Source organism: Budorcas taxicolor, chromosome 2 (genome assembly GCF_023091745.1).
Source record: "Budorcas taxicolor isolate Tak-1 chromosome 2, Takin1.1, whole genome shotgun sequence".
Lineage (NCBI taxonomy): Eukaryota > Metazoa > Chordata > Mammalia > Artiodactyla > Bovidae > Budorcas > Budorcas taxicolor.
Window position 1 is genome coordinate 64,861,697 of NC_068911.1, and position 144,179 is coordinate 65,005,875.

The following is a 144,179-nucleotide window of genomic DNA, read 5'->3' on the forward strand; positions in this document are numbered from 1 at the left end:
GTGAAAATAAAGCCAAGATCATTGCTTTAATTCCTAGATGTGTCCACTGGCCTAACACAGAGAAAGAGCAGGGCATGAAAATAAACCATAGCCTTCTTGAGTCACAGCTGATTAATGATGCCTTTATAAAAGACAAAAGAAAAGACTACTATACACCGAAGGTAAGCATTATATATTTTACAAGTGAAGAAATTGACTTCCCAAGGTTATAACTAGGAAGCAGAGATGCTAAGATTTGAACCCGGATCTGATTGATTCCAAAAGTAGTGCTTTTGCTGAAGCAACAGAATGCCCCCCATTACACCAAGGGCAGATGGCTTACAGTAGGCCATCTTTGCTAGTGGCTAGTTAATTCAGTATACACATCTGATTAAGACTAGATCAGTGGTGTCTTTTTCTATCTGGAAGGAATCTCTTCTATGGGGTGAGAAATGCCAAAGTTAGGACAAATCAGCTCTCACTAAAAACTTCAAAGGGACACATAAAATCAGATTAGTACAAAAAGAATAAGATACATCATTATCTCTTTCACTGTTATTTTTGGATTTGTGTTCTCTGTGTTTTTCATACTAACTTCCTGAAACATCAAGGTTAATGTCTCAGTCAGGTTCCAACTTCCCAAATGACCTTTATCCCAATTACCCTTTGATGGAACACCTGCTTCAAAAAAATTAACCTTCAAAATACTCTTGAAATGGAACTTTCTCTATAGATTTGTATCCCTTAAAAAATAAGCACCTCCCCCTCATCTTCCACTCACTTTTGGAGTTAAACAAGTTGCTTATAAAGTTCATTTGAGAGAACAAACAAATAATAGTCTGGAAAACAAAGAGCAATGGTGAGGAAGCTGGTCCTACTGAGTAGAATACATACTATAAAGGCTCAAATATTAAAACAGTGCACTGATAGGCAGAACAATGAAACAATGAAAATCCAGAAGTAGATCCAGCTGCACATGGAAATTCAGTATATGATAAAGGCAGTATCTCAAATTGGTGGCGAAAATGGACTTTTTAATAAGCAGCACTGGGTGAACTTGAGAGCTATATATAAATTTTCCAAACCTGAGAATGATATAAATCCAGATTCCAGAAGTTCAATAAACCCCAATAAAAATAAATGTATACACACACACACACACCCCACAAACCACACCAAGATATCAAAGTTCAGAAAACTAGGAAAAATTAGAAAATCTTAAATACAGACAGAGGAAAAGATATGGTACATACAGAGATGGGCTTCCCAAGTGGTTCAGTGGTAAAGAATCCTCCTGCTAGTGCGGGAGACATGGGTTTGATCCCTGTGTTGGGAATTTCCCCTAGAAAAGGGAACCGCAACCCACTCTAGCATTCTTGCCTGGAAAATCCCATGGACAGAGGAACCTCAGTTGGACATGACTGAGCAACTGAGAAAGCACATACACAAAGAGGAACAAAAAAAGAACGATCACAGATTTCACACCCAAAAGATTATAACAAGAAGACAGTATCTTTAAAATATTTAAAGAAATTATTGCCAACTTAAAATTCTATGCCTAAAAAATATCCTCCAAAATGAAGGCAAATAGACACTCTTAGAAACAAAAGCAGAATCTATCACCAGGAGACATGCACTGCAAGGAAGGTTCTCAGACTAAAAGCACAAAAGAGAATGGAAAACAACTGGCAGTGGCAAATATGAGGATTCACGTGAAAGACTCTTTCACTCATTCATTAATTTCATTAAGCGACAACTGACTAAGAGCAAAAAATGATGACAAGATATTGTGGAGTTTATAACATATGTATTGATAAAATAAATGACAATAATAATCACAGGATAAGAGGGGGAAATGGAGGTATATCAACTGTAAAATCCTTACATTATACAGGAAATGGTACCTTATTATTTGGATCTAGACTGTAACAAGTTACAGATGCTTATTCCAAAGCCTACAGCAACCTCTAAAAAAAAAATTAATGAGAAAGAGGGAGCAATAAAAAGCCAATAGTAAAATTCAAATGGAAGACAAAAAAATATTCAATCTCAAATAAGGAAGGAGAAGAGGAAAAAAGAAGGAATGAAAAACAGACAGCATAAATATAAAACAAAGAGGACTATCATAAACTTAAAGACAAATACATTGATGATTACATTAAATATTACTGAAATAAATACTCTAAAAGTCAGAGATTGTCACACTGGAGTTTTTTCAAAGTTATATCCAACTGTATGCTGTCTTAAAAAATGTGCTTTATAAGCTAAAAAGTAAAGTATGGGGAAAATACACCATGCAAACACTAATCATAAGAAAACAAAATAGCTACATTAACACCAGAGATAATAGATATCAAAACAAGGAACAAGAGGAATACTTTATAATGATAAGAGAGTAAATGCATCAAGAAGATGTAACAATATTGAATGTGAATTCACTTCATAAAAAAGCTTCAAAGTAGAGAAAAGCAAGAACTACAGATTTGAATGGAGAATATACAATCCACGAGCATAAGTTGAAGACTTCAATATTCGTCTTCCAGTAACTGATAGAACAAGTATACATAAATTCAGTAAGAACACAATGACAAACAACACTATAACCAGTTTGGTCAAATTGACGTTTATAGAACACTATAGGCAAAAACAACAAACAAAATTTTTTCAACTGCATATGGAACATTCACCAAGACAGACCTTACGCTGGACCATAAAACATGTCTCAGTAAATGTAAAAGGACTGAAATCACATGGAGCACATTTTCTGACCATAACAGAATTACGTTCAGTTCAGTTCTGTTCTGTTCAGTTCAGTCGCTCAGTTGTGTCCGACCCTTTGCGACCCCATGAACTGCAGCACACCAGGCCTCCCTGTCCATCACCAACTCCTGCAGTTCACTCAGACTCACATCCATCGAGTCAGTGATGCCATCCAGCCATCTCATCCTCGGTCGTCCCCTTCTCCTCCTGCCCCCAGTCCCTCCCAGCATCAGAGTCTTTTCCAATGAGTCAACTCTTCACATGAGGTGGCCAAAGTACTGGAGTTTCAGCTTTAGCATCATTCCCTCCAAAGAACTCCCAGGGCTGATCTCCTTTAGAATGGACTGGTTGGATCTCCTTGCAGTCCAAGGGACTCTCAAGAGTCTTCTCCAACACCACAGCTCAAAAGCATCAATTCTTTGGCGCTAATTTCTAATTACATTAGAAATCAATAATAAAAAGATAGTTGGAAAATTCTCATATATTTGTAAATAACATGTATATGAATTGAAGAAGAAATCTCATGAAAAATAATGTAGTATCTTGAACTGAAGGGTTAGGGTTATGGAATATGGTATATTCAGGACAGAGATAGAAATTCATATTCTCTGAATATGCCTTGGGTATTGTTTACATATATGAATATACTTATATTTATTTCCTAGTTCTGTTCACTGAAAATGCCTAAAATAATGATCAGCCCCAATAGCAACAAACATCTAATCTGTGTTGTCTAAATACCATTAACCACCAAAAAGAGCCAGAATTTTTGAGAGAGATAGTTGATCCCACGTCTGAGAAAGAAAATGTATAAATGGATCACAATAAAAATCAAAGGAAGCTACCGAATACTACCCCAGTCAAAAGGACTCAGATGTCAAATTGAAGAACCTACACTGGCCAAAGATGGGACCATTTGAGCATCAGTGAGATGCTAAGTGTGTGGATTGAACAAACAAACTTTTAAAGATAGATTTGTTCATAATGATTCTAAAACAACAACAACAAATCCACTCATTGGTCATTGAGGGATATTAGGGAACAAATTCATTTATTTGGAAACTGGTAAAAAAAAAAAAAAGTGGGGGTGGGGAGGAGATGCCATCTGCAAATCCAGACTGCAGGAAAATATAGACTAAACACCTACACTTAGTTTTTTCCACTACATGCCAAGAAAAAATACAGATGAAGGAGTTCTCTATAGCTTAATCAAGAGTAAGTGATGCATCAACCTGACAGCAATGTGTGGACTTTATTTAGATCTTTATTCAAAGAAACATAATTTTCAAAATACCTTTATGAGACAACCAAGGAATATGAACATTGACTGCATATTAGATGATAGTAAGAAGTCACTGTTCATTTTGCTGTGTTATAATGGTACTTATTAAGGTTTTAAGAGAGTCTTCATTATTTAGAAATATATACTATGTTTAAAGATGATATATATAATCTAGGATCTGATTCAGTAAAATGACACACAGAAACAATGGTCCATGAGTTCATTACTGTAGAAGCTGGGCAATGGGTACAGGGGTGTGATTACATTTAGTCTCTCTAGATTTTTGTAGGTTTAAAATTTTTTGTAAGTTTTTTAAGTACCATATGTTAACAGTTGAAAGCAAAAGGGAAACCAGGAAAAGGACTTGTGAGCTAAAAGTAGATGTCACATACAAGAGAGATCAGAGTTGGTGAAAGTTATAATAAAATGTAAAGAACTGATTCCCAATTCAATAAATGCAAAAAATTAACAATAAGATAATAGTTGATAAATAGCCTCTTGGAGTGAAAGAGGAGAGGGAAAAAGCTGGCTTGAAACTCAATATTCAAAAAACTAAGACCATGGCATGTGGTCCTATCACTTCACGGCAAATAGAAAGGGGAAAAGTGAAAACAGTGACAAATTTTATTTTCTTGGGCTCCAAAATCACTGCGGACAGTGACTACAGCCATGAAATTGCTTGTTCCTTGGAAGGAAAACTATGACAATCTGAGACAGAGTATTAAAAAGCTGAGACATCACTTTGCCAACAAAGGTCCGCACAGTCAAAGCTATGGTTTTTCCAGTAGTCATGCATGGATGTGAGAGGTGGACCGTAGAGATGGCTAAGCACTGAAGAATTGATGCTTATGAACTGTGGTGCTGCAGAACACTTGTGGTACTTGAGACACCACAACTGTGGTGCTTGAGAATCCCTTGGACTGTAAGAAGATCAAATCAGTTGATCCTAAAAGAAATCAACCCTGAATATTCATTGGAAGGACTGTTGCTGAAACTGAAATTCCAATACTTTGGCCACCTGATGTGAAGAGCTGACTCACTGGAAAAGACCCTGATTATGGCAAAGATTGAAGGCAAAAGGAGAAGAGGCAAAGGAGGAAGAGATGGTTAGACAGCATCACCAGTTCCATGGACATGAATTTGGGCAAACTCTGGGAGATAGTGGAAGACAGAGGAGCCTGGCATGTTGTAGTTCATGGGGTCGCAAAGACTTGGACACCACTTAGCAACTGAACAGCAGCAGCAAAAAAACTGATAAGTCGTATTTGATCAATTAATTACGGCCATGAGGTGCCTGGTACAGGAAGAGATAAGCAACACATGGAAGAGATAAGAGGACACATGTACCCAACTAGAGAAGAGGCAGAAAGGGAAGACCTCAGTCTGGAGGGAATAGTCAGCCAAAAGTAAGAACAGTCAGGATCTGAAACCAGCGACAAAACAGTGGGATGAAGATAATGGGATAAATTCTAGAGACTATTCACAAGAACAACTGACAGTACTTAATATTGAAACAAGGAAAAGAGGGGAGCCAAAGCTGATTCAATTTGACTCAACAAGTATTTACCAAGCATCGGTGTTGGTAAATACTTATTGAGACCTTTTGAGACCTTTCATGGTCTCAAAGACCTGATAGTTTTCTTGAAGAGTTAATAAACTATAACATACACAAATATTTTGTAACAGAAATTAGCGTGAAAGTAAAAGAACAGAGATGAAGGAGCAACTGAACAAATGGAGATACTAAGCAAAGTGGGGGAAATACTGACAGAACAGAGGTTTAGAAAGGACTTTATTTTGTGAGGTGCTTATGGAACATTCTGTTGAATAGGTTTGATGGGAGATTAGACCAGTTCATATATCAGCATATAGGTAACAAATTCCAAAATAAATAGATGAGTTAAGTTTGTTGGAAAACATTGTCATCTTTAACACTTTGGTCCTATGAGTACAGTATTTGCTATTATCAGAATCTTCATCAAGTTTATTTATTTATTTATTTATTTAAATCTTTTCTGAATGCTAAGTAAAGAATATTCTGATTTAATGTTACTATAAAAACTTCCTGAAATAATATAAATCTAATGTCAAATTCCCTGATGCACCATTTAAATGCATCATTTAAGATAGATTAAAATAATTTATTTACAAATACTTGCCTCACTACACTTATCAGTACAGATACAAAATAGCATAGTGATAACAGGTAACTTCCTAAAAAAAAATGTTATTTCAAAGATGGAAATGTAATAAATCTTTGTTTTAAAGATTATATAATGAAAAAAGGCAGATGCAGCTCTCCTAAGATAACTGAATGGAAGTAACTTTTCCAAATAAAATAGTCATATTTCTCTTTAGAAATTTTCATATTCAATTTCTGAGTGTCCTGTTTTAGACTTTATAGTTTTCTATAAATTTAGAATTTATAGTTTTCTATAAATTTAGAATTTATAGTTTTCTATAAATTTAGAATTTATAGTCTTTTGGAACCTGGGGGAAATTGAGGAACTGTCTCCAAAGTTCATTTATCAGTTAATTTATCCAAACATGTGCAATAGACCAATGACACAGGAGTATTTATAACATTTGCCGTGTATGTTTACGCCAAAAAACATCGTTTTCAACATCATTTGGCATCAGGAACTTAATAAGCAAAAAGCGCCATATGGCATTAAGTTTGCAGGGTAGAAACAGGGACAACACAATCTCATTTTAATGACCATTTACAGTCAATTTCATGGGTTGAGTAAGAAATCCAGTAATACTATACATAAAATTAAAGGTGGCTATGAGATAGCATTGACTATTTGCATATTAACTTTTAAATTTATTAGAAAGCATAAGAAAAATCCTTATCATGGGTCATTTTCATCTTATCCACATCCTATACATCCTTATAGTAAGAAACAAAGTCAATACTCTAAAAAATCGCCTCACCAACTTGAAAAATGAAGTAAAGTTGACTAATGGTGTGGATGGAAAGGTTTATTTAACTACCGCCTCACTGAGAGATGGAATGGAAGACTGCCTCAAGATCCCCATCCCATAGAAAGCACATTTTTATTTTTATCTAAGCAGTGTGCACGATACAGTCCATGACTAAACACAATCCAATTTGATTTGTGTTGCCGTGGTTCTCCAAAGAACAAATCTGTAAAATTACAACATGTGAAAGCTTAACACAGTGATATAAAATGGCAGTGGCACGGTTCATATCTTAAACTGACAGACTGATGGTGATTATTGCAAGGACAATGCCCTGCATATGTCAAACGATTTGCAAATAATTTATGTCACCTTCCCCTCCATTATTGTTTTTGCAGAGGACATAAACTGTGTCACCAATATTAAACTGTCTGCAAAAAGAGCCGAGCTCAGCTCTCTCCACTCTGAGAATGCAGAGCCATCTGCACCCAGACAAACATGCATATGGCCATCATTTGTCCAACATCTTACACAGTGTGAAGGTTTTTTACTTGAAATGCCAACCTGGGTGGCAGATGATGTATGTGTTTCCTCAGTCCTGTGATTAGCGGGCCCGCGCCTCTGTGCCGCGCTCTCACCTCATCAGTTCCACAAGCTGCGCTCCGAGGTGGGTGAGGCATTTGCCGCAATATGGCTTCTGACACGCGCGCGGCGGAGGCGCTCTGGTGTGAATATCCGACTCCGGGTTTTGTTCTAATCAGGGTCAAAGTCTGACCCGCAGAAATTAGTGTGGGTAGGGATTTAGGACTCAAAAACGGCAATTTGAAAACTGGAATGAATGTATTTTGATAAAGGGAAAAGTAAAGGGCACTTTGCCATCCTCTGGTTAACTGCTGTGCCAAATGCCTGGGAAACGGCCTGTGTTTTGTTCCTTTGGAGGAGAACGCGGTGTAAGGCATACTTGAAATCACTGGTGGTTCCGAACCAGCTCCACCTACAACCAGAAGGTGTTGTATTTGCCATTACTATAGACAGAAAGGAGAGGGAAGTATCATCCCTGCAAAATCACACACACACACATACACACACGCTCACGATAAGAATGAGATCATAAAACATAATTTCTGAACTATTAAGATATCTTTTCTTTTAAGAGCTCTCCAGAATCCAGACACTCGATTCAAGGTAGAATACAGCATTTTCCTCTGCTTTTATCAGGGAGGAAGAGGGAGCCATAGAGAACTGAGAAGTTTAAAGATTGTCCCAAAGGGATCTGTTTAGACATCAAATAGCTTTTACAAAACCACACGTTTTGATGAGTTAACTGTAAGTTCATCAGAAACACATGGGTTTATTTTCCTATAAAATTCACATGGACATGAAATATCTCCCCAACCTCCCTCTTTCAGTGAAGGGTGGGCAGCCGGGAGTGGGAGGGGCACTAAAAGAAGAGGGAACATTTAGTTCTCCTCCTTTACCATTTTTCAGGCTTGGACATAAACAAACAAAAAGTCTGTGAACATGGACTTTGAAAATTCAACCAAAATACCTTTTCATTTTAAAAAACAATCTCTCAAAATTAATTTATAAAACAAAAAAAAATCTATGTACTTGCCAAAATGAAACATCCCCCTTAAGACCAGCTATGCTTATGGGAGTTCATGAAAGCGAAGCCATCAAGGCCATCTTCATAGTGACACAAATGATATGATTTCCAGAGACTGAATACTGTCTATTGAAAATAACAGGCAGTTAACAGAATTTCCATCAATATTTGCCACTTCTGATTACCTATAATTCTTTCAATTAATGACAAAAGGGAAGAAAATGGGAACATACATATGTTAATAATAAACAAGCATGATGGAGTTTGTGAATTTACATTTGGGGAGTTTTTAAGATGTGGCCAGCAGCTCCTCAGGTTATTCTGACAAGTTTAATTTGCATGTTTTAAAATGAGCATTGTCAAGGTTGGCAGAGCTAAATTATACCCAATTTACCCCTTCCCCAGCCCCAGGCTGTTTGTTCTCCTATACCCTAAAAATACCAAGGAAATAGTTATTAAATTTTTTTCTACATACAGAAGACTCTTCGAGAGATTCATTAAATTTGAATTGTAAAAACTAATGTCTTTGTAAACTGCCAACTGGACACTTTCGTCTGGATGTTCAGAGTAGCAGACCTAAACTGACCTCCAAACTGTCAACAACTCGTGAGACTGCTCTTCTAGAAACTATAACTTTTCTGCTATTGCGATGAAAAACCTTTGATGCTTTTTTTTCTCCACATCTGATTAGCCATCAGCCCTGTTAGCTTTTCCTTCTACATTTTTCTCAGATCTGCCCTCTATTTCCTTTTACTTGGCGACCTTCCTAATCCAGGTCTCATTACCTCACTTTAAATTAATGAAACAACCTTTCATTTTTGTCTCCTAGCTGCAGGAAGCATCTGACACCTCACTTCCTGATCAAACTTGCTCAACAGCCAATTTAATCATATTTTATTCTTCTCTCCAATAAAAATAACACTTTAGATTTGTGGAGTGCTTCATAATCCACAAAGCATTTTCACATTAATTAATTCGTTTGATCTTCATACCAAGGCTGGAGGTTGGCAGAAAAGGTATTCACATTTCCATTTGGTAAACCAGGAAACTAAAACTTGAAGAGGGAGTGACTTGCCTGAAACCATGTGCATAGCTACTACCCAGGGCCAAAAATCTAAATCAAGTCTTTTGATTCAAAGCCTGGAGCAATTTCCATTACATTCTGTGTAGGATCAGTGCAAGTTGTCTCAATGTTGAAATTTCTGAAGTGTACTCAAGACCTTTTATAATCTAATCTAAATTTACATTTAGTACTTCATTTTTCCTGACTATCCTATAGAAATCTTCTGATCCAACCACGTTTATTTACCTATTGTCCAAGAACTTGCTGGGTACTTTTGACTAATACTGTGACCTTCTAATGAAAGTTTCCACTCATTCAAAGTTTAGCATAATTTAGTTGACTTTATCCATGAATATTTCTACAACCAATCCATTAAATGCCTATAACTTTTCATGTTTAAACTATGTCATTTTAAAAATACTTAACTATATATAACCATGTCCCTTCTTAAATTGCTGCTTTTTTGTACTTTTATTTAACTTTTCACACATCTTTGAGTGATCTACCCATATAGATTACAATCTTCTTGACAGCAGAAGCTATGTCTACATTTGCATCTCCTTAAGAACTTAATAAATGCAATATTAAAACATTCAACAAGTATGTCTAACTGAATTCATTTTGATTGAGTTTTGTTAGTAGATGGTTTTTAAAGTTGGAATTTCCATTCTGGCATTAAAATAGGTCTCCATATTCAGATATCCTAACAACCCTCTCTTAAATGCTTTCTATTTGACATATTCTTTTACATTTTATTTTAAATACTATATATATTATTAATCACCATTAAATGAGGAGTTTAAAATAAAGTAACTTGTTTCTTGGTCTCTTTTAGAAACCAAATTTTCTTGTGACATTATGTTCTAATTAGGTTTTACAGAGATGGTGTTCACTGACTCCTGTTAGAAAACCACTTGAAACAACTTCTATAGAGGAAATGTGTCACTAATCAATAGTAATTATTAAATATACTATAAAGTTTTGATGGTACACCAAATGAAGAGGACATAAGCCTACATTTTTATCTCTTTGTATATTTTTAATCATTTAACACTAACATAAAGTTCAGCATTTCAATTTACTATTCAGGATAATTTTCCTCTCCTATTGTTTAAAAATACAAATAACAAATTTTTCAAGGCTTTCTCTACTTATTAAAAAATGCGTCTTCTGAAGAGTTAATCATATTTATCCCGCTTATTTGCACCGATTCAGTCCTTAGCACCTTTTCAAAGCTCTGCTATCAATTGTCAACCTAAAATAACATTTATTTTACATAACATTCTCTCATCTACCTTCTTGTATATAGGGAGTATAGGGATTATGTTTATAATAACTATAACATCCTTGTGCACTAATACTGACATCTGTGTCATTTCTGGGTCTATTTCTACTAATATTTCTCACGTTTCTTTGCATGCCTGGTAATTTTTTTTTCTTGCATGCCAGACATTGTCAATTTTACATTATTGAGTGGTGGAGATATTTATGTTCCTTTAATATTTTAAGGTTTTGTTCTGGGATGCAGTTATTTGAAATTCAGTTCTTTTGAGGCTTGAAGTTATATTAGGCAGGTCCACATAGCTTGGTCTGACTTTTCCACCCTCATCTGGTGGGAACACAAACTCTTCCTAATCCTCCATGTGCTCCAAAGATTGCTCTGCTTGTTCTTTTCCATGTTTTTGTATTTTTTCCCCCCTGAGTCTTGGTAGTTTCTTCATATACATGTGGTGATCAACACTCAATTGAACACGAGAAGTGGAACCATCTACAGCTCTCTAGAGTTCTCTTTCTGTGTGCAGTTGGTTTATCTCCAGCACTCTACTTTTGAATTCTAGCCACCTTGGCCTTCCTGAACTCTCAGCTCTTATCTTCTCAGTTCTGCTTGGCTCTGTTTAGATTCCTCTTTCCTTCATTGCAGCATGGAGATGTTTTCTAGGCAGAAACTGAGGCAACTGAGGGTCTCACCTGTGTTTCCCTTCATTCAAGGATCACTGTCCTAAACTATTGTTTCATGTCTGAAAGCCATTGTTTCGTCTATTTTGTCTGCTTTCTTTAGTTATTTAAGGTGGGAGAATAAACCCAATCTCTCTTACTCCCATTATGACTAGAAGCAATAGCTCGTTGGTGGCATTAATGAAAGTTAAAGATTGCTCTAGAAGTCAGAGTCCAAGTGAGTTTTTCTTCTTTGGAATATTTATTTTTTAAAAGAAACCTAACCAATAGAGATGAAAATTTACTCTTTCTAAAATAAGCCCTTCAGAAATGGTATTTAGTTCAAAGTAGAAAAACTAAAATATGTCTCGTCTTCTACATATAAATTAAAAACCTTTAATTTATACATGTATGAGGAGATAATTCAACATTTAAAATGGAATTTACCTAACCTCTTTCAAAGTCACTTTAATTTCTTAAAGGTCACAAAAAATACTGCTGCAATAGCCAGAAATATTTTCTGATGTGCTATTCAAATATAAAGTATTTGTCCATTTGTGTTATTTGGTAGCAAAAATAAACAAAAGATAATGTGATTGGCTACACAAGTCTGTTCATAGAAAAAAAAAAAGAGAGAGAGAGAGAGAATGGGGAAAGAACAAGAAAGGAATGAAATAAACAGACAAACTGGCCTGAGCAAGCTGGTATATTTTTTTCTTACATGCCCCACTTTGTATTGGTAAGACCAGATAATGAGTAGTGCTTTTTCTTTGTAACAATTCATTAATCAGAGAAATGATCCTTGCTAGTGTTTAGATGTTTTACTTAATTTGGTACCTCTGGCCTGCTGCCCCACTAGTGCCAAAATTATTATTTCTCACCCAGCAGGTGATAAATAACAACTTCAGTCGTGATTAATACCATGAATCCTTCAACCTGACTAATGCAAAAAACTTGAGACCTACAGAACAAGTGGGTGATAATTGTTGTGAGAACTGTTGAAGCTCTGCTCAGCTTGTGAGGAAAGAAATCCGTAGGAAATGATGCGTTTGCTAGCAGTCCAGCTGATCCTAAGAGGCTTCATTAAACCCATCTCAGCAACATTCGCCATTTGAATACCAGTGCTAGATTTTCTCCCACCCGACACTAAGTTTTAAGTATCTTCAGAGAAAAGAAGCGACTAACTCATTTTTGCATACATTTAAATATTTATTGAATAAATGGATAAATGAATAATAAATGAGAAAATAGAATTCTTGCCCGAGTACTCAACATAGTAATACAAGTCATTTGAGAGCTGCATATGGTTATCTCTTGTCATTTCTCTAATAATGCAGTTGTGCCCAATGTAGTTTTGCTAAAACCCATAGCAAAATTAACATTCTCTGCTGGCAAAAGGAAAACAGTAATGGCCAGTAACTAAAGCCACATGGTGCCATCAACTTGATTATTATCATTTAGCACTGAATACCAAGGTAGTCTACTAGTCACCCTCAATTAAGCAGATAGTAAGGGGAATACGTATTGTTTGAAAAGCTTTCCAGGATATTCCTTGTCTCCAAATTGAGAAACTTCTTTAAATGAAACCATATATTTGGGCTTCCCTGGTGGCTCAGGTGGTAAAGTGTCTGCCTGCAATGCAGGAGACATGGGTTCGATCCCCAGGTCGGGAAGATCCCCTGGAGAAGGAAATGGCAACCCACTCCAGTACTTTTGCCTGGAAAACTCCATGGATGGAGGAGCCTGGTAGGCTACAGTCCATGGGATCGCAAAGAATCAGACACTACTGAGCAACTTCACTGGTTCACTGATATATCTTAAGTCACAAGTCAATGGATTCATAATGGTGTCGATCTGTTGAACGTGGTCTAAAAATATATTTGTTTGGTGGGCGTGTTGTTTTAATTTTTTATGTTATTTAAAGGCCTTGAGTAGAAGGATGCATTCTCCAGTTTGGCACAGCCCCCACCATTCCCTATTGTCTTAATATCCTGTCTCTCTTCATTCTAACTTCTGAATTGAGTTTGTGATCCCTAGCTAAATGGAGATATATAAATAATGACCAAGAAAAAAAAAACTAAGAAAATGACTTGGATGAAAATATGTGGCTAAATATATCCATAGAGTTTTCAAGAATCACAGATTATCTAAGCATCAATTTCTTCAGTTAAGAAATATTTTATCTCTGTCATATCTAAATAAGCAATGCCTGGCATGGTATCAAGACCTCTTGAAAACTGCACAGTATTACAAGTGATATGGAAACACAGAAGGGAATGTAACCCACCCTAGATCTCAGGATAACTCTTAAGAACAGTTTTAGCCAAGATTTCAAATAAATGGAGAAAAACAGAATGAAACAAGAACCCTCTTCACTCAGTAACCAAATATCTCACAATTTTTAATAAAAAGTGAAGAAAAGTACCTGAAATTGAAATTCTAGACTATTGATTTACCACTGATTTGCTCTTTGAGAGAAAAATCTAAATAAATTAATGACAAAAAATATAAATTGAATTGGTAGTCAAAAATCTACTCCACTCCCAAGTCTAATAAACTTTAAGAATAACAATCACTATATCATGTAAGTTTCAGAGAACAGAGTGTTATCTAATCCACCGTTGTTGTTTAGTCACTAAGTTGTGTCCAACTCTTGTGACCCCATGGACTGTAGCCCACCAGACTCTTCTGTCCATGGGACTTTCCCAGCAAGAATACTGGAGTAGGTTGTCAATTTCTTCTCCAGAGGATCCTCCTGACCCAGGGATCGAATCTGTGTCTCTTACATTGGCAGGCTGATTCTTTACCACTGAGCCACCAGGGAAGCCCCCATCTAATTCATTACTTTATATCAACTTCATCCAGGTATAATTTACATAGGAAAAAAATACAGTTTGGTGAGGTTTGACAAATGCATACAATTTGTAAACAACATCACAATAAAGAATTTTTTCATCCCTCCCAGAAGTTCCCTTGTGCCCCTCTGTATTCAATAAAAAAGAAAAACAAATACCCCTCAAAACCAAATTATTTCACCCCAGGTAACCATTGATCTGTTGTCACTATAGGTTAACTTTTCGTGTTCTAGAATTTCATACATCCATACATAGAGTATGTATTTTCACTTCTGGCCTCTTACCTTCAGCATAGGTAACGATACTGAGATTCATCAAGAGCGCTGCAAGTCACAGTAGTTTGTTTTATTCTGAGTTGTATTCCATTGTTTGAATAAACCATAATTTTTATCTATTCATCTGTAGATGGAATTTTGAGATTTTTTTTTCAAATTCCATGCTATTATGAATTAAACTGCTGTGAACATTCACATACAAATCTTCAAATGGACATGGTTTCATTCCTCTAGGGCATACACTTAGAAGTGGATTTGCTTAGTCATATAGTAAATGTATATTTAAGAAACTTAGTTTTCCAAAAGCTTGCACCGATTTATATTCCCAAGGCAACGCACTCCAGTATTCTTGCCTGGAGAATCCCCATGGATATAGGAGCCTGGAGGGCTACAGCCCACGGGTTGCAAAGAGTTGGACACGACTGAGCAACTGAGCACAGCACATCAGTGTATGAGAATTCCAATTGTTCCACATCTATTTATATCTTTATTTTTAGCCACACTGTGGAGCAAGTGGGACCCTAGTTCCTTGGCCAGGAATCAAACCCATGCCCTCCACACTGGGAGGGCAGAGTCCCAGCCACTGGACCACCAGCAAAGTGCCCTATTCCACATCTTTGTCAACACTTGATAATGTAAAACTTTCCAATTTTAGCCATTTTAATAGGTGTATAGTGGTATCTCATGGATTAATTTACTTTTACCTGATAACTAATGACATTAAGCTTGTTTTATGCATTTATTAGCCATTTATATCCTCTCTTTTGTATAATGTCTGTGTATGTATTTTGTTCACTTTAATCTGGGTTGTCTTTCTATTAAATTCTAAGAGTTCTTTATCTGTTTTGGATATAAAACTTTTAATAGACACATTATTACAAAAGGTTTTCTCCATCTGTTGCAAGCCTTTTCATTTTACAAAGTCTCTTTAGAAGAGCAGAATTTTAAATGAAGTTCAATTTTTCAATATTTTCTTTTTTCATAAGTGCTTTCTCTGTCTTATCTATAAAACTGTTGCCTACCCAAGGACACAAAGATCCCTTCCTTCTAGAAGTGTTTTCTTCCAGTTTTAAACTTTTACATTTAGATCTATAATACATTTTGGGTTAATTTTTATGAATGATCAAAGTAATACTGAGGTTTTTTTTTCCATATGATATTGAGTTATTCCAGAATCATCTGTCTAAAACGTTATCCATTCTCCCCTTTGGAAATGTCTAGGGTTTTACTGATTTTCTGCATTTCATCTGTTTTCTGACTGGTAGCTCAGCTGGTAAAGAATCCACCTGCAATACAGGAGATCCTGGTTTGATTCCTGGGTCAGAAAGATCCCCTGCAGAAGGCATAGGCTTAGATGGTAAAGAAACTGCCTTATATGTGGGAAAATTGGGTTTGACCCCTGTGTTGGGAAGATCTCCTGGAGGAGGACATGAAAACCCATTCCAGTATTCGAACTGTCTATAGAGTCTTATGATTGTCTCTATTTTGCCTCTGCTTTCTATGTCATTTTGGGTTTATTTTCTCTATTGTTTGCCCACTTCCTATTTTATTAATTTTCATTGTTATTTCCTTCATTGTATTTATTGGGTGGGGGTTAAATGTTCTTTTTTTCTGGATTCTAAAGGTGGAAGCTTAGATAACTGACTGAAAACTTTTTTCCTTTTCTAATATGAGAATGTAAAACTATAATTTTCCCTCTAGGCATTGCTTAAATTAAATGCCACAAGCTTGGGTATATTTGCATAATTCCTAAATTCAAAATATTTTCTAATATTCTTTGGATTTCTTCTTTGGCATGGATTATTTCTAAGTGCTCTGGTTAATTTCCAAGCATCAGGAGATTATCCATGACCTAAATTTACTCAGTTACCTATTTGCTGAGCACCTGCCATATATGCTCCACAAGTGAGTAAGTGTCTGGAGGCAACAGGACAGGAAAACAGCAGATCTCTATCCGGACTACTTAACCTTGCACAGTATCTGGCAAATTAAAGGTATTTACTGAATGAATGAATATAGCACTTTGGGGGATATGAAAATGAAATTTAATTAGACCTTAACTCTCAAGAGTTTTCAGTTCAGTTCAGCTCAGTTGCTCAGTCATGTCCAACTCTTTGCGGCCCCATGAATCACAGTACGTCAGGCCTCCCTGTCCATCGACAACTCCCGGAGTTCACCCAAACTCATGTCCATCAAGTCGGTGATGCCATCCAGCCATCTCATCCTCTGTCATCCCCTTTTCCTCCTGCCCCCAATCCCTCCCAGCATCAAGGTCTTTTCCAATGAGTCAGCTCTTCACATGAGGTGGCCAAAGTATTGGAGTTTCAGCTTCAACATCAGTCCTTCCAATGAACACCCAGGACTGGTCTCCTTTAGGATGGACTGGTTGGATCTCCTTGCAGTCCAAGGGACTCTCAAGAGTCTTCTCCAACACCACAGTTCAAAAGCTTCAATTCTTTGGCGCTCAGCTTTCTTCACAGTCCAACTCTCACATCCATACATGACCACTGGAAAAACCATAGCCTTGACTAGACGGACCTTTGTTGGCAAATTATTATCTCTGCTTTTGAATATGCTAACTAGGTTGGTCATAATTTTCCTTCCACGGAGTAAGCGTCTTTTAATTACATGGCTGCAATCACCATCTGCAGTGACTTTGGAGCCCAAAAAGATAAAGTCTGACACTGTTTCCATTGTTTCCCCATCTATTGGCCATGAAGTGATGGGACCAGATGCCATGATCTTCGTTTTCTGAATGTTGAGCTTTAAGCCAACTTTTTCACTCTCTTCTTTCACTTTCATCAAGAGGCTTTTTAGTTCCTCTTCACTTTCTGCCTTAAGAGTGGTGTCATCTGCATATCTGAGGTTACTGATATTTCTCCCAGCAATCTTGATTCCAGCTTGTGCTTCTTTCAGCCCAGCATTTCTCATGATGTATTCTGCATATATGTTAAATAAGCAGGGTGACAATATATAGCCTTGACGTACTCCTTTTCCTATTTGGAACCAGTCTGTTGTTCCATGTCCAGTTCTAACTGCTGCTTCCTGACCTGCATATAGGCTTCTCAAGAGGCAGGTCAGGTGGTCTGGTATTCCCATCTCTTGAAGAATTTTCCACAGTTTATTGTGATCCACACAGTCAAAGGCTTTGGCATAGTCAAAGCAGAAATAGATGTTTTTCTGGAACTCTCTTGCTTTTTTGATGATCCAGTGGATGTTGGCAATTTAATCTCTGGTTCCTCTGCCTTTTCTAAAACCAGCTTGAACATCTGGAAGTTCACGGTTCGCGTACTGCTGAAGCCTGGCTTGGAGAATTTTGAGCATTACTTTACTAGCATGTGAGATGAGTGCAATTGTGTGTTAGTTTGAGGATTCTTTAGTCTAGTGATAAACAACATGATTGATACCAAGGCATAAAGACTACTTGGGTATTTAAGAACTTGCCAAAATAATGCTTCCTGTGCTGAGAAATTCAGCACTTCTAAATTCTCCAAAAGAACAGATAAAAGACACCTAATCTGTTATTATCACCCTGCTTATTTAACTTATATGCAGAGTACGTCATGAGAAATGCTGGACTAGATGAAGCACAAGCTGGAATCAAGATTGCCAGGAGAAATATCAATAACCTCAGATATGCAGATGACACCACCCTTATGGCAGAAAGTGAAGAACTAAAGAGCCTCTTGATGAAAGTGAAAGCGGAGAGTGAAAAAGTTGGTTTAAAGCTCAACATTCAGGAAACTAAGATCATGGCATCCAGCCCCATCACTTCATGACAAATAGGTGAGGAAACAGGGGAAACAGTGGCTGACTTTATTTTGGGGGGCTCCAAAATCACTGCAGATGGTGACTGCAACCATGAAATTAAAAGATGCTTACTCCTTGGAAGGAAAGTTATGACTAACCTAGACAGCATATTAGAAAGAAGAGACATTACTTTGCCAACAAAGGTCCATCTAGTCAAGGCTATGGTTTTCCCAGTAGTCATGTATGGATGTAAGAGTTGGACTATGATGAAAGCTGAGCACAGGAGAATTGATGCTTCTGAACTGTGGTATTGGAGAAGACTCTTGAGAGTCCCTTGGACTGCAAGGAGATCCAACCAGTCCACCCTAAAGGAGACCAGTCCTGGGGGTTCATTGGAAGCACTGATGTTGAAGCTGAAACTCCAATACTTTGGCCACCTCATGTGAAGAGCTGACTCATTGGAAAAGACCCTGATGCTGGGAAAGATTGAGGGCAGGAGGAGAAGGGGATGACAGAGGATGAGATGGTTGGATGGTATCACCGACTCAATGGATACGAGTTTGGGTAAACTCCGGGAGTTGGTGATGGACAGGGAGGCCTGGCATGCTGTGGTTCATGGGGTTGCAAAGAGTTGGACACAACTAAGCAACTGAACTGAACTGAATCTGTCATTGTTTTTAGTTAGAAAAAGCTTGTAACATTACATAGTCAAATGACTGTCAATAAATAATACTGTGGATCTACCCAATATCGCTAGTGGGTTAAATTACTGTTTACATAATTTTAGGTTTATATGCAAGAACATATCATAGATTGTTAACTAATTTTCCAGTCTATTTAAAAAATCAACTATCATAATATACAACTAGCTAGAGAATTATCTTTCCTACTTTTTAAGCAGACCTTTTAAAAATTCATTAATTTACTTAATTTCATTCATTAGCTTTGTCTTTTCAAAAAGACAAAAGAGTGTCTTTTGAAACTCCATATATGGTCAGTAATGAGACTGTCATATGTTTTTCCTCATGGCACATTCTACTTCTCTTTCAGTTTCCCTGTTTGTGATAAAAATTCTCAATAATATCCTTAAGTATATATCTTATTTAGTCCAACAGAAAAAAGTAAATACAACTGGGAATTCAAACTAAATATGTACAACAAAAAGCTAAAAATAGCAATATCTTTATTGTTTTTTCATTTCTCTCTGATTTTATAGGAATGAAACATTACATTGATGAAGTATATTGTATTAAACTCAGTGACCCAATGTTTCTGATTTAAAGGGAAAAAAATCACCATAAAATTAATCGTTTTTCTGATCTAAGCTATACTATAGTCTTTCATATATTAGCTTTAAAATAACTTTAGTTTTAAAACCTAGGCAATGAAAAACAAGGAGCTAAACCTGAGAAACAACTTTGTACCTATGAATGGTATCTCTTTTAAATGTATGATTAAACCAAAATGAAATAATTACATGTTCAAAATGAACAAAATGCACATGTTATGTGAAGGCAGAGAGATTTAAGTATGCTCTTCCCTCCAGAGTACAATTTCAACCCAGTAGTTATTGAAAGTGCATACATTACATATTTGCATGTGAAACCCACATACTGAATAATATCTAACGCATCAAACTTAAGACATTGATCAGATAATCAGCATAGATCAACATCACCTAAGATATTAGGTAATATGTTAATTTGACATACTTCGTAAAAATTTTCAAAAAACCTAGTAAATAAAAGGGTTTGTTTTTTAACGTAAAGCCTTTTCTATCACTTATTAATGGGGGAAATTAGGAATCAGGAAGGAGAGACACTGTTTTTCAAATGAGAATCAATGTTTTATCCTCTTATATAATCTCATCAAGTAGGCAGGTGAGGATAAAATGAATACTATATACCTTTTGAGTTTAAATAGAATGTGAGCAAATCAAATAAGCTGTGTTTCAGAACTTCATAAAGATTAGTAATTATGATATAAACAAATATATCTATCATTCAAGCAATAAATGTATCAATTGGCACTAAAATTCTTCATCCTAACTAATCTTAACAAAAACCACCTGAAGCATTACAATACCCTAAAATACTTTCTAATTCATTCTGAGTAATTAAAGTTATGCCTGATGCTATTTCACTATTAATTACAATCTACTGCATTTTAATTATTTGAAAGCTGAAAACATATTAGAATAATTTTAACTTACTTCTGGAAAAAAATGAAAGTGAAAGTCGCTCAGCCATGTCCAACTCTTTGCGAACCCATGGACTGTAGCCTATCAGGCTCCTCTCTCCATGGGAGTTTCCAAGCAAGAATACTGGAGTGGGTAGCTTATCCCTCCTCCAGGGGGTCTTCCCAACTCAGGGATCGAAGCTAAGTCTCTCATATTGCAGGGAAAATGAAGCCAAAAGTGAATGGCAAGCTGAGGACAAAGATCCACAGTCCGTATGAACACAGTGGGTTAATTTATGCATGATACAAAGATCACATGTAAATCAATAAGGAAAAGAAACAATCCAATTGGCTACAAATAAAATCCAAGATTACAAATAACTAATAAAGATATGAAAATGTTTAATCTCACTTATATAAAGACACAAAGTCAAAAAGTAATGAAATGTTACTTTTCACTTAGATTGGCAAATATTTAAATGTTTCATGGTGAAACACAGTTTTGTGGGATATAAACCGACTTAATTTATCTATATAACCTTGAACAAATTTCTTAATTTCTCTGTGAGCCCTTAGTTTTCTCATCTCTAATATGGGGATAATATTACATCACAGAGTTATTGTGAAGAACATATTTTTAATATCTGTAAAGAGCTTAGAATAATGTCTCAAAACTGCAAGTACTGTAAGTCTTTACTCAATAAATACACTATTAAAAAATTAAAATAATTTTTTAGAGCAGTTTTAGGTTCACAGCAAAACTGAAGAGAAAGTACAAAGACTTCTCATATACTCCCTGCCCCCACATGTGCATAGCTTCTCCCCCATTATCAACATCTCTCAACACAGTGTGGTACAATTGTTACAACTAATGAACCCGCAGAGACACCTCATAGTCACTCAAAGTCCACTGTTTGCAGTTCATTCTTGGTATTACATATTCTATGGGTTTGGACAAGTATACATTTTTTTAGGGGGATAATTTGACAATGTAAACTCTTAAAAGTTACCAAAAGCAAGAACAACAAATTTCCACCATTAAAAATTAACACTTAAGAAATATTTGCATATTAAAAGATATATGTTCAAGAGTGTTTATTACACTATAACATATACACTGTAAACCATCTAAATCCCTTATTAATGAGGGTGATAAACATTTACTATACGCCTTGATATAATGAACATGTAACTAATAACCATATGTCCATAATATTCTACCCAAAAGACCATAAACTATCAGAATATATATGTATTTTAAAAGAATATATCTATAGCAACAGTGGAAAACACACACACACAAAAGGGCTACTAAGGGGCACAAATTCTGAAGAACTTCTGATTTAAAAAATGATACAGATGGCATAAAATTTATACAGAAATAAGTTTGGAGGAAACCAAAGCTCCAAGTAGAAGCAGAAAGTTATCTCAGAAAAATGGCAGGAGTCTAAGGAAACTCCACTGGTAGGTGGCACCTTATACAAAGTGTAGGGAGGATTTTAGGTATTCAAGTGGTTAATTAGGAAAATGAATTCAGAGCAGGTGGGCTAGTGGGGCTCTCCAACTCTGGCTAAGAAGCAAGTGCTCAACAGCAGTAGAGTATTTGCTCTCAGAATGATGTAGCGAGCACAGATCTGAGGTTAGACAGACAGTGAGGCACACAGACAGCTAATCCCAAGAAGGAGAAACAACACACTCACAAACTGCCACCACACTCTTTTTAGAAGCATATCGTGGAAATGAAAAGAACCAGATAAAGTAACGTAACGAGCATCCACAAAGAAATGTATAGCAATACTCAAAGGCAGATAAGCAGACGACCAAGAGCTGGCAAACACACAGAGAAAACCAATTCCATGGGAGAAAGACTCCAAGATTTCAACAGAAAACTGCATCCCAGAACACTGCTCACAACTATTCACAGAAATAAATAACCCAGACCCTCAAAAGACAAAATTAACATTATCCAACGTCAAAAAGTTACCAGATATGCAAAGAAGCAGGAAAATACAACCTGTAGTAAGGGGGGAAATCAGTTTATATGCAGCAAGATATAAAACTTTCAAGAAGTACTTAAAAAAAAATTATCAATGAATGGAGATATTTACCATGTTTTAAGAGCAGAAATAATATGTTTAAGCTTGTCAACTCCCATCTAATTAATTTACAAAAAAAGGATATTCCATTTTTATTTAACATTAATGTAAGGTGCAGGTTACCACAATCTGACAAGTAAAAAACAAAAGTTTGAAAGAAACACAACTCCCATTATCTAGGAATTATATTATCTACAGAAACCACAAAGGATCCTTAGAAAGACCATTAGAATAAAAACATTCAACAAGATGACTGGATAGATTACATACAAAAATCATGAAGATTTTTTTATATCAACAACTTGCATTTGTAATTATTTATAATGGCTAAAAATAGAAAGGAAGAACATAGAAACAAAATCAAGAAAAGATTTTCAAAACCTCTATGAAGAAAAACCTTATTGAAGGATATTAAAGAGATACATGGCAGCATGACACATTCATGAATATAAAAACTGAATTTCGTGATTCTTCCCAAAATAATTCAGAGATTCAATGTAAATGCAATCAAAATTCCACTTTTTGTTTTTTACGGAATTTTAAAAATTGATTCTAAAACTTACACTGAAGTGCAAAGCTCCAATTTCAATTTATGAAGGTGAAGAAGAAAATGGGGGATTTGCCATATCATATATCAAAATTTGACATAAAATATAGTAACTAAGAGAATTTGATTTTGTTGCCAAATAGGATAGCCATACTTGGACTAGACCAATGTAACAGAACAACCAAGAAACAATCCTATATACAAACTGATAATACAATTAGGATTATGGACCAGTAGGAAAAAGTAAAACCAGATAATAAAATCAGTAAGTGATGCTGGGAAAATTAGTTACCCATTTGAGACAAGAAAGAAATTAAACAGCCACCTCAAACAATTAAAAAAGAATATTCCAGATACAATAAGAAATTTAGTATGAGAGGCAAAACTTGTATAGGAATATGTTGGGGAGTAGTTTTATAAACTCAAGGGTGATGAATACAGTGTGGATTGGTGTTCAACATTCATGGTATCACCCTTTCTTACAGAAGCTAGAAAGTTAAAACCTACATCTTCCAGAAGCTTTACAAGTAGGGTTTTGGATATTATTTAGAGTAAGGCAATCAGATTGTGAAAGATTTGAAAAGCAAAAGTGAGGTGAGAGGTACAGTTCTACTCTTTCTCCGGTAGCATTATCATATAGGCTCTGTTTCTTTGGTAGTAGCATCAGCAGGGACTTCCCTTGTGGCTCAGCTGGGAAAGAATCCACCTGAAGTTCAGGAGGCCTGGGTTCGATCCCTGGGTTGGGAAGATCCCCTGGAGATGGGAATGGCTACCTACTCGAGGATTCCGGCCTGGAGAATTCCATGGACTGTATAGCCCATGGGGTCGCAAAGAGTCAGACACAACCGAGCCTCAGTAGAGGCCCTGGTATCTAGCCACTAGCTTTGTGAAGTTAAGAGGAAGCGTGTTAAGAGGCATCTGTTTTTGCTAACGCTTTCTACAGCAAGCATTATCTGATTCTTGCTCAGAATGCTGCAACAGTGACCAAAGCATTCCAATCATGGTAGCTTCTTGATCACAACAGTGAGAAATGGCTGTGGAGCCCGTGGCTTCCTGATCATAGAAGAGGCAAGAGCTTCACTGATGACCCAGTTCTGTGGAGTCATTACTGCAAGTACAGCCTAGTGTACAATACATGCTCTCCTGCTTGAACACTAAAGTGAATTCTGTTGGGATTTTTGTTTTTTAATGTTTTAGATTAATGGAGTCATCATAAATTATGCCAAAAAACTCTACAGAACACAGAAGCCAGGTAGGCAGAGTTTAGCTGGGCTTTTGTAGAACAGTTCTTCAAGCTAACCAATCCTTGAGGAACTTAACTTTTTTTTTTCAAGTTGTATATAGGAGTGCTATGCAGTTGAGATATACTTTTCTCAACATGTCTGCTGTCAGTTTCACATTGTCTTTCTCTACAAATTTTTACAAAAACTAAACTGAATGTGCTTAGTAATTTCACAAAGTGTTCTTTTGGTGTTACTTTGACATATTGTTTTCTAAGGTCTCTCCCTCTGTTGATAGAAGTAGGCAAGAACTTACAAGAGGAACACTAAAGTAAGTTCACAGAAATATTTTGCTTAACATCAGACAATGGGTGGGTATAGTTTTCAGTTACCTGCTCCGTGACACTGAGATATACCATAACCACACTGGTTCCCAAGACTGCGTCCACTGGATTGATTAAAATACAGAAAACAAACCCAGCACAGGGACTTAGGAGTCACTTCCCATGGAAAGGAAATAAGGCCGTATTCTGGAGTCCCATGAATGACAGGACTGTAACACTGAAGCCTGACTCATATATAATGATTGGGAAGGATGTTCTGCATAAACACAGGACAAAAAGCTCAAATCATGAAGGTAAAGATTGATCATCACTGACTATATAAAAATTAAGAACTTCTGTACATTAAAATACATCATAAAGGGAGTGAAAAGACAACAAACTAGGAGATATCTGTAACATTTATAATCAAGTAGACATTAATATCAATGATACAAATAGGATTCTGATAAGTCATAAGAGTAGCAAACAACCCAATAGAAAAAGTCTCCAAAACTTTGGCTCCCTGATGCAAAGAACCAACTCACTGGAAAAGACCCTGATGCTGGGAAGGATGGAGAGCAGAAGAAGGGGATGACAGAGGATGAGCTGGTTGCATGGCATCACCGACTTGATGGGCATGAATTTGAGCAACCCTCAGAGAGATGGTGAAGGACAGGGAAGCCTGGCATGCTGCAGTCCATGGGGTCACAAACAGTCAGACACGACTGGGTGACTGAACAGCAAGTAGTCACTTCAAAAAAAAAAAGAAGAAAATGGCCAATAAACATAAATGTAGGGGCTTCACTGCTGGCTCAGGGGCAAAGAATCCACCTGCCAATGCAGAAGACACAGGTTCGTTCCCTGATCCAGGAAGATTGCACATGCCTTGGAACAACTAAGCCTGTGCACAGCTACTGAGCCTGTGCTCTAAAGCCTGGGAGCAGCAACTACTGAGCCCATGTGCCAAAACAACCGCCGTCCATGAGCCCTAGAGCCTGTGCTCCACGGAAGAGAAGCCACAGCAACAAGAAGCCCACACGCTGCAACTAGAGAGGAGCCCTCACAGCCAGGAAGACCCAGAACAGCTAAGAACAGATCAACAAACATAAACGTTTCAACTCATTGACGTCACCTGGAAAATACTAAAAACCAATTAGCGAGAAAAACTAATCATTCCAAATGTTTGCAAAGTAGCTAAGTGTAAGAGTGTAAACTGGCACAAATATTTAGGAAGACCATCTGGAATTACCTAGAGAAGTTAAACAGACACATACCTGACAACCCAGTGATTATACGCCGAAGTATATACCCTGGAAAACTTCATACATATTTATATCAGGACATATGTACAGAATTGTTTATAAGCAGTATTTTTTATATCAGCAAATTTCTGTAACAACCAAAATGTCTGACAAGAGTACAGAGAAAAGTGCTACGTTTGCATATAAAAGAATACTATGTAAAAAAGTTGGCTTAAAGCTCAACATTCAGAAAACTAGGATCATGGCATCCAGCCCCATCACTTCACGGCAAATAGGTGGGGAAACAGTGGAAACAGTGGCTGACTTTATTTTTGGAGGCTCCAAAATCACTGCAGATCATGATTGCAGCCATGAAATTAAAAGACGCTTACTCCTTGGAAGGAAAGTTACGACTAACCTAGAAAGCATATTAGAAAGCAGAGACATTACTTTGCCAACAAAGGTTCGTCTAGTCAAGGCTATGGTTTTTCCAGTGGTCATGTATGGATGTGAGAGTAGGACTATAAAGAAAGCTGAGCGCAGAACTGATGCTTTTGAACTGTGGTGTTGGAGAAGACTCTTGAGAGTCCCTTGGACAGCAAGGAGATCCAACCAGTCCACCCTAAAGGAGATCAGCCCCGGGTGTTCTTTGGAAGGACTGATGCTAAAGCTGAAACTCCAGTACTTTGGCCACCTCATGAGAAGAGCTGACTCATCTGAAAAGACCCTGATGCTGGGAAAGATTGAGGGCAGTAGGAGAAGGGGACAACAGAGGTTGAGATGGTTGGATGGCATCATCAACTCAATGGACACGGGTCTGGGTAGACTCCAGCAGTTGGTGATGGACAGGGAGGCCTGGCATGCTGTGCTTCATGGGGTCGCAGAGTCGGACACGACTGAGCAACTGAACTGAACTGAACTGAACTGAACCATTGCTAGGTACAACAAAATGAATGAAATTTTTAAATGTAATATTGTGTGAAAGAAACAAAACAGAAGATGCATAGATTGTGATTCCATTTATATAAACATCAAAAGCAAAAAGGTAAATCATGGGAATGGTTAACACAAAATTCACTCTAATGGCAACTTCCAGTGGTAGAAAGGGACTGGGATTAGATGAAAATAGTGTGAAATAACAAGAAAATATTTTTTAGAATGTTTCTATATTACATCTTCAAAAGCAGACTTATATGAACTTTTATGCAACATATATTATGAAGCAAATTAAAAAAAAGGGGGGGAGGGACAGACCTCCCTGAGTTGCTAACTGTTGAAATGAGGTAGGTTCATAGGTACATGGGAATTCTTTTTCTCTTCTTGTTTGAAATTTTTCATAAAGCCACTTTAAAAATTCAGCACTTTTAATTCTTAGTGAGCATTTCTTTACCTCAAGAATAAAAAGCAACCCAGATTCCCCATTTCAGAATGTAAAGAAAAGCATTGCTCCCTATCTTGTAATAATGATAAACACCATACAAAATTCATTCTGGTTCTTGAACCCAGCTGAAAGCTGAGGTTGCAGGCCAAATCTAAGGAGAGAAGGGACACGAGCACCAGTTTACCTGAAAAAGATACTACTGGACAATAGTAAGAATTTAGCTAATACTTTAATGACTAAAGGTGGAGTGTGAGCTAACAAAAGACCATCAAAACCTTGGAGGCCACAAACCAAGAGGAATTCACATTTACTCACAGGATTTTCTCGAAGGACCTCACAGGAAGTTCACCAAAAAAAAGGAAAAAGAAAACAAAAAACAGGGGACATGGGAGGAAACTTAGAAACTGTCCCTTATGGTTCCTTGAAGAGAACAGCAGAATTTACAAGAATGTATTAATTTCCTTTAATAATGGTATTATTAAAAGAAAAGAATCTTATCCAGTATAAAAAAAATACAAAAATACAGAGCCAAAAAAACCTGTCATAAAAATTATACAAAAGCATACGTAAATTGGAATTTTTAAAAATAATACAAATTACAAAATTAGTTCAGGAAAGCTATAATAAATAGTACTACAGTCAAAAGGAAGAACCCAATACTTATGTGGGACTTGGGTTAAGGAGAACCTAATACATTCCTTAAAAGGTGTAAATCTATCATCTTAAAAAAAATTATAGTGTTCTTTAAAAAAGCCAAACAGATGCCAAGACCGCCTGGGTTTGAATTCCAATTCTACCACTTACTAACTCCATGACTTTATTATTCTTTTTGTGTCTCTATTTCCTCTTGTGTGAACTGGGAATAATAACCTTCATGGTTTTTGTAAGGATTAAATGAGTTAATATGTCTGGTACATAAATAAACATAAAAGTACTACTATTCTAGACTATTTTAAGAAATTATTTTTACATCTGATTCTTATAGCATCCCTGGTTTTCCATAAAATATTCAAAAAACTGAAAGACAGCACATAATCCTAGTGTCTAGGTATAAATAAATACTTCTGTGAAAACTATCCTCAGAAAATAAAAGTGTAAACAAAGTGTTAGTCTCTCAGTTGTGTCCAATTCTTTCCAACCAGATGGACTGTAGCCACCAAGCCCCTCTGTTCATGGAATTCTCCAGACAAGAATACTGAAGTGGGTTGCCACTTCCCACTGCAGGGGATCTTCCCGACCCAGAGATCAAATCTGGGTCTCCCGCACTGCAGGCAGACTCTTTACCATCTAAGCCTACAGGGAAGCCTCAACTTCCCCACAAAAGGAATAAAACAGCAATATTCTATCCCAAAAGAAGTTTTAAAAAAGTTAAGTTCTTAAAACTATCTTTTTATCAAATGTAAATTATAGCAGCTCTGATGAAATGTTTTTAAGTTCAATAAAGTTGAGATAAGAAAAATGCTCTTAAATCTGTTCCAGGTTTTAAATGCTTTGTAATTATTTGCATTTTCTAAGTACACTGTTAAGAACGTATTTCCCATGACCAGGTTTATCATGTATCTAGTAATCTTGGGAATATGGAACACAAATTACTGCCTTAGAGAAAACACTGCCTATTACATGTATAAAGCTCAAAGAGCAGCTTTCAGAAAGATGGGAAGTATTAATAAATACACCAGCCATTTAGTTGTTTGAGCTTTATTTTTATATGAATACATGTGCCAAAAAACCAAAAATTTCAAAGATATGGGGTACAACATACCAAATGAAATCATTTAAAATTATTTTAACGTATACACAAGTAACAGTATAAAGTACATGTATATGATACATTATATAATTTGTTCTGAGGTTTTGAAAAGCAGTATTTTGAGCTTTGAATTCTGATACTATTATCTATTACATCATTCAAGTAACACATATTTCAAAAGTTTAAATTTTTTAATAATAACTAAATTAACACATAATTCTAAGACAATCTGATAGATGAGCTGCCTTTGCCAAAATAGTGTTGTTCAATTCTTCTGCAGAAAGCAAGGAGGTTGCTGTAGTTTTTCACCTTCTCAGAAAGTTCATCATTGGTCATTTGTGTAGTAAGAATGGTATACAGATGGCCAAATACCAGTGCATCTAGTTCAGTAGGCCTAAGGCAAAAGCAGAAACGAGAGCAACATGAACAGCGTTTAACTTACAAGGTAGACTACACACAATTAAAAAAAAAAAAACACTTTATTATTCTATTTAAAAGAAAAAACTAACTTAAGACATAAATCCTACCCCAATCTGATAGAATTTATTCTATTTTACTGGAGTTTCTGTTAAAAAATATGAAAACTTTTGAACCATGATTTGCTAGTTATATGACTTGCTTTCTTAAATAGCGTGTGTGCGTGCGTGTGTTAGTCGCTCAGTTGTGTCCAGCTCTTTGCGATCCCATGGACTGTAGCCCACCAGACTCCTCTGTCCATGAAATTCTCCAGGCAAGAACACTGCAGTGGGTTGCCATTCCCTTCTCCAGGAGATCTTCCCAACCCAGTGACTGAACCCAGGTCTCCCATATTGTGGGAAGATTCTTTACGGTCTGAGCCACCAGGGAAGCCCAAAGTCACTCAGTCGTGTTCAGCTCTTTACAACTCCATAGACTACACAATCCATGGAATTCTCTAGGCCAGAATACTGGAGTGGGTAGCCTTTTCCTTCTCCAGGGGATCTTCCCAACCGAGGGATCAAATCCAGGTCTCCCACACTGCAGGAGGTTCTTTACCAGCTGAGCCACAAGGGAAACCCATGAATAATGGAGTGGGTAGCCTATCCCTTCTCCAGTGGATCTTCCTGACCCAGGAATCAAACTGGGGTCTCCCGCCTTACAGGCAGATTCTTTACCAACCGAGCTATCAGGGAAGCCCTTCTTAAATAGTAGTATCATTTAAATGTGTTAAAATAATATTAGTGTAAATAATCACGTTCATTTTATTAAGTTATTCACTAAATATACAACAGGTCTCCAATGAGCCAGTAACTGTGCCAGATGCTAAAGATATAAAAGTAAGAAAGCAAGTTTACTTACCCTTTTTAAAGTAAACTTAGCTTTCTGAAGGATATACAAGAATGGCTTCAAGAAAAATTTTTCTAGAGTTTTTTTTTCCCCTTTAATTAAATATCACTAACAAAAAGATGAAATTTATCTACCTTGCTACCAATGGTCTATATATGGGATATCACGAATTTACATTATATTAAAATAATTACAATAGACCTGTGAACAACACTGGCTGGAATTGTTGTTAAGGTCCACTTATATGCCAAGTTTTTTTTCAATAAACAGATACTACATTACTACACAATCCATGGTTGATTGAATCTGTTTGTGGATGCGGAGCCACAGACACAAAGGTCTGACTCTAAAGTTATACATGGATTTTCAACTGTAGCTGAGGGTCAGCACCCTGAACCCTCTCATTATACTGCATTAGCACAATATTGGGCTTCCCTGGTGACTCAGATGGTAAAGAATCCACCTGCAATGGGGAAGACATGGGTACAATCCCTGGATCAGGAAGATTTCCTGGAGGAGGGCGTGGCAACCCACTCCAGTATTCTTGCCTGGAGAATCCCCATGGACAGAGGAGCCTGGAGGGCTACAGTCCATGGGGTTGCCCAGAGTCGAACACAGCTGAGTGACTAAGCACAGCACAATATTACTAAAAGGAGAAAATACATCATTATATGCTGTCAATCCTACAGTGGTGGTCCTAAGTTATAGAGAAAACATCTTAATCCACCTGAAATGTAAAAATATGTTGCAGTAACCTGGTTTGGCAAAATAGACCTTTTCAGTTCAGTTCAGTCGCTGAGTCATGTCCGACTCTTTGAGACCTAATGGACTGCAGCACACTGGCCCTCCCTGTCCATCACCAACTCCTAGAGTTTACTCAAACTCATGTCCATTGAGTTGGTGATCCCAACTCTGTCATCACCTTCTACCTTTTCGATCTTTCCCAGCATTAGGGTCATTTCGAATGAGTCAATTCTTCACATCAGGTGGCCAAAGTATTGGAGTTTCAACTTCAGCATCAGTCTTCCCAGTGAATATTCAGGACTGATCTCCTTTAGGATGGATTAGTTGGATCTCCTTGCAGTCCAAGGGACTCTCAAGAGTCTTCTCCAACACCACAGTTCAAAAGCATCAATTCTTCAGTGCTCAGCTTTCTTTCTAGTCCAACTCTCACATCCATACATGACCACAGGAAAAACCATAGCTTTGACTAGACAAGACCTTTGCTGGCAAAGTAACATCTCTGCTTTTTAATATGCTGTCTAGGTTGGTCATAACTTTTCTTCCAAGGAGCAAGCATCTTTTAATTTCATGGCTGCAGTCACCATCTGCAGTGATTTTGGAGTCCAAAAAAATAAAGTCTGTCACTGTCTCCACTGTTTTCCCATCTATTTACCATAAAGTGATGGGACCAGGTGCCATGATCTTTGTTTTCTGAATGTTGAGTTTTAAGCCAACTTCTTCACTCTCCTCTTTCACTTTCATCAAGAGGCTCTTTAGTTCTTCTTTGCTTTCTGCCATAAGGGTGGTGTCATCTGCATATCTGAGGTTATTGATATTTCTCCCGGCAATGCGGTTCTGTCAAATCCTAATTCTGCCACTAACTTATTAGCTATGTAGCCTTGATCGCCACTCATGAATGACCTCTTGTGGTTGCATGGCCTTATATGTCTTCATGTCACTAATTCTTAAATATTTATCTCCAGCCTGAGTCTCTCCCCTGAAGTCCAGAATAATACATCCAAATGTCTCCACATGAATGTTCAATAAGGATCTCAAATCAGCTTGTCTCCTCATCTTCTCAAAATAAAAGTCTATATGCACCTATATGCACCACCTGTTCAAGCCAAAAATGTGAGTTCCGCTTGAGTCTTCTCTTATCCTCTCACATCTATTAGAAAGCCAGGTGAGACATAACCACCAAAATACGTCCTAAATACCACCACTTATCTGTTATTACCTCCTCATCTGAGCCACCATCATCTCACCAAGACCACTGTACTACCTTCCTACTGTATCTCCCTGCTTCTACTTAACTGCTCTGCTTTTTAAAAAATATTACAAGCTCATACCACGCCAAGCATAAAACATTCCAATGAATTTCCACTCTACTTACACTAACATGCAAACTCCTTACCCAAAGCATACAAGTCTCAGATGTATACCTCTTCAGCCGTACCTCCTACCATTTTCAACACACAACCATAAATGGCTTTGCTTCTTCCATCTGAACATAAACTAGCCAATCTTAGGGCCTTGACCCAACTATTCCTGCTACCTGGAACACTCTTCCCTTGATTTCACATTGCTGGCTCCTCCTTGTCTTTCAGAATACAGCTTAAATGTCACATCTGAAAGTCTCCCCTGACCATGCCAACTAAAGTGGGCATATAGTTACTTACTGTGATGTGATCCTATTTTAATTCTCTATATGGCACTTAAAACTTTCTCATATTTATTTTTAATCATCTGTCTCCTTCCACCAGGTCACTGTCTACTTGTTTCCTGTTATGTCCCCATTATCTAGAACAACCCTGGCCCAAAGTAAGTTCTCAATAAGTATGTGTTTAAATGAATCAATAAAAAGGTGAAGTACTTTTCATACCACATTATAACTATTTACTTAATGTTTCCCTCTTATACTCTAAAGTTCTCTAATGGTAACAAACCATATATCTTTATACCCCCAGTTCTTAGCAAGGAATCTAAGGAACTGAATGGTTATATGTTGAATCAATAATGCAACAAAAAAGAAAGCATCCTAAGCTGTATAGGATATTTAATTTTTCAACAGTAGTTATTCACGTTCTTCCAAAGCCTTCCCTCTTTTGACACATTCATGAACTATTAATCAAAGTCAAATGTGCAACTTATGGTCATGTTTAAGAAGGTAGTCAACAGGATAGTTTAAAAAAAAAATCACAAGTGTCCTGGGACTTAATAGCACTATGATCCTAGCATCACAGATTAAGAATTAATAACAAATGAACACCTGGAAAAAAACCAAAGATGCAGAAGGTAGATAAATGTAGAGCTGAGGCACTCTATGAGAAGTAATACGAACATCAATCCTTCCAGATCCCTAAACGTATTTCTTAAAATGTGTATCTTATCAATTTAGGATTTATTTTTCTAATCTTTACTTAGGATTAACTACCCTCTGTTTCTTGTACTAGAGCCTAAAAGAGGTGAATATATTCTGTGATGCAACTTCTAGTAGCAGGGCATCTTTTATCAATAAACGAAGGCTCTGAATGAGCTTGGGTATGAAGGCATGTTTAAAGCAGAGTTGTGTAGTAGTACCCCTGAAGTGGTCAAAATGTTATCTGCTGCAAATGTAATCTATATAACTCAAAAGGTGCTGAATTATATACAGGTAACAAGCATATAAAAATTGATCTGATGTTTCCTAAAGACAGCAACTTCATGACCAATTACTTTTAGAACATCTAACAGGAAGTAGGATACACTATACTAAATCAAAACACACAGATAACTTCCAATGCATATTTTTTGCAATCCTTCCACAACTGCTTACATTAGCTGACTCTGACATATAAGTTATCAATTCCCACAATACTCTTTTTAAAAAGTACACTGTGTATGTGCTGTTACTCTTCTCTATTGTTGCTATTTCTTCTCTATTGTTGCTATTTCTCTTTCCTTTTATGACTGTATAATTGAAATACTGATATTGTTAAAAAATAAATAAAGAGTACACTGTGGTAGTAGGACACAACTATATACCACTGTTAAAACTCACAAAACTGTATACACATAAAAGCGCCAATTTTACTTTTTGTAAATTATACCACAAACTTGACATTTTTAAAAAAAAGCAATATACTCAGAAAAATGTTTGCAACTCCTATAAGAGACCCAGTATCTCTACTGAATCATGTAATCAAGCCAAGATTTCATGTACCTCCAGCTTTAATTACCTTTTCTATATAATAGGGAGAGAAAACCACCCTTCTGCCCACTAAGTAGTTTGTGGATTATAATTTGGATATAAATAGCAACTCCCCTCCTAAGATCTTTAACATCTTTCATAATGTTGCCTTCTCATCTTGCATTATCATTCTTTCTACTTTTCTGTTGGTTATCCACTATTCTTTTTTTTCCAGTTTTACTGAAAAATAATTAACATACATCACTGTGTAAGTTTAAAGTTTACAGCATGATAGCTTGATTTACATATATTATAAAATTGCTATCAATAGGTTCAGCTAACATCCATCAGTTACCTACTAGTCTTTCATTTGCATATAAAAACAATACCATAAAACATGAATGTTTTCCTAACCTTTCCCATTAAAAATTTTTGCACTCATCCTTTTCATTTTTTTCAATTGTTATGGTTCCACATTTCTTTCTTTCTGATACCTTTCATAGCCTAGTTTCAAAAACATTAATTTTGTCTGAGTGTTCTCTAATTTTTCTTTCCAAAAACATTAATTTTCTGAGTATTCCCTTATTTTTCTTTCCTGTTATACTATTAATTTGTCATTTCTTCATACTAACAGAAATAATTTACATATCCTTTCTTTATATCAATCACTGATCTTTAGGACTATCACTCAAATTTGTAAATCAAGCTTCTTGCCATTAACTTCGCTATATTTTGCCTTTGGGTATTTTGCCTGTGGGTATTTTTGAGCAATTTCTCCTTAATTTTCTTAACTAGTGATTTCTTAATTTAAAAAAGCTCAATGAAATCCTACTCCCCCCTGAAATTTTTCTTAAGGTTCCCAAGTATAATTTTTGCATTTCCAATCTGTATGTGAAGGTATAATTTTCAAATTTTACCATTTACTTAATGGTTAACATCAGTATTTTTTTCTTTCTCAAACCTAACTCTTTTTCAATTTATCATTCAATTTAATCTAGTTTTAACCAACATCTACTGAGCTTCCTCTAACAGATTTTATTTGGAAACACTTAGACCTGCAAGGAGCTCATAAATGCTTTAGAGTAGTATAATTCTTACTATCCTGATTACATTTCTAAGAACTACTTTTTTTCTACTTCTTCCTCTTTATTAAAAAGTAACAGGAAAATATCACTTTAAGAAAACGTTTAGGTTTTTATTTCAAATCCACTCACCAGGTGAAAGGGAACAAATGACTCAGTCTTTGTATAGGTGTCTTAACAAGTATCACATCAGCAAGGTTATGTGTACACAACAGATAGCACAGATTTTGACTTTCATTTTAGAAATATGAATTTCCCTGGTGGCTCGGATGGTAAAGAATCTGCCTGCAATGCAGGAGACCTGGGTTCGATCTCTGGGTTGGGAAGATCCCCTGCAGGAGGGCAAGGCAACCCATTCCAGTTTTCTTGCCTAGAGAATCGCCATGGACAAAGGGGCCTGCCGGGCTACAGTCCATGGGGTCCAAAGAGTCGGACACACCAACACTATGCATCATGAAGGATAAAAAGGCCAACAATCATTAGTATCTACTTTGTATTATTTCTAATTTGTTTTCAAGTTCACTTTCCTTTTTCCTTTCCACCACTGAGCTTCTTTGTCTCCTTTTTCCCAATTACTATTCTTGCTGCAGGGCTTCCCTGGTAGGTCCACGGTAAAGAATCCGTCTGCAATGCATGAGACGCAGGTTCAGTTCCTGGGTCAGGAAGATCCCCTGGAGAAGGAAATGGCAACCCAGTCCAGTATTCTTGCCTGGAGAATCCCATGAACCAGAGGAGCCTTGATGGGCTACAGTCCATGGGGTCGCAAGAGTCAGATACAACCTAGCACTAAACAGCAACAACAAATTCTCGCAAGAGCTCCCTCAACCCTCTTTCTCTTTCTTCTCAGGAGTGACTGAGTTTCTTTCATGAGGCCTCTCAACATGTCTAGTAAGTAAGCTAGAAGAAAAGCTGATTCTAAGTTTAGAGGGTAAGCAGAGGATTCACAGGGAAATAAATTTTAATATTATTAAACAATTGCATAAAATTAAATTAAACCTATTCTATACTTCAAAAACAAAAATGTTTAAGTCTCATATAAGATAAAATTATTTCAAAAACCTACATCTTAATACCAGTTAAACAGTTTCTCAGTTACAAACCTTATTTTTACACCTATTCTAAACTTTGAATTTTCAATTACAAGTTTAAAAATAATTACACACAAGTAACGCTCAAAATTCTCCAAGCCAGGATTCAACATTACGTGAACTGTGAACTTCCAGATGTTCAAGCTGGATTAATTAAATATACCCTTTTTGAGCTTTTCAGCTCCTATGAATTCCTATATCAGAAAGAAAAGGAACTACACAACAGAAACATTTTGATACATTTCTTTTGTATTAGAGACTAAACAACTAGCATCAGTATAGCAAACATCACTAAAAGTAAGAACATATAGCTATAGAAGCTTCACCTACCAGGATTTCATGGTTTGAACTCTATGACATTTTCTGCTTCAAAGATCAACAGACTCCAATTTTATTTGAATATCAACTGTATAGCACATACATTAATATAACTTACATATATCCAAGCTATCATCATTGTCATTTTTGCTACAAATATTAATATCTCTACCAAAAGATGTTTGATATAGCTACAGATGAATGCCTATGAAGATATAATAAATAATAGCAAATAAATCTTTTTAAAAATTATCAATCTAAAAGTCAAGGGATTTTTATTAAAGCTAAAAAAAGATTCGATTCCAAGCAAACCACTGAGGCTAAAATGCTTATTTAAACCCATCTTAAACTAGATCACAGGATACGTGAGTCTGATATAGTAAAATAGTAACTTCAAAAAAAGAAAAGGAAAAATTCATTCTTTGCCTACATTAGATATTATTTTCCAAATTACAAAAAATTCTATCTTAATGAAACATGAAATACTCAATTCACATATATACATACATATTTCGAATCTATATCCTTCACAATCATTTCTATGCTTTACAAATATTTTCATTAAATTTTAAAAAGAAAAGTTTCTAATAGTGCTTGTCCATCCAACATCTTTACTGTTTAGTTTTATTCACTTTTCTAGTCCTCAGGGAATTAGCCTATACATGCAATGGCTACACTTCATGTTTTAATAGTACTTTGCAAGCTCAGAATTCTAAGATGTCATAGTTCCATATAAAGCACCTTGACGTATTTCTAGTAGAACCTCTATATGATACTATAATGACAGGTTTACACGTCTGCCTTCAGGAGAAAATTCTTAATGGCTAGCACCACATTTTAGAAATCTTAGTCTCCCAGAAGCTAGTGCTGTGCTTGATACTCAAGAAATTAAATGTTTAATGAATGCAAAAATAAATTTTAATGTAACTGTTTTCATAAATACTTCTTGATAAAACAATTCCTCTATGACAAAATGATATTATATACATGATAAAATAACAATATAGAAAAGAAACTAACTAACTAAAAAGAATAAAATCCTTACTGTTTATTGAAGAAATATGGTTGTGTTCCCAGTCTTTGAGAAAGAGCTTGACAGCACTGGTCTACATCTTCTAAGACCTAACACAAGCAACAGACCCCAAAGAAAAACATTTAAATTAGCAAGCAATACAATGTGTCTAAAACTTCATTTGTAACATAGCTTATAATAAATTTAGGTAACCTTTTATAGTATATTTAAATCAGACAAGAGACCACATAGAGAGCATAAGTAATACTTTCTATATAAGAAATATGAAAATTTGAGAACAAATTCCTTTAAATGCAAGTACATTTAAGTTATTCATAAGGATTATGATCAAGAAAGTTTTTATCTCAATACTCTACTCCCTATAAAAGTTTTCCTGAATCCATATAATCAAATGATTTCACATATATTAAAAAATCTGCTTCATAAAGATGACACTACTGATCTACCATGAATAAGCAGCATTTGGATTGTTTTCCACTAGTGGAAACATTTTATTTACTCTGTTCCTTTCAATTACCCAATCCTCCTCATGGCCAGTGGCACAAATCAATGGTTGGCTTGCTAGGACTAGGGGTATCCTGCTTAATGATACTCAAACTCATATTTTTATAATTTTTCTACTTCAGTAATGTAAGACCAAAGAAAAGTAGGAATTTTAAGCACTGCATTTAACAAGGTTTTGTTTTTTTTAAAAGCCCTGATGCTGCAGATCTATATTTACTGGCATAAAAAATGCCCACAATGTATTGTTGAATGGAAAAAATATTAGGTTAGAGAGTAGCAAGTATAATATAATTCCACTTTTTAAAAATGTTATTAAGAGACATCTAGAAGAATGTTCTTCACATAGTTAACAGTGGCAATTTCTAGGTGGCAGGATCTAAGGCAATTTTTATTCCCTTTTTGAAGTTTTCTGTATTACATAATTTGTCTTACAATAAGCATGTGTGATTTTTATAAAACAGTAAACTACTTCATGTCAGAGAAAATAAGAACAAATGTTTTGTTGATTTTTTTTATTATGTTGGGATTTTTTTTAAAGGACTATGAATTTTAAAAATTCTTTTTCTTTATGCATTAAAGTTGAGGGTTTTATCAACTTCAACCAGAACTGACCTGGTCCAGAGTCTTGTTACCCCATCCAATAGCTTTCATCTTACGTTTGACTTCCCACTGTTTCTGATAGGCCAAAATATGATTCAGAGGCCAAGGGTAGGGAGATCCATACCTAGCATGAGTGATCTAAAGCAAAAAGATTATGTTAAAATTGAGATCCTAAAAATAAAGTATTTTCACAAATAGATTTCTAAAGGAAATATATTTTCAGAGAAACAAAAACATAGCATGCAATCTTAAAATTAAAATTTTAAATGATTCCCTTTATAAATATATAAACTTTTATGCACTTTGCAACCAGTTATATCAAACAACACATAGCTTCCTTAAAATGTATGTGCAAGCAAAATTAAAGTTAAGTGAAAAACTATATCACTAATGGTACAAACCACAATGTTTCATTTATGAGCAGGGACTTATGATTCTGAGCAAAAGTGTTTTTTCATTAAATTTTAATTAAGATAAATGCTGCAGAACCACTCACCTCTCCTACAGTAGCATCATCACACCACTGAAGATACAGCTAGGAAAAAAAAAACAGTCACCAAAACTTTACAATAGCAAAGAGAAAATGGATAAAGTAAGTTATTTCTTGCCAGAGTAATTTTTATAAACCAATATCACTGAAGTCACATATGTGAACATTCCCCCCCCCCCTTGGCTAATGTTCTACACAGAATTATTAAGCTTAATGATGGTACCTAAAAAATACTTTTTATTCATAAAATATATCTCTAAATGCCATTAGAGTATTTTACGGATATTATTTAAGAAAACTTCACAAGACCAAAATAAAATGATCACTCCTGTTTACAAAAAGAAAAAACTAGACATGAAAAAACAGGCAACTTATTCAAACATAATGATTAAATAATCTGGGTAACCATACTAGCCCTAGAGTTTACTTGACTATTTTCCTTTATTTCAGTAACTTTAAGCCATAAGAAAGCTAATCTTTTATGAGGGAAAAAGCTTATTTTCAAGGCCTATTATCTTCTGTTATACCTCTGCAGTCAACAGCATATTGTTGACTAATTCCATGTAGGCTTTCATTTCTGCTTTTTGGACTTCATCCAGCCCATCACTAAGAGAATGGCCCTAAAGGGAATTTAAAAAAATTTTAAAGAGCATCATATTAAACATACAAAAACTTTCAGTTATCTTACTACCAAGTAATACAACATCAATGTTTTACTGCAGATGTCCAAAGGATTAGTTTTCAAAATGCCCCTAAAACATAATTATTTTATGTGAAAATTATGAAAAAATAATACTTTATTAAGACTATAAAATATTAGTAAGAAGTATTTACTCGTCATTATAAAAATGTATCATTCAAGAGATAAAATTTATTATTTCACCAAAGAAGAAAACAAGGATGATCAGTAAACTGTGTTTTTTTAAGACACTAAACCTTAGTAATAAAATAAATTCCAAAAGATTGACATGTGTTACTTATAAAGTGGTCAAAGATTTTTTTGAAGTGTCATTAGTAAAGGATAGGGAAAAAGACACTAATTTTTAAATGCTAATACACTACAGTAATGAGTAGACTTATAAAACAGTATAAACTTTAGTTCAATCCAATGATCTGTTGTAAAATTTTTAAAATGTATACCCTATAACACCATAATATCACTCTTAGGAATTTATGCTAAGGAGATAATTTAACAAGTGTACAAAGGTGTACATAAAAGAATATTTATCTTAGTACTCAATAACAGCAAAAAGTTGCCAACAACTTATGTGTCCATCAATACAGAATTAAGTAAAAAAATTCTAATACAAAAGATGCTTTTGAACTGCGGTGTTGGAGAAGACTCTTGAGAGTTCCTTGGACTGGAAGGAGATCCAACCAGTCCATCCTAAAGGAAATCAGTCCTGAATATTCATTGGAAGGACTGATGCTGAAGCTGAAACTCCAATCCTTTGGACACCTGATGCGAACAAATGACTCACTGGAAAAGAACCTGATGCTGGCAAAGAATGAAGGCGGGAGAAAAAGGGGACAACAGATGGTGATATGGTTGCATGGCATCACCAACTCAATGGACATGGATTTGAGTAGACTCCGGGAGTTGGTGATGGGCACGGAGGCCTGGTGTGCTGCGGTCTACGGGGTTGCAAAGAGTCAGACGCGACTGAGAGACTGAACTGAACTGAATACATAAGAATACTATACAACAATCTAAAAGGATAATACATATCTATAGTCATTAACATGGAAGAATTTCTAAACATATTGATGATTTTAAAAGTCAGGTTTCAAAATAAGACTAATAGTATTACTTATATTTTTCTACATATGCAAAAAAAAATTCTGGATGGATGTCCCCCAAAATGTTAACAGAGGTTGTTCTTTGATAACTATTAAAATCTAAACTGAATAATGGGTAAAGGAGTACATTCAACCTGTAAACATTCTATAACTCCCTTCTCAAAAGTTAACCTGATATTTTACAACAACCTAATAGTTTTCATTTGTGACCAAAATTCTCATAAACATGAATGAGAAAATTATCTCTCATTTTGTAAAGATCAAATGGCCTCTTTTGCCATTGATTTACATTATAAAAGGGAAAAAAAAACTCTTTAGAATATTTCTCCAGTAGTTTATATCAGCATTTTATAAAACTAGGTTAAAATCAATGTAAATGCTACGACACACTAAAGATGATGAATGACCTATTTAAGAGTAACTGTGATCAAATCCATTTAATATCTTCTTTATTACCTTGGCTTTAACGAATTGGACTATTGGACCAAGTTCTGATACTACTTGATTTCCTACATGAATAAAAGGTACTTTACCTGTGGAAGGGGAAAAACAATGTGAGAACATGACCAGTAAATTAAAATTTGTGCTAAAAAGGAAATCAACACAGCACTTGGTTATATCTTATTTATACAGAGTTTTGTAACATTATGACTTTTTAGAATTACAGTTAAGCATGTATATTAAATTCTAATAATTTTCTAACATCAATTACTAATTTTAAAATAAAAGAAAGAGACGATTCATTTCGAGAGCTCTCACATATAATAACATAATACTCCCTTTTCAGAGCTAACACTAACAAATCAGTATGCAGCAGTAAATACTAATTATTCGAATTATATGAACGAAGCCTGGACATTGTTTCATGACTGATAGATTTTTAAAACTTTAACTAGGCCTTCCCTTCAGATTACAATAAATCAACCCATATTTAAACAATATTTATAAAGACTTTTTTTTTTACATCTACTACTTTCGTATCTCAGACAACCATTGAGGTCAATTGTTTAGCACATAATGGTACATTAATAAATGTATCTTACTCAAAAAAATATCAGGAATTAAGTGAATAACAATCTTTGAAAGTATGCTAGCTTATGAATTATAATACAAAGTTTGCTCCCAACACATGTGGGGAAAAAAAGAAGAAATAGTATGCTTATAAAAACTGGCTTCTCCACTGTTTACAATAGCCAGGACATGGAAGCAACCTAGATGTCCACTGGCAGACGAATGGATAAGAAAGCTGTGGTACGTATACACAACGGAATATTATTCAGCCATTAAAAAGAATGCATTTGCATCAGTTCTAATGAGGTGGATGAAACTGGAGCCTATTATACAGAGTGAAGTAAGTCAGAAAGAAAATCACTAACACAGTATATTAACGCATATATATGGAATTTAGAAAGATGGTAACAATGACCATATATGCAAGACAGCAAAAGAGACACAGATGTAAAACACAGACTTTTGGACTCTGTGGGAGAAGGCGAGGGTGGGATGATTTGGGAGAACAGCACTGAAACATGTATATTATCATATGTGAAACAGATCGCCAGTCCAGGTTCGATGCTTGAGACAGGGTGCTCAGGGCTGGTACACTGGCCTGAGGGATGGGATGGGGAGGGAGGTGGGAGGGGGGTTCAGGATGGGGAACACATGTACACCTATGGCTGATTCATGTCAATGTATGGCAAAAACCACCACAATATTGTAAAGTAATTAGCCTCCAATTAAAATAATTAATTTAACTTAGAGAAAAATTGGCATCTCTAAGTAAATATCACATTAAAAAGTAATATTTTAATTTTATAAATACTAATAACTGGTGAAATTATCAGAGATGACAATCTCCAAATAGTAATAAAGTCTACCTAAAATGCTAGAGGATGAAACTCTGTCAGACCTAGTTCAAACAGAGTTCGCACTAACAGCAGGCTTCTTCATGGTCCTTTTCAACAGATTCACTCCTCTCCAGCTCAGACAGACTGAGGGTCATGGATGAGGTGCACTGCACCAACAAAAGCTTCATCTGCATCCATAGGATAACATCACAAAGGAAACACAGGCCTTTTGGAATACAACTCAGCAAATGAATTTAGAAGACATTTCCATTTACCAATATAAAAACACTGAATTCTGCATTTTTTTTTTCTACTGCTTTATAAATCTTGCAAAAGAGAAAAAAAAATCTTATCTGCACAAGCATTAGATCACATTCTTTTTTTAACTTGGGATAAAATCTTTACAACTACTATACTGCTAGAAATAGTGCAGGTCCTCTGAGATAATATGATTACAGAATGAAAACTATTTGTGAATGAATGTGCAGACTGAAGAGTATTTTGGGGTGGTACATTTTGAGAGCAAAGTGTATTTCTCATTTCCAATATCCAGTTTGGAGTTCCTGGAACAAAGAGCTTATATATACCTCATCTTACTGCACTTTGCTTTATTGGGCTTTGCAAATATTGAGCATTGTTACAAACTGAAGGTTTGCGGCAACCCTGCATTGACTAAGTATATTGGTGCCATTTTTCCAACAGCATTTGCTTACTTTATGTCTCTGTATCATATTTTAGTAATTTTCACAATAATTCATTTTTACAATAACATTTTTATTATTATTCTGTTATAAAACCTTAAAGGATGAAGAGTTGCTGCTTATAGATGAGCAAAGAAAGTGGTTTCTTGAAATGGAATGTACTCTTAGTGAAGATGTTGTTTAGACTGTTGAAATGACAATAAAGGAGTGAGAATATTACATAAAATTAATTTATAAAAGAACACCAGGATTTGAGAAGACTGACTCCAGTTCTGAAAGAAGCTCTACTGTGGGGTAAAATGCTATCAAATGGCACTACATGCCACAGAGAAATCATTTGTGAAAGGAAGAGTCAATCAATGAGGCAAACTTCAGTGTTATCTTACTTTAAGAAACGGACACAGCCACCCCAGCCTTTAGCAACCACCACCCTGATCAGTTAGCAGCCATCAACATGGAGGAAAGATCCTCCACCAGCAAAAAGGTTTTGACTCGTGGAAGGCTCAGATAATGGTTAGCATTTTTTTCAGCAATAAAGTATTTCTAATTGAAATATGTATATTGTTTCTCTTAGCCACAATGCTATTATACGATTAACAGACTGCAGTATAATGTAGGCATTTTTAAAAAATCTAGGTACAAACTGGACTATCACTGCAATTCTATCAATGCAGAGTATTAAAAGAGGAGGGAAAAAAAAAAAAAACACTTACCAGATGGAGACATATATTCTGCATTTGCCCTGCAGACCACTTTGATAGGCAGATTACACATTTGCAAAAAGGCCTGTCAATCAAAAGAAATCTATAGTAAGTCTAATGAAAGTATATGCATATTAGAATACAACATTTTATTTCTTTTCTAAACTTATGTAAAGCTCAGGAAAAGGAAAAGAATAAATCAATTTAAAGTGAAAGATTTGTACTCTAAAACAAAAATAAAATGTCATTTCAATACTAACAGATCAATACATATGACTCATACTCAAGTAAATGTATGAAGCTTAAAGTATTTATATACTCAAATGTAAGTTATCCACATTTTACTGCATTAGTTAAGTCAGCAATACTGTGTATTTCTTTAATTTTCTACAACAGATGACTGAAAGTCCAAACTTTATACGTTATCACTTAATTCCACTACTGTCAGGATTCTTATCTTCATCTTAGGCGGAAACTCTCAAACTGTTTTTTTTTACTACTTCAAATTTCTCTCCAACAATACTCAACATCCTAACATGCAGCTTTTATGCTCACTAATTCACTTTTTAAAGACAGAAAATTGTTTATTTTTACTTTGTTTATAGCAACAAAAATTTTATAAGGGACTTTATTTTCTTGGGCTCCAAAATCACTGTGGATAGTGACTGCCACCATGAATGTAAAAGGTGCTTGCTCCTTGGAAGAAACGTTATGACAAACCCAGACAGTGTATTAAAAAGCAGAGACATCACTTTGCAGACAAAGATCCATAAAGTCAAAGCTATGGTTTTTCCAGTAGTCATGTACGGATGTGAGAGCTGGATCATAAAGAAGGCTGAGCACCAAAGAATTGATGCCTTTGAACTGTGGTTCTGGAGAAGACTCTTGAGAGTCCCTTGGACTGCAAGGAGATCAAACCAGTCAATCCTAAGGGCAATCAAGCCTGAATACTCATTGCAAGGACTGATGACATCGACTCAGTGGACGTGAGTCTGAGCAAACTCCAGGAGACAGTGAAGGACAGGGAAGCCTGGCATGCTGCAGTCCATGGGGTCGCAAGGAGCAGGAGACATGACTGAGCAACTGAACAACAAAAATAGCCACAAAACTTTATAAGTAACTTAACTATCTAACAATAGGGAACGGATAAATCATTTATGGTAAACACAAACCACATAATGCTATACAATTTTTTTAATCACTAATTATATTTTCACACAAGGCTGCGTGAAGTAACAACTTTATTTCCAAAGCTTCCTTACAACTGGGTGTGACCGGTGTCTAAATTCTGGCTCATGGGACTTAAAGTTTGGGCAACTGCTTGTGAAGTGTCTTTAAAAAGAAGAGATAAGACCGCTCCTCTTTTTCCTTCATGCTGACTAGAATGTGAAAGGGCTGATTATATAGCTACAGTAGCCAAACTGAATCATACCAGAAGCTGAGTGTTGAAGGTGGTAGAGCAACAATTAGAGCCAAGAAGCTTAAGTCCTTGAAAATCATGCAGTCACCAAACCTGGATTAGTTGTATTAAAAAAGAGAGAGAGAAAGAGAAAGAAAGAATCCTCTTTTTTAACCCACTGCTATTTTGGGTTTTCCAAAACTAACAGCCAAACCTAATCCTACCTAATTGACCAACAATAACTGTTTACAGGTTTAAAGAACAACTCATCCAACCATAGACTCTCTATGTCTGTGTAAGTATACATTAACAGTCCTCTAAAACCTATAACCTACGCTCCCAATTTATAACAACAATAGTGAGTATCTTGGTTAATCCACAAGTATGGACTGCAGGCAGTGGTTCTCAAGCTTCAGTGTGTATCAGAATCATGCAGAAGGCTTGTTAAAACACAGACCGCTAAGGAAAGAATTAAAATAAGCATAAAGAGATCTTTTGAGAAGACTGAGAAGAAAAGGGAGAAAGGAATTAAGAAGGATCAACTCTCTTCATTGCATATGCATCTGTACCCAATGATAAGAAAAAAGTTGAGCTCATTAAACCATATATAGTGGGAAAAAACAGTGGAAATAGGCTGAAATGACAAGAACCAGGTAATAACTGATATACAAGTAACAGAAGATGAAAAGTAATGAATTAAGAGCATAGGTGGAAGCATCTTTTTTCCCCCCAGGAAACAGGACACTTTTTCAGTGTACTTGCAAGGGGTGGTCAGAATCAGTGATGATGACTATAAGCTGATAAGTGAGGATGGGAAAATGAGGGAGTGCCACATTCTGTGAAATGGGAGGAGAAACTGTCTGAGAATGAAGGACGTGGAGGGGTTCTAGGCTTCAGAAGAACAAAAAGAATTGGAAAGAACCGCTTGAAGTATCTTCTTGAAGATCATAATAAATATTCAGTTGTGACTTAAGTCATGAAAGGGAGACTTGCCCAGTCATGTCCAACTCCCTGCAACCCCATGGACTATACGGCCCATGGAGTTCTCCAGGCCAGAACACTGGAGTGGGTAGCCTTTCCCTTCTCCGGGGGATCTCCTCAACCCAGGCATCGAACCCAGGTCTCCCGCACTGCAGGCAGATTCTTTACCAGCTGAGCCACAAGCCACAGTCATAATACTACATAAAATAGCAAATACAATATACTTTGCTAACCTCCATGTATTATATTGGTAACTATACTAATCATTATTCCAAAAAGCTCTGTTTCACTAAAAAAGGTTAAGCAAAATTTTAACGCTCTACAATCAAAGCCATGTTTTCAGCCTTATGAAATTTTTACTTCTTTACTTAAAAAAAAACTGACTTAATTTTGACCAATTTAACAATATTCAACTTACCACAGACCTCAACTGATGCCACAATTCTACTTAGCCAAAGATTAATGTTATAGCATTCAGTGTAATTATTCTTCATCCCTGATTCAAAAGAAATTTTCTGAATTAATCTGAATTAATCATAAAGACATCTGAGGTCACAAACACAGTATTTTCATCCAAACATTAAAAATGCAAAACAAAACATTACCATGACTGTCTTTAAGAATATAAAAACTCTAAATCCAAACCAGACTTTGATTCCGCAGTATTTCTCCTTTCTCTTGTAGGCTAGGAGAAAAATCTCTGAGGTTTCAAAACAGTACTTTCACCTTTCACTTGCATTTTCAATCTCTTATCTGCATCTCAAATACTCCAAATAAAACAAGCATGATACACCAACCTAAAACACATTTTATTTTTAATTCTGAAATAGCAATCTGGATATTTTTATTCTTATGTAAATCCAAAGAAAAATGTAGTTCCAATAACAATAAGAAAAGTCAGGATAACTCAGTCAACTCCTATTCCTCTGTTGGATACATTATTCCAAACTAATTCAAGTGACTGACAACATAAAATAACTTAAATCAAAAAGTTAGCACATCCTATAAGAACAATGACTTATAACTGTGCTGTCTAATATGGAAGCCACTAGTCATCTGTGGCTATTTAACATAAATTTAAATTGACAAAAGTTGAAAAGTCTATTTCAGCTCCTCAATTGTACTAGCCATTTCATGTGCTCAACAGCCACATGTGGCTAGTGGCTATCACATTTATTGAACAGTATAAATAACAGAACATTTCCATCATCACAGAAAGTTCTATTGGACAGCATGGGTCTATTGCAATGGCAATCAGTGCATAAAAGACATCTAAGCAAAAGAGGCTGACATCATCTGAAAGAGATTAGGCTAAATATTATAAAAACAGCCTGCATAGTATTACAGTGTCCACAAATCCTGCAAGTGATCAATCACCTTTTGATGACAGTGACACATTAAATACCATAATATCTTCAATTTCAGAAAGACCTAGTATAGCGTTTACTCATTTGCTGAGCAATCCAAATTGACAAAATGGTCGGGTAAGTTTATTAAAAAGTGAAAACTAAGACTTTAGAATTAATAAATTAAATAAAACCACAGCTATTAAATGTATTAATTCTTTGAATATAAATTTACTGAGTGTCTAAACACATGACATGGTAGGAATTTTTTAACACACACACACACACAGAGAACATAATACCCAGCACCTAACTGCTGAGACCCTGAAATTTAATAAACTTGATGTAGTTTCAACATATTGAATGAATTAATTAAATTCATAGCACACAAAAAAATTCATTGAAGGGGTAGAGTGTTGGTATATTTTTTTTATTTCTGAAAAAAACTCAAAGGAAAAAGTAACATTAGATCATCGACAACCAGTTAAATATGAAGGATTGAACTTCTATATTTATCTCTGCAACCTTTCCAAAAAATCCCATGAAATAACAGTGAAGAAACAGAAAGCATATAAACTCAGAAAAACACCAAGAATGGAAGAGGAGACCAAAGCAGACCAGACATGTCAGCCCGTTTTTGTAAGAAGAAAAGCAGACTTCGCAGGGCAGGAGAAGCTGAAACCTAAGAGCACAAAGAAGAGAAAAACAATCCATTTGCATCGCAGAAACTAGAAGACTCCAAAACTGGAGGCCAAGTACCACAGCAGGCAGAGGCGAGATAAAGCAGTGAAAACAGGAGAACTGCATGGAAGCCATCAGACAACCGGCCCCTCCCCAACCTGGCAAAATTCACAGGTTCATCCTCCGGAAGAACCAAACCCGATGGCCCTGATGGAGAGTAACAATGAAAAGAAAGGGAAGGGAACGTATGTACGCTGAAGCGTCACTCTCTCTCTCAGCTCCCAAACAGTGGCAGCCAAATTTAGTCCTTACAGACTCTCTTTCCATAGAAAACACCTGCCAATACTGATGGGTAGGTGGCCATTTAAGGTAATGGCCAAAAAGATAGTAGCAAACTGTGCAATCAGTCTATAGTGAAGCCCACATGTCAAAAATCCCCCATTAGCTTCTTAGTGCCTCAGTCTTAAATATAAATTGCTAGCAGAGATCAAGAGATATTTGAGAATAGCCTCAAACATACAGAGCCAAAACAAACCACAGAAAAAGGAGGGGAGAGGAAACAGAAAAGGCAGAAAGCAGAGAACAACTTCAAAGAAAATTTATAATGGTTAATATTTATTGAGCACTTACTATGTCCCAGGTACCTACATAAAAGCTCTACTCTATGGGGTAGATAAAAAAGAAAAAAAAATCCCTATTTTAAGATAAGAAAACACAAGTACACAGAGATTAAGGAATCTACTTAAGGCATATAGGTAGAAGGGAAAGGAGGGAGGGAAGGAAGAAAGAAGAAAAAAAGGAAAAGGAAAAAAGGAAACAAAGAAAAGGGGGGAAAAAGGAAAAAAGCAAAGCATACAAGGGACTGAGATGACACTGAATATCTTAATATCAATTCCAAATGCTAGAAGACAAAAGGCCTTCCAAATTCTAAGGGAAAATCTTGCCAACCTAAAATTCTCCATGTGGCTAAGGTATCAATCGAGTGTGGATAGAATAAAAACAACACAATACAAGCAAGGTCATTAAAAAGCCAAAATAAAAATAATAAACCAAGAAAAAACGAGCACAGAATGCAGAAAATTAGGGGATTCAACATTTAAAAAAAGGAAAACAGAATTCCTTGAATGATAAAGAATAGCAGTCATAGGAAAACATTTCTGAAGCCTACTAAAAACCATTCCATTTAAAGTACAAAGGTAATATTTCCAAGAAATAAATAAATAAAAGACATGATGTGTTTGACTACTGTGAGGGAAAAGTTTTACAGTTCAAAGAGTATAGAAGAGAAAATTACCCAAATGAATTAGATAAAGCAATTATTTACTCAAAGGAAAAAAAAAATCATATAGAAAGAATATGTCCGTTGTACACCAAGCCACTCAGCCAGGATCAATATTTACATTCTAATTATAATATAAACACTGAATATTAATTTAACTCCAAAGTTAGAGAACTATGGGGAAGATGGGAGAGAGTTGTAAAGGGGAAATTAAATTTCACAGTGAAATTCAATGGATAAATTTAAATTAAAAAATGAAATAGGAACATGTCAGGGAATATTTAACAGGAGGATTCCTACGTACTGTTTCTCATAAATCCTCTGTTCCTTATCAATCTCTGTTGCCAGAAACGAGAGGAACAGCAAGCTGCTCCCAGGACTGAGGTCATAGGATGAGACAGGCCTGAATCTCCTTCAGTAAACATTCTCCTTACGACAAAGCTGCTGAGTCTGGGATAGTCTTTCTTGAGATATGGATTGTCTCCTGACCTTGTGACCATTATTAATCCCTTGTTCCCTTGGTAACGGCTGCTGTACCTTTGGTTTTCTGATCTTTATCATTGTCGAAAGAAATTTCTTGTACAACAGCCTATATATACTCACAGAAACATCATTAAAGCACCTTGGCTCCATCAGAGCTTGGGTGCCTGTGTCTTTTTTCTTCCTTTCTTCCTCTCTCTCTCTCCCTCCCGCTCTCTCTTTCACTTTCTTATCGTTGACTCCAGACCACCAGGTTCCGATCCATTAAAGGACCCGAAGAAGTGGCGCCCGAACAGGGACAGATAAAAACCATTTAAAAAGAGACTGCCCTAAGAAGCCCACTCCAGTGTTCTCGCCTGGAGAATCCCAGGGACGGGCTGGGGCGGGGGGGGGGGGGCGGGGGGGCCTGGTGGGCTGCCGTGTCTATGGGGTCGCAGAGTCGGACATCACTGAAGAGAGTTAGCAGCAGCACCCCTGAGAAGGCTAATAGAAAACCTACAAAAATCTGCCCTCACTGCCATAGAGGAATGCATTGGGCCAAAGATTGTAAATCTAAATTTGATACTGAAAAAACCTATTCCAGGAAACTCCAAGCAGGGGGCCCCCCAAGTCCACTTCAACAAAAACCAGGGGCAAATTCTATCTTTTCCCTCAAACCCTCAACATCCGGCAGTGCTGCTGTCAATACACCAGCCCTAAATGATTTTTTCCTTTACTCTCAAGCAGTCCCTTCTAAAATACCTACCGGACTTTTTGGACCCCTGCCCCCACAAACCTTTGGTCTTTCACTTGGCCAATCTAGTTTGACTTCTAAAGGAATTACTGTTCACCCTGGAATAACTGATTCAAATTGTAAAGGAGAGATTCAAATTATGATATCATCTCAGATTCTATAACAATTCAAAAAGGGGGACAAAATTACTCAATTACTTCTTTTACTTCTTATTAACTCCTCTAATAATGTATGGACAGGTGGATTCAGCAGTACAGATCAAAAACAATTCTTATGGACATCACTGGTATCTGAATATGCCCGACCAAATATAAATATCAAAATTAATGATAAAAGATTTGCTGGACTCCTCAACATTGGATCTAGTCTTAATATTACTATTATTTCCAAACACTTATGGCCCAAATCCTGGTCTATACAAAAAGTCTCTTGCCAAATTGCAGGAATTTCTGAAACCAAAGTACAAGAAATTAATCAAAATGTTCAAATCTATCCATGTGAAGGACCAAAAGGCCAGGCTGCAACATTAAGACCTTATGTGACAGATTAATCTTAATCTAATAAGAAGGGACTTACTTATGCAATGGCAAACTCAGATATACATTTCACATTTTTCCTAAGGGCCACTGTTCATTTAACAAACAAAGCAATTATTAAAATAACTTCGAAGAATGACGAGCCTATTTGGACAGAGCAATGGCCCCTTACGAAAGAAAAATTATAGGCTACTAAAGAACGTATAGACACACAATTAGAATTAAAACATATTGAGGAAACTTGCTCTCCTTGAAATTCTCCTATTTTTGTTATAAAAAAGGAATCTAACACATGGTATCTCTTAACAAACCTTAGAAAAGTTAATGCATCTATGAAACCTATGGGTGCATTACAACCAGGGATCCCATCACCTACTACTATTCCTCAAAATTGGTACATTATTATTACTGATTTACAAGATTGCTTTTTTTTTTAATATACCTTTACACCCTTTAGACTGGGAGAGATTCACTTTCTCTATCCCTTACTCTAATCATATCAGGCCTCATAAAAGATTTCAATAGACTGTGTTACTCAAGGTATGCTTAAGTCCTATTTGTCAAAATTTTGTAGCCAAGGCTTTACATTTAATGTGACAGCAATTCCCTCATGCATATATCATTAATAATATACTGTAACTGCAAAAAATAGAAATGATATTTTTGACACTGAATGGCCATGATATTCTTTAGACTCCAGAGAAAACTGATTAAAATAAAATCTTTCTTGAAATTGCAAAACCAGATCTTCTTACACATGCAGTTAGGAAAAGGTTAACTTGTTAAAATACTTTTTTGGAGCTCCAATTCTGCCTGGGAAACAAAAACAGGCCTAAGAAAAAAACCTAAAGTTAACTCTTATCATGTGCTTGGGATACACAGCCCACTCTATCTGGGACTCCAGCCATACACAAATTGGTGGAATTCAGAAAAAAAAAAAAATCTATGTATATATATTATATATATAATATATATACACACACACATATAAAAGATATTTTAAATTTCAAGCAGAAACCTGTATCTGTCTGTCTACCTAAAATTATCTATGTCTCAATGTATGTCTTTGTTTCTGGATAATATGAAGTCAATGAGCTCTATTGATAAATTCAAGTTCACATGCACTGAAAAATATTCAATATCAAACATAATGTTTATTTAAATATGAATAGAATTTAAATTGTTTGCTAATATAATTAACTCATGTCTTAAATCATCAACATTATATAATGCTTTTATTGTACCTCAGTTCAGTTCAGTTCAGTTGCTCAGTCGTGTCCGACTCTTTGCAACCCCATGAATCGCAGCACGCCAGGCCTCCCTGTCCATCACCAACTCCCAGAGTTGACTCAAACTCACGTCGATCGAGTTGGTGATGCCATCCAGCTATCTCATCCTCTGTCATCCCCTTCTCCTCCTGCCCCCAATCCCTCCCAGCATCAGAGTCTTTTCCAGTGAGTTAACTCTTTGCATCAGGTGGCCAAAGTATTGAAATTTCAGCCTCAGCATCATTCCTTCCAAAGAAATCCCAGGGCTGATCTCCTTCAGAATGGACTGGTTGCATCTCCTTGCAATCCAAGGGACTCTCAAGAGTCTCCTTCGACACCATGGTTCAAAAGCATCAATACTTCAGCACTCAGCTTTCTTCACAGTCCAACTCTCACATCCATACACGACCACAGGAAAAACCACAGCCTTGACCAGACAGACCTTTGTTGGCAAAGTAATGTCTCTGCTTTTCAGTATGCTATCTAGGTTGGTCATAACTTATCTTCCAAGGAGTAAGCGTCTTTTAATTTCATGGCTGCAGTCACCATCTGCAGTGATTTTGGAGCCCAAAAAGATAAAGTCTGACACTGTTTCCACTGTTTCCCCATCGATTTGCCATGAAGTGATGGGACCAGAGGCCATGATCTTCGTTTTCTGAATGTTGAGCTTTAAGCCAACTTTTCCACTCTCCTCTTTTACTTTCATCAAGAGGCTCTTTAGTTCCTCTTCACTTTCTGCCATAAGGGTGGTATCATCTGCATATCTGAGGTTATTGATATTTCTCAAGGCAATCTTGATTCCAGCTTGTGCTTCTTCCAGCCCAGCGTTTCTCATGATGTACTCTGCACAGAAGTTAAATAAGCAGGGTGACAATATACAGCCTTGATGCCTTTTCCTATTTGGAACCAGTGTGTTGTTCCATGTCCAGTTCTAACTGTTGCTTCCTGACCTGCATATAGGTTTCTCAAGAGGCAGGTCAGATGGTCTGGTATTCCCATTTCTTTCAGAATTTTCCATAGTTTATTGTGATCCATACAGTCAAAGGCTTAGATTTAAGGTAAACTAAATTTGTCAACAAAAAAGTAACTCTTTATATATATATAAATATATAAATGAGATGAAAACTTTTAGATAAACTCTATTAAAAATATTTTTTTTAATGTCTATCTAAAATAATCTTAGGATTCAGCTCAGTTCAGTTCAGTCGCTCAGTCGTGTCTGACTCTTTCCAACCCCATGAATCGCAGCACGCCAGACCTCCCTGTCCATCACCAACTCCCGGAGTTCACTCAGACTCACGTCGATCGAGTCAGTGATACCATCCAGCTATTTCATCCTCTGTCGTCCCCTTCTCCTCCTGCCCCCAATCCCTCCCAGCATCGGAGTCTTTTCCAATGAGTCAACTCTTCTCATGAGGTGGCCAAAGTACTGGAGTTTCAGCTTTAGCATCATTTCTTCCAAAGAAATCCCAGGGCTGATCTCCTTCAGAATGGATTAGTTGGATCTCTTTGCATTAGCCTAACTTGAATTTCTAGAATTGTACTAAACTAAATGATAAAAGTTTATTAAATAGCTTGGTCATTTCCAAATAAACTAAGATTTTAAAACATTAATTACTGAATACTAACTTCCTCTTACAAAAAGTTTTTCTTACAGAAAAACTAGAGATGTTAGACTATTAATAAATATATATAATAAAACATATATAATATATAATGTAATATAATAAATATATTCACCAATCTATAAAATGCTAATATACAAGACACTTCATAGTTGCTAAAGAAAAGTAAGATATATGCTTTTAATAAAAAGATATAAGAAATAGCAAATAAAACGATGAATGCTATGCTAAGTCGCTTCAGTCATGTACGACTCTGTACGACCCCATAGACGGCAGCCCACCAGGCTCCCCCGTCCCTGGGATTCTCCAGGCAAGAACACTGGAGTGGGTTGCCATTTCCTTCTCCAATGCATGAAAGTAAATGATGAATACAAAAATATAAAAAAGGTTTATGACAAATGAAAGAGAATTTTATGGCAAATTGATGTAACTCATTGCCCTGAACTTTCTTCCTCTTCCTTTTTATGTGTCTCGATAGATACAAATTCTTCTTTTATATGGGCCACACCTCTCCGAGGTAAAACTACACAATGTGTTATAACCCACCTGTTAGCTTACTTTACAATAATGAGAACACCTAATTCTATAAAAACAGACAATGGCCCTGCCTATATTTCTAAGCACTTCAAACAATTTTTACATTCATTCTCTATTAAACAGATTAAAGACATTCCTTACAATCCACAGACACAAGACATAACTAAACAAACACATTACACAATGAAACTACAAATAAAAAATTAAATAAGGGAGAATACACAGGAACACTTTTATCTTCCTTATCCAGAGCAGACTTTACTAGATTCCAACGCAATATATTCTTTAAGCCTATAACTATTGTCAATATAGCTTCATTTGTTTTAAATTTTTTAAACTTACCGCAAGGAGATATTTTGACAAAAGCAGAAAAACACTTCGAGACATTGAAGGACACCTCCCTTCCTTTGCCTATTTGGTATCAAGACAGGTTAACTAATCAATGGAAATCTAGGAAACTAATCTTACAGGGAAAGGGGTATGCTTGTATTTCTCCAGATGGATCCAACGAACTCACATGGCTTCCTCTTCGGAAGATTCAACCTAAGGGGGCCCCAGCATTCAAACTAGAGACGAAACAACAAAAACCCCAAGAGGAAGAAATTCCAATACAAGCCATGGCGGCTTTAAGAATTTCCAAAAAACGCCGCACTCGACGTCATAGACCTTTTGATCTCCCTACTTGGGGACAGATAAAAACCCTTACTAATCAAGCTGAAAATCTGATTTCTCAACAGGGAATGCCTCAGAATCCTGAAAATATTTTTTCGCTATGCTTGCTTTGCTTGCTTTTGCTTCCCCCACTCAGGCTGACTTGACTGATCACACTTATTGGGCTTATATACCTCACCCCTAACCCCTTTTATTGTAGGTTATAGAATGGACAGATACGGGACCAATCATATCCACTAATGACTCAACACATATGCCCCCTCCTTGGAGCTTGGAGGGGCCCTCTCATTTTGAGGAAGAAAGAAGACTAATTAACATATCTCTAGGCTATGAAATCCTTCCTTTATGCATGGGCCCAACAAAATTATGCATTAATGTTAGTCAACAAACATGGGCTTTCATCCTGCCTCCAAAAAGGAACTTCCACACATTGCTTGGACTGTTTACTGCCCTGTCCTTTTATAAAAACCATGTCAAATACTACCAAAACTCTAGGAAAAGGACAAAAGTTAAAATGTAAGAGGTTTACTTAAGAAAACTTGAAATATACTCCTGTTTATTGAGATAAATGTCAAACTAAATCAAGGAAATTAATGTTTATGGCCAATTACACCATTGTTGATTGGAGACCCATGGTATGTGGGTATCTAACTGCTCAGATGATATTAACAACACTATGTGTGACTATGCTACTCAAGCAGCATCAGTTAACTTCAGTCACTCAGTCGTATCCGAGTCTTTGTGACCCCATGAATCAATCACAGCACGCCAGGCCTCCCTGTCCATCACCAATTCCCGGAGTTTACTCAAACTCATGTCCATAGAGTCAGTGATGCCATCCAGCCATCTCATCCTCTGTCGTCCCCTTCTCCTCCTGCCCCCATACCCTCCCAGCATCAGAGTCTTTTCCAAAGAGTCAACTCTTCGCATCAGGTGGCCAAAGTATTGGAGTTTCAGCTTTAGTATCAATCCTTCCAATGAACACCCAGGACCGATTTCCTTTAGAATGGACTGGTTGGATCTCCTTGCAGTCCAAGGGACTCTCAAGAGTCTTCTCCAACACCACGGTTCAAAAGCATCAACTCTTTGGTGCTCAGCTTTCTTCACAGTCCAAGTCTCGCATCCATACGTGGAAAAATCATAGCCTTGACCAGACAGACCTTTGTTGGCAAAGTAATGTCTCTGCTTTTCAGTATGCTATCTAGGTTGGTCATAACTTTTCTTCCAAGGACTAAGCGTCTTTTAATTTCATGGCTGCAGTCACCATCTGCAGTGATTTTGGAGCCCAAAAAGATAAAGTCTGACACTGTTTCCACTGTTTCCCCATCTATTTCCCATGAAGTGAAGGGACCAGATGCCATGATCTTCGTTTTCTGAATGTTGAGCTTTAAGCCAACTTTTCCACTCTCCTCTTTTACTTCCAAGAGGCTCTTTAGTTCCTCTTCACTTTCTGCCATAAGCGTGGTGTCATCTGCACATCTGAGGTTATTGATATTTCTCCCGGCAATCTTGATTCCAGCTTGTGCTTCTTCCAGCCCAGCATTTCTCATGATGTACTCTGCATATCAGTTAAATAAGCACGGTGACAATATACAGCCTTGACATACTCCTTTTCCTATTTGGAACCAGTCTGTTGTTCCATGTCCAGTTCTGTTGCTTCCTGACCTGAATATAGGTTTCTCAAGAGAAAGGTCAAGTAGCTTAGAAGGTTACTAACACTACAACAGACTGGTTCCAAAGAGGAAAAAGCGTACGTCAAGGCTATATATTGTCACTGTGCTTATTAACTGATATGCAGAGTACATCATGAGAAATGCTGGGCTGGAGGAAGCACAAACTGGAATCAAGATTGCCGGGAGAAATATCAATAACCTCAGATATGTAGATGATACCACCCTTATAGCAGAAAGTGAAGAGAAACTAAAGAGCCTCTTGATGAAAGTGAAAGAGGAGAGTGAAAAAGTTGGCTTAAAGCTCAACATTCAGAAAATGAAGATCATGGCATCTGGTCCCATCACTTCATGGCAAATAGATGGGGAAACAGTGGAAACAGTGTCAGACTTTCTTTTTGGGCTCCAAAGTCACTGCAGATGGTGACTGCAGCCATGAAATTAAAAGAGGCTTACTCCTTGGAAGAAAAGTTATGTCCAACCTAGATAGCATACTGAAAAGCAGAGACATTACTTTGCCAACAAAGGTCTGTCTGGTCAAGGCTATGGTTTTTCCTGTGGTCATGTATGGATGTGAGAGTTGGACTGTTAAGAAAGCTGAGAGCCGAAGAATTGATGCATTTGAACTGTGGTGTTGGAGAAGACTCTTGAGTCCCTTGGACTGCAAGGAGATCCAACCAGTCCATTCTGAAGGAGATCAGCCCTGGGATTTCTCTGGAAGGACTGATACTAAAGCTGAAACTCCAGTACTTTGGCCACCTCATGCGAAGAGTTGACTCATTGGAAAAGACTCTGATGCTGGGAAGGATTGGGGGCAAGAGGAGAAGGGGACGACAGAGGATGAGATGGCTGGATGGTATCACTGACTCGATGGACGTGAGTTTGAGCGAACTCTGGGAGTTGGTGATGGACAGGGAGGCCTGGCGTGCTGGGATTCATGGGGTTGCAAACAGTCGGACAGGACTGAGGGACTGAACTGAACTGAACTCAACACTACAATGGAGCGTTACCACGACAAAGGGCTTCTTGGGTGGCTTGATGTTGGGTGGCTTCTTGGGTGGCCTTGTCCTGGAATCATCCTTGATAAAAAGATTGGGCCTGAACAATGGGACATTTGGAAACTTGCTGCGAGCACCAAAGAACTTGGGACTTGGACTGGACATTTCACAGGGACCAATCATAGTCATAGAAACTATTTTTTTCATTATGGAAAGAAACTATTTCTTTCTTTTGTTATAATCAATCATATTTCATACAAGCTTGTGTTCCCCTTCCTTTTGTTCTAGCTATAGGAAGTTTACAATTCAATAAGACTTTACGTTCTGTAACTTGTATATATTGCAAATTACATACTTGTCTAAACTCTTCTGTTTCCTTAAGAAATGAATCCCTTTTGATTCTTTGATCTCGACATAGTCTGTGATTACCAATAAATCTCCAGCGGCCCTGGAAAGAAGGTCCCATGGCTGGACTTGCTTCCCAGTTACTTACTAAATTCCTCCGGCGATCTAAATGATTCATTGGATGGGTGATTTTTGGCATTCTGGGATTAATAGCTACTTGCACCACTGCTGCTGTCACTGGTGTTGCTTTTCAAACCTCAATTCAAACAGAATTTTAACCAAAACTGGACTAAAGATGCTCTTACTATGTGGGCCACTCAGGCTCAGATAGATGAGGATATTCAAGGTGAAATACAGGAACTAAAGACAGCCATCAAATGGGCTGGAGATCAATTAATAGATGTACAAAAACAGGTGAGGCTAAAATGTGATTGGAATTCTACTCAATTTTGTTACTCCTGTTCAATTCAATAATAGCGCCTACAACTGGGAACAAATCAAAGTTCATTAACAAAACATACATGATAATGACTCATTATTACAAAAAGAAATCTTTGAAACCTCTTCTAGAAATCTGTCCTCTTCCACTAATTTGAAAACTTCAGCTGAACAACTAGCTGACTAATCTTCTGGGCTAGACCCACGCAGATGGTTTCAAAGCATTACTCACAGCATCAGGTCTGGAACTCTAATTTTGGTGATTGTCTTGACGATTATATTTGTCATTTACTGTTGCCTTCATGCAAAAATTGTTAAAAGTAAACAAACTCAAAAGGTGAGAACCCTTTTTACAAATATTATAAATAAATAAGGGGGAATTGTCAGGGAATGTTTATCAGGAGGATTCCTACGTGCTGTTTCTCATAAATCCTCTGTTCCTTATCAATCTCTGTTGCCAGAAACCAGTGGAACGGCAAGCCGCTCCCAGAACTGAGGTCACAGGATGAGCCAGGCTTGAATCTCCTTCAGTAAACATTCTCCTTACCACATAACTGCTTAGTCTCTTTCTTGAGATATGGATTGTCTCCTGACTTTGTGACCATTATTAATCCCTTGTTCCCTTGGTAACAGCTGCTGTACGTTTGGTTTTCTCATCTTTATCATTGTCAAAAGAAATTTCTTGTACAACAGCCTATATATACTCACAGAAACATCATTAAAACACCTATGCTCCATCACAGCTTGGGTCCCTGTGTCTTTCTTTCTTTCCCTCTCTCTCTCTCTCTCGCTCTGGCTCTTTTACTTTCTTATTGTCGACTCCAGACCACCAGGTTCCGGTCCATTAAAGGACCCCAACAGGAACACAAACATCTTACTTTGAAATTATAGCAGTAAATATCCAAGGGGAAAAATGCAGCTAAAAGAACTAAAAGATATTGTCTCTGGGTATCAGGATTTGGGGTAAGGTAGGACAGTATACATTTTTTGTGTGATAGGCTTCCCATACATTGCTGGTGGGAGTATGAATGAGTCACTTTGATCTGTTTAGTAATACTGACTACTAAGCAGATGCCTACTCTGCTGCTGCTAAGTCACTTCAGTCATGTCCGACTCTGTGCGACCCCATAGACAGCAGCCCACCAGGATCCCCCATCCCTGGGATTCTCCAGGCAAGAGCACTGGAGTGGGTTATGCCTACTCTATCCCCCTTTCCAGAAATATACCAAAAAGAAACGAGGCATAGAGCCACTAACATACAAGGATGCTCCTAGCAACTTCATCCATGTAATCAAATGACAGGAACTCAAATACCCACTAACATGAGCAGCAACTCCAAAATTTCTAATTCCAAGCTAAAAAGGATATATGTCACCAACTGCTATTACAAAAAAGGGAAAAGTAAAGATAAAAAGGTTATACATTTTTCTTAACTCTAAAATTTTTTAGAAATAGCATTCATTGGGAACTTAAGCAAGAGAAATTCTTGAAACAGTTCCAGAAGATGACACCTATGATATTCAATGAAGATTTTAAACTCCACTTCTTCAATAATTACTTCTGAATCATACCTTTTGGGAACTACAGCTCAGATACTTTATAAAAAAAATAACAGGAATAAAATATATTTCATTTACATACAATTAAAATTAAGGCCAAGAGTCTAAAGAAATAAGGACAATCTGTTACCAATCAATTTGACCCTTACAAATATCTTAAATCCTTTATTCAAAAGTTGCTATTGTAGATAACAATGCAACTACTTTGATTAGATTATAAAACTAGCAGCTTACATGTTGGGGAAAAACCTAACACACGCTGCAGGTAAAAGAATGGCAACAGAGGACAGATTGGAGAAGGCAATGGCACCCCACTCCAGAACTCTTGCCTGGAAAATCCCATGGATGGAGGACCCTGGTAGGCTGCAGTCCATGGGGTCTCAAAGAGTCGGACACAACTGAGCGACTTCACTTTCACTTTTCACTTTCATGCACTGGAGAAGGAAATACAACCCACTCCAGTGTTCCTGCCTGGAGAATCCCAGGGACAGGGGAGCCTGGTGGGCTGCCGTCTATGGGGTTGCACAGAGTCGGACACGACTGAAGCGACTTAGCAGCAGCAGCAGCAGAGGACAGATTTGTGGTTGACAACGGGTTGGGGGCAAGGAGTGGAGTATTGGTTAGGAGTTTGGGATTAACAGATGTAAACTATTATATACAGAATGGATAAACAATAAGGTCAAACAATAAGGTCCTACTGTATAGCATAGGGAACTATATTCAATATCCTGTGATAAACCATAATGGAAAAAGAACATAACTGAATCACTCTGCTGTACAATAGAAATGAACACATTGTAAATCAACTATGCCATGCCTTCATGCTTAGTTGTGTCTGATTCTCTGCAACCCTTTGGACTGTAGCCCGTCAGGCTCCTCTGGCCGTGGGGTTTTCCAGGCAAGAGTACTGGAGCAGGTTGCCATTTCCTTCTCCAGGGGATCTTCCCGACCCAGGGATCGAACCTGTGTCTCCTGTGTCTCCTGTACTGCAGGAAGACTCTTTACCCACTGAGCCACTGGGGAAGCCCACAAATCAACCACACTTCAATAAAATAAATTTTTTTTACTTTTTATTTTAAATTTTTATTTTTACTTTATTTTACTTTACAATACTGTATTGGTTTTGCCATACATTGACAAGCATCAGGAATACAGACGGATTCTATAACAGCAATCCTTCAGTAACATGGTGGCAAGGCTTCGGGTAAGATAGTTAAAAATACTCAGTTTATGAAATGGTGAAAAGGGCTCAACCCTGGTCGAATGGAAACACAGCCAGGCAACAACAGGCCCACCCTTGTTGCTGCATCTGCACAGGGAAGATGCTTGCTCATTGAGATGCTGTCCTTATCATCATTTAAAGTACTCTGACTTGCTGCTGCTGACTCATAAGCCATAGCACTCTTATAACAGGGCTACTATCAGCACACTCCCACTCCTTTGTCGCTGGTTAAGTGCCCCCCAGCAGAACCTAATGGATCCTAACAGAGTAGAGATTTAAGAAGCAAGCTGTTTAAGTGGAAGACTAGAGTGTCTGAAAACAATGGAAACCTCTGCATTAGTCTTTTAAGAGTCTGTACAGAACAATAAGAGGTAACAGAGCAGAAGCCTCCCAGTGAGCCATCTCAGAGTAGAATCTTGACGCCTGTGTCAGTCTGAGAAAGTTTCTTTACCTCATAAGCTTCCCCATTTCTAAAAGGAAGACAATTTATTAGGCAGATGAACTGAGGGGTTGGATGTGAAACACTTTACACACCAGCTGGCACACAGGATTTTAATAAATATATTATTATTAAAATTAGTAGTAATAATATTAGTAAAATAAATTCTCATAGATCTATCTGTGGGAAAAAAAGACTTTTCAACCTTGGTGATTTCAAAAGAAAACTTTATCTATTAACATCTCCTTAAGAGAAGAGGGTAAATAAATAATAATTATGTACAGTAACTATTTATAATCAAAATAGAAAAACTGTATACTAAGATAAAAGTAGATATAAACAGAATATAACCAAAAGCCTATACAATACACACTCGATTCAACAAAGCAAAAATAAGAATGAAGATATTTTAATACTGACATAAACTTCTACTTTACAAATAACTTTTCAAAGTCACACATGCTGATGAAACTGATAAAAGGCCTCCCCCTCCAGAACATTAGCTCCATTAGTGCAAACTGACCATGCCTACCCTGTTCACTACTTTAACCTCAGCACACCATAGATTCTCAACAAACATTTGCTTACTAAACAAGACACAGATATCCATAAAAATAAACCCAAGTTCACAGAAAACTAGTAAGCTACAACACAGATTAGCATTTCATGATTTTATGGTACCAAAGCTCACTGCATTAAAAAGATCAATGTGATTCCTATTAAATTCAGAGGTATTTAAACAAGTAATGTTTTAGAAAAACAGTAACAGGAATTCAACTTTTTAAAAAATTAGCTATCCAGAAATCATCAGAAACTACAATTCAATACACACAAAAACTTTTAAACAGAGAAACTTTGTTACCAAAAATAAGAAATGCTACTGGGAGCACATATGAGACAGATCACATAAAAGAGGACCTTCCTAATTAACACAACTCTCACCTGAATACCACTCTTGGAGTATCTGACTCAAGTTTAGATACATCCATACCTGACAGCTGTAGAAAAAAATCAAGTTCTGAAAGAAAGCAACAAAAAAGACGACCATAAGAGGAAAAGGTATAAACTTTCCCTGTTAGAACTAAATATAAGTAAATGTAAATTGTAGAGTCAAAATTTAAGTAAAAGAGTTATAAAGTAGTTAAAGACCCAGAAGCAACTCTTGGAACCCAAGAACCTAATACAATACCAGTCACATAACTGGCACTGAGCCTAATGACAAGAAACTACTTTTTTCTAAGCTCCTATGAATGTTGTGAAGTTCCGTGATTCACAGATAAAATAAATATTCCAACTGAGAGAAATAACAATAACAACAACAAACCCACCAAATTTAAAATTCTTAGGATAAACTAAGCGGTAGATGGCAGCAATATAAAATGTATTCATTTCATTTTTTAACCTAATGATAAATTCAATAATGAATCATTTACCAATGAACAACACAATTAATTTCCTTCCTCTTCTTTAGCCCAAAAACAGAAGGAATATTTGTCTTATAAATTAAATACAAAACAATATTCTTTAATTGCACTTAAGCAAAAAAATCAACATCGCTTGACAATAAAAACATTGAAATGACTCAAAATTTTAAAGAATTGTCTTTAATAAGTTTTTAAAACTTATTACACTGCTTTACACTGATTAACACTATGGAATTTAAGGGATTATAAACATAGTTTCTAAATGTACATAAATTTAAAATTTACAAAACTATCCAAATTCTAAATAGAGAAAATCCATTTTCAGTTCAGCCGTTATCAGTTATCCACAGTAACAGACCTCAGAGGTTTTCCTCTTTAGGACAAAGCTTCTATTCATTTCATAATTAAATTTGAAATATTTTAGGTAAGAACTCACTAAGGACTCTTCTAAATCACGCAATGCCATTTTCAGGGCACAAAATTAAAATAATTCCAAATTTTAATTCATATCTTGTTTCACCAGGACATAAAGGAAAATCTATGACAACAACTGAAGAATTATTTTCCACCTTACTAAGAGACATGTTTTAAAATTAAAAACCAAGAACAAATTTTAAAATAATTCATTTTTTACATCAAACAGCTGTAGACCCTATAATTGAAACAATGTATCTAAAGGTTACAAATGAAAAGTGTTAGGTATCATTCTTAAAGTGACAGATAAAGTTCCTAATCCAGTTAAAGCAATAGTCACATTTGTAGTTTAACATAAATTAAGACCTTAATTATATTTGTGACTATTTTAGACAAAATAACAAATTCCTCTGTACCTGGGAATGTAATTTATAGCAAAGCCAGGTTCATTTTCCAAACCAATCTATTTCACACTGCAGAAATACTCTGGTATAATGGTATAATGTAATTCTTGTTGTAGAATGTTGAAAGAGTAGATTCACTAAAAGCACAGAAGAGGTTTGAAGATAAATGAAGATGCTATTCATTCAAGGGTAATTTCATCTGAGAACTATATGAAAGATGTTTCACTCACATGGGATAGTGTATGACCTCAAATTTAAGTGTATTTTCAGCTCAAATATAATGCTGCTAGATTGATTATGTTGATACTGTATATCTAATAATGAAGAATTCTAGCCTTTTTCTGTTTAAGAAAATAGACTGTCATTTTTTTCATCTTACTGCTATGTCTTTATTGTTCTGTTTAACAGCAACAAATTTTAAAATTCTGCTTGCTGTTTACTTCTTAAACAGAAAAAGTCTATGGTTGATATTCTAATTTGTAATCTCTCAAAACTACAGGAATGTATATTTTTTGCTAAGTTAGGTAGATACTGATATTAGCAAACTATTACTCTGTGTAACCATTTTACATTATTTCACTAATTACTAATAATGACAACCCTAATACCCATCTAATTCTGTTTTAAATATACTTCATTTTCACAAATTTTGTAAGACCAATTTAAATGTTTTACATATACCACACCATTTATGTGTTGAGGGATTAATACTGAGAATTTTTTTAATCTGCTAAATTCTATGTGCAATTTAAGCTCACAGTTATCTTTTTTAAAGGTCACATTTTGTACATTTAAATCATTACAGGTGCTAAAAGCATATATCACCAAAATACTTTGTAATACTTCTGAGATTAAAAAGGTAACCTAATGTAACATTCTATCTGAAGAATTGAAATCAAGGAAACATCTGCAGCCTGCATTTTGCTCATTTTAGAATACTGAAAAGGATTCACTGAATTCTCTCCACCCCTTAGCTTTCCTTCTCCTCATCCTGAAAGGGAACACAGGAGTCTCATTTTGCAGAAAATGATCAAAGTGGAAAGGATAAACATACTTTACAAAACTAAAACTAATTTCCTTTATGAAATTTTAAGAAAGTTACATCAATTTTAAAATGTTTTACACAAAATAACATTCTGTTACTTCTCTATTAAAATAATTGCACTGGTGAATTCCTACCTGTTATATTTATATCAGGTTTAAACTGACACTTAGAAACTGCATACAACCAGCAAACCAAAAAATGTATTAAACCAAACTGAAACTTCAAAATAATTTCCTCTAAAATTCTGCAGGTAAGTTGTCCACTGTGACCATCTGAATGATACAACAAGTTTACAGGGCTGTAAGTTCTTAACCACAGTTGTTTCCCCACACAACTGACCTGTAGTCTCAAACAAAGGAGATACTCCTCTCTTCTGCTCTTCCCCAATCACAACATCAGGATATTACCATTTAACCTCAAATTAATACGTCCACCTAAAAGGCATCATTTGCAAAAAAGGAAAAAGCAAGTGTCCGCTATTTATCAGCATATCTAACACATTAGTGTCTGTGGTCCAGTATTAATGCAGCCTATAAAAATGCTGACTTTTTAAATGACTAAAACACATTCAACAGAAAGAATACAGTGTTTTTCTGTTGTGTTCCCTTTCATTTTTAGAGATTAAATATTTATTCACAAAGGATAGGAAAAAATAAGAATATTAAGTAAAATAGGGACATTTCCCTTAACCTGAGCTTAAATGTTATTCTTACTGGAAATAAGTAAAAACTGCACAAGTAAAAAGTAAGGCTACTTTTTCATGCAGCATTCTAATAATCAATTTGAGACACTGTCTAAAAAATAAATTCAATAATTAAACTTTTACAGTATTCAGATTAAGCAATACAAAAGAGAAACAGTTTTCTTTTTAAATTGGCTTCATATATACTAAACAAAATCCTTTCTAGAATAGAATTTTGTAATCCAATTCTTTCTAATAAACTTACTAGAAATAAATTATACAGACATTCACAAAATATGCACAATCCTTGAAAAATAGGCACTAATTCAGCATTCAACATCATCTTGTAATTATACTGCTTTCACCTCTTTCAAAAGAATTTCCCATTTATTACCTAACTTGAACTTTATAATAACCCATAATATAGGTAAGACTACCTTCATCACATTTTAGAAATCCAAAAGCTGCAATATAGCTTTCACGTCTTAATGTAATCCATAAATTGTTATATATAATCTGCTAGGAAATGTCAGAAATGATTTTTGAATTAAGTTCAGTTCATCTACCTATTTCTAGATAAAACTCCAAAGATCTGTATCACACACTTAACTGGTATGCAGCAAAGTGTTAACAAGCATAGACTTGACCCAGACTCCCTGAGTTTGCACTCCAGCTCTGTTGAGTACTAATTATGTAAGTCTGGGCCAACTGCTTAACTTTTCTGCCTCTACTTCCTAATCTGTAAAATGATAATAATAATGCTACTTACCTCATATGGTGGCTGCATATGAGGATTATCTATGATACCTAAAGTATACATAATAAGACCTGGCACATGAAGTACGGTGTAAATTTTAGCTACAGTTATTATTGTTGTTCTGTCAGTATTATCTGCAGAAGAGGGATTTTAACAGCACTGACTTCATACACTTATTATAAGGATTAAGTGAGTTCCTAAGAATTAAATGCTTAGCACAGTGATTAGCATGCAGCAGGCACTCAGCCAATGCTGCTGGTGTCTTTTTACCTCCACAATTTATGGGCTCTATGACCTTAGCCAGACTTTTCCTGCACTTCAGTTTCCACATATTTAAAAATGAGCTTAATAACAAGTACCATACACTTGGGTCATGGTAATGATTGAATAAGATGTCTCTCAGAAAAGCTCTTTAAAAAGAGTGCCTTCAACAACAAAAGCATTCAATACTTAATTCTAAAACAGGCCTTATTTAGTAAATACTATTAAAATAATATTTTGTTTGAATTAAATTAATCTACACTAACAAATTTTAGGCATACAATGAAAGAATGATTAGAAAATTATTAATGTTCATATAGATTTAAATACATCCAAAAATAATTCTTACACCTAACATTTGCTTTAATCACTTTAGGTATTACAAAGCCTCCAAGCTTTCATTCCTGCTGCTGACACTGATAATGTGTACCTCTGTCAAAGAACCAGGAAAGAAGGAAATAACCAATATTCACCACCATATGTTTGTAATATCCCAGGTGCTTTTCTAAGTGCTTTAATGTTTATACACATTTCATATATTTTTTAACACATTCAACCTTCATGACATCCAGTAGGACAGCTTCTATTATATCTGCATTTTAAAGATAAGGAAACTTAAAACAAACAGTAATGTCTGAGGTATCCGGAACAGAGATTATTTACTCATTTCACTCGTGGAATCTGCTAAAAAGACAAGATACTGAATTCATAAAGACATAAATTTCTTGAAGAAAAATCAAATGAAGTATTTTCTGCAGAAAACTTTGAAGTTCACATATATTTGGTTATACAGTATTTCTAGACATGTGCTGTCCAATACAACAGCTGTCAGCTACATATGGCTATCGAGTACTTGAAATGTGGCTGGCACAAATTGAGATGTGTAAAATACACATCAGATTTTGACCGTAACATAAAAAAAAAGGAAAAACATCCCGTTAATAAATTTTGTATTGATTATGTTAAAATGATAATATTTGACAATATTAAATAAAATATATTTATTAAAATTGATTTCACATTTCTTTTTACTTCTTTTAGTGTGGCTACTAGAAAATTTTAAACTATTATACATATGTGAGTGGGCTTCCCTGGTGGCTTAGTGGTAAAGAATCCACTTGTAAAGCAGAAGACCACCTGCAATGCAGCAGAAGCTGGTTCAATCCCTGGGTCAGGAAGATCCCTTGGAGAGGGAAATAGCAACCCACTCCAATATTCTTGCCTGTCCATTCTTGCATGGACAGAGAAGCCTAGCAGGCTACAGTCCATGGGGTCACAAGAGTCAGACATGACTTAGTGACTAAACAAGGGCCACCACCTTACATATAAGTGGGCAACATTATGTACATTATGTATCGATCGGGCAGTTGGTTTAGGGGATAGAGAATAGTAACAGAGAATTGTATCAAAGTTCTTTTCCAATCAATACAAGCTTCAAAGTGGAAATAATACTATGAAATGGAAGATTTCTCTCCCTAATGTTTGTCTATGTATAACACTGTATGTCGGAGAAGGCAATGGCACCCCATTCCAATGCTCTTCCCTGGAAAATCCCATGGACAGAGGAGCCTGGTAGGCTGCAGTCCATGGGGTCGCTAAGAGTCGGACACGACTGAGCGAATTCACTCTCACTTTTCACTTTCATGCATTGGAGAAGGAAATGGTAACCCACTCCAGTGTTCTTGCCTGGAGAATCCCAGGGACAGGGGAGCCTGGTGCGCTGCCGTCTATGGGGTCACGCAGAGTTGGACACGACTGAAGCGACTTAGCAGCAGCAGCAACACTGTATGTACGCCCTGCCATATATATGTATGTGTACACACACACACACACACACACACACACACACACACACACACAGAGTACTGCTTGTGAGAACCAGAGGGACACATTACTCTAATATTCATAATATTCAACATACAAGATTATTTAATGACTAGGCAAACACTTTAGGTAACAACAATACTTCATGGATGAAAGAAGGAAAGCAAATCTAAGACATAAATAACAGCCATAGGGAAAAATTTTTTTAATTTGCTTTTAAACTGAAATCATAAAGAGGTTTCTTTAATGAAAAAAAAAAAAGTCTAACCATTTAGTTCCAGGAACATAATAAATGCAAAGCCTATGTGGTATGTAAAATTTAAATTTCCTGATGGCTTAGGTGGTTAACTACTAAAGTATCTAATGCTTAATATCTGGTATTTTCTAGGAAATATCCAGCTTATGGATACCTGTCACACTGTTAGATCAATTTTATACATTTAACTGATTCTTCCAAATGGATACTCATCCACTATATAGAAGAAAATTACTCTATAAAGTTTACATCAGATATCTGGAAAAGTCACATTTATAGTCATGGCTACTATCAGCTGTCAAGTCAAAGAATATTGAAGAAAACCAAGAATTTTTAATATATGCTGGTTAATTCATCATCTAAGTGACATGTGTAGGATAACAAAAAATTAAAACAGTTATGCAAAATTCTGCATTTTAAAAGATTCTTATTTTCTGGTTTTAGCTTTAATTGCAAATATGATGAGATGAATGTTGAGAAAACAAATCAATAAGAACCATAAAAACAGAATTACTAAAGAAGGTACACACTAAGATTTCTTTTTTCTTTCCTTCTCCAGATTATTTAAAATGTTAAATTTTTTTAACGGTAATATACTGATATCTTGGTTTATGCCAAAAACTAGTTAAGCCATCTAACACATTCACATTTAGGGTGGGATAATTCTTTCTGGGGCGGGACTGTCTCGTGCACTGTTTCACAGAATCCCTGGCATCTACCCAACAGATGCCAAAAACAGCCTCCCCAACAGCTGTGACCATCAGAAATGTCTAAACGCTGTCAGATGTTCTCTGGGGGTCTGAAACCCTCCCTCAGCTAAGAACCACTGGTCTACTCTTACCCAAAATAACATTCCTACCGGTGAAAATTACTGCAGTTCTTCCTAAACTAATATTCTTAGTTTTAGTGGCTTTTCATACAGGATACCCAGAGAGCTTCAGCTGGGAGATCAATAAACCTCCTGATACCATATGCAGAATTGCCCAGGTATGTCTGTGTCTATGTGTGTGTTGCAATGTTTTCTGGAAAAATATCCCATAGCTTCATGAGACTGAAAGAATTATCCCCAAAATGGCGACTAAAACAGGGTTAAGAATTAGTGCTTCAACTAAAATAGTCACTGCCCTGAAGCTATCTTTTCAAAAATATAAAGACTGAAGACACTATTTCATACATAACAAATAATTTACTTGTGTTATCAGTTATCAAGCAAGACTGCTTCTACCCCACTTGTAAACCATTCATTCAACAAATATTTACTGAGCATACTTTATATGCTAGGCACTATTATTAGTATTTGAAAACTAAACAAACTCCAACTTCCTTATGCCCCTTCCAAAAAGGAAGTAATAAAATACTCATTTATTAAATATAACCAACCGAGAATTTCTGCTTCTCAAAGATTAACATAAGAAAATACACTAGTTATAGTACTAGTGCCTAAAGATAAACGTAGGTAAATAAAATTTATATTCTTCGTAAAAATATACAAATCTTCTAAAAGAAGTAAAAAAACTTGAAAGAAACTTAACAATACTCATTCTCATACAAATACTGTTCAAACACATTGCCTTCTATCTTTTCCTTCTTTCTCCGACTTAAAAGTAAAATGTACTGAAAGACATACTGATTAATCATTAAGTCCAGAAGATACCAAGTTGTGTTTAAAAAAAAGAAAACACAAAACGACCAAGTGCCTAGCATCATACCTAGAACACAGCAGAAGCAGTCCCTCTTTCTTTTCTTTCTGTCCTCAAGCTCACAATCTCATTTCCAACAAATGGCTTGGCTTAAATTTCTAAGTTATCTTTTAGGTGCTACACGTTAAAACACTCTTTGTGATTCAAACTATGCAAGCTAACCAAACAAAGAGCAGCTAAATATGTAAAATGTTTCAATATTTGTAATTCCATAATCTACATAAACATTTCTCTTTTCTTTAAAAGCAAACAATCCCCAAGTATCCTGTTCTTCCTATTGTGCAGTTTAAAGTTTACAGGGCCACAAATCTTGTGGATTACACAACTGTGATATAAAACTCGAAGAGCTATTATATCCAATAAGTGGTCTGGGGATAATAGGCACTAATGTAATCAATAAATATATAAGGCGTCGCTGAAGAAAAATATGTCTGCTTCATAACCACCAAATGGATTAAGGCTAGAATGAGTACAATGAGAGAGTGACACTTAAATATGTAGTGAATAAATCTTTACAAGTAAGTTAGAAAATAGGTTTGTGCCTATAAATGAAGAAATCACCCCAAATAATCAATACTAGCATATTTGGCCAAAACCAAAAAGTAAAAAAAGTGCATTATTTACATATTTACCTGCACAGCAAGAGAAGCGGCATTGTCAGAAAGCAAAATTTGCTCCCCTGTAGAAATACAACGAAAGGTCTGAGTCAAAAGCGTAACTATTACCAACGAAAGGTCTGAGTCAAAAGCGTAACTATTAAACAAGTAAAATACACTTATAAATGCTTTTTACTTTAAAAAACCATTCTTATTTCTAAAAAGAAAGCGTAATCATGAAGTTCTATATCAATGTCACAAGATTATAATTTGGATTAAAGTATCATGATATGTAAATAACAATGAAGACTATTTCCTCTAAATCTATTTGATCACTTATTATATTTTATCAGCAATATGTACGTAAAACTGCTCACTTAAAAACTAAAGCTTTCTTCAAGTTTTTAAGAAATAATCCCTTTCATTAAAATTAAGTAAAACAGTATCTCTGTCAAACCTCTCCAGTTAAAAGTAAAAGCATTCAAACTCGTATAAAACCAGCTTACAGTTAATACTGCACAGTGTGTCTAGATCTGTCACACAAAAGAAAGATGACAAGTTCACTGCAATAAAAATTCCATGCTTAGAAGACGAGGGCTGCTGCCTATTAGTCTTCATTACTTTGCAGTCTTCTGACAACTGTAGCAGGCTGCTGAGCCCCAAATGGGGTCCATAATGTGATCTGATGATATATGAAGAGCTGCTAAAGGGAGCCTGAACCATCCTAGCCTATACATTTTAACAGTTCCTTTTTACTGAGAGCCCACTTTACCACAGGACTTCAAAAATCTGCTGTGTCAGCTATTGGCGCAGTAAATCTGCCAACTACTCCTGCAACCACATCATATTACACTGTCTACAGCAGCCAATATAATGAGTCAATAATAAACTAAGCACCTTACAGACCATGAATAGTTGGTTTACACTGGCACATACAAGTTTAGGTAAAATCTCCTAGACAAATTATACAAGGGAATTCCTTCTTTATGTTTCATGTTCTCTTTGCATTAAATTGCTTTATCAATGGATGTTTTTTGTAGTAAATGTATTTTCATATATTTGATATGTACTTGATATATCTGGGCTTCCCAGGTGGTTCAGTGGTAAAGAATCCACCTGTCAATGCAGAAGTCACAGGAGATGCAGGTTTGATTCCTGAGTGGAGAAGATTCCCTGAAGGAGGAAATTAGCAACCCACTCCAATATTCTTGCCTGAAGAATCCCATGGACAGAGGAGCCTTGGGCTACAGTCCGTGGGGTCACAAAGAGTCAGACATGACTGAACACACATATTTTGATATGAAGCCATTTTTAATGGAGAATAAACACCTACCTTTCAGTTGCTGATACAATGTAGCATTTTCAGGCCAAGGTTCTGCAGCTGTGGAAACAGGTACACACGGCAAAAATATATCAATAACCAACCAAATTAATAAACACATGCATTTGCCTAGAGCATTTAATGTCAAGCATAAATTGCCAAGGATTAAATTACCAAGGATACCTTAAATATGGCAACTAGTCACATTACTGTAGATTCTATGAGAACCTATATAAGCAAGTTAGATAATTTCATTTAAATGAATGTTTGGTGGCAGTTTAATTTTTTATGGGGAGGAAATGGAAGACATTTTGCCCAATCAAAAGTGAAAATTAAAAAAATAAAACTGCCTACTCCTTTAGCCTCCTTCAAACACAGACATATCCAAAATTATATTCATACATATAGAAAGACAGTGAATTTCAGCTCACTATCAAAAAGAAAAATAGTGAAACAATATTTATATTTTACTGTAAACTTTTAACAAACTAAATTTTCAGAAGACACTTTATGAAAGAATCAAATCTATGCATATCAGGCTGTGCATCTTTCCTTATAAGCTGGTAGTATTTAAACAGGGGAATCCTGTTGTCTACGTTTAATTGCCTTGAACCCAACAACATCATCTCACAAAAGCAGAGAATACAATGAAGCAGTAAGTACCTATCAAAACAATGTGAAATAAAGTTGGTGAAGCTCATTTTAGGCCTGAAGTCAGGCTTGACCTTGACTCTTAACCTCTCATCTAGCAAAGACTGGAGCTACAAAGAGTATTAGCAACCTACCAGTGCTTGGAAAAAGCCCAAGATTTGAATTTGTCTAATCAACTGCACATAAGAAGCAATGCCTCCACAGACAGAATATTCAGGATATTATTTGCTGAATTCTTTGTAAAATCCATAAAACATCAAAATCGCCAGTTCTAACACACTAACTATATTTGCTGGCAAGAAAGTCAGTCAAATATATGAAATTTGATTAACTTTTCTTATGGTGTTTAATGCAGTCTCTGTGACATAGCAACAAATTATTTTTTAATATATACTTCTAGCTGGTTTTTTAAAAAAATTTATACACATGAATCATTTTTTCTTTTAAGAATGATCATTTAAGATGTATTCACTTAAACAGTCTTAGGAGGGGGTGGGAGGTGGACACCTTAATTTGCTTTTACTTCCACTTTAGAATGAAAAGAAAAAGTTGTAGTAATTATTATAAACTGTAAAATTTGGTTTGGTCTGGGCCACACAAAATCAAACTTATACTTAGGGACACCATGAAATCACCAAGCAAATAAATCATAGTTCTGTACAGTTATGCACAATATTACAGACCTTCCTCAACTTACCGTGGAGTTACAAACTGTAACTTGAAAATGCATTTAATATACCGCACCTACCAAACATAGCCTAGCCTCGCCTACCTTAAATGTGCTCAGAACACTTACATTAGCTTACAGATGGGCGAAATCACCTAACACAAAGCCTGTTTTATAATAAAGTATTGACAATATCTCATGTCATTTATGGAATACTGTACTAAAAGTGAAAACAGAAAGATTTTATGGGTATAAAATTATTTTAAGTGCCCAGTTGTTCACCCTTGCAATTTCTGGCTGACTGGAACTCCGGTTCCCTGCAGCTGCCCAGCATCAAGACAGAGTATCTCACTACACATCACTAGCCCAGGCAAAGATCAAAATTCACAATTTGAAGTACAGTGTCTACTGAATGCATATCACTTTTGCACTATTGTAAAGTCAGAAAATTCTAAGTCAAACCATTGTTAAAGTTGGAGACTATCTTACTACACGCCTGTAAACCTTTTAACAAAGTAAAATTTCAATAAGAATCCAATTAACCGGTGTTAACAGTTTTAAAAATAAAAGGCAGGGAAACAAAAACAAGAGGACATCTACAAACTACTCAAAAATAACCTTTTAGGATAAACTGTATGGTCAGCATACCTACACCGTTTACATTCATATGAGAACAATACAGTGAGGTTCATTTGTTATAAGAAACTACATCATCAAACATTCAATTATATGCATTTATTAATCTTATTAAAGCAATAAAGCAAAGGAATAAAATTTACAAAAGTTTCAAAGACACTGAAATTAAGTTCCTTGAGGGAGGGCGAAAATGTGTCACATGCATTGTGCATGCCACACTGCCAAGTTTTACATACAGTGGTGTTCATTAATCGTGCATGGAAAGAAAACGGATATTAAGCTTATCACTCAAGTCCCTAAACATTCTGGCTAATCAAAGTTTTACTGATCAATATGTTAAAGTACTGCTGCTGCTGCTAAGTCACTTCAGTTGTGTCCGACTCTGTGCAACCCCGGAGACAGCAGCCCACCAGGCTCCCCCGTCCCTGGGATTCTCCAGGCAAGAACACTGGAGTGGGTTGCTATTTCCCTCTCCAATGCATGAAAGTGAAAAGTGAAAGGGAAGTCGCTCAGTCATGTCCAACCCTTAGCGACCCCATGGACTGCAGCCTACCAGGCTCCTCCGCCCATGGGATTTTCCAGGCAAGAGTACTGGGGTGGGTTGCCATTGCCTTCTCCGGTTAAAGTACTGCTGCTGCTGCTGCTAAGTCACTTTAGTCGTGTCCGACTCTGTGCAACCCATAGACAGCAGCCCACCAGGCTCCCTCGTCCCTGGGATTCTCCAGCCAAGAACACTGGAGTGGAATGCCATTTCCTTCTTCCAATGGATGAAAGTGAAAAGAGAAAGTGAAGTCACTCAGTCGTGTCCGACCCTTAGCGACCCCATGGACTGCAGCCTACCAGGCTCCTCTGTCCATGGGAGTTTCCAGGCAAGAGTACTGGATTGGGTTGCCATTGCCTTCTCCAGTTAAAGTACTAGGGTGCTCTAATTAAATATTCTGATAATTTTAATTTTTGATTAGCTATTTTGTGTACATACGAGACCATGGATTACAAATTTTCAAAATAGAGTAACATACATTTAGCATTAAATATATGCTGAATATAAATGTTCTTTAATAAATCAGAAGCTAAAGTCACTACTCTGCAATATCAGAGGTCTCATAAGAACAGGAACTTATATGTTTAGCAAGTTCAGTTAAAAAATCATTTATCATCACCAGCCCCACTCCCATTCTCCTGATCTAATATAACCAGCATATTTAAAAGAAATCTTAAAAAAAAAAAAGATAAAAAAAATAAAAGAAAAGAAATCTTGCAACATATTCAGTTCAGTTCAGTTCAGTCGCTCAGTCGTGTCCACTCTTTACGACCCCATGAATTGCAGCACGCCAGGCCTCCCTGTCCATCACCAACTCCCAGAGTTCACCCAGACTCATGTGTGTCGAGCTGGTGATGCCATCCAGCCATCTCATCCTCTGTCATCCCCTTCTCTTCCTGCCCTCAATCTTTCCTAGCATCAGGGTCTTTTCCAATGAGTCAACTCTTCGCATAAGGTGGCCAAGGTATTTACTCAACGACAAATAAGAATAAAGGAGTTGACCTGGGCTTCCCTGGTAGTTCAGGGGTAAAGAATCTGCCTGCCAATGCAGGAGACATGGGTTCAATCCCTGGTTCGGGAAGATTCCACATGCCACAGAGCAACTAAGCTCATATGCCACAACTACTCAGCCCGGGAACCACAACTACTCAGCCCATGCAGCACAACTACTGAAGCCAGCGTGCTACAGAGTTTCATGCTCCACAAAATGAGAAGCCACCGCAAGGAGAAACCCGTGCACCACGACAAAGGGTAGCCCCCGCTCACTGCAAGCAGAGAAAAGCCCACGCAGCAATGAAGACCCAGCAAATCTAAAGACAGAGAAAGAAAGGAAGAAAAGAAAATTATTTTTTAAAAGTTGTTATTAAGAACCTAAAGCTGAAAATGGGGTTGGCAGAGTATATTTTCCTTTATCCAATTTCTGCTCTAAGTCAGAAACTATTACTGAAAAGAAATTCGCAGAAAGTAACTCTGCCAAAACATTTAATGTTGTCTTCACAAACAGAAAAAAGAAAGAAGAGAAAGTGAAGTTGCTCAGTTGTGTCTGACTCTTTGCAACCCCGTGGACTGTAGCCTACCAGGCTCCTCCGTCCATGGGATTCTCCCGGCAAGAATACTGGAGTGGGTCACAAACAGAACATTTCATTTAAAAAGGGAAGGCAAGCTGACATAAACTATATAACCATGCTATTTCAACAGCTTGGAATTCCAGTACACCCACAGACCAGAAGGCCAGAAATGGCAGAGTATGCAGGGAATGATCTCACCCATGAGCAGTTCAGAAAATATAAACATCATCAATTTAAGTGTATCATCTATGTGAATCAGCTCACATTTTAAGCATGACATGGGAGAAGAAACGGCTGGTGTGTTATTCAATAGAGAGACAAGAGCGAAAATCCTAAATTGTGTGGCATGGCATTGGATCTACAAACCAACCATGTAGCTATCTTTCTAGGAAATAAGCCTTCATAATAAGCAAGTCTAGGAATCATAAACATTATACACACATAACAAAGTACAAAGCCTATTTCTTGGTTTGGGTAACATTATATAAAGCCTTTTCATTGAGAATGCCTGTTCTGGTGGCTCAGACGGTAAAGTGTCTGTCCACAGTGCAGGAGACCCGGGTTCGATCCCTGGGTCAGGAAGATCCCCTGGAGAAGGAAATGGCAATCCACTCCAGTACTATTGCCTGGAAAATCCCATGGACAGAGGAGGCTGGTAGGGTACAGTCCATGGGGTCGCAAAGAGTCGGACATGACTGAGCGACTTCATTTCATTTCATTACGTGAAAGACAAAGTCCAAAAATACGATTATTCCCCACTCCTCTTTCCAAAGGTCAGGCAGGTCAATATCCACCCTTGCCCTTGATCATGTATAAAAGAGAGGGAGATGAAGAATTCAAAATCATAGTGCTGATAAAAGCCTTAAATATCTCAGTATTTAAAAACAAAAATCTTTTTAAAACAATATTAAAACATTTTCATCTCTTACTAGTTTTACCTCAGTCAACCTAAAATGTTTTAGACCACACTAATCCAACAGTGAATAAAACTTCATGACTCATCCTACTTTCAAGTTCTACCACCAAAAGCCCTCCCTGATATGAAGAGCCTTTTTAGACTTGCCTCAAGGAAGGACCAGCCTTAGAATAAACATAGAAGGTTAGACTAAAAGTTTCTGGAAAGGAGACTGATTAAAAAACAGGGACTGAGAGAGAACATTGTCCAAGGCTGTCAAGATACAAGATACTGGTATAATTAGCATATCAAAAGTAGACTTTATGCTTAATACACTTCAGTAGTCCTGTGGCTTTGGGAATAAAGATCAGCTCGAGCTTACACATTGCTCTCTCTATCTCTCTGGCCTCATCCTTCTTTTCCAACCACTCTGCACATCAGCCACACTGGCCTTCACCCAGTTTCTGAACGCATCATGTTTTTTCCTGCACTGGAAATTCATTTAAGCTGTTTCCTTTGTTGTTGTTGTTGTTGTTGTTGTGCAGTTGCTCAGTCGTGTCCAACTCTTTGCGGCCCCATGGACTGCAGCACACTAGACCTCCCTGTCCTTCACCATCTCCTGGAGTTTGCCCAAGTTCATGTTCATTGCATTGGTGATGCTGTCCAGCCACCTCATCCTCCAAAGCCCTCTACTCTTTCTGCCCTCAATCTTTCCCAGCATCAGGGACTTTTCCAATGAGTCGTCTGTTCACATCAGATGACCAAAATACTGGAGCTTCAGCTTCAGCATCAGTCCTTCCAGTGAATATTCAAGGTTGATCTCCCTTAAGATTGACTGGTTTGATCTCCTTGCTGTCCACAGGACTTTCAGGAGCCTTCTCCAGCACCACAGTTCAAAAGCATCAATTCTTTGGCTTTCTGCTTTTTTTATGGTCCAGCTCTCACAACCACACATGACCACTAGAAAGACCATAGCCTCGACTATGTGAACCTTTGTCGGCAGAGTAATGTCTCTGCTTTTCAACACTGTCTACGTTTGTGATGGCTTTCCTGCCAAGAAGCAATCATCTTCTCATTTCATGGCTGCAGTCACCATCCACAGTGATTTTGGAGCCCAAGAAGAGGAAATCTGTTACTACTTCCACCTTTTCCCTTTCTATTTGCCATGCAGTAATGGGGCCAGGTGCCATGACCTTAGTTTTTTTTTTAATATTTAGTCTTTAGCCAGCCCTTTCACTCTCCTACTTCACCCTCATCAAGAGGCTCTTTCTGCCATTAGAGTGTTTCCTTTACCCTGGAGCAATCTTCCCCTCCCACCGTGTCCTTACATCTCAGCAAAAACATCACTTCCTTACGTTGGTCCAGCTTCATGGACATCCAACCTGAGCAGCTGCACAGGGCTGGTACTTGAAGGGTTCTGTTCTCAGTTTAACAGTCTACTATGGCAGTCCGAGAATTCTTTTAAACAAGGGGGCTCCACATTTTCATCTTGCACTGGGCCCTACAAATTATGTAGCTGGTCCTATCCTCAGGGACGACTTCAGTGACCTCTAGAATAGTTCAAAGCCTCTCTTTTCCAAGCTTAAATAACATGTACACTCCTTCGCACCACTTACCAAAGTCAACATTTTCACAGGGATTTGAGGACTATTTGTTTATTTTCTCCACTTTAGAATGTAAGCCCCATGAAATCAGTGTTCAGTTCTGATTTTTGCTTACCACTTCGCTCCTAGAGGGCTTTCCTGGTGGCTCAGAGGGTAAAGCGTCTGCCTGCGATGTGGGAGACCAGGGTTCAATCCCTGGGTCGGGAAGATCCCCTGGAGAAGGAAATGGCAACCCACTCCAATATTCTTGCCTGGGAAATCCCACGGATGGAGAAGCCTGGTGGCCTACAGTCCACGGGGTAGCTAAGAGTTGGACACGACTGAGCGACTTCATTTTCACTTTCATTCCTAGAACCCAGTGCCAAATAGGCGATCAGTAAATGTCAGTTGAATAAATGTTTGTTTTTACTATTACTGCTATCATTATTGTTAATGATTCTGTACTGTTTAGGCTAAAAATGCAGCAGAGAAGACAAGAAAACTATACAAAATGGCCAAAAAAGGTAAATTTTTATCCCTGATGGCTCAGATGGTAAAGAATCTGCCTACAACGCAAGAGATCCAGATTTGATCCCTGGGTCAGGAAGATCCTCTAGAGAAGGAGGTCGCAAAGAGTCAGATACGACTGAGAGACTAACACAGGGGTCCTCTGGATGAAGTGAAAGTGAAAGTGTAAGTCGCTCTTACCTGACTCTACGACTGTAGACTGTAGACTATATTTCTACAGTCCCCCACAGACTGTAGTTCACCAGGCTTCTCTGTCCATGGAATTCTTCAGGTAAGAATACTGGAATGGGTTGCCATTTCCTTCTCTAGAAGATCTCCCTGACCTGGGTCTCCTGTATTGCAGGCACATTCTTTACCAACTGAGCCCCCAAGGAAGCCCCAGAGAACTCCAACTCTACAGCCAATAACACAACTATAAAAGTATTAAACAGCTCCCTGAAATAGCTGGCAGAATCTAATCCTGTAAACTTACCCTAAAACTGGAAATCTGTTTCTGTTTTATATCAAATACATAATGTCCATTGGATATTCCTGTTGCAAGACTCCTAAGACCATCACCAATGCCCTCAACCATCTGACAGGTCATCTCACTATTCCCCTGTCCATATTCTTTAACTCTAACCTAGGGATTACCACTTTTTAAAATCTCTTGTCCCATCAATAAACTATTTGAGTATGCAGACCCAAATAGATTTGGAAATCACAGAGCTGGTATTCCTAACCTAGTGAATCACACACATTATAAAACACACTAAAAAAGAAAACAGTTAAAAAGTTGAAACCTAAATTCCATATTTCTTTTCCGTACTTGAAAGGATTATCTAGCACAAAACCCCTGTATATACACCTAACCCCACTTTAGAAAACATGGTTCAAATTAAATAACTACTTATTTGAAATTTCATCAGGGAACTCAGCCATTCACATATCCTTGATCAAAGACAAGTCCTCTTCTATTCTAGTGAAATCATCTTTTTGACCACAAAAAAAGCTTGGAAAGAACACACACAAATTAATGTCGGGTGGGGGGAATACCTGACTACCCAACCATCTAATAATAGGACACTTGCATCCAACCAGAGTATTTAAAATTTCCCCCGTATACTTTATACTTTCTCATCTGAGTGACTTTGCTCAAACTGTTACCCTCTACCCAGAATATTTCTTCCCACTGCATGCCCAAATTCCACACCTTTTTCAAGACCAAGCTTAAAATGCTACCTCCAGCAAGAAGGCTTCTGTAACTAAACAAATCTAATTTCTCCTTTATCTATACTTCTCATAGCAGTTTGCACTTCTCTTATATCATATATTGCTTTCTACACTATTCTATTATTATGTCAATATCTTATCTTCCTTTCTAGGCAGTAAGTTCCTAGAATGTGAAAATTCCCATGATCCTGAGAGTATTTATTAAAGACTCAGCTTCTCAACTGCCCCAAACTGAATACAATATTAATAACAAAATATACAATATATGGAAAAATATGAAATTTAAATTAAGCAATATTTAAATTATTTTGGTCTAAGTATCATTTAAAAACTAATCTTTATCACAGGAGTTCCAAAGTAAAATTACCCACCTTTCAGAAATTAATTCTTTTACAATCAGAAACTACTATCTCATTTTCATATCAAAGAAATAACTTACACTAAGACATTCTTAGTGACCTATATTAATTCATTTTTAAACATTACAATGATGTTCCATTCCCTAGCAAAAGATCCATGAAAATGTTTATCATTTTTATAAAGAAGAAATTTACTATTTTATAGGTATAAATTTAAAACATCTAGAAATAAAGCAAATATTGGAGCACCTCAACACTTCCTATTCAAATAACACTATTAGAAGTCTTTTAACCCCTTTGTCCTTTACTGTTTTTCCAATTTTATCTAGGTAAAATTGTCTTGAGAATTTTACACTAATGTCTCTTTCACTAGGAGCAAAGGTGATTCCTCTTAAAGTTGCAACCTTTAGTGAGATAGAGGGCTTTTTTATGTAAATAAATTTCAAAGCTTTTCAAAGATAATTTCTATCTCCTATAAGTATTTAGGTTGGAGGAGAAGAAAGTTTAGAAAGAGAGAATACATACTCTTGGACTTGTGAAAACCCTAACATAAAATAAATGACGTCTAAACAAACAAATGTATGCTAGAAATGCATACATGGTAAAATAATTCTCATAGCCCCCCAAAATACACATTTGATTCTCATTTAATTCTCTTTAAGGTACCTACTACTTATAAGTTTTATCAACCAATACAACAAAAACACCAACATTCTTTACTATTAACCCATTACAACTTTTAAAGAAATGACTACTGCCAACAAATTAACATATGTATATACCTAAGAGTCTTAAATACGCCATTTTACCTGCAGTATTCTCTTAAGGATCAAGTTGGGTGATAAGCATTTCTGGTGCCAGAAGATCTGTCTATTCCACTCAATTTGGGGCATTCCACTCACTTCACAGCATGAAAGTGCTATGACCTAATAAACAAGTCTAGTTCCAAAGTCCACCTCTTGATGATCTAATCTAAAAGGCCAAGAGAAGGGCAGTGAAAAGAGATGCCCTCTGTTGTTGATTTTTTTTTAAAGTTCTGCATTCTTAATGTACAACATGACTCCTCTGGCATATGAATATAGGTGAAGACATAATTTGCAGAATAATAGGCACTAATAATACATGCTGCTTCAGTACTGTCATATTTCCAATCCATCAAATTGATTAATGCTATAATAACTCTATACAAACCTATCATTTGTGCACTAATGAAGTCAAACCCAGTTTATCCTTAGGCAACTACACTCCAAAAGCTCATAGATGTCATCTCTTCAGCTTCCAAAGACTATTTAGACAGTGTAATACAAAAGGAGTAAGAAACACATGTAACCTGTCTCCAAATTTGGATGTCTTTCTGCCAAAGGTGTAAATGCAAACACTACTAACATAACAAAGTGCTCAAAGAACATTTAGCAGCTCTTAAACATGGACAATTTGCTGCAAGATACACAGAGAAAAGGAAATAAATTTACTAGTTTGACATAAATACTATACTGATGATCTCAGTGATATCAACACAGCCACCAAGTTCAAAACCTGGTAAGTTTTAGGAAGTTATGATATGAAGCCTTCATTTAAAACAGATTTGCAAGATATTTAGACTTAAAATATAGTGACATGTAACCTTATCAAAACTAGAATTTTAAGAACTATTAAACCTGCAATTCAATTTTCAAATTATAGTACAATTCAAAGATAACACTGTATCCCAGATAATACTGATCATGAAATGATTAAACGACAATGTCCCTGAGGCACTGTCTCTTAGGGGATGTTTAATGATACTGCAGAGGATGTGTAAGCAGGAAGTGACTCTTCACGTTAACAGGAATTTAAAACCATTCTCCAATCACCTCAACAGCCAGAGATCAATGTTCAACATGTGGGAAAGTGGTCCATGTATTTTACAACTCCGGGAATAGAGCCAATAGTTTATAATAATTATTAGTGGGGTACAACCTTTAAAAATTGTGGATCACTATGTTGTACACCTGTAACTTATACAATATTGTACATCAACTATGCTTCAATTTTCAAGGAAATTTAAAAAAGAAAGTGGCTCCTGTTGGCAAGTGGAGAGGCGCAGTGTCATGCTGTCACTTCCGTAACCTGAAGTACCGACAGGTAGTATCTGTAACACAGTGGGAAGGTTACTCTTAGTCCATGTGGGCTACTACGACAAAATACCACAGACTGAGTGGCTCACAACAACAGAAATTTATTTCTCACAGTTCTGGAAGCTCAAAGTCCAAAATCAGGGTGCCGGCACGGCTGGGTTCAGGTAAGAGACTTCCTCCAGGTCACTGACTACTGACTTCCTGCCAGGTCCTCATATGGTGGAAGGGGCGAGGGAGCTCTCTGGGATCTCTTTTATAATGGCACTAATTCCTAATCACCTCCCAATGGCCCCCATATTCTAATAACATCACCTTGGGGATTAGGATTTCAACACATGAGTAGGGGGAAGGAGGACACATTCATAGGAGCCACTTAAAAAATAAACTGCAAGAAAGCACAGATAAAAGATTAAAGACTACCTTAGACTGAAATAAGGGCCCTGAAGCAAGAAGCAGACATTCTAAGACAGACTGGAGAAGTGTAAGATAAATACAGAGGGACTGCTGCTGCTGCTGCTGCTAAGTCACTTCAGTCGTGTCCGACTCTGTGCGACCCCAGAGATGGCAGCCCACCAGGCTCCCCCATCCCTGGGATTCTCCAGGCAAGAACACTGGAGTGGGTTGCCATTTCCAGCTCCAATGCATGAAAGTGAAAAGTGAAAGTGAAGTCGCTCAGTCGTGTCCAACTCTTAGCGACCCCATGGACTGCAGCCTACCAGGCTCCTCCATCCATGGGACTTTTAAGGCAAGAGTACTGGAATGGGTTGCCATTGACTTCTCCAACAAAGGGACTGCCAAACTCTAAAAGATCCACACTAGAACCATTTCCTTGGCTTGATCCATCAGTCCTTAAGGAGAAAAAACTTGTTGACTGACATCAAAATTCACTGAATATTCTTTATTGCTTGTCGTATATATGTAGTAAACTGTATGTAGCTTTTTGGCCACATTCTACAAATCTGTTTTATCATTCAACATATATTCACAGAACACACACACATATTTTATATATATACTTATACACATAAAAAATATACCCCCCCAAATATAATGTACCAGGCACCAGTCTAAGCACTTATGGATAAAATTACAAAGAAAACCAAGTACCTGCCTTTAAGGTACTTAGACTTTAGTGGTACCATATGGCCCATCTCCATATTTTTTATAATACTCGAGCCCATCTGAAGATAACAATAAGGATTACCTGATACGGCTCAGTGGTAAAGAATACACCGGCTAATGCAGGAGTTGCAGGAGACACGGGTTCGATCCCTGGGTTGGAAGGATTCCAACCTGAAGGAGGAAATGGCAACCCACTCCAGTATTCTTGCCAGGATAATCCCATGGACAGAGGAGCCTGACAAGCTACAGTCCATGGGGTCACAGAGTCGAACACAACTGAGCAACCGAGCATGCCTGCACACACGATACACTCGTAACAATTCTTAATTCTATCAACATGTTACAGACAACTAAGAACTACATACAACAGTGCACAGTCTCCAGAGTGCCAAAGGAATGCCAATTTACTGAGCCCTCAGCAGAGAAATCATCAGTCTCACCAACCCATGTCAACATCTCCAACCACCTACTCATTTGTAACAAAGTGGCAAACAAAAGACTAGAAACACTCAAAGTGAGGATACACGACGGAGTGATACATTAGATAGATGGGTTCTAATACCCTGCCATTCAGGAAGCAGAGGAAGAAAAGCAAAACCGATTAAAAATTCAGGGAAACTAGTAAGGGGCAGAACTGCCTCCTTACAACCAAAGTGGGGGCCCAAATGAAACTAGAGAATAAAAATCTCCTTCTGGTCAAAATCTACCTAGAAAGAGAACAAGACGGCAGAGGAGTAGGTGGACGTGGAGCACATCTCTCTCCACGGATACATGAGGAAGATGCCTTCAGACACAGAAGTGCATGCAGAACACCGGCTGAGAGCGGACAGGAGTACCTGACCAGTAGAAAAGAATATATGGAACCATGCAAAACTCGGGAGGACTAAGGAACTAGGGGGAAAAACAGGAGAGTTAGTAGGACTGGACCTGCCCTCAGCCAGTGGGGGAACTGAAGCAGGGGTCCGATCCCCACATCGGGGCAATTGTCTAAGTCAGAGGAGAGACATTTGAGGCTGAAACAGCTGATCTGTGGCAGCCTAAATGGAATGAGAATCAGACAGTCCTTGCTGCAGCCATACATACCCCGGACAGGGGACACAAGTCCTCTAGAAAGCACAGCAGCTGGGAGCTGGAGTTTAGGAACTGTGGAGCAATCTCAGGGTGAGGGCTGCTGTTGGCTGTGAAGAGACGTGATCGAGGGGATATGAGGGAGGAGATTATGGTGGGAAATGCCTGTGGAGGAAAGCCAGGCAGCCACAGAAGCAAGACAATACTGCTGAGTCACGTGTAGGGGTTAAGCCATCACCATAGCCTCTCTCACCCCACACACCAGCATCAGCACCTGAACAATAGAGAGGCTGGCCCATCAAATGCCTGACACACTGAACTACAGTAGGGTAGGACCCCGCCCAGGATGCCCCTTTAAGTGCCTGACACACCCATCTACAGAGTAAGACCCCAACCAGGGGGGCCCTTCTATAATCCCAATGCACCAAACAACAGAGAAGGACCCCAGGCAAGGGAGCCCTCTAAGTACCTGAACAGGAAGAGCTACAGAGAAAGACTGGCCAAAGAGGCCTTCTGATTGCCAGCTACAAGAGGCTCAAAAAAAGACCCTGATAGGGCCATAATTCCTGCAGCGGAGGCAGTCCATGTCCCTGCACACTTGGCACCGCCAGAGTCCCCGCCAGCCAAGAGCTGTGCCACCTTCACACTCAACTCTCACTGGGGCAGAGCTGCCACAGGCAAAAAAAAGTCTTGCATCTATGCGCACAGGGTCGCTTCGGTAGCGCACAGGTCGCTCTTTGCAACCCTGTAGACTGTGGCCTGCCAGGCTTCTCTGTCAGGGATCGGGGTTCTCCAGCCAAGAATACTGGAACATATGGGCCAATACTGGTTACCATACCTTCTAGAGCACTGTATTTCCCTCTGCTCTAGCCACCAACTCCCCTGAGTACCTGGTGCTGTCAGAACCCCTGCAACCCAAGCAGTTGCACCACCTCAACTGGCCCTCACAGGGGCAAAACCAAGTCCTCCAGGGCAGCCCCAGTGGACAACCCACATGCAGAGGTGGAAATAAAACCACAATTGAAACCCAGGGGCAGTGTGGCTAAGGAAGAAGAACCAAAACCTTCCCACCAGCTGTACAAGCTGCAGATTAAATCCACACGATCAACTAGGCAGACTCTGTGTCTACGGAATATATAAAAGGTCATTGAGAGCTCCCACAAAAGAGAACACACTAGTTCTGACAGCTGTGGACATTGGAGGCAAGAACAAATTGGAGTAGGACCAGATAAGAATCTGAGCTGCCCCTACAGCAGGTCCGGAGATAAGCATCCGAGGAGGGCATCCTAGGGAGGTGAGGTGGACTGTGACTTCCAGCGAAGGAAAGGACTCTGACAGCAGTGACTCAAGAAAAACATTTATTGTTCTTATGTTTTGATTTGTTCTCTAGATTCTTTTGGATTTTTTTCTTTTTTGCCCACTTTGTTGTAGTTGTCGATTTTGTTGGCATTACGAAATCTAATTAAGCTTTTGTGCTTTTTTTTTCTGTCACTTTTTTTTTATAGTTGTTCTAAACATTTGCCTCTCTGTTGAGCTTTTGCAGTTCTGCAGAGTTTTCCTTTTTTTCTCTTTTCTCTTTTTTTAATTTTTAAAACCTATTATGTTTTCTATATTTATTCCTTTGTTTGCTTTTCCTACTGTCCTTTTCCCCTTGCAGTTAATCTTTAATGTATATAAACCTTCTTTATCTATCTATATTTAACTTTGCATATCTATTCTTTCTTCAACATATTTGTCAGTTTTATTTTTATTGCTTTATTCCCCAATTGGCACCTTGCTTTAGTTTTGTTTTCCAGTTTGTGCTTTAGTTAGTTTTGTTCTGGTAGATATAATTTTGGGTTTCCTTTGTTCACCAGGTCAATCTATTGCACTTTATTTTTGTTGGACTGTTTTCATTTTGCTTATGGGTACATATGTATATGCTAATATTCAGTCACACCTTTTATTGTTGTTATAAACCTTTGCCTCTCAGCTGGCCTTTTGCAGTTCTGTGGAGTTTTCCTTTTTCTCCCTTTTTTCTTTCTTCTTCCATTTTCTTTTTCTCTTTTTTATAATTTTAATTATTAATTTTTTAAACCTATTATATATTTTTTTACACTTATTCCCTTCTTTGCCTTTCCTACTGTTCTTTTCTCCTAGCAGTTAATCTTTAATGTATAGAAACCTTTTTCATCTACCTCTTATTTAACTTTGCATATCTATTCTTTCTTAGAAAACTTCAATCTTCCAAGACTGAACCAAGTTCAGTTCAGTTTAGTCACTCAGTCGTATCTGACTCTTTGCGACCCCATGAACTGCAGCATGCCTCCCTGTCCATCAACAACATAGGCCTCCCTGTCCATCACCAACTCCCAGAATCCACCCAAACCCATGCCCACTGAGTCGGTGACACCATCCAACCAGCTCATCCTCTGTCACGCCCTTCTCCTCCTGCCCTCAATCTTTCCCAGCATCAGGGTCTTTTCAAATGAGTCAGCTCTTCGCATCAGGTGGCCAAAGGACTGGAGTTTCAGCTTCAACATCAGTCCCTCCAATGAACACCCAGGACTGATCTCCTTTAGGATGGGGATCTCCTTACAGTCCAAGGGACTCTCAAGAGCCTTCTCCAACACCACAGTTCAAAAGCTTCAATTCTTCTGTGCTCAGCTTTCCCAAGCAGAAATAGAAATTATGAACACTCCAATTACAAGCACTGAAATTGAAGCTGTGATCAAAAATCTCCCAAAAAACAAAAGCCCAGAACCAGATGGCTTCACAGGAGAATTCTATTAAACATTTAAAGAGCTAATGCCTATCCTTCTAAAACTCTTTTTTAAAAATTACAGAAGAAGGAACACTTCCAAACTCATTCTACGAGGCCACTGACACCCTGATACCAAAACCAGACAAAAACAACACAAAAAAAGAAAACTACAGGTCAATATCACTGATGAACATAGATACAAAAACCCTCAATGAAACTTTAGCAAACAGAGTTCAGCAACATATCAAAAAGCTCATACACCATGATCAAGTTGGGTGTATTCCAGGGATGCAAGGATTCTTCAATATATGCAAATCAATCAATGTGATACACCATATTAACAAACTGAAAGACAAAAACCATATGATAATCTCAATAGATGCAGAAAAAGCCTTTGACAAAATTCAGCACCCATTTACGATTAAAACTCTTTAAAAAATGGGCATAGAAGGAAACTCTCAACATAGTAAAGGCCATATATGATATAGAGAAGGCAATGGCACCCCACTCCAGTACTCTTGCCTGGAAAATCCCATGGACAGGGATTCCCATGGGGTCGCAAAGAGTCGGACACGACTGAGCGACTTCACTTTGACTTTTCACTTTCATGCACTGGAGAAGGAAATGGCAACCCACTCCAGTGTTCTTGCCTGGAGAATCCCAGGGATGGGGGAGCCTGGTAGGCTGCCGTCTATGGGGTTGCACAGAGTCGGACATGACTGAAGCGACTTAGCAGCTTAGCAGCATATATGATAAGCCTACAGCAAACATTATTCTCAATGGTGAAAAACTGAAAGCATTCCCCCTAAGGTCAGGAACAAGACAAGGGTGCCCGTTTTCACCACTATTATTCAACATAGTTCTGGAAGTCCTAGCTATAGCAATCAGAGAAGAAAAAGAAATAAAAAGGAATCCAGATCAGAAAAGAAGAAGTAAAGCTCTCACTGTTTGCAAATGACATGATACTGTACATAGAAAACCCTAAAGATAGTATCAGAAAATTACTAGGGCTAATCAGTGAATTTAGCAAGGTTGGAGGATACAAAATCAACACACAGAAATCACTTGCATTTCTATACACTAACAATGAAAAATCAGAAAGAGAAATTAAAGAATCAATCCCATCCACCACTGCAACAAAAGGAATTAAATATCTAGGAATAAACTTACCTAAGGAGACAAAAGAACTGTACACTCATAAGTATAACATACTAATGAAAGAAATCAAAGACGACATAAACAGATGGAGAGATATTCCATGTTCCTGGGTAGGAAGAACCAATATTGTGAAAATGAGTATACTGCCAAACTCAATCAACAGATTCAATGTGATCCCTATCAAATTACCAATGGCATTTTCCACAGAACTAGAACAAAAGATTTCACAATTCATATGGAAACACAAAAGACCCCAAATAGCCAAAGAAGTCTTGAGAAAGAAGAACGGAGAAGGAGGAATCAACCTTCTGGACTTCAGATTATGCTACAAAGCTACAGTCATCACGACAGTACGGTACTAACACAGAAACAGAAATACAGACCAATGGAACAAGATAGAAAACCCAGAAATGAACCCATGCACCTATGGGCACCTTATTTTTGACAAAGGAGACAAGAATATGCAATGGGGCAAAGACAGCCTCTTCCCTAAATGGTGCTGGGAAAACTGGACAGCTACATGTAAAAGAATGAAATTAGAATACTTCCTAACACCATACACAAAGATAAACTCAAAATGGATTAAAGACCTAAATATAAGACCAGAAACTATAAAACTCTTAGAGGAAAACATAGGCAGAACACTCGATGACATAAATTAAAGCAAGATCCTCTACGACTCACCTCCTAGAGTAATGGAAATAAAAACAAAAGTAAACAAGTGGGACCTGATTAAACTTAAAAGGTTTTGCACAGCAAAGGAAACTATAAGCAATGTGAAAAGACAACCCTCAGAATCGGAGAAAACAACAGCAAATGAAACAACTGACAAAGGATTAATTTCCAAAATATACAAGCAGCCATACAACTCAATGCCAGAAAATCAAACAACCCAATCAAAAAGTGGGAAAAAGACCTAACAGACATTTCTCCAAAGAAGACATCCAGACGGCTAACAAACACATGAAAAGATACTCAAAATCACTCATTATTAGAGAAATGCAAATCAAAACTACAATGAGATATCACCTTACACCAGTCAGAATGGCCATCATCAAAAAGTCTACAAACAACAAATGCTGGGGAGGGTGTGGAGAAAAGGGAACACTCTTGCACTGCTGGTGGGAATGTAAATGGATACAGCCACTATGGAAGATGGTATGGAGATTCCTTAAAAAACTAGGAATAAAATCACTGTATGACCCAGCAATCTCACTCCTAGGCAAATACCCTAAGGAAACCAAAACTGAAAAACACACATATATACCATTGTTCAGTGCAGCACTATTTACAATAGCTAAAACATGGAAGCAACCTACATGTCCATCAACAGATGAATGGATAAAGAAGTTGTAGTACATACACACAGTGGAATATTAATCAGCCATAAAAAGGAATGCATTTGAGTCAGTTCTAATGAGGTGGATGAACCTAGAATCTATTATACAGAGTGAAATGAGTCAGAAAGAGAAAGATAAATATTGTATTCTAACACATATATACAGGATCTAGAATAGCTGGAGAAGGCAATGGCACCCCACTCCAGTACTCATGCCTAGAAAATCCCATGGACGGAGGAGCCTGGTAGGCTGCAGTCCATGGGGTCGCTAAGAGTTGGGCACGACTGAGCGACTTCACTTTCACTTTTCACGTTCAAAAATTGGAGAAGGAAATGGCAACCCACTCCAGTGTTCTTGCCTGGAGAATCCCAGGGACAGGGGAGCCTGGTGGGCTGCCATCTCTGGGGTCGCACAGAGTTGGACATGACTGAAGTGACTTAGCAGCAGGAGCAGAAGAATGGTACTGAACTTATTTATAAGGCAGCAATAAAGAAACAGACACAGAGGCAGACTTAGGAACATAGGGACAGGAGAGGAGAGGGTGAGAGGTATGGAAAGAGTAACACAGAAACTTACATTACCATACGTAAAATAGACAGCCAACAGGAACTTGCTCTATGGCTCAGGAAACTCAGACAGGGGCTCTGTTTCAACCTAGAGGGGTGGAATGGGAGGGAGATAGGAGGGAAATTCAAAGGAAGGGGATATATGTATACCTATGGCTAATTCATGTTGAGGTTTGACAGAAAACAACAAAATTCTGTAAAGCAATTATCCTTCAATAAAAAAATAAATTAAAAAAAAATTAGACTTCTACTTTCACAGATGATGATGGCAGTGGTGGTGGCGGTGATGGTGACAGCAGTTAAGATTCCTCAAGAATTTTACCGCTAATATCTAGCACATAGTTTAAAATGCTTACAACTTAGTAATAAAGATGACAACTCAGTCTTTTCAATGAGCATAGGATATGAATAGATATTTCTCTATGAATGGCCAACAAGCACATGAAAAAATACTCAATATCATGAGTCACTAGGGAGACACAATTCAAAACCACAAGGAGATGCCACTTCAGAGCCACTAAAATGACTATAATTAACAAGACAGACAGTAACAAATATTTAAAGGCTATGGAGCATTTGGAATTCTCACACACTGCTGGTGGGGATATAAAATGTTTAGTGGTTTCTAGAAATTACCATTATGACTCAGCAATTCCACTCTTAGGATTTCACCCATGTGAAATGGGAAAACATGTTCACACACAGATTTGTACAAGAAAGTTCACAGCAGCATTATTCATAATAATCAAATGGTGGAAACAACCCAAATGACCATCAACTGAGGAGTAAACAAAATGTGGTATATCCATTCCATAGAACACTATTTGGCAATAAAAAAGAATCAAGTAGAATATCTGATGCAACAAAGATGAATTTCAAAAGCATTATTCCCAGCGAAAAAAGCCAACCACTAAAGAATACACACTGTATGATTCCATTTATACAAGATATTCAGAAAAGGCAAATCTACAGACAGAAAGTAGGTTAGTGGTAGACTAGGCAGGCCTGGGAATAGAAATGATTGTATACAGGCAAGAAATCTCTTTCGGGGGTGAAGAAAATGTTTGTCCTACAACTGGATTATGGTAATAATCACATCTCTATAAATATACTATTTTTTTTAACTTTACACTTAAAAAGTATATATAAAGTATATATAAGTATATAAAGTATATATAAGTATATAAAGTATATATAAGTATATAAAGTATATATAAGTATATAAAGTATATAAAAGTATATATAAGTATATAAAGTATATATAAGTATATAAAGTATATATAAGTATATAAAGTATATATAAGTATATAAAGTATATATAAGTATATAAAGTATATATAAGTATATAAAGTATATATAAGTATATAAAGTATATAAAGTATATATAAGTATATAAAGTATATAAAGTATATATAAGTATATAAAGTATATAAAAGTATATATAAGTTTATAAAGTATAAATTATAGATCATAAATAGATCTTAAAACACTTCTTGCATTTATTGTGCACTTAAGTGCTTGACATAGTAACTGTTTCACAACAACTTTATGAGGTGCATGTGTGCTAAGTTGCTTCAGTCATGCCTCACTCTTTGCGACCCTATGGACTACAACCCACCAGGCTCCTCAATCCATGGGTTTCTCCAGGCAAGAATACTAGAGTGGGTTGCTGTGCTCTCCTCCAGGGGATCTTCCCAACCCAAGGATAGAACCCATGTCTCTTATGTTTCCTGCACTGGCAGGCAGGTTCTTCAGCACTGACGCCACCTGGGAGGCCCTTGATGAGGCAGACAGTACTATTATTATCCCTATTTTACAGTAAGAAAACTAAGGCACATCCATAAATAATTTTCCAAAGTCACAGTGCTAATCAGTGACAAGGGCTAGGGTTTGTCAGGGTGTGACTCCAGCGTCCATGAACACACAACTGTGTTAGCTAACCTCTTACAGAACCCACAAATAAACATACTTGGGTAATAATTATTATAACTAATTATAATTAAAGCAATTATCATCGTTCTACAACAATGGTTCTCAACCCTTAATATACAAGAATCCCCTAAAAAACTTCGTAAAACTGTGTATTTCCATCAAACCCTAAACTCAGAGATTCTGATACTGTAGAAATGAAGGCCAAGAATCCAAACTTGCCACAGGCATGCCCAGTAAATCTGATGAAGATGGTCAGTGACCACAAAAAAAAAAAAAAGACTGTCCAGAGGGCATGGAGTACACCTGAAGTAAGAATAAGTTCTTTTCACCCCTTTCATTCATTTGCCTCATTAAAGAATGTGGCAGTAAGGATCTGTGTAGATTAATTTTATTCAGGAAGATTTTTGCCCATCTTATTCTACTTAAGTATTTGTGGATATGGCTTAAAGCCGTTTTAAAACATACTTTAGTTAACATGTTGCAATTTTACAGTGTTCCAGAATAAGCTTTTAAGATTAATGAACTGAGGCCACACTTGTTCTGGAAACAGAAAGTGGTTAAATGATAGTGTTTCCATTAAATGTAATCAATAAGGAAAGTAAAATTAAGTTAGTAGTTATAAGATTTGAACGTGAGCCATTTGAACCTATCTATTTGAAACTAGAGATCAATTTCAAAAAGTTACTCAAGGATCAATTTCAGAAAACAGACAAATTTCTGGAGGTTAACAAGGGTGAAGAAAACAAATTCATAGCATCATCAAGCCAATAACCCAGACTACACTGAATACAAGCTAAAACTGAAAACGTTCCATTCTTATTCAGTAAGGATTCATATGTCATCCTCTCAAAGGGTTATGTTTAGACTCTGTCTCATTATAAAAATGATCCATCATTTTTCATTAATTTCCAATAAAAAGCTGGCCAACTCCAAGTGACTATGAATAGATATGAACCTTGTAGCTAGGGCTCAAAATGCGAATTTTGTTTTTAAAAATGGTAATCTGGAATTCATCAAAGAGGAAACACTGACACCATGTCTGAGCTTTTCTCAGAAACAAAGATGAATATGTGATCAATAGCAGAGCTATACAAAAACAGCTGGTTTAGATTAAAAGTCCAATATCTGGCCAAAAAACTGAGAAAAGACAAACAGTCCCACACAAATATCAGACCTCAACACTGCTAACAATGTTAACCTTCAAGATTTAATGGTTTTCTAAATCTAATCCTGGTAAATGGAAAATAAATGTCCCTTCAGCTAAGAAACAATCCTCCCCACCACTCTAAACTCATTACAATCATTGTAATAATAGAATGTTATTTTAAATATCTACTATGTTCTAATACTAGACATAGAGTCACTCACTCCTATCACGCTAGGTAACCAGAGAACTCTCTGTTCCTCCTGCCTCACTCCTCTCTGGTAGCCATGAGACAAATGATTCCCTACAGAGGATTTGATCTGTTGTTATATCTCCAGATATCCTGGCAGAATTGCAAGATTCCCCAAGAACAACAACAAAAACAAAAAGACAAAATAAACAGGAAACAAGATAATACAGCCTAACCATCACAGAATCCCTTCATGAACAAGGAACACAGGGAAAGAAAATCCTCAGAGAGGCAGAAAAAAGTATATTAAAGCCTGTAACTGAACTACCACAGGTTATTAAACTTGCAAAATGTACCAAGGACGATGATAAATAGACAGAGATTAATATAAAACTGCCACTGCTCTCTAGGATCTAATTTTGTTGAGTAGGTGGGGGGCACAGAATAGGGGGAGTGAGAAGAGGTGACTGAGATACACATAACCATTTAGAATACAACAAACCAATACAGGTGGGGTAGGGGGAAAACACAGGTCTCGAAGTGAGACATGGCTGGGTTCCCCTCCCCATTCTACAACTTATTGCCTAAGTGACCTAGGCCAAGTTGTGTAATCTTTCTTGCCTCATTTACTTCATCTGTAGAAAGTGGAAAATGACCCACCTTGTAAGGCTGTTGGAAGAATAAAACTAGATAAATTGTGTGAGTGCCATATACAATCTCTAAGCTCACAGAATGTATTCAATAACATTAATATAAGCATCAGACCAGAAGTCTGTATAAAGCAATAGAGGAATCTTCTTGAAGAAATAACAACCTGCTTGAGGAAGACAGGAAAGAATTCACAAGAGGAGACGAAATCTGAGCTGAGTAAAAACACAAATAATAATAATCACAAGTGCACCAGACAGAGGGTGAGGGTGCAGGGAGAGCAGTTCAGACGCTCACTAATTATCTAACACCCCTAATTCGGTTTGAGAGGAGAGAGGTAAAGGCTCAGTAAAGACTTCCTAAATTAGCATCTGTATTATAGGATATACCACTTTGTATTCAAATTATCTGTTTTGATGGATGTGTCCTACACAAGGATGTTAAGTTCATCAAAAGCAATGATTGTTACCCAGTTTTGTACCCCAGCACCTAGCAGAGCACCCAGCACAAATTAGATACTCACCCTAAAAATATATTCTATGGAAAATATAAGCAGCTCTTTTGCTCTCTAAAACCTGAAAGATAACTGACAGCAAAAAACCTGCTCTAAGTCTGGAAATAAAACCATCTAACCAAATTAACATCTCAGGTTAAGTCATGAAGTAACTTCTTTGGCTTATAAAATTTCTTAGAGATAAAAATATATAATCAGCACAAAAACAGAGCTAAGTGTATAAACATAATGAAATGCTTTTTATGGTTTCTATTTTGCTAAAGCAGTTACAGTTAATGGGAATTGCCATGAAAAAATGATTGTTTTTATGAAAAGAACCTTCTTTATTACTAACCAATCAAATTTCATTTTTATTACTGATGTAGAAAAGTTCAAAACCATGATTCATTTATAAAGCGTACAAAAATAAGAAAAGTGTTCAAGAACAGAGTACAGGATCATTTACAAAGCAATAAAAAATTAAACATGCATTTCTCTTACTGCCAAGGCAGATACTTCTACACATAAATGTCTGTAGCTGGATTTGCTGAATATAACTTCTGTCTTTGAACAAAAAATGAGAAGCCTGAATTTAATATCTCATTTCCAGTTGACATCTTCAGTCCATCTGATAACTGCTTATCAAGAAATATCAAAAACGTTTGAAAAATGTTAAGAAGTTTGATGATGTTTTCTTTCAATTTTCACTCAAATATGAAAGGCTTGAGCTAACATTAATAACTCGGAAGTTCTCACAGAAGAGAGACTGACAAATTTTATGGAGCACCAAAATCTTTTAAGCTAAAAATGAAAAGTCAAGTAATTTAAGAGTATAGATTGTTAATAAAGCATACAAAATTCATGTTACACTTAACATGGACTAATACAACATCAAAAACAAGTCTCTCATGTGGTCTTCACAGCATACCAAAGTTTTCTAAAATGAAACAAATTATTGGCTCTAAGAATCTGGTTTCCAACCTATTCATGAATACAAACATGATAAAAGAAAATAGATCACACTGATGTCAATAAATTGTGTTTTGCCTCTAATCTGAAGTATAACCTATTTTGTCTTTGCTTTTGTATCTGCCCCTTCAATATTTACTTCACAGGTGCCAAGGTGATAAGCACTACAGCATGAGACTATTCCTACAATGAACACAAATGAAAAAGATTCTCTGAAATGTGATGGCCAATTCAATAACTTCTTATTAATCCTTCAGTGCCTTCCTCAATACTGGAAAAGCCTCCAAATGCAGATTACAAATAACTAACAAACCTTTATTTTCAATAACAAAGAAATTTAATGTATTTTTTCAAATATCTGTTGCAATGATTATTAGATATTCGATATACAGATATGAGCCCTGACTATCATTTCTTTATTCTCAATAAACCTGTGACCAACAGCATCACTTCTATTACATAAAGGACTTTTAACCCATAGTTTCCACTTCACTGAGCCTCTAGAATCCTCCTGAAATGCTCTAAGTCCAGATTTCCCAGTATTCATGTGAAAGAAAGATGGAATAAAAAAGTTTATTACTAATATAAAAACAAAATTTTTAAACATGTCTGTACTTATTACACTTAACTTCATGTTTACACAAGGATGCCATGGAACGCTGTAAAACTACTTTCCGAGATGATACCATAAAGTAATGCTACTGCTAGAAGGAAATTATTAATACATTTAAATAATTAAACACCTGCATACCCACAATGAGATAAATGAAATATCCCAAGTCTTCTTTTTCATCCTTTATGTAGTTTACGGAGCTTCTAAATAAAGAACAGGACAGACATTGCCCTGATTTCAAAAGATTATTAACTGTGCTATGATGAAATTGACTAATATGTTTAAAATATATCAACACATTAGTGAAGTAATATTCACTAACTCAGAAAAGATGGTATAGTTAATAAAAATAAAGACACTTCGGATATTTTGGTGTCCAAAATATTACGAGGATATTACAATGGTAACATCCTCAAAGGCACCAGGAAAACAAAGTATAACAGAAACCGCCATGTACTAAACATACCACGTACCACCCTAAATGAGGTGCCTTCCATACTTTATAAAATATACTATCTCCCTTTCACAAATAAGGAAACTGTCCTACTAAGGTCTGCCCAAGATTATTAAACAAAAGGCAGAACTGAGCTTAGAACTCAGTTCTATCTTACTCCAGTAGCCTTGTTTTTATACAAGTTTCAATTTCCTTATCCATAAAACAAAAACAACACCTAAAAGGATCAAATTGTTAAATATCAGCAGCTATGTATTATCTAGCACAGTGGGTCAAAAATGGACACTTACTCTTATCATCAACCAGATACACAGCAATTAATTTTTTAAGGCTAAAACTTTTCAGCAAAACCTCATAAATAAACCACCACTGAAAAAGCCTCAGAGTATTTACATCTATTACCTATACTGAAGATTCAATTATATAATGAAGATAAATATGGCTGAAACTTATCAAAGGTATAATCTTGAAACAAACAGAATAATTTGTTATAGGAGTAACTTTAATAAATGTAATAACTGTTTACAGACATTTTATATTATTGATATAAATTATGTATTCTATCTAAAATCAATTTTACAAGTTTTACCAAACTTGTATTGTTACACAAGAGGACAGAGGCAAAGTCCAGTGAGAGAGAGAAAGTGATAGGTAAATGAGCCAAAAATAACATTAATGAACACTTATTGAGCACTTACTATGTTTCAGACACAATGCCAAACATTTTCTATCTTTTCTTATCTACTCCTTAAATAATCTACAATTATCTTTACCAATTTGCAAATAAGAAACCTGAATCTTAAAAAGGCAAGTGACTTGCCTAAGGTAACACATTTAGCAAGTAGCTGAATAAGAACTCAGGTCTGACTCTCACTTCTAAGTCCACAAGAAAAAAGCAAGGCGAAGGAAGTGATCAGCACTGTAGAAGATTCCTACAGTTTAAATTCAGTATTTCTCTAGCTTTTTGCATGTATCTGATGAGTGTGGAACCCTAAAAAGCTGGAGACACTCCTGGTACAGAGATGCGCAAGTGAGTCAGCCCTTTCCTGTCACAGTATTCCATCCCTTTGGCTACTACAGTGACCACGCCAAATGTGGTCACACAACCCAAATGTGAATACTGAATCATTCCCCAGGATACGTTCATACCCAACTATCTGTAAAAAATAATTTTTTTACCTGAAACTCAAGAAATGTGTTGAAAATCTTGCCAGTTTAAAAAAAAAAGCAAGTGAAAATTTAAAATACACAGGCTGTTATAAAAGATTCTGAAAACCATTCAATATCCAGACTATTTATCCTTTTACAGTTCTTAATCTAGCCATGTCGTTATCTAGAGACCATTCCTTTCCACGTCACTTAGTTAGAAGAAAAATTCAAAATTCTCTCCTTAAAAAATTTATCCAAATAAACTATTCAGTTAGATACACAAATATGTATTTGCAAGTACCATTTATATCAGCAAATTCATATACACCTGTGATGGCTCTGAAGTCCATTAAACTGGCGAGACTAAACTACCTTTGCCACAATACCCTTTCTACTGTGTCTTATCAGGGTGAGCTACAAGGGACATCCTCCAGCAGGTGTTGGGAACATAGAGGGAAGACAGCCACTTTGTAGCAAACACCTCCCAGTTATTCAAATACTACTCTAGGCGAAGGAATTTTGCTGACATAATTAAAGCAAGCCCCAATGAACTGACTTTATGTTAATCAAAAGGGAGATTATCCTGGGTGGGCCTAACTTACTAACAAACAAAGCTCAGGCTCTGCAAGCAGCTGCACATGCTCTCTCCTCCTGGAGCCCTTTCATGGCTATCTACCTTGTGGCCTTAGCGTCTGGTTGGCCAACCTCCACAAGAACGTAAGCGTCTGTGTGTGTCTGTGTCTGTCCGTTTGTGTGTGTGTGTATGTGGGTCTCCCTATTCACAGTGATCGCTATCCATTATCAGGCCTCCCTGTCCATCACCAACTCCCAGAGTTCACCCAAACTCATGTCCATTTAGTCGGTGATGCCATCCAACCAAGTCATCCTCTGTTGTCCCCTTCTCTTCCTGTCTTCAATCTTTCCAAGCATCAGGGTCCTTGCAAATGAGTCAGTTCTTCGCATCAGGTGGCCAAAGGATTGGAGTTTCAGCTTCAGCATCAGTCCTTCCAATGAATATTCAGGACTGATTTCCTTTAGGATGGACTGACTGGATCTCCTTGCTGTCCAAGGGACTCTCAAGGGTCTTCTCCAACACCACAGTTCAAAAGCCTCAATTCTTCGGTGCTCAGCTTCCTTTACAGTCCAACTCTCACATCCATACATGATCACTGGAAAAACTGTAGCCTTGACTAGACGGACCTTTGTTGGCAAAGGAATGTCTCCACTTTTTAATATACTGTCTAGGTTGGTCATAACTTTCCTTCCAAGGAGTGAGCGTCTTTTAATTTCATGGCTGCAGTCACCATCTGCAGTGATTTTGGAGCCCCAAAAAATAAAGTCAAACACTGTTTCCCCATCTATTTCCCATGGAATGATGGGATCGGATGCCATGATCTTCGTTTTCTGAATGTTGAGTTTTAAGCCAACTTTTTCACTCTCCTCTTTCACTTTCATCAAGAGGCTCTTTAGTTCTTCTTCACTTTCTGCCATAAGGCTGGTGTCATCTGCTTATCTGAGGTTATTGATATTTCTCCTGGCAATCTTGATTCCAGCTTGTGCTTCATCCAGTCCAGCATTTCTCATGAGGTACTCTGCATAGAAATTAAATAAGCAGGGTGACAATATACAGCCTTGACATACTCCTTTTCCTATTTGGAACCAGTCTGTTGTTCCATGTCCAGTTCTAACCACTGCTTCTTGACCTGCATACAGATTTCTCAACAGGCAGGTCAGGTGGTCTGGTATTCCCATCTCTTTCAGAATTTTCCACAGTTTCTTGTGATCCACACAGTCAAAGGCTTTGGCATAGTCAATAAAGCAGATATAGATGTTTTTCTGGAACTCTCTTGCTTTTTCCATGATCCAGCAGATGTTGGCAACTTGGATCTCTGGTTCCTCTGCCTTTTCTAAAACCAGCTTGAACATCTGGAAGTTCACGGTTCACATGAACTATTGTTGAAGCCTGGCTTGGAGAATTTTGAGCATTACTTTACTAGCATGTCAGATGAGTGCAACTGTACGGTAGTTTGAGCATTCTTTGGCATTGCCTTTCTTTGGGATTGGAATGAAAACTGACCTTTTCCAGTCCTGTGGCCACTGCTGAGTTTTCCAAATTTGCTGGCATATTGAGTACAGCACGTTCACAGCATCATCTTTTAGGATTTGAAACAGCTCAACTGGAATTCTATCACCTCCACTAGCTTTCTCGTAGTGATGCTTCCTAAGCGCCACTTGACTTCGCATTCCAGGATGTCTGGCTCTAGGTGAATGATCACACCATCATGATTATCTGGGTCATGAAGATCTTTTTTGTATAGTTCTTCTGTGTATTCTTGCCATCTCTTCTTAATATCTTCTGCTTCTGTTAGGTCCATACCATTTCTGTCCTTTATTGACCCCATCTTTGCATGACATGTTCCCTTGGTATCTCTAATTTTCTTGAAAAGATCTCTAGTCTTTCCCATTCTGTTGTTTTCCTCTATTTCTTTGCACTGATCACTGAGGAAGGCTTTCTTATCTCTCCTTGTTATTCTTTGAAACTCTGCATTCAAATGGGTATACCTTTCCTTTTCTCCTTTGCTTTTCACTTCTCTTTTCACAGCTATTTGTGAAAATTTGGCCATGGAGTACAGAATGAATGAAGCAGGGCAAAGGCTAATAGAGTTCTGCCAAGAGAACGCACTGGTCATAGCAAATACCCTCTTCCAACAACACAAAAGAAGACTCTACACATGGACATCACCAGATGGCCAACACCGAAATCAGACTGATTATATTCTTTGCAGCCAAAGATGGAGAAGCTCTATAAAGTCAGCAAAAACAAGACCAGGAGCTGACTGTGGCTCAGATCATGAACTCCTTATTGCCAAATTCAGACTTAAATTGAAGAAAGTAGGGAAAACCACTACACCATTCAGGTATGATCTAAATCAATCCCTTACGATTATACGGTGTGAGAAATAGATTTAAGGGACTAGATCTGATAGACAAGGGTGCCTGATAAACTATGGATGAAGGTTCATGACACTGTACAAGAGACAGGGATCAAGACCACCCCCAAGAAAAAGAAATGCAAAAAAAAGCAAAATGGCTGTCTGAGGAGGCCTTACAAATAGCTGTGACAAGAAGCAGAATACTGTGCATAGTTGCTGAATTTGAGTCACACTTAATAGTCAAACACAAGGTTTCATATAAATTATGTTAGCCATCATTTTTTTTTGCTGTTGCCAAAATATAATCTTCCAAATTTTTATAAGCATTTACATTTAAAAGTAAAATATTCTCACTCCACCAACACACTATCCTTATTACTCTGAAATTACCAGTTAAAATTGAATATTCTCCTACATTTTTTTTGCTTACATATACCTGTTTACACAGGATTCATTTATTTAAATAGTTCATACTATATATATATAATTCTATAACTCATTTTTATTAATGTTTAAGATAATCAGAGTCTTCAAGCCAATATGCTTAACAGCTATGTTGCTATTGTTGTTTAGTCACTAAGTCGTGTCTGACTGCAGCCCATCAGGCTCCTCTGTCCGTGGGATTTCCCAGTCAAGAATACTGGAGTGGGTTGCCTTTTCCTTCTGCAGGGGATTTTCCTAACCCAGGGATTGAATCCATGTCCCCATCATTGGCAGGTGGTTTCTTTACCAATGAGTCACCAGGAAAGCTTAACGGCTATACCTCTACATTTTTAGTATCTGTAATAATGTGGGCATGCCATTAACTATACCCTCACAGGTGGTGCAGTGATAAAGACTCTGCCTGCCAATTAGAGGACACAAGAGAGGCAGGTTAGAGCCCTGGATGAGGGAATTCCCCTGGAGTAGGAAATGGCAACCCACTCCAGTATTCCTGCCTGGAAAAGCTCATGAACAGACGAGTCTGGCAGGCTACAGTCCATGAGGTCACAAAGAGTCAGACACAACTGACCACGCATGCTGTAACTTAACATATATTTAGGATGTCTCTGGGTTTTTGCTATTACACGTAATACTACAATTACTACAGTTGTATAAATACTGGCCCTTATATTTCTATCAGATAAATCCCATGAAGAATTTCTGAGTCAGTTCAGTTCAGTTCAGTCGCTCAGTCGTGTCCAACTCTTTGTGACCCCATGAATCGCAGCACGCCAGGCCTCCCTGTCCATCACCAAACTCACGTCCATAGTCGGTGATGCCATCCAGCCATCTTATCCTGTCGTCCCCTTCTCCTCCTGCCCCCAATCCCTCCCAGCCTCAGGGTCTTTTCCAACGAGTCAACTCTTCACATAAGGTGGCCAAAGTACTGGAGTTTCAGCTTTAGCATCAGTCCTTTGGATGAACACCCAGGACTGATCTCCTTTAGAATGGACTGGTTGGATCTCCTTGCAGTCCAAGGGACTCTCAAAAAGTCTTCTCTAACACCACAGTTCAAAAGCATCAATTCTTCGGCACTCAGCCTTCTTCACAGTCCAACTCTCACATCCATACATGACCAATGGAAAAACCATAGCCTTGACTAGACGGACCTTTGTTGGCAAAGTAATGTCTCTGCTTTTTAATATGCTATCTAGGTTGGTCATAACTTTCCTTCCAAGGAGTAAGCGTCTTTTAATTTCATGGCTGCAATCACCATCTGCAGTAGCATTTAAATAAATATTGCTATGTTAAGTTCCCCAAAACCAGCTGTTTCTTACAGACTCCCCAATACTTTGAGGACAACTGTTTTCCCCATGCCAGAGTCAGTACTAAAATTTATCATATTCATTTCTGCCCATCTGACTGGGTGGAAATTAGTGATGGAGGGCATCTTTTCGTATGTTCACTGCTGATTTGCATTTCCCCTTTAGTAAACTGCCTGTTCTTATCCTTTATCTTTGATTCTGTTGGTCTGCCTTTTTCTTATTAATTTGTAGAAACTTATGTGCCTCATCATACGAAGCTTTTAAAATGTATCTGCAAAAATTCTGTTAATTTTTTCTTCCATGCACTCTGAACTCTGTGTCTTGCTTAGGCATTCTACACTGCTGCTGCTGCTGCTGCTGCTAAGTCGCTTCAGTCGTGTCCGACTCTGTGCGACCCCATAGATGGCAGTCCACCAGGCTCCCCTGTCCCTGGGATTCTCCAGGCAAGAACACTGGAGTGGGTTGCCATTTCCTTCTCCAATGTATGAAAGTGAAAAGTGAAAGTGAAGTCGCTCAGTCGTGTCTGACTCTTCGCGACCCCACAGACTGCAGCCTACCAGGCTCCTCCATCCATGGGATTTTCCAGGCAAGAGTACTGGAGTGGGTTGCCATTGCCTTCTCTGCATCCTACACTATATCACCTATATTTTTCCTAATTATTTTATTACAATTTGGTTTTTGTTCTTATTTTACACTTAAATTTTTAATCCATCTAGAATTTATTCTTGCAGTGTCATAACTTAGGAGCTGTCCCTACACCACTTATTGAATTATCCATCTATAAATGCCTCCTCCTAGAGTGATCACCCCGAATAGCTAAGATGGCTGCTGCTGCTGCTGCTGCTGCTGCTAAGTCGCTTCAGTCGTGTCTGACTCTGTGCGACCCCATAGACAGCAGCCCACCAGGCTCCCCCGTCCCTGGGATTCTCCAGGCAAGAACACTGGAGTGGCGTGCCATTTCCTTCTCCAATGCATGAAAGTGAAAAGTGAAAGTGAAGTCGCTCAGTCGTGTCTGACTCTTCCCGATCCCATGGACTACAGCCTACCAGGCTCCTCCATCCATGGGATTTTCCAGGCTAAGATGGCAGACTGATCAAATTCATAGAAACTCCTAAATTTCAGTAATTGAAGTAAAGTTCCAAATGGATTAAAAGGTATTCATTTTTTCCTTAAGAAAGCACACATTAGGGAACATGCACACTGTATACCAGTATCAGCATACATTGTGAAATATTTTAATATAGTATTAATATATTAAATATTATGTATTTATATTAAATATTAAATATATGAAATATTTTAATATAGTAATCTACATTCATGATCCAACTTTTTAAAAAACATGAACAGTAAAAACAAATAATCATTGCTTGAAATTTCAAAATTATTCATTGATTTAGGTCACGAATACTTCTTAAGCACCGACAGGTCCTCAAGATACTAGAAACAATGTAAGTATCATTCCTGCCTTCAAGAAGCTTGCAATCTAGTGGGAGCTTCCCTCACTTTTAGAAGACAATGTTTTTGAGTGAGAAAAAGGAAAAGGAAATGAATTTTAACAAAAATGTAATGAAAAACATTTTGGCAAATTTCATGACATTCAATACTTTCCATTTCAAAAATACTACCTTATTGCAAAGGTATCTAAGTATCCTGGGTAACTAAATATTTACTGTATTCAATGAAAATACTTCTAGGACGTTTAAGACTAACTCCATTTAAAGATTAACCCATCAACCTATACCTACAATAATCTCTCACTTTCTCAACAATATTTACTATCTTTCACTACAGTAAATAAGAACCTCGATAACAGAAATATATTCAATAACAGAAATTTTCAAAATATACTGTAACTCTATTTACAACAGTCATGTTCAGTCCGTCAAGTCAAAGGTGTTTCAAAAAATTCATGCAGTCTTTAAAATGTGTCAGTGAACGCTGGAGACCTAGCAAATGGCAATACTGTGCTGCTCTGAGATGAAACTTCATTGGCCTCTCAAATGACAATGGCGACTCATTAGTGACATGCACCTTAAACTTCAGGTCCCACACCGAGGCTGCCCCCATACTTAACTCTGACGCTCTCGGATATGGCCACGCCCCTCACCTTAATTCCAGCCCACAGCGTTCTCCACTTATCCCAACACCTCCAGACCCAATGGGTAGCTGGACAAAGCACTGCCCAGGAAAAACGCATGGGATTTCCACTCCTCCAGGCTGACCTTAGCCACGTTTCTCCCCGTTTTCTCATCCAGGAGATGGTAGTCAGTGCCCGCCTCGATCCCGAAGCTTGGGTTCAGCGTCTAATGCTGCAAGGCTGGAGGAAAGCTGCAGTGCTTAAAGCCGCACTGCTCCCTACGACTACCCCACGCCGGCCCCCGCCTCCGTCCGGGTCCGCGGCCACACACGCTACCTGCGATCTGGGAGACTAAGGCTTCCGCAACTAGAGACATGTCGGCTGGGCGGCCCTGCGCCCGCAGTTCCTGCTCCCCGAGATCCTCAGCGAACTCCCGCGCAACCCCGGAGGCTCCGGGCACCTAACAGGCCCGGCTCCGGCTGACGCTCGGACTCCCAAAGCCCACCCCCGCGGCGACGGCGGCGGCAGCACCACCGGCTGAGACTCCAAGGTTACCGCCAGGCCTGGCCAGGAACTTCCGGCGCAGCTGACAGCGGCGCGCGAGCGCTTCCGCCGGCCCCGCCTCCGCCTTCTTTGGCATTTCCTGTCCCCGGGCTCCCGGCCGCTGGGGGCCACCCCAGGAAGGGAGGGGGAGAAGGGAAGAGTATTTGATTCCCGACTGCCGCGTACAGCGTGGGCGGGTGTACCCCAGAAGTTTTCAGTTTCCTTTCCAAGCGAAATTTTTGTAAGCAAATAAGTTTTTTTTTTTTAAGTGATTTCAAACAAGAGGCAGCTCATGATTCTGTGTGCTCAATCACTTAGTCGTGTCTGACTCTTGGCAACCCCCTTAGCTGTAGCCCGCCAGGCGCCTTTGTCCATGGGATTTTCCGACAAGAATACTGGAGTGGGTTGCCATTTCCTTTAAATTTTATGTTTATACAATTTTTAAAGGTTAAACTCCATTTACATTACAAAATATTAGCTATATCCCTGTGTCCTACTTATCCCATGTAGCTTATCTTACATCCAGTAGTTTGTACCCCCCACACTCCCACTCGTGTATTGCCCCTTCCTCCTCACTTGTAACCATTAATTTGTTTTCTCTATTTGTCTTTTTGTTGTTGTTGTTGTTGTTGTTATATTCACTACTTTGTTGTGTTTTTTAGATTCCACGTATTACTGTAGCGTTCCTAAGCGTCCACTGAATACCAGACTTAAAATATATATACAGTATTCTATTTCATTTCATCCTCTAAACAACCCGGTGAGATCTTATTGCCCTTTTACAGGTAAAGAAACAGGCTTAGGAAGGTTAAACTGCCTTCCCAGGGAGTCCACTCAAGCCCAGATTTCAAATCCACATTAATTTCCTTTATTCAGCTACTGTTGATTGGTCCATGGACAGACATTGTTTAATTGTTTCTTTACTCAACCATGCTTGCCAGAGAGAATGTAGCTGAAGCAAATAAGAAAGTGAAAGTCACTCAGTCTTGTTGGACTCTTTGGGACCCGGTGGACTATACAGTCATGGAATTCTCCAGCCCAGAATGCTCCAGCCATTCTCTTCTCCAAGGGATCTTCCCAGCCCAGGGATCGAACCCAGGCCTCCAGCATTGCAGGCAGATTCTTTACCAGCTGAGCCACCAGGGAAGCCTGAGGCTTAAAAAAGTAAGTGGTTTGCCCAAGGTCACAATATATAGGTACACCGTATGTACATCCATGCAAAGAGATATTATTCAGCCACAGAAAATAATGAAATACTGCCATTGCAACAACATAGATGGACCTTGAGGGCATTATCCTAACTTAAATAGGTCAGACAAAGACAAATACCTTATGATCTCACTTATACATGAAAAAAAAAAAAAAAAACAGAAGAAGAAATGAAAGCTTATAGTTACAAAGAACAGATTGGTGGGTGACAGAGGCAGGGTGTAAGAAATGAGTGAAAGAAATAAAAAGGTACAAACTTCTCTAGTTATAAAATAAGAGTATATAATGTACAGCACAGCAACTATAGGTAATAATGTGCTGCATATTTAAAAGTTGCTAAGAGAATAAATCCTACAAGTTTACATCACAAGAAACACTTCTGTAACTATGTGAAGTGAAGTCGCTCAGTCGTGTCCAACTCTTTGGAGACCCCATGGACTGTAGCCTACAAGGCTTCTCTGTCCATGGAATTTTCCAGGCAAGAGTACTGGAGTAGGTTGCCATTTCCTTCTTCAGGGGATCTTCCCCCCACTGGGGATCGAACCCAGGTCTCCCACATTGCAGGCAGATGCTTTACCATCTGAGCCACCAGGGAAACCCACTGTAACTACACAGAATAACAAATGTTAACTAGATGCACTGTGGTGATCATTTCACAATACATACAAATTTTGAATCTCTATGCTGTACATCTGAAACTAATATAATGTTGTATGTCAATCATAGAGCTTCCTACGTAGCTAGGACGGTAAAGAATCTGCCTGCAATTCAGGAGACCAGGGTTTGCCCCTTGGGTTGGGAAGATGCTGTGGAGAAAGGAATGGCAACCCACTTCAGTATTCTTACCTGGAGAATCCCATGGACAGAGAAGCCTGGTGGGCTATAGTCCACGGGGTTGCAAAGAGTCAGACACAACTGATCAACTAACACTACTACTACATCAATCATACCTCAATAAAAAAAATCACGGTAAATTTAAAAGTCAGATAGCTTACTAAGTTTCTGCAAAGAAACATGATGTTCTGAGAATTACTGTCCATGACATTTCGAAAGCAATGTCTTCTTTCTTTATGCTTCTATAGCTCTATTACAGTTTTTGGTCCATAGTTCTGCTTCTTTAACTAGTATATTAGTTTCATAACATGTAACCATAAATTGAGTGGCTAAAAACAATAGAAATTTATTCTCTCAAATATGTGGAGGCTAGAAGTCTGAAATCAGGGTGTCATCAGAACCATGCTTTCTCACCAGGCTGCCGGGAAGAGTTCTTCCCTGCTTCTTTGTAGCTTTTGGGGGTTGTCAGCTATCCTTGGCCTACTCTGGCTTGTAGACATATCACTCAAATCTCTGCCCCTCATCATCATATGCATTTTTGCTGTGTGTCTCTGTTCAGTTCAGTAACACAGTCGTGTCCGACTCTGCGACCCCATGGACTGCAGCACACCAGGCTTCCCCATCCATCACCACCTCCCAAAGCTTGCTCAAACTCATGTCCAACAAGTCAGTGATGCCATGCAACCACCTCATCCTCTGTCATCCCCTTCTCCTTCTGCCTTCAATATTTCCCAGCATCAGGGTCTTTTCAAATGAGTCAGTTCTTCGCATCAGGTGGCCAAAGGATTGGAGTTTCAGCTTCAGCATCAGTCCTTCCAATGAATATTCAGGACTGATTTCCTTTAGGATGGACTGGTTGGATCTCCTTGATGTCCAGGGGACTCTCAAGAGTCTTTTCCAACACCACAGTTCAAAAGCATCAATTCTTCTGCACTAAGTTTTCTTTATAGTCCAACTCTCACATCCATACATGACTACTGGAAAAACCATAGCTTTGACTAGATGGAATTTGTTGGCAAAGTAATGTCTCTGGTTTTTAATATGCTGTCTAGGTTTGTCATAGCTTTTCTTCCAAGGAGAAAGCGTCTTAATTTTATGGCTGCAGTCACCATCTGCAATGATTTTGGAGCCCAAGAAAATAAAGTGTGTCACTGTTTCCATTGTTCCCCCATCTATTTGTCATGAAGTGGTAGGACTGGATGCCATGATCTTAGTTTTCTGAATGTTGAGTTTTAAGCCAGCTTTTTCACTCTCCTCTTTTACTTTCGTCAATAGACAAGAGGCTGTGTGTCTATGTGGGCATATTTCCTTCTTCTTATAAGGGCACCAGTCATTGGATTAGGGCCTACCTCATTTAAGATGACCTCATCTTAAGTTGATTTCATCTGCAAAGACCATATTTCGAAATAAGATCACAGGTACCAGGGATCAGAAATTTGTACCTATCTTACTGTGGCAGAGAAGAGACATAATAGGGCCCACCTCATTTAAGATGACCTCATCTTAATTTGATTTCATCTGCAAAGACCGTATTTCCAAATAAGATCACCGGTACCAGGGATCAGAAATTTGTACCTATCTTATTGTGGGAGAGAAGAGACACAATTCTACTCACTACAGTAGATGATTTTTTTAAGGATAAAGCAACATTTGTGGGCTTTCCCCATGGCTCAGTGGTAAAAAATCCACCTGCAATGTAGCAGACGTAGGAGATGTGGGTTCAATCCCTGGGTCAGGAAGATCCCCTGGAGGAAGGCATGAGAACCTCTCAAGTATCCTTGCCTGAAGAATCCCATGGACAGAGGAGCCTGGTGGCTTACAGTCCATAGCATCGCAAAGAATCGGACATGACTAAAGCAACTGAGCGCACGCATACACACACATCAATATCACCCTCTGCAACCAGGAAACTTGCTAAACTGAATTTCAACTTACCAAAAACTCACATGGACATAAACATAACAGTGTTTAAGAAGCAACAGCATCTTGCTGGCTGAGATTCAGAATTGCCAAGAAGTAGCGATAATGGGTTTATCTCTTGGGCTTCCTGCATAACTCAGTCGCTAAAGCATCTGCCCGCAGTGCGCAAGACCTGGGTTCAATTCCTCGGTTGGGAAGATCCCTTGGAAAAGGAAATGGCAACCCACTCCAGTATTCTTGCCTGGAGAATCCCGTGGACAGAGGAGCCTGGCGGGCTACAGTTTGTGGGATCATAAGAGTCGGACAGGACTTGGCACTATCTTTTTCTTTCTTTCTTTCTCTTGTGCTGAGGGTGTTAACACTGATAATAAAGTGTATGCTATGCCCAGTTTCCTCCTCCTCATCCCATGAGTGACACTGACCAAGAGAAATGAACTGTTCCAGGTACTTAAGTGTCGACTGAAAGAAAATCTTTCGGTTCCTGTCTGTTCTCTGTACAGCAGAGAATTATATATAACTTTTAAAAGTGAAGAATATCCATCATCTATTCAAGTTCTATTACCAGGTTTAGTTTGTCACTTTAAAGCCGAAGATAAAATGTTTTGACTGCTTTTTGACACAATGATTTTTTTTTTTTAAGATTTCTCCATGTTATAGACCTTGTTTAGGAACCTGAAACAAAGCCCTGAGAAAGCAATAAGAATTTGGATGGGCAAAAATGAGTCCACAAGGCAGAAGTGAGCCCCAAAATGAAAGAGCATGGTGAGAGCCAGGGGCTGGGCTTGCATATGAGAGAAACAGAAATATTAGAGGAAAGATAACTCGCCCTTCAAATTTCAGTTAGGTGTCTATGACTAGATGCATGGTACATGGATGAGCTGGGCTAGCTAAAAGGCTTTGGATTTGGACTGACACCAATCTTGTTTTAGCAAGCTTTTGAGGAAAAAAAAAAGATCTGCTAGGGGAAACTGTCTATACTCAACTCTTTCTTCACTGTAGCCAGAGAAACTGAATCATTGGTGCCATATGGATTCACTTTTTCTCCCTGACTGATGGTTCCTTGCTTCCCACACAGGCTAATTTGGGCTGGAAAGAATCTATAATGTGGGAGGTCTTTATTACTGAAAATTAAATCCAATAAAATGCAGATGTCCTGACAGTGCCCACAAACAAGTTGTCTTTGTAATAAATAGCCAACTGGATAAAATATATTTATGCATCTGTATTAGAATAACTAGCAGATTTAAAACTGAAGATCTGTTTAAGATCACCATGATTAAGAAAAACACAAGAAAACAAGCCACTGGAATTTTTAAGAATGAGGTTTAAAAAAAGTGCTAAGGAATTCATATGTTACTAAAAGGTTAATCACATAATTATTTAAAATAAAATATTAATGCATGACACTAACAGCCTTATTGTTTGCTCTAATAAAATCACTTTTCTTGCAAAACTGTTCTGTCATGTAATTTTCATGTCTCTAATCTGAATTTTATATTACCATGTTAAATAAAAAATATATAGTAATTGTAGTGAATACATGCTTTATTAAGATTAAAGTACTAAAGCATTTATCCTCATTTTTATGTAATAGAATGTTAATATTTTAAATGTAAACATTTTCTTTTATCAAAAATGCCTGCAAGAGAAAATTTGGGGCTGAGATTTCTTCAGAATTATACTATTTACAATGATTTCATAAATTCAGGCCTTTTTCATCAAGTTAGTTCCCCCCAATCCCATCAACAGAATTAACTATGATTAATCAATCAATTAACCTTAATACAGTTTAAAAAAAACACTAAAGTAACCATGTTATGCCCCAGAGCTTTTCTATTCATCTGTTAACAAATTCATTCTTTAAAAACAATGGAACTGTAGACCAGTATAAGCAATCTGATATATTACAGAGACATTTTTTAAAGGGTACAGAAATGTGACAGCCGTTGGTTTTTATCGTTCTCAACCCCTCTTTCCCCCACTTTGTTTAATTCCTAAGAAATCCAGTACTGTTAAATTCTTAACTGTTTCTCACTTTCTGATCCTACCCTTTTACATTTTAAGTTAGCACACTCTCATATGAACTGCAAGTGTGTCAAACTACACTTCGGGAAATAACTACATTATTAACTCTAATGGGCCTGGATTCTACAAACATTAACTGATTATCAAAAGAAATTAAAATGTTTAATTTCCAAAATATTCTGCAGAATATGTACGTTTCCTCACTTTCACGTGATCAGTCTCGTTGGACCCTTTTGGACCCAACAGACTGTAGCCCGCCAGGCTCCTCTGTCCATGGGATTTCACAGTCATGAATTCTGGAGTTGGTTGCCATTTCCTCTTCCACAGGAACTTCCCAACCCAGGAATCGAACTCTTGTCTCGCTTCCTGCATTGGCAGGCAGATTCTTTACCACTGAGCCACCTGGGAAGCCCCTACCTCACTTTCATAGCTTTTCATTATTATTGGGAGCTGGGTCTTTTAATCATATCTACTGAAGGTACTCTTATGGTGGATAAATGTCTTACCTATGGTTACAGAAACTGAGTTAGGACTTTTCTGGTTCTGAGTTATATAAACACAATTAAACCTAACATAAGAAAGATAAAATATTTTGCTTCATAGTGGCAAAAAAGACACAAGGGTAATTCCCATAACTGGGTGAAGAGCTCCTATAGGAGCCAGGAACTTAGTGTTTCAGCTTTCTGTCTCACCACCTCTCATCTATGTTCAGCTTAATTTTTTTAATTGAAGACACACCTCACAGATGGCAGGAAAAATGGCTGCCAGCAGCACTAACATGACATCTTCCTGGTTTGGCAGCTCCAACCTCCATATGTTAATCCCAGGAAAGAATGATAATTGTGTGTATGTTCTCTGATAGCTCTGATAGTTGGTAAAGAATCTGCCTGGAATGCCAGAGACCCCGGTTTGATTCCTGGGTTGGGAAGGTCTGCTGAAGAAGGGATAGGCTACCCACTGCAGTGTTTGTGGGCTCCCCTGGTGGCTGAGCTGGTAAAGAATTCGCCTGCAATGTGGGAGACCTGGGTTTGATCCCTGGGTTGAGAAGATCCCCTGGAAAAGGGAAAGGCTACTCACTCCAGTATTCTGGCCTGGAGAATTTCGTGGACTCTATAGTCCACGGGGTCGCAGAGTCGGACACGACTGAATGACTTGCACCTGCACTTTCTTCCACATCTCTGGATTAAATGTTTGGTCCAGGTGAATGGGTTCAATGACCAACCAGGCCAGGGAGAAATGGGACCTGTTACAAGAAGGAAAAATGGAAGAGAAGATGCCAGGAGCCAAAATCATAGCACCACAGGCTACAGTAGGACCCAAGAGTCCTGTGCTGCGGCTGCACTGCTAGTGTTAAAACTAGAAAAGTCATTTAAGCTCTTCAGTAATTTTTATTTCCGCAAAGGGGATAATAAAATGTAATGATGCCTTAACTACAGCCTCTGAGGTGAGGGAAGGGGAGAGAAATTCAGATGATTGTGTTAACTAAAGGGAAGAGCTGAGGAAACTGTCAACAATTTATGTTTATTGTTTATATAATTCATCATGACATTATTATATTTAGGTGAAAGTAGTGATTACTTTCACCTAAATGTAATAAGCTGACTCAGTCCTAAATCACTGTAACTGTAAACTTCACTCACTTGCTCGCGAAGTCGCCTCAGTCCTGTCCAACTCTGTGTGCTTCTATGGAATGTAGCCCGCCAGGCTCCTCTGTCCACGGGATTCTCCAGGCAAGAATACTCGAGTGGGTTGCGTTTCCTTCTCTAGGGGATTTTCCCCACCCAGGGATAGAACCCATTTCTCCCACATTGCAGGCAGGTTTACACTCTGAGCCACCAGGGAAGCTGCTTTTCGTGAATACCGCTATGTGAGAGAGGAGAGTGAAAAAGCTGGCTTAAAGCTCAATATTCAGAAAACGAAGATCATGGCATCTGGTCACATCACTTCATGGCAAATAGATGGGGAAACAGTGGAAACAGTGTCAGACTTTATTTTGGGGGGCTCCAAAATCACTGCAAATGGTCACTGCAGCCATGAAATTAAAAGACACTTACTCCTTGGAAGGAAAGTTATGACCAACCTAGACAGCACATTGAAAAGCAGAGACATTCCTTTGCCGACAAAGGTCCGTCTAGTCAAGGCTGTGGTTTTTCCAGTGGTCATGTATGGATGTGAGAGTTGGAGTGTGAAGAAAGCTGAGTGCTGAAGAATTGATGCTTTTGAACTGTGGTGTTGGAGAAGACTCTTGAGAGTCCCTTGGACTGCAAGGAGATCCAACCAGTCCATTCTAAAGGAGATCAGTCCCAGATGTTCTTTGGAAGGACTGATGCTAAAGCTGAAACTCCTGTACTTTGGCCACCTCATGCGAAGAGTTGACTCATTGGAAAAGACTCTGATACTGGGAGGGATTGAGGGCAGGAGGAGAAGGGGACGACAGAGGATGAGATGGCTGGATGGCATCACCAACTTGATGGACGTGAGTTTGAGTGAACTCCGGGAGTTGGTGATGGACAGGGAGGCCTGGCGTGCTGCAATTCATGGGGTTGCAAAGAGTTGGACACAACTGAGCAACTGAACTGAACTATGTAAAAATATGCACACACACACAAAAAAAACTGGCTGGGATTTCTTAAATGTAATAAAACTGTCATAACAAAAGGATGGGATTTTGATTTTTTTTTTCTATACTTTTATGCCACTTTTACCACTTAGAAAAATAAGTACTTTATCACACTGAGTAGAACTTTTTTAAAGGTGGCTAATATGGCAAGTCCTCTGACCTGTCTACATCCAGGCCTCGCATGGCATAGGTCTCCACAGCCTTAATTATACTGTTGAGAACCTGCCTTGAACCAGCTCCTTTCTCCATAGCAGAGACTCACTCCTGTGGTAATGAGAGAAGAACACATGCAGACAGAATAATGGCCAAAATACATTATTGTTTGATTGTATGTCCTTAGTCAATGCTGTATACACCTGGGCAAGACATATCTCAATGTGTGACTCCTGTTGTCAAATACTGATTTATGTGTTGAACAGAGAAAAACTAGCAAACTTTGTAGACCAATTATAGACACTCTTGCTTTTGATGATGGTTTGACATTGATTTTAAACTTTATCTGAGTTATCATATTTTACCTTATAATTCTTAAACAAAGCTGAAGAGTTGATGATGGTGATTAAGGAGACTGAAGCCAGTGTGTCTACAACACGTGTGTCACCAACAACTGGTAAAGAGAGGGGCCTAAGACAGCAGACAGTTAAAAGGACCCCTGAACAGTTGGAGACACTTTGGAAAAAAGGTTTCCAAGGTGGAAAAATAGGTCACTTCTGATACATATTCGGCATCTATAAGATTATGTCAATCAACACAGCCACCACTCTTCTCCTTTGCCTTTTGGTCAAATCAGAATCTCTGTTACAGAGTGAGACTTAGTCACTCATTCATGAGATTTAGTCACTCATCAGGTAATTATTGGACCTTATTTTGTAATGTTGGGCCCCATGGAGATACCATGGTGAACAAGATTCAGAGTCTGCTCTGAATTACAGCCTAATTGAGATGGACCCAGCTGAGACAATGAACAAAGAAACAAGCCATTTCAACACAGTGTAATAAGCATTATGAGTGTCCAAACCCATTCAAAGTCATAGGCAAGAAATGTTATCTAAGAAATGTTTTAAGTCGCTGTGTTGCCATAGCTACCACAACTCTTCAGGGTAAGTGAAATCATGCCCTTACCAGGATACCGAATGTCTTTCTGAAATTAGATGTCTAAAAAAAAAATAACTGCCCAGGCTGGTATAAAGTGCACCTTCAGTAATCTTAAAGCTTATCAAATAGCTTTTGCAGGGGTAATGAACAATCTTTATTTTGGCATATGCTTGAACTTCACAGTCTCAGGGGCACAACATGCTTCTCTTCATGGAAATTCATTATATTTTTCCTTTCTAGATAAAGTGAAAACATTTCAAAATTAAAAGCAACCATGTTAAGCTGTTGGTTAGTTCAAATTTCAGCACAAAATATTTGGCATCTTACCAGCTTCCCCTTTTTAAAAACAGTATTCCAGAAATAAAACACAGGAACTCAAAAGGAATAAAAGCAACTGATATCGGAAAGCAGCACGGCAGTGCTTCCCATTTTCTCTCTGCAAAGTTTTTTTGAGTATTTCTCTCTTTGCCACTGAGCCCAGTCGTTCACATGAACCCACATGAACTTTGCTGAAATCTTCTATTTAGTTTTGTCTGTACTTTTTGCATTGCCTTCCTCCAGGGGATCTTCTTGACCCAGGGACTAAACCCGCATCTCTTATGTCTCCTGCAGGCAGGTTCAGGCGGGTTCGTTACCACTAGCACCATCTGGGACTTTATTCATTTCTATTATTAATTTAGTTCTAATGTTAATATCTTATGGTAAAAGATAATTTTGTATTTTATGTATATGCAAAACTATATTTGCAAATGTTATGTATTTGCAAAATGTATGTGCATTTGTAAATGTAAAATAAAACATCATAAAATTACTGAAACCAAGAAATTAACACAGTGATGTGATACCATTAGTTAATCTACAGATCTATACTAATTTCTCCAATTTTCCTACTAACCTCCTTTTTCTGGTCCAGGATCTCACGCTCATTTAGTTGTCATATCTCTAGCCTCCTCCAGTGTGTGACCTCTTCTCTGGTTTCTTTGTCTCCCATGCCATTGACACTTTTGAAAAATACTCATCAGTTATCTTGCAGAATGCCTCTCAATTTGAGTTTCTCTGATATTTCCATGATAAACTGAGGTTATGTGTTTTTGGCAAGAGTCACCCAGAACTGATGCTGTGTCTTTTTCAGTACATCATATCAGGGGTACGTCTTATTACTGGTCATTTTCAGTTTGATCACTTGGTTAAGATGCCATCTGTGAGTTTTCTCCACTATACAGTTACATTTTTTGTAATTAATAAGTACATTGTGGAAGATACTTTGAGACTCTACAAAATTCTGTCTCAAATTTTGATATCTATTGATTGTTCTTGCCTGCAACAATTATTACTTTGATCTTTGCCTAGTAATGATTTGCTACTTTTATTTTTCCTCCCACATTTATAAATAGAATCCTGCTTCAAGGAAGAGCTGTGGTAAGTCAGAAAGAGAAAGATAAATATTGTATTCTAACGCATATATAAGGGCTTCCCTTGTAGCTCACTCGGTAAAGAATCTGCCTGCAGTGCAGGAGACCTGGGTTCGATCCCTGGGTTGGGAAGATCCCCTGGAGAAGGAAATGGCAACCCACTCCAGTATCATTGCCTGGAAAATCTCATGGACAGAGGAGCCTGGTGAGCTGCAGTCCATGGGGTCGCAAAGAGTCGGGCATGACTGAGCGACTAACACTAACACTTATGCATATATACGGGATCTAGAAAAATGGTATTGAAGAATTTACTTACAAGGCAGGAATGGAGAAACAGACATAGACTTGTGGACATGGGGAGCGGGGAGAAGAGGGTGAGATGTATGGAGAGAGTAACAAGAAACTTACATTACTAAATATAAAATAGATAGTCAACGGGAACTTGCTGTATGGCTAAGAAACTCAAACAGGGACTCTGTATCAACCAAAAGGGGTGGGATGGAGAGGGTGATGGGAGGGAGGTTCAAAAGGGAGGAAATATATGTATACCGGCAATGGCAACCCACTCCAGTACTCTTGCCTGGAAAATCCCATGGACGGAGGAGCCTGGAAGGCTACAGTCCATGGGGTCGCTAGGAGTCAGACACGACTGAGCGACTTCACTTTCACTTTTCACTTTCATGTATTGGAGAAGGAAATGGCAATATTCTTGCCTGGAGAATCCCAGGGATGGGGGAGCCTGGTGGGCTGCTATCTATGGGGTTGCACAGAGTGGGACACGACTGAAGCGACTTAGCAGCAGCAGCAGCAGCATGGTTGATTCAGGTTGAGGTTTGACAGAAAACAACAGAATTCTGTAAAGCAATTATCTTTCAATTAAAAAAAAATTTTTTTTAAGGAAAGTGAATAAACATTTTCATTTTCTAGAAAAAAAAAGAAAGCTGTGCTTTCTCTCCTTTTACTTATTCAATTTTTCATCTTTATCTGTATAGATTTGTGATATTAATTTTATTCTAAAATTAAAGCTATCATTGTTTTTTGTTGCTCAAATTTCCCCAGATTTGGCTGTTGGTAGATCTTTCAAGTTGATCCCTGTGTCTTTTTTCAAAATGTCTCTATCAGTTTTTCCCTTGTGACTTAGCTGGTGAAAAATCCACCTACAGTGTGGGAGATCTAGGTTCTATCCCTGGGTTGGGAAGATCTCCTGGAGAAGGGAAAGGCTACACATTCCAGTATTCTGACCTGGAGAATTCCCTGACTGTATACTCCATGTGGTTGCATAGAGTCGGACATAACTGAGTGACTTTCACTTTCACTTACTATCAATGTTTGAACATTTCTTTATTTTCAAGAGCTAGAAGATGTTCCAGGCTCATTTTGCATTTTTCCTGCTCCAGTCATAGAATCAATAATTTCCCCAAGAAAACCTGATTCCTTTTAGTGGGGTGGTAATTAGAAACCAACATCTGGTTGCTACGTATGCCCAATACTACTGAGCCATTATTGCTTTCAGACCCATTAGGTGGACAGAGGCAGGAAATAATTATGTGTATAGTAATACACACACCTATATTTGTTTCTAAAACTATTCATTCATATATATATATATAGACTATACTTAGTCACTCAGTCGTGTCTGACTCTCTGCTACCCCATGGACTGTAGCCTACCAGGCTTCTCTGTCCATGGGACTCTCCAGATAAGAATACTGGGCATGGAGCGGTTTCCATGCCCTCCTCCAGGGGATCTTCCCAACCCAGGGATAAAGCCCAGGTCTCCTGCATTACAGGTGGACTCTACCGTCTGAGCCACCAGGGAAGCCCATATGTAGTCTATCTATATATATCTAGTCAAAGCTATGGTTTTTCCAGTGGTCATGTATGGATGTGAGAGTTGGACCATAAAGAAGGCTGAGCGCTGAAGAATTGATGCTATCGAACTGTGGTGTTGGAGAAGACTCTCGAGAGTCCCTTGGACTGCAAGGAGATCCAACCAGTCCGTCCTAAAGGAGATCAGTCCCGTTTGTTCATTGGAAGGACTGATGCTGAAGCTGAAGCTGCAATACTTTCACCTGACTGGAAGAACTGACTCATTAGAAAACACTCTGATTCTGAGAAAGATTGAAGGCAGGAAGAGAAGGGGATGACAAAGGAAGAGACGGTTGGATGGCATCACCAACTCAATGGACATGAGTTTGAGCATGGAGATGGTGAAGGACAGGGAAGCCCAGCATGCTGCAGTCCATAGGGTCGCAAAGAGTAGGACATGACTGAGCGACAGAATAACAAAAGCAAATATATATATTCTACCCTTAAAACAAAAGGGTTAGTGATTTAGCCAGCAAAGTCAAGTTTATCAAGGAATACCGGAAGAACTGCATTCAGAGCATGCAAACCATGGAGAACCATAGGCGAGTCTAGAGAACATAGTAGAGGCCATCTTCTTTTACAGTGAAAAGGGGGAGGTTAGGAGGGGTTGTCTATCACACAGGTTTATTGGAGGAGAGTGGAAGTTCAGGGTGGTGGTAGCTTCTTCTTGGCTGGGAAAGAGAAAACTCTTTCCACCTTCTGCTGAGGTGTAAAGCAAGCTTCTTCTTGCTGGCATCTTTAAAGGAATGGCAAATGGTAGTGTGTGAGAGCTCCCTCACACCATTTAAAATAAGGTTTCCTTTATTTTCACAATGCATATGTATATATATTAAATATATATATTATATATATATAAAACCATGAGTTCATACGGATGTGTTCAAGTTTAATCCAAATTTCATTTTAGCCTGTCACTCTTTCCTTATTTATTTATTTGGCCAAGCGCCACAATATGTGGGCTCTTAGGTCTCCAACCAGGGATCAAATCCACACTCTCTGCGCTGAAAGTGCAGAGTCTTAACCGCCAGAGCACCAGGAAGGTTCCCCCAACCCCCACCCCATTCCCCGCTTTCCTTATTTGTAACATCCTTATCCGATATCAAAAAGTCTGGGTCTCATTATCTACAATATATTTTCTTGTCTGTTCAATCATAGTGTATACATCCCTGGAGATGAGACTGGCAACCCACTCCAGTATTCTTGCCTGGAGAATTCCATGGACAGAAGAGCCTGGCTGGCTACAGTCCATGGGGTCTCAAACAGTCGGACACAACTAGAAACTAACATACACACATACACAGTGTACATATAAAGTACTTTCAGAATTGCAAACCCATATCCCCATGGGAAATAAATTTACTAAGTTGAGTACAACATTGCTGTGCAGGACTTTTGGCTTAAGCATTATAGTTTATAGCCAAAAACTATTTTTCCAAGATTAGTTAGGTTAGTTCTTTACTTCGCCACACATTTCAGTGTGACTATGTTATTCATTAATACACTTAGTTTCATTTATTGCTCTTAGTGTTCTATTTGAGGTTATCCCCAAGTCTTGGCTTATTTCAATTATTTGTTTTGGGAAGGGATGAGCTTGTGAAACATTACCATGGTTATAAGAATCAAAGAAATATAAAAGGAAGTCACAGACAAAGGTCAGCTCCGCTCATTCATAGTGCGCATGGTTTCCACTCACTTTCATCCTCTCCTCGTATCTCATTATTTCTGATTTATCCTTCCTATGTTTCTTTTGTACAAGTTAGCAGATAAATGTTTATTTTCTTAAAATCGCCTTCCTTTTTACACAAAGTAGTTCATCTTCATCAATGTCTCTCTTTTCTCATAAATTTGGAATCTTACCCTGCACATTCTTTCATGTTTATTTTTCCACATGAACTTTAGTATCAACTTATATTGCTTCATTAAAAAAAAGCTTGTTGGTATTTTTATCGGAATTGCATTAAATCTATAAATTGATTTAAGGAGAGCTGACATCTTTATAATGTTGAGTCATCCTATCCAGGAACAGAGAATGTCTTTCCATTTGTTCAAGTCTACATTTTTGGCTTTCAGGTGTGTTTAAAATTTTTCACATCTAGGTTTTGCACATTTCTTATTATGTTTATTCTTGAGTATTTAATCTTATTTATTGCTATTAAAAATGGGATTTTTCTCTAAATTTATAGTCTGTAACTAGTTATTATTTGTGTATATACACAGAAAGGGACTTGTATTATAGGAAGAGAAGTGGGGAAACATGTTGAATTTCAGGTGGTAGAACAATATTCAAGGGAAATATTCTGGAGGCATTTTGAGGTACAGGACTCAGGCTAAGAGAAATAATTAGGGACTGATTTTTTTATCTATATGTGGGTGATGATTGTAATATAAGGAAATGTTTATAATGTAATATAAATGTAATATGTTTAAATATAAATATAAAATGTAAATATAAATATATAATGCAATAATAATTACATAATAAATATAAATTATTACCTAATAAATAGAAAATGTAAATATAAATAAATATAAAATAAGTATATATTTATAATATAAATATAAAATGTATATGTAATGTTTTTAATGTAATATAAGGAAATTACAGAGGAAATGTAATAAAAGAGGAAGAGAGTTATTTAAAAGGAAAGGGTTGGGGAGAAGAAGAAAAAGCACTGAGAGCTGAAGCCTGAACCATGAAGAATATCCAGGCTTAGGACGCAGAGTGGAGGTAGAAGGAACATCAGAATAACGGAAGTCACAGGGGCCAAGAAAGAACAGTCCAGAGTAAAAGTGGGCCTCTCTGCAAAAGCTGTAAAGTCAATGAGACCTAAGCAAATGCCATTAGATGCAGGTAATTCTAATGTTTTCCAAAGCTCGGTTCCCAGCATTCTAGTTCCTTCAGGATAGGTATTATTCAAAAAACGTTATGGAGATCAAAACGTTTTGAAAAACATTGGATTAATGAAAATCAAATAGGACTTCTCAGAGCTGTTAGCATGCTGCCACGGATTATGAATTCCCATAAGAGACAGCAGTATGCAGATTTCTGCACTTTTCTTTCTAGCCAACTGAAGGTTAACGAAGTTATAGCCACAGTGGAAGCCAGAAAACAAAGAGCTGGATGGGTTTACCATAAATCTATTCATTGAGAAGTAGCATTCATTTCAACAGAACGTATACTATGTGCAAAAAGAAATATTTTGCATAATGTTTTATAGCAAATTAACCTAATCATGCCTTAACACATTTTTTTCCAAAGAAGATTCTCAGGACAATATGTATCTTGGAATACACTTTGGAAATTTTAGACCACACGATAAATCAGTTCTCTTCAGCCTCTCTGCCTTCAAAGTCAAAAACAGAATCTAGGAATTTTATTTTTATTTTACAGGAAACAGAACTTTCCTACCCTGGAAGATTGCCACAGAGTACTCCCAGTGTTGACACACCGCAGCCCCAGCTGAACAGCATGCTGAGAATTACTCTGAAGCGGGCACCTGAGAGCTGGGGGGGACAGGAGTGTGCTTTGAGGAAGAGAGGGGCTCTGTGAGGGCAGAAAGAACACCAAACCAATGGAATCAAAAGGCCCAGGAGTATTTGGAAACTCACATGCAATCTGGTAGCACAGTTCCCAAGAGGTTTGATGCCAGAGAGCCAGAAAGACTTTGGTTCTCAGAAGCAGATCCTCAGTGCTGGGAGTCTGGCAGCTCCAGGCCTTCTCCAGAAGGGAGCAGTTCCTGACACAGCCTGTCCAGGTGGAGCCTGTGGATGGGCACCAACATGGGAGGCAGTTAGGGTGGGGACAGGGCTGACTGGAATTTCCCCTTGCAAATAAAATATTCTAAACTCACTCATCTAAAATGTTATTTTAAATTTTCTAAAACAAAAACTCACTCCTGAAAAGATACTCTATCATCAAAGGAAGAAACATTTCTCTAGTAAACACCAAAAGAGAAGTTCTAGTGACAGTGGAAGCCAGATAACAAAGAGTCGGATGAATTTATGATAAATCTGTTCATCAAGATGTTCCTTGCTGCTTAGTCACTAAGCCGTGTCCAACTCCTTTGCGACTCCATGGACCGTAGCCCTTTAACCCCGGGATTTCCTGTAGCCTGTAGCCAGGCTCTGTCCATGGACTTTCTCAGGCAAGAATACTAGAATTCACTTAAACAGAGACTATATTGTGTGCAAAAGGAATATTTGTATATTTTTAGAAAATTAAAGAGGAAGACAATTGCTTTATTACCCAATGCTAATGTAAGACTCTTCATTTTTTTAAATCCTAAGGACATTGGATAAGTGGGTGTTGGATAAGGGCAAGAAATAAGAGAGTATATAAATACAATCAGACGTATTCGTGCCTGTCTCATGGAATTTCATTCAGTTTTAGGTCCTGAATTTGCTTAAGTTCTCATCAAGTCTTAACCAAGCCTGTCAGCATATTGGAAACCTCATTCCCATCAGTGTGTGGGGTCTGGAATTAGTCTTGCTGATCGAAGTCTGGTAGCCTGGGCACCAGTAGTCCAAATCCTGAATGTGTCGTGTCTCCCCTACCCCCGTCTTGTTTGTGCACATCTATCCTGCATGACAGGACTTCTTTTCCAATTTGTTTTGTAACTCATTCCTCTCCTAGGATACACATCTACCCTAAACTTAAGCCCTCTTGACTAGCGTCTTGACAGTCTTCCTCGTGTTCGAGGTTGACACGCTCAATCCTCTCCCGCTCACTCTAATCCCTTAACCGCCACCATCACCACCACCACTGTTCCTGTGCTCTGCCTGATGACTGGGGTCTGGCTCCCAGCTGGATAGAAATCCCACAGCCATTATTCCTTATTCGACTAAAAGTAGCACTGCTTCATGGAGATCCCTACCACTAAGCCTCAGCCAGAATGTCTCACGTGTTAAATATCAATGTTAAATAAATAGGATGGAACCTCACACCAGGACTTATGAAACAGACTCTTAACTGATTTTACCATTTCCAGTCTCCCTCAATTGCAAATCATGCCACAGATAATCACCAGATTAATCCTCCTAAAAAGCTGCTCTTGTAGAGACATGCTTCTTACTTATCTCTCATACTTCCTTACACAACTTCGATATTGACTCACTAACCACTCAGTACTCCTTGTTAATTCTTGCTTTTGTTCATAATTTTATTCTCATCTAGAATGTCCTTCTTCCTTCTCTATTCCTTTTCAACCCCTGCCCATTTTTAAAGTTTCTGTTTAAACCTTTCATCTTGATAAGTTCTCTCATCTACCCTTTGGAAATATCTTGCCCTTTTGAGCATTCCATTAATGTTTAGCAGCTGAAATACTCACTCATCATTTGTCACATATAATACAGAGAATCTCCAATTTACAAATAAGTTTGGAAAAGGTATCTTTATAAAGTGGTTGCTTAACAGTATTTTTTGAGTGGGTCTACTTTGTTGGTCATTGTTGAATAAAATTGAACATTTAGGTAACTTTTGGTAATGGGAAGGCAAAAATTAGATACTCTATTACTGCATGTTATTATGCAGCTCAAAAAATGCTCAGTAATATTTGGTTGATTTTTGCATTATTGTGATTTAATTAAATACTAAAAAATAATAAAGTGACTCTGAATACAATCTCCCTCAGAAGTCAGATTATAAATGATAGTTAGATTGTTTTTTACATTCTATTTTACAGTGGAGTATAGTTGATGAACAATATTCTGTTAGTTTCAGGTGTATAGCAAAGTGATTCAGTTATACATATATATGTATCTATTGTTTTTCAAATTCTATTCCCATTTAGGTTGTTACATAATATTGAGCAGAGTTCCCTGTGCTTTGCCAAGGACCTTGTTATTTATGCATTTTAGATATAGCAGTGTATACATGTCCATCCCAAACTCCCTAGCTATTCCTCCCCTCCTCAACCCATCTTCCGCCTCCCCCAGTAACCATATGTTTGTCCACTAGGTCTGTGAATCTGTTTCTGTTTTGTAAATAAGTTCATTTGTATCTGGTTAGATTCTGAAGCTAGCTCACAGAAATCTAAGGCCTTTAAGGAAACTGAACTCAAGTGCTCAGTACCAGTCCAAGAATCTGTGGGTCGAAATGTTATGCTGTCCAGAAAGAGCAAAAGTATAAATATTAACAACTCCTTCTGTTTGACAAAGCAATAATTTCTGCTCTTGGGCAACTTTCTACTTAATTTAACAAATATTTAGGAGACAATTACTAAGTGACAAGTACTGTAGAAACACAGTGATTAAGACAAACATATCCTTTGGCCTCATAATGGATACTTTCCCTACCCCCTTTCTGTATGTCGTGCTCCTTCATCTCATCAACCATTCTTCCACAGGCCAAAATTTCAGACCTAGTGACTGTGTTATTGGAAGCAGTGCCATTCACCAAGGCGGGACTTGCCAGAGAAAAGATGAGTTTGGATGTATTTGGTTTGGAGTTTTTTGGTGGTTTTTTTTTATGATAGCATCAAACCTTGCTTCTATCACCAGTTCCAACCACAACTGGGTGTTGTTTTTGCTTTTGTGTTTTACTTAGAAGAAATGGAGTAGCCATCATAGTCAACAAAAGAATCCGATATGCAGTACTTGGAGGCACTCTCAAAAACGACAGAATGATCTCCGCTTGTTTCCAAGGCAAACCATTCAACATCTGAACATCCAATCCCAAACCATTCAAACACCTGAAGTAACAGGCAAATTTGGCCTTGGAGTACAGAATGAAGGAGGGCAAAAGCTAATAGAGTTCTGCCAAGAGAATGCACTGGTCATAGCAAACACCCTCTTCCAACAACACAAGAGAAGACTCTACACATGGACATCACCAGATGGTCAACACCGAAGTCAGACTGATTATATTTTTTGCAGCCAAAGATGGAGAAGCTCTATACAGTCAGCAAAAACAAGACCAGGAGCTGACTGTGGCTCAGATCATCAATTCTTTATTGCCAGATTCAGACTGAAATTGAAGAAAGTGGGGAAAACCACTAAACCATTCAGGTATGACCTAAATCAAATCCCTTATGATTATACAGTGGAAGTGAGAAATATTTAAGGGACTAGATCTGATAGACAGGGTGCCTGATAAACTGTGGACAAAGGTTTGTAACATTGTACAGGAGACAGGAATCAGGACCATCCCTAGGAAAAAGAAATGCAAAAAAGCAAAATGGCTGTCTGAGGAAGACTTACAAATAGCTGTGAAAAAAAAAGAAGCGAAAAGCAAAGGAGAAAAGGAAAGATGTACACATTTGAATGCAGAGTTTCAAAGAATAGCAAGGAGAGATAAGAAAGCCTTCCTCAGTGATCAATGCAAAGAAATAGAGGAAAAGAACAGAATGGGAAAGACTAGAGATCTCTTCAAGAAAACTAGAGATACCAAGGGAACATTTCATTCAAAGATGGGCTCGATAAAGGACAGAAATGGTATGGACCTAACAGAGGCAGAAGATATTAAGAAGAGGTGGCAAGAATACACTGAAGAACTGTACAAAAAAGATCTTCACGACCCAGATAATCACAATGGTGTGATCACTCACCTAGAGCCAGACATCCTGGAATGTGAAGTCAAGTGGCCCTTAGGAAGCATCACTACAAACAAAGCTAGTAGAGGTGATGGAATTCCAGTTGAGCTATTTTAAATCCTAAAAGATGATGTTGTGAACGTGCTGTACTCAATATGCCAGCAAATTTGGAAAACTCAGCAGTGGCCATGGGACTGGAAAAGGTCGGTTTTCATTCCAATCCCAAAGAAAGGCAATGCCAAAGAATGCTCAAACTACCACACAATTGCACTCATCTGACATGCTAGTAAAGTAATGCTCAAAATTCTCCAAGCCAGGATTCAGCAATATGTGAACCATGAACTTCCAGATGTTCAAGCTGGTTTTAGAACAGGCAGACCAGAGATCAAATTGTCAACATCTGCTGGACCATGGAGAAAGCAAGCGAGTTCCAGAAAAACATCGATTTCTGCTTTATTGACTATGCCAAAGTCTTTGACTGTGTGGATCACAATAAACTGTGGAAAATTCTGAAAGAAATGGGAATACCAGACCACCTGACCTCCCCCCTGTGCAACCTGTATGCAGGTCAGGAAGCAACAGTTAGAACTGGACATGGAACAACAGACTGGTTCCAAATAGGAAAAGGAGTATGTCAAGGCTGTATATTGTCACCCTGCTTATTTAACCTATATGCAGAGTACATCATGAGAAACGCTGGACTGGAAGAAGCGCAAGCTGGAATCAAGACTGCCGGGAGAAATATCAATAACCTCAAATATGCAGATGACACCACCCTTATGGCAGAAAGTGAAGAGGAACTCAAAAGCCTCTTGATGAAAGTGAAAGAGAAGAGTGAAAAAGTTGGCTTAAAGCTCAAGATTCAGAAAACTAAGATCATGGCATCCGGTCCCATCACTTCATGGCAAATCGATGGGGAAACAGTGGAAACAGTGTCAGACTTTATTTTGGGGGGCTCCAAAATCACTGCAGATGGTGATTGCAGCGATGAAATTGAAAGACGCTTACTCCCTGGAGGGAAAGTTATGACCAACCTAGACAGCATGGAAATCCAACCAGTCCATCCTAAAGGAGATCATTCCTGGGTGTTCATTGGAAGGTCTGATGCTGAAGCTGAAACTCCAATACTTTCGCCACCTGATGCGAAGAGCTGACTCATTTGAAAAGACCCTGATGCTGGGAAAGATTGAGGGCAGGAGGAGAAGGGGACAACAGAGGTGAGATGGTTGGATGGCATCACTGACTCAATGGACATGGGTTTGGGTAGACTCCAGGAGTTGGAGATGAGGGAGGCCTGGAGTGCTGCGGTTCATGAGGTCACAGAGTCGGACACGACTGAGTGACTGAACCGAACTGAACTTTTTATGATAGCAGAGGCCATGGAATTGGTTTCTGTTTCTGTTATATGTTGTTTAGAAGAGAGATTATACGCTGGGGAAAGAGGATTATGTATTCTATAGGAGCTTAAAATTTGGCACGCTTGCAAGATATCACTTAAAGATCTGCAAAGTGAAAAAAAAAAATAAAGGACATGCTGTTTCAGAGCTTATGAGGATAAGAAATGACTTGGAATTTCCTAGCAGTCCAGCGGTTAGGGCTCTGCTCTTGCACTTTCACTGCTAATGGCCCACGGTTCAATCCCTGGTCATGGAACTAAGACAAGCCACAAAATGAGGCCAAAAAAAACAAAGTGACTTGGGCCACAGCTAGAGGTTTAGTCTGATCAGTGTAGTAAGATAATCATTCTCAACATGGACATGCGTAAGATCATTTTTCTAAGTACAGTTGGCTTGAAGGTTTATTTTTTAAAAGTGTTAAACGGGCTGTATGGTCTTGGATTTTATTTTGCTTTTTCCTTGAGGGCATTTTATAACAGCAACTAGTCTTCTTCATTAGGGCCAGAAACTGTCCAATCCAGCTTTACACCCCGTAAAGACTTGCACACTCTATGGATTCAATAAGTATTTGTCAGTTGTTCCACTGTGTCCATGTTAGATTCTGAGACACATCAGTAATTTCCCTAGGGTTAATAAAAGTAATTGTGAACAGTTGGATAGTCTGATGTACCACAGACTGGCTAAATATAGCAATAACAGCTACCACATTTGCTAAAATAACAGCTAAGCTGCTATACACAATTTGGGATTAAAGACTCATTAAATAATAACACAATTCTTTCCAGTATAACTGGCCTACACATTATTCCAAGACAGGCATTAAATATCCCTGCTCCCATATTCCCAATTACTCTGTTTATCCCACCTAGAAAGACCTTATCACTCCTTTCCATAGCTCCACCCTCTTCTGCCTTGTTAACCTCTCTCCAGTCCCATCTGTGAAGGCCTTCCTCAACACTCTGGCCCTAGGTCATCATGCCCAACCAGGACACATTATTCTATTTCCCTAATTCTATGCATGGAACCTCTCTTCCCAACCAGACTGAAGAGGAATCTTTCAGAAGTTTTAGGATCCTCCTTGCCTTGCCCAATATGGTAAAATAATAGGCACCCCATAACACATTGTTGTTGAAGATGATTGAAGGATAAGCCCCAAATAAGTCATAGGCCCATGGACTGCTAGAGTTGGAAGGAAACTGAAAACCCCATGATCCTAGCCTAACGTCTAACAAACATTGTGCCTTAGTCCTCAGATTGACTGCATAAGTGAATTAGAGGTTCCCAACTAGGACTCCTCTGACAACTGCTGAAGTGAGATACTCCGATGATGAGGCAGGGCAGAAAAACTAGTCTAACTTAACTTTCTTATTTTTAAAATAGAGGAACATAGTTCCAAAGAGCTGACATTATTTTTCCAAGGTCGCACAACTAGCTAGTGTTAGAATTTAGAAACCTCATTTCCTGATCGGTACCTTGAAAGTTTTTGCCTAATGCCAAAGTACTTAGAGAATGGTACATTAGCTGTGTGATTTTTATAAAGAATATACCCCACAACTTTCCCCTTCTGCTTTCTATAATGATATTTTGAGTTCAAAATCTATTGAATAATTGAACGAGATAGTGACTGGATAAAAATTGTCCTTCGGGTTAACCAAAATAATTTTGCACTTAAAAAAAATGCTCTTTATGGTTATTATCACTGAGTTTCAACTCCAAATGGAGTTAAGTAGGAGAAAGCTTTCAGAATGAAACTGCTGCTACTATTTTATCCTTGCTACCAACTCCAACAAGAACAAGGGCCCTTACAAATTACTAAACCCTCCAAAATACTTCTATAATATAGGTACGACTTTTTGATGTTGTAAAATTACCATGCTTTATTTTGTTTTGAACATCTTAGATAAAATTTGCCTTAAAATACAGGAAGCTTTAAAAATAGAGAATACTATAATATGGTCAGTACCTCAGCAAGAGAACTTATTAAGTAAATGAACATATTTGGTTTCCACTGCTTCCTTTCAAAGCAGTGTAATAGGAATAATTGATGCCAAAATAAAACTATTCATTTCATATCAATAATATTAAGAATTTGCTTATAACTTTGATAAGAAAAAATATCATTTAATAGAGAAATTTGTTTTCTTATTTTTTCCCTTCCCCCACCTTTTAAACTACCAATAAAAAAAGGAATATGAATTTTACTTTTCAGACAATTTATTCAGTCTTGCTCTTGTTATATCTCTGGGGACTAGATTTACATTTTGAAAAAACACCACAATGCGCAAATGTGCATACCCTACTCAGCCAACATATCATAGATACTGTATAATAACATCTGGGAATATTAAACTTTGCCTTTACTGGCAACCCAATTGGCATTTTTAATTTACAATGCAGATGTTTTATACTGATGTGTTTTGGAAATATTTGAAGTATTCTCAAGACAGTATTCTGAGGTTTCTTCAGTGGTCCACTTTAGTCTTTTGAAGTTCTCTATACAATAGGATACATACATAGCTTTTCCAAAACATGCTTTGGTGGGAAAAAGAAAAAAAATGTTCAAGTTTGCATTATACAAGGCTTCCCTGAGTGGTCTGTACCTAATTCCTTTTGGGCACTGTTGTTTTGGCAGTTCATGAGCTTTATGACACCCGTCGGATAAAACTATTCCTGTTCCAGACTGCTTTGTGGAATCCAAATCACTTTAATGCCTTGTATTTATGAAACACTCATATTTCTAAAGTACAGATATAAAATTTTAATTTTACCTCTGAGCACATCATGTTTTGGCTGTGCATTATCTGGGGCTGGGGGCCGGGGTGGGGGATTGCCCAGTGAGAGCAATTACTGCCTCTGTGTGCAGAGAGAGCTGAGAAATCCCATGTATGAGTGTGAGTCTGTCCACAGCCCTCCCACTGAGCAGTGTTCTTTCATTCAAGGCCTCAGCCACTTCTCCTGGAACTCACTCTGGTTCAGAGAAGCGGCTTCTCAACTTAAGCGCAGTCTGGCTTCTGTCTAAAAGAAGTTGCCTTAACTGTCTATTGCTAGACAGTTAAGAACCCCCTCCCAGGGGTCCACTATCGTGTCATGTGCTTAAAACATGGACTTCAGAGCATTTTAGAAGCAGAATTGACATCTCCCCTGTTGCAGTGTGATGGGGCTAACAGGCAGGAAGCACATACGCTTTGGAGACACATTTGCTTAGATATAATCCCCAGCTCCATTGCTTACTAGCTACATGACTGGATGAGAATACTACTCTGGCCAGCAACAAGGACCTACAACATAGCACAGGGAAGAACTATATTCAATATCTTGTGATAACCTATAATGGGAAAGAATCTGAAAAAGAATATACATTCCTCTCAAAAAGAATATATAAATAAAACCAAAGGCTTCCCTGGTGACTCAGATGATAATGAATCGCCTGCAATGCAGGAGTTTTGGGTTCAATCCCTAGGTCCCAAGGTCCCCTGGAGACAGGAATGGCTACCTACTCCAGTGTTCTTCCTAGCATAATTCCATGGAAAGGAAAGCCTGGAGGGCTATAGTCCTGGGGGTCGCAAAGAGTCGGACATGACTGAGCAACCAAGCACACATATATAACCGAATCACTTTGCTGTACACGTGAAGCTAACACAACATTATGATCCAACCAAAAAAAAAAAAAGAGCTAAAGAAACACTCTTTTTCAGTTTTCCTTCTGTGATAATGGAGATAGCTATACTTCCCTGATGAGGTTGAGTGAAGATTAATTAAGAAAAACTGAATAGAACCCTTTCTACAGCATCAGATCCCTAATTAGGCTATGCCATTGGCATTGTGAACTCACTTGAAATAGCAAGTGTTAAAAAGCACACGGCTCCAATTTTGTATTGTGGTAAAAAATATAATGTACCATTTTAACCATTTTTAAGTGTTCAGTTCAGTGGTGTGAAGTACATTTATATTGTTGTTCAACCACCATCGCCACCATCAATCTCCAGAATTTTTTCATTTTCCCCAACCAAAACTCTCTACCCATGAAACTCTAACTCCCCTCCCTCATCTCCTCCTTCAGCCCTTGGCAATCATCATTCTTTCTGTCCGTGTGACTTTGGCTACCCTAGGTATCTCAAATAAGTGGAATCATACAGCATTTGTCGTTTTTCTTCAATTCTTATAGCTTAGCTACAATTTCAGTTCAGTTCAGTCGCTCAGTCGTGTCCAACTCTTTGCGACCCCATGAATTGCAGCACACCAGGCCTCCCTGTCCATCACCAACTCCCGGAGTTCACTCAAACTCATGTCCATCGAGTCAGTGATGCCATCCAGCCATCTCATCCTCTGTCGTCCCCTTCTCCTCCTGCCCCCAATCCCTCCCAGCATTAGAGTCTATTCCAATGAGTCAACTCTTCACATGAGGTGGCCAAAGTACTGGAGTTTCAGCTTTAGCATCATTCCTTCCAAAGAAATCCCAGGGCTGATTTCCTTCAGAATGGACTGGTTGGATATCCTTGCAGTCCAAGGGACTCTCAAGAGTCTTCTCCAACACCACAGTTCAAAAGCATCAATTCTTCAGTGCTCAGCTTTCTTCACAGTCCAACTCTCACATCCATATATGACCACTGGAAAAACCATAGCCTTGACTAGACGGACCTTAGGACTTCATTATTGATTTCTTGGTCTTGGCATTAAATTATTAAGTTACCATGGCCACATGTATATTATATTTAAGGTGTTAGGATCCAACCCAATGTACCTATATGTATATGTACCCCTACTATTCTTCTGATAGGATATTAGAGTACCTAATGATGATGGTTGGAGTAAGAAATGGGAACCCAGTCCAGTTTCTTGCCTGGAGAATCCCACGGACAGAGGAGTCTGGCGGCTCCTCCTAGGTCTCAGAGTTGGACATGACTGAGAGACTAACTCAATGATGACGGTGATGGTGATGACATAATCTCCCAGTTGTCTCCCATATCTTCTCTTTTCACCTTCTGGAACAGTAATTCTGCCATCAGCAAATTCCTCTCACCCTCAGGCTCCTCACAAAACCTGACTCATCTCTTGCCTGGGGAGAATCTCAGAACTTGCTGTGCCCCAGCAACCATCTGCAACCTCTGAAGTGGGGGCTGCTAATTTTCCATCCCCATAGTCAATGGGCACAGAGGCTTTGCATTCTCCTGTATTTCTGTTTTGAAAAGTTATACTCCTTCAGTATCATGTTTGTGACTGGCTTTAATGCTCAAAATGTTCTATCTGACATTCATTGTATTTGCGTTGCTTACCTAACTCAAAGTAGTCACACTGATCTATGAGGTTAAGTCACCTTTTGATAGTTCAGTTCAGTTCAGTTCAGTCGCTCAGTTGTGTCCAACTCTTTGAGACCCCACGAATCGCAGCACACCAGGCCTCTCTGTCCATCACCAACTCCCGGAGATCACTCAGACTCGCGTCCATCAAATCAGTGATGCCATCCAGCCATCTCATCCTCTGTCGTCCCCTTCTCCTCCTGCCCCCCATCCCTTCCAGCATCACAGTCTTTTCCAATGAGTCAACTCTTCGCATCAGGTGGCCAAAGTACTAGAGTTTCAGCTTTAGCATCAGTCCTTCCAAAGAAATCCCAGGGCTGATATCCTTCAGAATGGACTGGTTGGATCTCCTTGCAGTCCAAGGGACTCTCAAGAGTCTTCTCCAACACCACAGTTCAAAAGCATCAATTCTTCGGTGCTCAGCCTTCTTCACAGTCCAACTCTCACATCCATACATGATCACAGGAAAAACCACAGCCGTGACTAGACGTACATTAGTCGGCAAAGTAATGTCTCTGCTTTCAATATGATACTCATAAATAGTTGTAGATGTTTTACTATAAAGAAAACCTAAGGAAAATTGTTTTTTTTAAGTGAACCAGAACAAATCACTCTATTAAAAATAATCCATAAGAATAGCTGTAGCAAGATCAGACTGCTATCAAGAGTGTTTGTAACTATTGATTTGTTGGCTAAAAATGTTCCAGGAAATCATAGTAAGCTCAAAACATATAAGTAGGAGCATTTTTTAAATTTCCAAATAATTATATATCAGACAGTAATGATCAAATTATGGGTGGCTTTGGGAAAATTACATGAAGCTCAAATGTTAGAATTGTTTGGAAAATAAATTTGGTTTTCATCAAAAAAAAGTATTACTTTTCAATCTTTATGCAAAAACTCTTCACATTTGGATAAATTGAGATAATTAACAAGACTCACTGAGGCATTAGATATAATGTGTGAGAAAAAGAGAAATGCCAATGGTGATACCAAAGTTTTAGCTTTGGACAAATGGAGCTGCTATTAATTAAAATAGAGAGGACTAAAAAAGCATGTGGTGGCAGAAGGAAATATCTGGAGCCATGTTTGGACATTTTAAGTTTGGGATGCTCGGATGCTCACTAGACACCCAATGAGAGATGATAAATAGGTGATCTGGAGCCCAGGGGAGAGGTTCCTGCAACCTAAGATTCATCAGCCTATAGATGGTATTTAAAATCATGAAGTTGAATAAGATCATGTAAAGAATAAGTAGAGACAGGAAAAAGGAGAAGTCGAAAGATTGGGTATTCAAACACTACCAAAGGAAACTGAAATGGAAAGGCCAGAAAGTCAGAGGGAACATACGCTAGAATGATTTCCTGGAAGACTGTAGAAAGTGTTCCAAGGAACAGAATCATCAGCTGTCAAATGATGCTGATTGGTCAAGGAAGGTGAGGACTGAGAAATGACTTCTGGTTTGGAAATGTGAATGCCATTGGTGATGTTAAAAAAGGAGCAGTTTTCACACAGTGCTGGGGTGAAAATCTGCCTAAAGTGGGTCCAAGAGAGAATTAGGGGAAAAAATTGGAGAGGGCTGATATAAACATCTAATTCAAGGAGTTTTGCAAGAAAGGGACAGAGAGGTAAGTGTGTAGCTGGACAGGAAGGGAGAGCCAAGGGAGGTTTTCTAAATGGGAGCAATAATACTGTGATTGTATGCTGAAGGGAATGATGTATAGAGAGAGGGAGGCGCAACCATGATGCAGAAGAGAGGGAGAGTCGCCAGAGCAACATCCTTGAGTGAGAAAGCATGGCTTCAGGTACGGGTGAAAAGATTGGCCTTTCCTAGCAACATGGCAGCTCATCCTCAGTAACATGAGAACACAATGCATACAGACACAGACAGGTAGATAACCAGATGTGATGGTGAGTTTGGACATTCCCTTCTGATTCCTTCAAGTGTACTGGTGAATAAAGTCATCAGTTGAGAGTTTAAAAAGGCAAGGAGGGGGATGGCTGGTGCCTGTGGAGCTCAGGCTACAGCATGGCTGCCACCCGCCCTGCCGAAGAGGCTGAGGATGGGATCCAAAAGTGGAAGAAAGAGGAGAAGGAGGAGGAGGAGGCAGCCGCGGGGCCGTGCATGGTTTTTTAAAAAAAAAAAAGGCAAGGAGGTGCAGGCAGTTTGAGGAGAGAAGGTACAAAATAACCTAGACATTGACAGTGAAAGTGAAAGTGAAGTCGCTCAGCCATGTCTGAATCTTTGCAAACCCATGGACCGTAGCCTGTCAGGCTGCTCCGTCCATGGGATTTTCAGGCAAGAGTACTAGAGTAGATTGCCATAGTAGCGCTACTCAAAGTGTGGTAAGAGACCAGTGCTTTCTTGCAAATTCTCTGCTACCTGTCCATGAAAGGATATGTACAGAAATTAATAGTGAGCATTTAGAATATTTTCTAACAATTTGAGAGTACTTTTTAGATTTAAATTTAATAATAAAAATTTGGGACATGCATTTTGCATGTTTTTGTTTTAATTTTTCTTGCAACTCATTTTAGTTATACTTTAAAAAGTCATGTCCAACTCTTTGTGACCCCATGGCTCTTCTGTCCATGAAATTCTCCAGGCCAGAATACTGGAGTAGGTATCCATTTCCTTCTCCAGGGAATCATCTCAACCCAGGTCTCCCCCATTGCAGGGGGGTTCTTTACCATCTAAGCCACCAGGGAAGCCTATATTTTATAAAAGTAACATTCTAAGATAAATTTTAAATTATAAGAAACTGGCCCTTCACAGTTTGAATAACCCTTGTTTAAAGTGTGGGAGAGACTAAGTAAACAGTATAACTACTAGGAAGCATGAAGCATCCACTTGATGTTAGTAATCATGAATTTAAAATACACACAGTAAAAATAGTTTTTTCTATCCCATCTCATTCAACAGTAGAGATAAGCTTTTATTGGCTGGAGAGTTGGATTTAAGCAGAGTTTTGGTTTCTCCAGCTGAGTACAATAAAGACAGAAGGGAAAAGAGAATTGGGATATAGCAAGGGATCAATTATAGAGTGACTATTTAGTCTGTCAAAACTCAACAAATGTAAACTTGAGATTTGGGCATTCCCTTATATGTAGATTTCACATCAAAAGAAGAAAACTGCAAACAAATGTTGAACTCAACTTAATGATATGCAAGCAGAAGAACTTAGAAAGTAGGGATGTCTAATTTACTTTGAAATGCACGTATAAAAGGATAAATTGAGAGATGAATAGAGGAATGACTAAGTGGATAAATATGGATAAAATTGAATGGTAGAATTCAAGTGAAAGAGATATGGCTGGTCACTGTAAAATTCTCCCTCTTTCACTATTTGTTTTACACTTTTCACTATAAATGTTGGGAAAATATGCCTTGAATTTTTTGTGATCATTTTCTCTTTCTACCCAGATTAGTTTAGTGGGCTCATGCTTTTTTTTCCACAAATTGAGAAGCTGAGTTCTAAAGATGCTAATGACGTCATCAAAATCAGATGGCAAGTTAGAAGTATATTTGACTTCTACTTAGTGATTTCCAGTACACTGGAAGCAACTGAAATCCTTAACTCATCCCAAGAGGACCCATGAAAGGGCTTCTGGAAAGCCCACGTGCTTGTTGTTGTTCAGTCGCTAAGTCATGTCCAACTGTTTGTGACCCCAGCTCTTTGTGAACTGCAGCATGCCAGGCTTCTCTGTCCATCACTGTCTCCCTGAGTTTGTTCAAACTCGTGTCCACTGAGTCAGTGATGCCATCCAACCATCTCATCCTCTGTTCCCCTTCATCCTCTGTCACCCTCTTCTCCTCTTGCTGTCAATTTTTCCAGCATCAGGGTCTCTTCCTATGAGTCAGCTCTTCACATCAGGTGGCCAAAGTACTGGAGCTTCAGCTTCAGCATCAGTCCTTCCAATGAATATTCAAGGTTGATTTCCTTTAGGATTGGCTGGTTTGGTCTTCTTGCAGTCCAAGGGTCTCTTAAGAGTCTTCTCCAGCACCACAGTTCGAAAGCGCCAGTTCTTCAGCCCTCAGCTTTCTTTACAGTCTAACTGACACATCTGTTCATAACTACTCGAAAAACTAGAGCTTTGACTAGATGGGCCTTTGTTGGCAAAGTGATGTCTCTGCTTTTTAATACACTGTCTAGGTTTGTTATAGCTGTCCTTCCAAGGAGCAAGCGTCTTTTAATTTCATGGCTGCAGTCACCATCTGCACTGATTTAGGAGCCCAAGAAAATGAAATCTGACAGTTTCCACACTTTCCCCGTCTATTTGCTGTGAAGTGACAGGACTGGATGCCATGATCTTTGTTTTCTGAATGTTGAGTTTTAAGCCAGCTTTTTCCCTCTCCTTTTTCATCTTCATCAAGAGGCTCCTTAGTTCCTCTTTACTTTCTGGAAAGCCCATAAAGCCCTCCAAAACAATGTAAAATTTGAAGTGTATATTCAGATGTGCAATTTCCTGAGGAGAAAATTCATAGCTTTCAAATGATCCTTAAGAGAGAGTACTGTCTCTTTAAAAAGTTACAAGGGCAAATTTCATCTCCCTTCCTCAGAAAAACTGAACACAGTGTTAAGTCATTCAAGAAATATTTTTAAACCAATAGTGTTTTATTGATGATCAGTGTTAAACTGATACTATTTTAAACTGATTGGTGATAATGATATTCAAGAAGGCTTTTTGTAATTCCCAGATTGCAAGTATGCTTATAATGTAAGACACTCAAGCTTTTTATTGTTTTAAATTAGTGTTACATTTGGTCAAACCACTGGAGGAAAAGATATAGATATAAATACAGAGATAGAGATAGTTTGTATACTTTAAGAAACCCAAGAAATTGTAAATTATTGAAGAAATGAATGATTTAGCAGAGCTGCTTCTATTTTGTGGGGGAGGGGGGATGAGGGGAAATATTCCTCATCTCATGTAAGTGACTATTGTCTAGCTGTGCCTGTTTGCCCTTCCACTATTTTTCTTATTTGTCAACTCAGTCTATGCCTATCTTGATCTCCTAAAGGCCACACTTGTTAAGTAAATATCACAAAAGCTTATAAATGCTAACTATAACAGATTTCTCCTGAGTCTCCCAAGGATAAACTGAATAGATAGGCCAGCATAGCTAAAACTGTAAATCTGCTTGGGCTGTCAAAAGAAAGAGAATTGTGCAGGAAGTGAAAGAGTCAATGAGACAAATTAAAGGAAATAAAGAATTCTAGTGTGGCATGAACTGACAAGCTCAAGAATAAAATGATAAAGACCTTTAATCATGTTGGAAAGTCTATAAAACTATGTAAGTACAAGAACTAGAAAACATTAATAATAAACCTTATCCTGTTACATAAAAGACAAAATGAAAATGCCAAAACTTGAGAAAGGTCAACTCTATCAGAGAGTATATCTGTATTGAATGCTCATATTGAAAACTAATTGGAAGCCTGATGAAGAATTTGCTAAGAAAGACTGATCTTTTTAGTGTCAGATTGTATCAAACACAGGAGGCTCTTGGACCATCCCACTGGGCTTACACTGTCCCACTGGAGGCCATCCTATGTCAGACAGCTGGTTGACCAACTGGTGCGAGAACCCTAGATGAGCCCAGAAAAATCAGCCAGCCAAAGCCCAGCTGCGATCAGTAGAATCGCCCAGCCAACCCCTGACTCAGTCCCCCTGGAAAACACCCTTTGTCGGGTGGGAGCAAGGGCAGAGTGGGGAGACCTACTGCAGTGCACTTTGCTGACAGCCCCTCAACTGCCAGTCAAGGCTAACCTCACACAGAGACAACCGGGCATTGTACACCTTCTGAGGGGATGCAGTCAGTACCCAATGTACTTATGAAGTAGTCTCCCCCAACAGTGGGAGCTGCTCTGACCAAGCATCCAGACCTACCTACCAATGTATAAGACATGCAGGGGACAGAAAAGATGCTAAACAATAATAGGGGCATGCAATCAGCAACATTCAGACTTTGAAAAACTCTATGGGACAAAGTACCTGGTTTCTTCCACAAATAAAGGGTGAGAAAAAACTAGAGATACAAGTCAATTGGAAAAAAAATACATTCATGAGACAAACAGGGAAATTTTAAGAATAATTGGATATTTTACAATAATAGGGAATTCCTGAGAATTTTTTAGATGTGATAATACATTGTGGTTACTTTTTTTTAAAAGTCCTTGTAGAACTACACACTGAAATATTGATGGATGAAAAGATAGTATATTTGGCTTTGCTCCAAAATAATTCAGCTGGGAGAGGGGGTTATAAACAAAACAAGATTCTACATAAGCTGACCATTGCTGAAGTTGGGTGATGGATACATGGGGCCTCATTTCTCTTTACCTTTGTATATATCTGAATTTTTCTTTTTAAAAAAATGTTTTAATAGTATAAGAGCATATCATTTACATACAACACATGACAAGAAAAAGTTCACGGATACTGCCCTTCCTAAAAGAAGCCTGTCTATTGTAAAAAGTTCCTCTCATTTGCAGATGCTTGTTCTTCTGGGGACCCCAATGACACTATTAATACAAAGAATCCCCCCAGGCTAGAGACTGACTGGAGCCAACCTAAAGGCATGAAGGCATACATGTAGAAACTTGTGCATTCCTTGTATGTCTGTCGACCATATTTTAGTGTATACACACTGAAGAAATACTTCTGTTAATTAACCCGCTTTTAAATTATTAAAATAAAATCAAGTTTATGACAAAAACTCAAATAGCATAGAAGCTGGGGTAAAGGTAAAAAGTAAAATTCTTTCTCTCAACATCCAATCTCACTCCCAGAGGTGTAGAACCACAGAATTACATATTCTTGAATGTCCTTCCAGAAATATTCAATCCATAGTCAAGTGTGTGTGTGTGTTTAGAAAAGTTATTTTTAAGGGATATTTGATGAAGCAAAAGAATAATCTGACTTTTGGTTAATTTTATTATAAAAATTATTATTGAGTATATAATACATCTTTATTTTGCAGCAACACTTTAATATTCATAAAGCTCTATATCATACAACTTAATCATTGCCTTCTTGTCACAAATGATTTCCCATATCATTCTAATATAGTTATTTATATTTTATAGATCATTTGAAAATAAAGCTGAATTCTTCATCCTAATATAAAATGATACATTAAAGTGAAAACAAATTAATGGCTTATTTATCATTGTTTTTTTAAACCCTTCAAGTTGAAAATGTTAGATAGATTTTCCTTTGGGGCTATTATGGTGTGGACTCTCATCAATAAAGTTACACAAAATTTTAATGCATGAAAACAACAAGATTGCTTATTCTTAAATCACCTTGCTGAATTAGAAGTAAAAATTATTGTTATAGAGATATGCAATGAATTTTTCAAAATATATTAAAATTGTGAGAGTATCTCATTAATACTGCTACCTTACAATTTAAAACATTAGTTCCTAAAAGTTGTAAGATTTGCAGCAATAAACAACATTGTTTCAGACTTTAAAATTTTTTAATCCACTAATTTGCCACATAACTATGTAACTATTGCACTTCAGAGTCTCAACTGAACTTTGCTTTCATGTGCTCATTTTGCTTTATGCCCTGGTGGATCAAATGGTAAAGAATTTGCCTGCAATACAGGAGACCCAGGTTCGACCCCTGGGTCAGGAAGATCCCCTGGAGAAGAGAATGGCTTCCCCGGCGAGCTACAGTCCAGGGAGTCTCAAAAAGTCAGACACAACTGAGTGACTAACCCTTATGATTACGCATTTTTCAAATTACTGAAAAAGGGGAGTCACTTTTACTTTGGTTACACGCAGAGTTGGCTTCATGGCTGTGTACCTGGGCCATCACACAAGGCCCCACATTCAGAAGGGCCCCACACTTAGTTTAATGCTCTACTGTCATTATGCTGATATTCATATTAATTTTATCTTTGAACTTGTGTTTTGTAAGTCAAGTTCAAAGGCACATCACAGCACAGCATGAGTAGATGTGCACAATGTGTGTACATCCATGGTTCCTGGCCAGCCTGTTTGCACATAGTACTCCTGGCGCTGCAGAGACAGTGGACCAAGCATGAAAGTTGAGCAGGACTCAGCAAATACAAGGTAAGCATTTTACAGAAGCCATTGGCTTCCGCGGAATGTTGATAGAATGTGCATGTATCAAGAAGTGAAATAAAACACAGTTCAAGTTGTTTTTTCCAGCATTTCCAGTGTTCTAGTAAGAACAAAATACATATGCATGTAATAGCTACAAAATACAAATTGTGTAATTTCGGTGATTCCACATGCAAGTTAAATGTTCTCATATTTATGTTTAAAACTAGAGTTCTACAATAAAAAGATGGATGATAAAAACCATGCCAGTAATTTAAAATGTCTAATTCATTTTTACTTAGAATAAAATTAAGTGACAATAAAAAGCAATATAACAAGTCAAGAGAGGTGGTAGAAGAAAGGAAAAGGTTTTATATTTTAGTACTTTTAATGCCACTTTTTTCCTGACTTTTGGACAAAGTCTCCCCCACATTTTCCTTCTGCACTCGGCCTCACAAACTCTGCAGCCAGTTCTGGTTACATGTTCTTTGTCTACCCCAGGAATCCTCCTGCAGGAAGCATCTGTCTTCCATTCTGAAGTCATTAGTTCACTCTCACAGCTGAGGTTTGACTGGAAAAAGGACATCTTTATTTTGGCAAATGGGCAGAACTGGCAAACAGAAGTAGCAAAAGGAATAATCATGTGTCCTGAAATCTAGTATGGTAAAATGCTTAAGCTCTTTTAGGTTGGGTTTTCTTTGCTTCATTGTAGTTTACAGCTGTGGATTTTTCACACTGAAGAGCAGTTGTCAAACAAATATTTTTCCTTCATCACTTCTTTACAAAAGCTCAAGACTTCCCAGGGCTGACTTGCTGTGAATTTTCTTTTATCTTGGAAGTACTAAAAATGACCGAAGACTAATCAAGAGTTGTGTTGTTAAATTTTATTGTGTGCTTTTCTGTCAGTATCTCTGATGAACCATCTTCAGACGATTTCAACAAAAGTTTACAGAGAGCTAGGCTTGTGAGAGCCATTGTGCTAGGCACTTGGTATAGCAAGAAAAAGATTCCCCAGCCCCGAGAGAGTTTGATCTAAAAGTTCTCCAGAGGGAACAAGTGAGGCCAGATGTGATGGTGAGTGATCTGCTGATTCACAGGGAAAGTTCTTTTGGGTTTCCTACACACACACACAAACTAGTGAACTCAATTTTGGGGGGTACAGAAATCATTCCCTCATAACAGATTAAGTACATAAAGTTAATTTGAAGTACCTGGGATAAAGGGCTTCCCAGGTTGCGCTAGTGGTAAAGAACCCACCTGTCAATGCAGGAGACATAAGAGATTCGGGTTCAATCCCTGGGTCAGGAAGATCCCCTGGAGGAGGGCATGGCAACCCAGGCCTGTATTCTTGCCTGGAGAATCCCCATGGACAGAGGAGCCTGGTGGGCTACAGTCCATAGCGTCTCAATTCCATTAGGCCTCAAAGAGACAGACATGACTGAAGCAACTTAGCACACCCAAACCCTGGATAAATATATTATGGCTTAGGAAAATAACAAGAAAGGACTGAAATTGACTCATTTGAGAGGAAAAGTGCTCCTTTGGGGGGGGGGGGGGCGCAGGGAAAGAAAACTGGTATCCTTTGGAGTTGAGATTTTAGTTTCTCTGATTTGAAAATCTAAGTACTAAATTGCTGCCTGGGAAAATCTGACCCAAGTAAAACTCTCCAAGTCCCAAATCTGACTTAGAGGTACTCCTACGACGATGATCAAAATCATTCCTCACATTGTGACAGGCTGCTGTTAAACTGCGGGGGTCTCTTCATCCACTAGTCTCTGAGGTCTTTGTTTTCAACAGTGACTCACTCTTCTTCATTCTCCATACCT

At 37.8% G+C, this 144,179-nt stretch overlaps 1 protein-coding gene across 2 annotated transcripts; it reads right to left on the bottom strand.

The window, feature by feature from the left end:
* Window positions 1–29,268: 29,268 nt before the first annotated feature.
* Window positions 29,269–107,097, bottom strand: MTX2 (metaxin 2). 2 transcript variants are annotated; one of them, XM_052662871.1, is made up of 10 exons: window positions 106,863–107,097; window positions 73,432–73,479; window positions 72,135–72,181; window positions 44,540–44,612; window positions 41,735–41,811; window positions 40,006–40,098; window positions 39,485–39,523; window positions 39,001–39,126; window positions 37,897–37,973; window positions 29,269–29,560 (listed from the first exon to the last, which is right to left on the bottom strand). In XM_052662871.1, exons 1-10 carry the CDS (start codon window positions 106,900–106,902, stop codon window positions 29,386–29,388), a joined length of 795 nt encoding a protein of 264 aa, XP_052518831.1. In that variant the 5' UTR covers window positions 106,903–107,097; the 3' UTR covers window positions 29,269–29,385. The 2 variants fall into 2 exon arrangements, with proteins under 2 accessions (XP_052518831.1, XP_052518840.1); XM_052662880.1 differs by lacking the exon at window positions 106,863–107,097 and adding an exon at window positions 63,678–63,753.
* Between the last annotated feature and the right edge of the window lie 37,082 nt (window positions 107,098–144,179).

Coding starts and splice junctions, on each gene's coding strand:
- MTX2 (XM_052662871.1), bottom strand. CDS start 106,902: ATGTCTCTAGTTGCGGAAGCCTTAGTCTCCCAGATCGCAG. Junction 44,613..72,134: donor CCGCTTCTCTTGCTGTGCAG/GTAAATATGTAA, acceptor TTTGATTGACAG/GCCTTTTTGCAAATGTGTAA. Junction 41,812..44,539: donor AGAATATATGTCTCCATCTG/GTAAGTGTTTTT, acceptor CCCCTTCCACAG/GTAAAGTACCTTTTATTCAT.